Consider the following 144,179-nt stretch of genomic DNA (forward strand, 5'->3'; position numbering starts at 1 on the left):
CATCTTGTCACACCATCTCCGGTATCTTCATGCTTGGCTCATGTTTTGCCCTCAAGCAGGTTTGGAGGAAGAAAAAGCCGAACCGGTTTTTGCCGCATCATCAGCAGCCCTGCTGTCATGTGTCCATCGCCTCTCACGGCGGGATTCTGACATTCAAGCAGTCGTTCCGCACACGTGCTCATCTTCCTGTCGTTCTACAACCAGTTCCAGTGCAGAGACTCTGCAGGAGGAACCACGGAGGCCACGCTCTTCATATTTGGATGTTTGGTTCCACAACATTCTGCCTCCATCCACCCTCAGCGTATTTATTTTTTATTTTAAACAAAAGGTTCTGAGTGTCAAGTCCCTTAATTATCACTTAGTGCGTGATTTGGCAGCCTGAGTGCCAGAGTACAGTTGCTTTAATGAGTTCCCACAATGCTAGCATGAATATATGCTTGCTTATTTGTAAAAATGTGGCAGACGTTATCGCTCCCACGGGGCGGATAATTCCTCAAGGTTTAGTTATCTGCTGCAGTAAAAGCAGCAGCTCATTAAATTTGGAGGAATAGTGTGAGGTAGTTTATCCCACTCCTTATTTTCTGCTGCATCCTTATTGTAGCAACAGATATTCTTAAATATTTCATTCCATTACGCTGCAGCGCGTGATCTCCCCCCACCGTGGAAGCAGCTCCGCTCTTTACTACACACCCGCAACCTCCGTAAATTCCTAAAAGCAAGCAGACAGAAATCGCTCCAAGAGAGTATTCAGATTCTATTTAGTCATTTATGATTCATTTATCTATATTTTTCTAAACCAACGTTTCACAAATGGAAGCCAAGAGACGCCGTAGATGTTATTTCAATGGTCAACAACGGTTAGCTTAGCTTAGCAGGCTAGTGTTTGCCGACATCTACATCTTAACTAATCTGGTTTTTAGAACAAATTAGGAACGTTTGTTAATCCAACTAAGAAGGTTTAGGTAGCGTGTGGGTGGAGCACATGTTTCTGGTGGCGTTTGCCCCCAACCAGCAGACAACAACAGGAACCCGGGTGATGTGAAAGCTAGCGGAACATGGCTGTAACCTTCTGGAACCCTGGATGTTATTTGGAGATTGTGGGGGTTGATCCCTCTCTGCTGGGCTTCTTATAGTGCTCCTGCCCTTAAAAAGAAGCCGTTCAGGTAATGGAGGGTCTTATTTAAGCAGACACGCTCATTTGTTTAAGTCACAGGTCTCTAATGGCAAATGATTTATTACAGGAAAGGATTCAGCATTCAGGCATCCTTTGACTTCCCTGCCCTGCCAACGACTGAGATGTCATGTTTCACAGGAAATTAGTGTCAGAGGAAGTTGCTGTTTTGGACCCGAGGATTTATCACAGAGGAGACGGCGAAAAGGGAAAAAAAGGAGCAGGGAAGTCTGTCACCGCGCTCCTGTTCCCAAGGTAGCTGCAGGTTTCTACAGAACACATCAAAGAGGGAACGGGAGGAGCTGGGAGCCCTGGGAGTTGACAGGGAGGAGAGCTGAGCAGCGCCGCCGAGCTGAGGGGTGATTAGCAGGAGCGACCGGAGGAGATAGAGAGGGAAAACATTGTTCATCCACCAACTTTGGACTCATTACAGGTGCTCTGTTCAAGCCCTTTGGAATCGTCTGTCAAACGTTGCAGCTTCTGCAGGAAATAAACGAATGAATAGGCAGATGGAAACTTTCTGGGATGGAATCGGGGGACAGACGCAGCTCAGGAGCCCTCGCAGGTGCCTCGGACCGAAGGAGCCGAGAGCTCATCTGAGCCGGGCGGCGAGGTCTTCTGCTCCCTCCCGTCAGTCCCCACCTTCACGTTTTTGTTGTGAGAGCTGCAGCTCGTCACTCAAAGGTTTTGGAATCGCTCCCGTTGCTGGTGCGACACGAAGGGAGATGATATCTTTTTAATTAATTCGGTCTTTTAAAAGAAACCTTAACTGCCAGAGAGAAAATAGTTCCAAAAGTCTCCCATGGGGGGGGGGGGGGGGGGGGGGTGAAATGTGGGATTGTGGGGCAGCTGTTATGTCTGAAGCCTCCGTGGGGTCTGACTATCAAATATTGACCATAACCAGCATGTTAATGCTGATTGGTTGATAGTGGGGCAGCTTTTAATGCCCCATATCGTCCCCAGTCACTCTTCAATGTATGTGTATGTATGTGCGCGGCCCCGGAGCTCTGCTTGCCCATATGGACCCGGGGAACAGCACTGCTTTGCCCCCTGCTGCGAGCCTGCTGCAGTGCTTCAGCATTCACTCTCTCTGCCTCCACATCCCGCTGATGGAATCGATTTAAGACGGAGAAAGCGCCGAATTCTGACCCGGTACCGCCGCCCCTCCCTCTGAATATGCGGTCGGGGGCGTTAGAAATTATAATATTGAGAGAATTAGCGCCTTAGAAATGGGCCACGTCACTGACGTCTCTCACGGATGCAGCGCCTGGTTTCCAGCGCCGAATATAATGAACCAACAGCGCCACCATCAGGCCAGGTGGAAATAACACACAGAGCGCTGCATCATTTTATTGCGTGTCTCATCCTGAAGAATAAAAACAATAAAGGATTAGAATTGATAGGATAAGTAACAGTTGGCTGCGTTTTAGAAGTGTGTAAAAGCATTGAGATTTGGTGCTTTGGTGCAGATGTTTGGTGCAGATGTTTGGGGGTGAGGGTGAGAAGACTCGTGTTTCTGCTCTTTGTTGTCTGTTTTCATTACACACACACACACCCTCATCACGCCATAATGTCAGCTTCACTCAATCACACTCTCAAATATAACTTCACACTCTCCATGGAACCCATGTAAAGGTGTGTATGTGTGTGTGTGTGTGTGTGTGTGTGTGTGTGTGTGTGTGTGGAGCTCATCTTTGGCTGGTCTGATCCACACAGTCACAAATGAAGGCACTAATGTGCCTTTTGGAAAGTCCAAGTGTGTAAATTGATTTGCGATGAACGGAGGATCTCAGGAGATCAATGGTTATTTTAGGGGGAAGAACAGATCGTCCGCTGGCCCCCCATGAAAGGGCTGGGGCCAGCCAGTCAGAGCTGCCCTCATTAGCAGCCGCGACATCAGAATGGGTTTAATCTCCCGGTAAAACCTTCACATCTTGGACCCCGTGTAGACTTTCATCACAAGCCCTCCAAGGTCACGCTGCACTCGTCCATTAATTACATTGCATATCAAAGATAATAATAACCATGGTGGTTATTACACCTTCTGTTCAAGGGCGGATCAACATGGAGTCCACGTTAGATGAATGGAGACCCTCAGTCAAGGCTCAGCCGCTCCCGTTTTTTCACCGCATCACTTTGTTTTAGCGCCTTCTGACGGTTGCAACAGTCGAAAAATGCTAACAACCGTTTCAGAGGAGCCGCAGCTGCAGGAATTCGAGTTGGAGTTTGCTGATCCGTCGGTCTGGTTGTTAGTTTTCATCCTGGCGTGATCACAACAAGACAACCGTGACTCGTAGGAGTAGTGCTAGCGTTAGCGCCTCGCTAAAATGTCTTTTTAATTGCGGAGGTGTGTGACGCTGTGAACGTGTGTGACTGTGCGTGCACTCGCATGCGCGAGGCCACGTGGATGTGCTGTGCGTGCAGAATGAGCCTGTCCTGTGCGCACTTGTGGACAGGTGTCATGTCTATTTTTGCCAGCAAACACCTGTTTATTCTCTTAATTAATTGTTGAGCACACCTTCAATTTGTCAGGCAGTTTGCACTCGCTGCGATTAGCCTGCTGACGCTAGCTAGCGCGCGGCCTAATAAGCGTCCGGATGAATTATAAGCAGCGATGTGGCCAGATGTTTCTCCGACGAGCACCCAGGAAATAAATAACAAATGAGGAAAACCTGATTTAGCATCATGTAGTCACACAGAGGAGCAGCGGGACAAAGAGGACGTTGTTGCCTGAGAATTACGGGAAACAGAACTCATTAAAAATAGATGCCGGCTTCAAATTGGTGTCATCTGCAGCCTTCCTGCAGCCCCGACAGGCTCGGAATAGAATATTGGCGGTTTGGTGTGTTCCCTCGTTGACAGAGGCCAACAGATATGAAGCGTGTTGTGGTCTTGAACAGTCAGTACCGTGTTACACCAGAGAGGGGCGCTGCAGCAGCGTGCACTGCAGCGGCGTGCACGAGCAGAGAGGCAGCCTGGAGGAGAAATCAACAACACCTGAACAGGAACAACAGCGGCACGTCCAAACACAGAGTGCACGTGACTGTGGGCAGGTTTGGTGAACAGCCACCAAGCAGCTCTGGGTTGTGTTTTGAATAAGAGGAGAGGATTCAAGGTTCTGCTGGTGAGCACGGCTGGAGCTTCGCTCCCTTCTGGCTTCGCTCGGCTGACAAAGGTGATGGTTGTGTTTGTCGGTGGAGACAAACGTCCCCGAGTCCATTAGCGGCGGCGTCCTTCCACCTGCTGGAGGTGGGGTGGGGGGGGGGGGGGGGGCTGCTCTGTGCTGCAGCTGTCAGCAGCATCAGATGGAATCGGGAGGATTTCTTTCTCCTCCCTCTGTTTATGCGGCTCAGCCTGGTTCTGGACTTCTGCTGCTAATGAACGGAGCAGCACAGGCCACCGTCTCATAGAAAGACCTGAGCAGAGGCCACAGATGGAGAGACGACACTGACCCCCCACAGCCCCCCCAGAGCCCCCCCAGTGCCCCCCAGTCCCTTCGTTAGTTACCTCCACCCAGGAGGTCATGTGACAGCTGGGGTGCGTCAACAAAATAACTCAAAAACTTCTGATAACGGCTAAATGATTGTTGCTTTTAACAGACGCTATATAGATAAAGATTGATTGATTGATTGATTGATTGATTGATTGATTGATTATAGATGATGTATAGAACAGCAGGAAAGCACAAAGAAAGGTCAGTTATTGTAAACAGAAGCTATTAAGAGTGTGTGAGTCGTCATACGTGTCCACTGAGGCGAAACTGGGGACCATGACAACCTCTACACACTCAGAGACACAGTGTAAACGTGAGTGTGTGTGAGTGTGTGTGTGAGAGTGTGTGTGTGAGAGTGTGTGTGTGGGGGGGGGTTGTTTCACAGCTGCTCCATTTTTCTTTGATCTTGGCTCACCTACAGTTTTACTTTGATGGTTTAAAGGAAGCATTAATGTATCGGGGATAAATGCTGCGTATGATGAACAGACCAAATCAGAAGGTTTTTAACATTAAAGAAAACATTGGTTGTCAGTTCTACAATGTTGATTACTGCTCGTTAAATGTAATCATAAAGGAGCCTTAATCCAAAAAAAGGTGTTTTTCTAACAACTCCAATTAATGATGGGAGTTGAACTGAACCCATGCAAACAACAAACCCAAAAAGACGAAGAGTTCTGGTGGAAATGAGCAGAAAGTGGGAACCAGTTAACCAACCACAGCTCCAACCCAAGAGTTCTGATGAAGGACACAAGCCGGTCCGGAGCAAAGATCCTCTGGTTCTGCAGGTAAACCGCGCCCCCTAACGCTGACGGCGGCCGGGCGCGGTGGCGATGGCGTGGACACGGTCAGCTGATGTTGCTGTGTGGGGCCGGTTTCCTCGAGTCCTTCGGAGTTCCCAACACGTGGGAGCAGGAAGACGTGGCCGAGATTCTGGGCCGCTACGGTTCGGTCTGCACCAGCCGTGGGGGGGCCGCGACCCCAACAAGTTAATACACCAAACAGACACGCTGGGGAGGCACCGCCGGAACGTCCACGTGGTCGAGAGCGGGCGACCAATGAGGCTGCTTTTATTACAACGATCATCTGGATGATTTCTGGACAGAATAAACAGCTTTTCTTTTGCTTCGTCCGGCTAATTGCTCCACATATGATGATGTTATTCGTCGGGAATTCCGCTGGAATACCTCAGATGTGGGTTGGCTGAGTCGCAGCCCAAATTTCAAATGATATTACTGAAGTGATTCATTTTGAGTGGTAGATAACTGTGATGAATAATGAATCAATGCTAATATAAACACTGTCTGCCTTGATGTATGAGCGCCGCGCCAATTGGAGGGAGGGGCTACCCATGGGGGGCGGGGCTCAGTGCTGACGCTATGACACGATAAAAAAACAAAACAAAATAACAACTATGCCAGAGTTTTCATCGTCCTGAATCATCGGTGACGTCACCTCTCTGCACTTCCGGATTTAGCCTCTAACCGGAAGTGTATTTGTCCTACTTTTGGAAGTTGCACTTGAACGTCACGTCGTCCAAAACTCTGCGACTTTTGTTCTAACGAGGTTCTGCTGAAGCAACGCGGCTGTTGCTAAATGATGGGTTGAAAACGCAGACAAGCCCACAGGTGCGCGCTGCACCTGGCGGGATGTTCACGTGCCTCCTTCAAAGAGCACGCAATTATCAGCAAAAGCGGCCGACACGACTTCCACGCGCATCGTGCGCTTTAATGTGGACTCATCTGGACTAGGACAGTGTCGAGGCCCCCAGTTTGGGCCAACTTCACCTTCCTGCACCACCAGGGACCTAAGAACCAAACTTGGACACAGTCAAATATTGGATGTCCCACCTGCTCACCATTGGAGCGTCATTGGTCTTTCCCTGAGACCGTGAACGCACCGCAGGTTTAAACGCCACGGATCCATCAACGTCACTCAAACCTCCCATCAGGTGAGAAGGCGTCTCCTCCATTTATGCTGCTGGTTTTAATTAAACGGAAAAATGCTAAATTGTTAATGCCTCTACTAGTCTGGTCTTGGGTTGGATAATTGGTTGCTCCATCTTGCTAATATCTGATATTTCTGATTTTTGATTTTAATGCTGCTGTGAATGCTTTTACTGCCATTTGCTCTTATTATAATTTTATTGCACATTGGTGCTATGATGGTTATGTGGTGTGAATTTGCCTGTAACACATCTCTAATTTTGCTGGAATTATCCGAAACATATCAACCTCCGCAAAAACCCAACAATAGTCAGATTTGTGCGTTTGTGTGCCGTTTTACCTGAAATATGCTGTAGCAAATGCAGAATCGCCTGGTTTCTGTGTTGGTTTCCGTGTCTTCTACCATCCGTTCCATGTGGCTGCTTCCTGTCCAGATGTGACAGCACAGATGTGCAGTCTGTGACACACTCTCACTCTCGTCCATAAAGTTGGAGCCGTTGTGTCCACAGAATCACTCCCGTTGGCCCGGCGGCCCCCACATTCCCGATGCTCCGCATCCTTCCGGCTGAAGCGAGACAAGCGTGATTTTGTTACACATCGGCCACTCTCAACTCATGGTGGCTCTTCGTGTTGTCGGGGAGAAACGTCCCCGAGTCCATTAGCGACCTCGTCCTCCATCTGCGGGAGGGGGGCCGGACCGGACCGGGCCGGGCCAGGCCGGGCCCGCTGCTGCAGCTGCTGGGGTGCGGTCCGTTCTGACGGAATGCTGCAGCTGGGAGCAGCATCGGATGGAATGGGGACGAGGTTTTTTTCGCTTTAAACTTCATTTATGCTGGTTTTGATAACAACAGATGCGATTTTGAAGTGAGACGCTGACGGGAATCAAAAGACGTCGTTGACAGCTTTGAAACCCAGAACGTTCTGGACTCGTGTGGTGCAGAAAACAAAAAGGCCACAATTTCAATTGTGCTGTTATTCTTTCCAGATGGTTACTGTCTTAAAGTTTCATCCTCATTGCTAATGAGTCCAGGCTATGCTATTAAAGACATCCTTGTTGCCTAGGGGACGCCTGGTTCCCACTGTTGTTTGTGCAGTATCACAAATTTAATTGCGGTATCAGGAAACGCCGTTGATGGGAAACTTAGATTAAAACCAGAGTGGGAAAAAGCACGATGAGCTAAGGGAAGCTGCTTTATCAACAGTCTGTGGAAATTAAAGTTCAATATGTGAACGTGCTTATTAAAGTACAGGAGGTGGTGTGAAACACCGCGTGTGTGTTCTCAGTAGGAGGAGTTTAGTCGGGTCTGCAAGGTCTAAAGCTGCTACATGCTTAATATCCATGTACGCTTTTAATTGCACGTCCAGCCAAGGTGCATGTTTGAAACGATGCTGCCACAATATTTCAGCGGATCCACGTGGAGCTGCGGCCACACGTCACCTTTAACCCTCAGCAGCTCTGCAGGAAACTGTCTGCATGGATCAGGGGTTTGAGGGGAAATAGAAGTGCGGAGAAAAACCCCCTTTAAAGATCAGCGCGTGAGCGGCCGTGAATGCTAACTCACTCGTTTAGCCGGCTTGGCACATTTTGATGGCTGTAATATCCAATTTATTCAGCTAACTGAAAATGGCGCTTGAGCAGGAAGCAGCTCGTGATATATTTTTACTGTTTCTGTTTGAGGAAACATTTAACTGACATCACTGGTGGGGCGGAAACCCTCGTCAATACGTGAGGCACGTTTTGGTCCCCTGTTAGCATGGGGACACACGAGGGCGAGCAGGAAGCCCTCCGCGAACGCCGTAAATCTCAGCAGCAGATTCAGTCATTCTTTACTCACTGGTATTGATCAACAACCTTGTGAATCACCTGAACATAAATCACCATCATTTTTGCAAGAAGATGGAAAAAAAGCCTGTGATTTATTGTGGATGGAAGTCGTCTGAGGCGTCTCGGAGAGAGCCGAGTCAAGCAACACGCTGCTGCCACTTATACATTTGGGGTCTCTTTTGTTCTCTCACATCTGCTGGTGACCCCCCCGAACAGCTTGATGGTGAACAGCAAGATGAAGGAACAAAGTAGCTCAGCGTGAAGAGAAGCATCGACCAGGAGGGATCAGTATTATTGACGTTTCTGTGTCAAACACTGTGTGAAGTGCACGACGAGCGAGGCTAAAATGAAAGCCAAGGGCAACATAATCCCCTGATGTTGGGCATCTGCCCAACAGCTTTCAGAAGGTCAAGCTAACCGTTGCACGCTCTCGGATTATATCGTTATTACTGTTCTTTTAAACATTAATTTATTCATCTCAGCCTGCGCAGGAGTTACAGGCCCACTGAAAAGTCCACCACATTGAAGAGATTCATTGTCTCTGGAACACGGTTTATTTGCTGAATCTGTCTCCATCTTTACAACCTTCCAGATTCTGACAGTGGTGGTGGTCTGCGGTCCTTCACATAAGTCGAGCCGGTGAGCCCACAAACAGCAGGAATATGAAGACGTGCACATTTGCATCTGCGCTGTGAGCATAGATCTCAATTAAGTATTCACCACAGTCTGCTTTAAAGCACGGACCCAGACATCCCATTAGTTGCTGTGGCCTTGGCTCCATTTATCGTATGAAGCTGGGAGACTGGCTGTAAACCTCGAGCTCTTCGGATCCTACACTCACACAAATACAGACCTCAGTGATCTAATAAGGTTATGTGGGGCAACCTCACACAAATTAGATGATATGCAGAGAGCTAAGGAGCGCATGGGTCAGATGTTAATTACAAATTGCCTCAGTTCATAGAGAATAAAGATAGTCATTAATCCTGGTCACAGCAAATTCATTGCAATTTGCCAGGCTAATGTACCTGCGAGGTGCATAAACAGCATCTCACATGTTCCTGGAGAGCATAATTAAAAGAAGTTACTCAACCCCTAATGATGATAAAGCCAAAAGGTTAAAAAGAAAATTCCACTGACATCATCTCTGGGCTTTGTTCAGCACCGGGAGGCCTTTGGACAGACGGGTGTTGCTGTCCCCATCCAGCATCACAAGTAGGACTCAGCGGGTAGAGAAACTGTCCCCCCAGAGGCTGTGACAGATGACAACATGAATGCCTTGTGCATCGCAGAAAGGTGGAGAATCTTTCTTTGGTTGCGAACAAGAAAGAGCAGCATTGATTTAGAGAGTTCTGAGTCGTCGGCAGCGTAACGGGCAGCACAGTCGGTGCCACGGTAACTGTCACACAGGGGAACGTCCAGCAAATGGATGTGAAGGCTGAAGGCAGGCCTGAAAGCTGCCTGCAGAGAAGAAGCCCAAAATGATCTGCCAGCTACCGTCGAGACAGGAAGTGAAAGAAGGCCAGATAAAGGGCATTTACGCCACAGTTGACACCAAATGTGGGGGGTTGCACAGCCCCTCCGGGACGTTTCTAATTGTGAAAGTTGGCATTTCTGCTGAACAAGACTGCGAGTTCTCTGTTACTTTACTGAAAAAGAGCTCATTATTTCAACAGCGCCAACATTTGCCCTGCGTTTGGGGTCTGGGTTTGACTCCAGTCTGAAGGCAGCGCATGCAGGATGATATGAAATATGTCTCCGACTGTCCGCCGCTTCACCACCGCGACCACCGCGTGCATGTCGCTCCAGGAGACGGAGTCGCTCCATCTGCAGCGTGATATCGGCTGGATGTGAATGCGCTGCTGTCTTCTTCTCATGCCAAGTTGCCACGAGTGAACAGCTAATTCTTATTTACCGAGTATCATTGGGAAATGGGTTCATCGGGTTGAGAAAGTAACTTGTGATTTGACAGATCTCCTCGCTGCTGACTGAGGTGGCACATTTTGCACCTCCCCGTTGGGCTGTTCAGCTGTCATCATCTCCCTGACAGCATCTTGACACATTAGGCAAACTTGAAGTATTAATATCATCATGCTTATCAAGGCACCGAGTGAGGGAACACTGCATTTGCACCCGCATCAGGCGATGTGGAACACCTACTACAGAGAGGAGCCTTCTGAGAGGTGTTTCATTTTCACATACCCACCATGTCCGATGCTCTCATTCCTCCTCTTTAAGTTGGACTTCCTGTGAAGCCCAGATGAGTCTGCTCTGTGACATATGCAAAGATGGATATTAAATATGGAAAAGTGATGTTCGGCCCAGGAGAATCGGGTCACGAGGAGGTGAGGAGGGAACGACGTAATGAAGCTGAAGTCGTCCTGCAGGTTTCAAGCATAAACCTGCATTTCTGAAAGGTCCCGACGCTTCGTTCCGATGTCATTTACACACAGCGGCATCGTTCGTATCACACATTTATGAATTGCCCTCATATATCTGTGTGCTAGATTTCAGAGCAGCACAACTCCTCCCCTCAAAGCCTCTGGCTGACTGCAGGGTGTCATGTTTCCTCTGTGGAAGTGCATTTGATCTCCTCCCGTTAGAACTGATAAAGAGTGTCACATCATTCAGCGGGATGTTTATAAGGAGAGCACAAGGACTGGGTTAGCGCACGAGAATTGAAAAGATGAGCCACGGAATAAGCCCTTAGCAATAAAGGCTGTCGTCCGCCGCGTGAGACAAGCGTTTAATGTGAGCGATGGCTAAGGCATGGCCGACGGATCTCTGCAAAGGAGCCTATTTTTAGAAAAAGGGTTTCTAAATGTCGAGCTGCTTGATGTACATCTCCCGCTGAGTGTGAGGGAACAGAACTCTTTATCTCGATAAGTGCTGCCCCTGATGGAAGTTGCCAAATGTGCCATATACCTACATCCACTGGGTAAGATAGATGCCGCTCTGCCCAAGAGAGTCTGCAAGGTAAATAGACTTTGGTACCAAAGTGAACCACCTTGTACTTTGTTATCATCTTGAGCGCTGGCTGGTGTTTAATTGCAGTAATTAAGGCAAAGAAAGATAATATAAATATGAAGTTTCTGGTAGCCTACCTCATTATGCCTGTTGCTCAGGAACGAAGCTTTATTTTAGCATCTAATTATTGTATTTCACTTGTCAAAGGCAGTTAAAAATGGTAATAAGACGGAGGGATGTAAAAGTTTAGACTGTTGTGACGTCGGATCATAAACAGTCATTAAAAGTGGGCAGACATGATTATGCTCTCACCTTCAGAAGGTTCCGTTACTTTAAACAATAAAGAACATTCAAGGGGGTTGGAACTTGATTTTCTATTCATCCACAGGAAGTGAGATACTTAGTAAAGGTGCTAATGACGGCGTTCCAAGGCTGCTTCCTGTACCGCTGTGGGGAGATGACCGTGACAGGTGCCTCGCTTCACCATCCTCGGCTTTTAACATGCAAACCTTTGCGTTTGTGCTCTGGAGCGGGCGCCGTTACAAAGAAACCTCATCATTATTCATTTTTAGGGATGAGGCATTCATGGAAGACTTGGATAAATGTTTGCTCTTTTTAAGCACCGCACAAAGTGACCCTGCAGGAGAGCGGTGAGTATTGCTCGTGTTCGGATCAGGTCTTTAGGCAGGTGCCAAGGCTGATGGGCTGAAGGTTTCCAGCTTTCTTTCAAAACTGAAGGCAAGAGGAGAAACCAGATGTCAACATCAGGTGATTTTCCAGGGAAAAAGACAATCGAAATGAGGTTCCGAGGAGACTTTTCTGCTCCAACCATCGAGCGACGGCGTGGTCATCGGAGGCGTCTGCGACCCACATGTGTCTCCAGCAGCCTTGTGCGTGCTGGGCCAGACCAGGCAGGGTGGAAATGTATTTGGGAGAACTCTAACAAGGCCGTTACTTTGCCATAAATCACGACAAGTCTCGTGCCCTCCATTCTCTGGCCCGAAATAGTTCTGCTGGAAAAATTGACTGTGCTGGAAATCTCCTCTGAATCCAGCTGGGATTCATTTCATTTGATCCTGCTGGGCTTACAGCAAATATGAGCTTTAAGGTAACACAGTCAGCAGCCATTTACACAAGAAAAGTCTTATTTCAGGCTTATAACACAAGACGTATGTAAGAAACTGCATGTTTGAAACACACCGAACATTGTTCCTCTGAGGTAGAGTCGTTCCAGAAACCGGAACCTTCTGCCTTAAATGCTGTCCCAGTTCTTCCTGTGAGGCCGTGAATCCCATATTCACAGGCAACATCTGGAATGGTCGCAGGCTGCAGAAGGTGTGAATGTTCAGGGGGAACCAAACCTCAGCCAGTCCAACACCTGAAAGTTGCCTGTAGACCTGCAGTTAAAGCCCGTGGGCTTGATTGGAGGAGGGGCTGAGGGACCCAACGTTCTCACGAGGAACCTTGACTGGAGAAACTGACACCCGGAGCATAAAACTGGGCCAATCCTGCAGAACTGAGAGTTTAAGCAGGAGCTTGATCGTAGGTGTGGAGACCGAGGTCTGGGCCAACCCGTCACCCAGGCAGCACCCGACCCGGCCCAGCAGCACCACAACGGTTCCAGTTGCATATCAAAACAAACTAATTAATATTTCATTGCACAAACAGCTAAATCAGGCGGAGCAGCACTACCACAGCTCTGTCTCGTGTAAATATTGGTTCATGGAACGTATAAACAGGATGCTCAGCTGAGTGCAACACCGAGCGGAGCATTAGATTTGGGTTCACTCGATTTAACAACTCTTATTTGCATGATGACAGAGCACCATCCCAGGTTGTAAACCATCTGCAACTAAAACTGAATGCAGGATAATTAAGGACCTTTTAGGATGAAGTCAGCTGCCAGCCGGAGACGTTTCTGCCCCCGAGAGCCTCATTTACTCACACATTTTCCAGCCAAGACTGATTTAAATCAAACATAATCCCACAGAGAAACCCATCTGTACTTTAAAACATCATTTTCTACCCAAGTTCCATACGTTAATGTTGAATATCTGCTGCCAGGGCAAAGGTCTGTTTATCATTTCACCACCATCAGAACTAATTACGTGCTCTGACTTCAGCACCAAGGATGCATCTGGATGGGATGCTCAGCGTTTGCGTAGCTTCTAATCGTCTGATCTTATAGGTGGAACCTTCAAATATTGAGCCCTTCCCACTTTTTATTTTAAAGTGTCCATGAGAGGGAGGATGAGGAACTGTGTTCAGTCCTTCCCTCATGTTCTTCGGTCCAGAAGAGGCTCACAGCAGGGAGAAAGTCACTCTTTCTCTTTGTGGGGCTCCTCCACCTCTTGATGGGCAGGAACTAGACAATCTGTCTGATGGTCACGATTCCTCAGAGCACTCAGGAAGTTGTCTGTAGTCGGTCCAGACACGAGCACCAGAGTTCCCCTCCCGCCTGGGCCGCGGCCCAGTATAAGAGGTACATAAACTAGATAGAAGGAAAATCAAAACACTGTTATTGTCATTGTTATCTTAATACCCTCTCAGGGGAGGAGGTCCAGCTGGGAGGGGGGGGGGGGGGTGCCCGGCCCTCTGCTGACCTTGTGTTTTCACCCATTTCAGCTTTATAACAATCTGCACCATCGCACAAATGTTGGAGGTTTTTTCTCTTCCCTGTGTTGTCTCAGCATCACAGCATCATCCAGTCAGTAATTACGAAAAGGTTTCAGCATCTTCTGCTGATTCCTGCTCCAACCGGCTTTTTTGAACATTTCTGGCCTTGCAGACCATTAAAAACCCCACCAAGGCGTAAGAAGGTAAGGCTAACTACTAGCTAGGTGCTACGTTGGATGTCAAATGACTCCGGCACCAAATGGTCTTCATAATTACTCTACTTGCGGTTCGAAGATAAATCTTTAAAGTCATGCTTTCATGAGAGCTTTGGTCATTGTATGACGTTGTTAGTGTTTCTATTAAAATCTTAGTTTTATCCAGGAGTCTTGACGTGGTTGTAAAAGCAGCGCCGCCCCCCAGAATATCACCACCGTCACTTTAATGTAGAACTAACAGTGTTTGTTTGAGGTGTGAGGTGACGTGATGTCCCTCGTCGTGTCCCTCATCATGTTCCTCATCGTGTCCCTCATCATGTTCCTCGTCGTGTCCCTCGTCGCGTCCCTCGTCGTGTCCCTCATCGTGTCCCTCATCGCGTCCCTCGTCGCGTCCCTCGTCGCGTCCCTCGTCGCGTTCCTCGTCGCGTCCCTCGTCGCGTTCCTCGTCGCGTTCCTCGTCGTGTTCCTCGTCGTGTCCCTCATCGTGTCCCTCGTCGTGTCCCTCGTCGTGTTCCTCGTCGTGTTCCTCATCGTGTCCCTCGTCGTGTTCCTCATCCTGTTCCTCATCGTGTTCTCATCGTGTTCCTCATCGTGTTCTCATCGTGTTCCTCGTCGTGTCCCTCGTCGTGTCCCTCGTCGTGTCCCTCGTCGTGTCCCTCGTCGTGTCCCTCGTCGTGTTCCTCGTCGTGTCCCTCGTTGTGTCCCTCACCGCGTTCCTCACCGTGTCCCTCATCGTGTCCCTCATCGTGTTCCTCACCGCGTTCCTCACCGTGTTCCTCGTCATGTTCCTCGTCATGTTCCTCGTCGTGTTCCTGCATCACTCTGCTGCAGCCCGCCGTGTGAATCAAAGCCCTTCAAACTCAAAGACTGAAGATTGAACCTCAGAACGAGACAAAGACCCATGACTGTGCACGTACCGGACACTAAACCGGGCCGCTACTCCTGAATGTCTCCCGTCACAGTCAGTGCCGGCAGGGGACGTTGTCATCAAGGTCAAGTCGTGAGAGGCTCGATAAAAAGGCAGACGGGTGGGTTCCGGGTTCCAGACGGTGCCAGGTGTTTATGAAGTTGAACTCCTTGTAATTATTAGTCAGTTCTTTAATGTCTCTACCTTGGTTTCATCAACAAAGAGCAGCTGCCAGGTTGAGCAGCACCTGTCTGGTGGGACACGCCCACTTCCTCTGAAGAGGACGTGACAGGCGGAGGTTTCCAACATCCACAACTAATAATGACAGAATTCTGACGAATGGCTGCGAGTCATCAGCTAAGTGTATGCAGATGAGCTCCGTCCCTGTGATTTATGGACAGGATCACCTGTGGAAGGTTGGAGCAATCTCCATTTTCCCTGTGAAAGAGGCTGCAGCAAATACACAAATCAGTCATTGGAATGGAGCGCGACTCGTATTTGAGCGGAACTTGGCGGCATTGATGTCCCGTTTTCCTTGAGACATGTCTGCCACGTCCCGGCTTTGTCCCTGCCGCTCTGCTCATTATTAAAAGCCTGGTTGCCAATAAGACCAGCAATTTTCTGTTCTCCATGCGTGTCTCCAATAGTAGAGCTCCTCTTTAGACCCTTATTTCTTTTAAATGCCGCTCAGTCAAAGCTTCTATTAACGTTTGAAAGAACAAAAAATGACTTCCTGCATCTCCTCGGTGGTCCCCGTTACATTTATATCCGACTTCTGGTATGATTCAGCCTCAGGAGAGGAAGAACGTTGCTCTCTTCCAGATGTAACTGCTGGATTCTAAACGAGACGATGTCGAAGTGGCAAGTTCGCCGCACGGCTTTTTTCCTGCTAATTACATCGATTTTAAAAATGACCCCGGTTTCAAACGATAACGGCACAAAGTGGATGCTGGTGCTGCTCATGTTGTCAGCGTTGCTACGGGATACACAAATGAGGGCGAGATTTATGTCTGCAGCCTTATCCGTTAGCATTTAGCGTTGAATCCCGTTAGTGAGCTGTTGGTAAGGCTTGACGAGTCGATCTGAGGAAGAAAACCAACAAAAAAGTTCAAAACTTTCTGTTTCAGAGTGAGGATAATCTGGATTAATGAACACAGGAGATAAAAGAGCTCAGTCCCTGTCGTAGCCTTCTCTGGCTGGAAAGGGAATCCTCCAAATCATATCAGAATTAATTAGAACCAAGCTCTCCCGCCCTTTGTGTTATATCTGTAATTGGGAGATTTGATGATCTCTTCAGTGTTCATGTGCGACGGGGTTGTTAATGCTGACTGATCGGCTCGGTTCCTCAGCCGGACACGCCTTGCTGAGCAGAAATGTTCCGTCCCATCCACTCCGGGCAGCAGGGAGCAGCCTGATCACACTTGATAAATTAAAGCTCTGCATCGTCTGCAAGAGGTCATGAATCACAGCTGATGACTGTACTCAAGTGGAAAAAACAAGAAATAGGACAGTTTGGATTCCAGCCCCAATTCAGGATTTTCTCCACAATGTAGCGGATTTTAGACCACTGTGGGTGTTGGCGTTCATTAAAAAATGAGTTCTAATGAAGCGTCTAATGGAGGGATACCACAAAAACTCGCTTATCATTTAAAATCAAGATTTCTTGGGAAGCAAACGTTCAATTGCTGAATTTTAAACCGCTTGTTTCACCTGTTTTGGGAGTGAAACGAGTCGGAGAGTGTGGCCAGACCTCCCTGATGAGAAGTCTGGATGCGACCGCACAGTTCTACACTTCAACAAACAAGAAATCATCGCGGCTGAGAGAGAAGGAACGCCAAGTACACCAAAACGGTCCCCCAACCCGAATTAACTGAGCAAGCACAGGCCAGCCGAGGCTCCGCTTGCTTTGATAACACTCACAACTGTGAATCTTGTTTAAACCAGCATGGAAATGTATTCAGAACAACAGGGATTTGAGCGCGAAAGCACAAAAACTAATTTAAACCCTACTCAGTCTGCAAGCCAACCTTTAGGAGAACACAAACACGGAGAGCTGAAGGAGCGGAATGAAATCTGCGCGTGAAGGCAGGCGGATTTGGGAGGCTAACGGGCCAAGTGTGTAACCTGGTTACACTACCAGTGAGCAGAATCTCCCATTCCATGTTCAAACACAGACCCAGGTTGGCAAAACGCCCAACAAGGTTGGGTCCAGCAGTCTGTGCGGTTGTCTGACCTCATTATCGTCACGTTATCCCTCCAAACACGTCCGATAGCCTGCAAGCTAACAGCAATAGCCAACGTGAGCGGGCTGAGCAGGACGCTTCGCTGCCTGGCTGCTGGGGACTGTGCTGGTACCAACTGAACCAGTCCCCTGTAGTCCACCAACCAGTCCCCTGTAGTTCACTAACCAGTCCCCTGTAGTTCACTAACCAGTCCACCAACCAGTCTCCTGTAGTTCACTAACCAGTCCACCAACCAGTCTCCTGTAGTTCACTAACCAGTCCACCAACCAGTCCCCTGTAGTTCACTAACCAGTCCCCTGTAGTTCACTAACCAGTCCACCAACCACTTCACCAACCAGTCCCCCGTAGTTCACTAACCAGTCCACCAACCAGTCTCCTGTAGTTCTTCCAGCCATAGTTTCAACCTGACCCATTTGCAGCCGACTGACTAATACTAAACTATCATTTTAGACCATTTTTATGTTTCTAATTCTGGAGTTGAGATTATTTCATTCAATGTTCAGTTTTGCCTGTGAGGTGTCCACCCGACACCAGCTCTCTCCCTCCCTCCCTCTCTTCCTCCTTCTCTTCCTCCCCCTCTCTCTCTACATCTCCCTCCCTCTCTCCCTCCCTCTCTGTCTCTCTCTACATCTCCCTCCCTCCCTCTCTTCCTCCCTCTCTCTCTCTCAACATATCCCTCCCTCCCTCCTCCCTCCCTCTCTCTCTCTCCCTCTCTCTCTCTCCTCCCTCCCTCCCTCTTTCTCTCTCTCTCTACATCTCCCTCCCTCCCTCCCTCCCTCCCTCTCTCTCTCCCTCTACATCTCCTCCCTCCCTCCCTCTCTCTCTCTCCCTCTCCCTCCCTCCCTCTCTTCCTCCCTCTCTCTCTCTCTCTCTCTCCCTCTCTCCCTCCCTCCTCCCTCTCTCTCTCTCTCTCTACATCTCCCTCCCTCCCTCCCTCCCTCTCTTCCTCCCTCTCTCTCTCTCTCTCAACATCTCCCTCCCTCCCTCCCTCCCTCTCTCTCTCCCTCTACATCTCCCTCCCTCCCTCCCTCCCTCTTTCTCTCTCTCTCTCTCATCTCCCTCCCTCCCTCTCCTCTCTCTCTCTCTACATCCCCCCCTCCCTCCCTCTACACCCCCCCTCACGGCGCCTCTTCTGTCAGCCAGTTCCATGGCCACCTTCCTTTCAAACTCACATTCATTCTCTAAAAAGTAGTTAAAGCCTTCTGATGTGCGTCTGAGGATACTTCTAAACCAGGAAATGGCTTGTTGAAAGCTAACCTGCCCCGTTTGGACTGAGCGGTTCGTGACTCCAACCTGTTCTGAAGCGTGTTGGCATGTGATGGAAGCTAAACTTAAAAGCTCTTAACACGCTCATGTTGACAGTTCTGCCAACACGCATCCGGACCACAGCCGCCCCCTTCTGTGCAACGCCAATAAAACCCCCTGTTTCGATCTTCTGGACGTCTTGATTGTCCTTTAAATGTGCGAAGGCAGCAAAAATGAGGCTCCCTCCCATCTGGGGAGGCCCTGATATTCTAGATATAAAGCTTTCTATGCGTTAAGGCATAAAGACGGCGTGTTGGCACCTGAGCCCTGTCGTGCTGGTGTTAATGTCAGAATTCGTTCATCACCGACTCCGGTCACGCTCCTCAGCGACCTTTAGAGTGAAGGTCTGTGATCTCATCTGCTGCGGCCACGCTCACGCAGGGTTTCAAACTCGCGTCACTCATTCCACAGGTCCTCCAGGGCTGCGACCTGCTCCCATTCGAGTTGAAACGTTATCAGAGTCGCTTTTATTTCATCGCGTTTGTTCTTTATATAAAGCTCTTTCATCTCCCTTCCCAATATAGAAATCTCTCTCGCATTTCTTCTTGTTTTTAATGTAGCTCATAAATCTTTCTGACATGAATTCACGGCGTGCCGTTTGTGGCGTGAGGCATATTGAAAACACCACTTTGACCTTTTATCAAATATTCGTTTGACAACAGAATAAATGTGCGTCACATCAGCGGACTGTCACATCCTCCAGATCTTAAAAGAAGTCCGTCTTTTTACGAAAAGGATCATTTCTAGATCTTTCTGTGGTTAGTGGTGCGCAGCCCGTCTGAGCGCGGATGGTAATTACCCTTCAGCGGGCTCCGTATCCGTGGTCCCCCAACATGGGCCGGACTGTCGCTGCTCCAGCTCTGCTGTCGAAGGTCAAACGGCTACATCGCCTCAATTTATTCATTTAATCTGGCGAAACAGAAACTGGATGTAACTTAATAGATACACGGCCCTGCTTCTCTCCAGACACGAGTGCGCTCACACACACACACACACACACACACACACACACACACACACACACACACACACACACACACACACACGGGAACAGTGAAAATCCACCTCGCTCCAGCTAGAATTGTTCATTAAACGTCACACACTCGGCTTCTTTCCATTTCCTCCACAGCCAGTTGTTGTATTTGACTCAGTCATCTGCAGCATCGATGTTCAGCTCTGTTTTAAAGGTAAAGATCTTCCAACGAGCGGCACCACGAGGTGAAAGGCGGCTTTCATTAAAAGCAGCTTCTGCTTCCGCGCGGGGCCAAGTGACGTGGCGAGGTGAAGGTCGACGGTTTCGAAGGCTAGCATGCTAAATTCCATTGATGGACTGTGAAGAAATGAAGCTAGCGCCGTGTCCTTTAAAGCAGACGCGCTGTATACAGTCAGATGCGTAGATTTGGGCCTGCGGCTGAGTGGTGCAGCTCCCTCTGGCTCGTTAGCGACCGTCTGCTGCTGCTATGATTGCTCATTAGTGATCGTGGGGAATGAAGCCATCCCCAGTAATGCTGAGTTTAGCGTCCCACCTGCTGGAAAGAGCTTTTATAAGTGGGTTGGGACACCAGTGGGTCGTCTTCTGTGCTGTCTCGGTCCTGGGAGGGGCACAACAGTCATTTCTAGACTTTACTGAAATGTTTTATTTCATCGCTGGTTTTCTTTTGAAAAATCCAACCCTGCCACAGACGCGATGCAAATGACAGCTGCAGGAGGTCAACGCCGTCCTCGTTCCTGCGTCTCTCTGTTTCTATGCTACTGTAGATAATTCTGAGTTCGACCTGAAATGAAACGTGGATGAACACGATGAAAAGCACCTCTGTGAATATTCAGCCAACACGATAATTCTTCCCTTGATCCTGTTATTGTCACCGACTGCTGAGGTATATTTGAGGAACTAAAGCACGCGTTGGAGTGAATGAATCCTTTACCTGCATCAGCTATTAGAGCTGATACAGCCTGGCTGAATTTGACTCACAGCAACGTTATGTCAGCCGATGCCGGGGAACAACTCGTACTGCGTATAATTAGAATAGCTTTTGAGTGGAGTGATGGAGCCTTTCCTGCCAAAGGCGGCAGCGCCGTTGCCGTTCTGCATGTTTTCAGCGCTCAGTGACCTTGGGATGCCATTTAATCTCTTGCTCTGGTTTCTGAGCTTCAATTAGACCCAAGGCACAAAGTAAATGTGACTCCAGCAGTAAAGAAGTATATACGTATGTCATTCAGTCTGAATGGACCCCCGAGCTGCACGTATGGGAGGTCGACACTATGGGAGCGCGACTGTGAGCGTCACTTCCTGTGAGCGTCACTTCCTGTGAGCGTCACTTCCTGTGTGCGTCACTTCCTGTACTGCTGAGAGGTTCCTTTCACAGCGACGTGGTAACGGATGACCTCAGCTCTGCCGGACTCTCACATTTAGGCCCAACTTGTCGTTATAGCAACAGTAATGAAACCTGCTGGGATGCGATACGCGTTATGGTCACGCCCAAGGGTTGCGTTTGTTGGAGCTCATAAACGGAGCTCGATTTTTTTACACGAGGCGAAAGGTCGTGAGGTCACAGGGTGTTAATGTAAACTCTCTGAGGGGGACTTATGTTACACATGTGATCTGCCGGTCTCCCCCCCTCCTCCAGAACCCTGCACGGTGCGTCTGGACCCAGTCACAGGCCCGCCGCTGCCCCCGCATGATAAAGAGGGATGAGAGGGAAATGGACCTCATTTTTCAGCGTGATTAATGTCGGCCAGATGTAATTAAAGACTTTTGCTTAATTCCCCTGTCTTTCCTCCTCAGTAACCATTTTTAATCATTTCCTCCGCTCGGGCCGCTGTAAATGAGTGTCTTCATTAGATCTACGGCAGCAGGAATCATATGGATAGTTGTAATTAGGTGGGAGAGACTGCCGAGCAAATACAAACACTAGCGGAGCCTCTTTGTACGCGCACGTTGGTTCACACTCACGCCCCCATTCCCCCCCCCCTCCCATTTTGTACGGACACACTGAACACTTTTTTTATTAAAACGCCCCGTTTGCATGTTGCAGGATCATAACTTTAATAACACACGTGTGAACTCTCTCACACACCCACACACACACACACACACACACACACACACACCATCACAACAGCCTAAAATAAAGCACGCTTGCTCAGACTTGGTGGCAGCACCTCAGGTTCGTAATAAAATATTAATATTTCATGATTGAAACATTCATGAGCCTGCAGCTGCCTCATTAGGGCTTCCTGTTCCTGAGCTGTTAAGAATCCTATTGACCAATCAGACGCAGGCTCTTTTATTTATGGACACACTTTTCCAGTTGTAAAAACGCGGCAGAAGGAAAGTTGAGAGGAAGGAAGAAACGAGGGTTCCTAACTTTTTGTTCCTAATTTTTTTTTAACATTAAATGATATCATAAATCCTGCCGTTGCTTTGTTAGTTATATCCGGTTAAAATGTGCTTGTTTTGCTTCCAGTTCTCTGGCAAATGCTCTTTTTTATGGCCCTCGATGCTCTTGAGATAGTGAACTAATGCAGATGAGAGTAAAGAAGGCAAATGAAGACATTCGGGAGTTCGATGGATTGGGAATTCGCTGTAGAACGACCTCGCGAGCAGCCAGCCGCCCCTGGGAAGGTGTCGGGAGCCTGGAGTTTCCTGCCCGTCCTGGCTGGCCATTTGTATTCATGGCTCCATGTCTGCACGTCTCACTCATTTCCTGCTTGTGATCCCGTCTGATCTCTGAATTGAGAGACAAGAGATGGTGGCATTCTGCAGGATTTGACAGTGGAATCCATCTGGTGGGTCCAGACCTTTAAATTTCCTTTTCTGATATCTCGGGTCAGACGGTTTACAGCAAACTGGAGGAGAGCAGCGTCCGTGCTCTCTAACGAGACGCCTGCGGTCACCCTGGATGCAGCTAGTTTAACCATAGAAACCAGACAAATAGTGCTTTTCCTTTTTCTAAGTGATTTATGAAGTGAAATGTGCCAATTAGCAGCGGACAAACCGGCTACATTATAGATGGCAGGAGCAGAGGGCGCCACAGTGAACTTGTCTGTTGATGGCTCCATCGATCAGGGGGGGATTCGGTTCTCAGAGTCTTTGACGCCTTTGCCGTGTTGCCAGCAGAGCGTAGGAGAACTGGGTCAACTGGGTGACGGTGTGTGTGGCGCCGGGCCTCCTCACAGGCTTTTGAAGCTTTTGAGAGGTCCGAGCAGATCACTGTCACTGTTGTGTTCCGTCACCGTTTTGATCTCCAACTTCAGAGTGACAGCAGAGCTGCAGACTCTGAGATAAAGCCCCGCCGCTCCGTTCCCCCGGGTCGGACAGAAGAATGCCGTTTCGAGCCGAAACAAAGGGACGTGCACGCGGTTGACAGGGCGCCTTCATTTGTGCCGGGGTGGCATTTGTGGAACAGAAGCGGACCTTGGAGGAAACCTCAGCCAGATTAAAATGTAGCATCCTGGGCAGCTGCTAGCAACCGTCCACCACTGCCCTGTCAACTACCCCCCCCCCCCCCCCCCACACACACACACACACCACACACACACACACACACACACACACACACACACACACACACACACTCCGAACGGATTAAAAATGTCCTCCCGTTATCAACGGAAATGTCTGCTTTGGCACAATTAATGCTCGCAAGTTGTTTTCCTTGTTTGCAATTCACACATGGTACGACCACCTAAAGGTCAGCGGAGGCATTTATGGCCCAGTTGCCCCATTACTCATTATAAGTGTGTAGTTTGACACTGGTGTCCCTGACAGGCCCCTCCGGGACCAATTTCTCTGTCTGCAGAGAAATACGCATGCAAACCTGCAGCAGGGTGGGACACTTAAGGCCGTCCAAGTGGTCCATAAGTGGCGGCCTGTGTTGGCGTATGGATGCAATTGCTCATATTATGGGATGGGGGGGGGCAGCCCAAAACAAGGGAGTTTTTTTCAGTCCACAAAAAGTGGACATTTATCAACAGAGACCAAATATGTCCTGAGCAGGGAAGTGCAGAAGCCAATTAAGAGGTAATGGCCTGTTTTATTTTCACCTCATTTCAGGGAAACAACAGCAAACATGTGGACCCCCCCCCCCCCCCCACACACACACACACACACCTCCAGTTTTGGTCATTTAGCAATATTCACCATTTTCCCTCAGAAAACGAGCTGGGTGAGACTGTCAGGGATCATCCAAGCTGAGCAACATCCACGCGCCGGGGCCCCCTGCTGGCTGTAATTACAGTTCACGTGCACGCCGCACGTGCTGCGTGCTGAAGGTGTGCACATGTGGCTCATCTGGAATGATCACCCTGGGCGGCTCATCGCAAACAACTTTATTGTCCTCCGATAAAAGTGTCTTTGAATAAAGTGTAAAGGTGTTATTATATTTAAAGAAAAAACATTTTATTATGTTTAATCTGGTCAATGTTGGCGGATTTCTGTTTGTTATTCAGGGGAGTGAAATAGTGGCGTCGAACTGTGGCGCTCACTCAGACACACGATGAAGCTCAGCGCATAAAGGAAACAAGCAGGAGAATCAAAATGATAATACATTAAAATAAATGATAACAAAATGCTAATAGATTCAGTTTTTCTGTGGTATTTCACAAATATAGTTCCAACATGTTTCTGTTTCGGAGGTAATTTATTTCATTTCTCAGATCCCTCGAAGGAAGAGATAATCAAGCACGATACATGAGTTCCATTAAAAATTAAAGAAGGAAATTGATTTCACATAATGTTAGAAACAGTATTTACCCCCCCCCCCTACCCAAAACACTGCTGCCGCTGCTGAACGTGCTTTTATTTGTATTTTCCATCTTCGGGTGTTAGAATCAAGGCAATAACTCTTCGTTTGCGCTGAATAATTTACATTTTTACTGCTACAAACGCGGCTTCCTCGACACGGCGGCCAATAAGCAGCAGGACAATCAATTTAATATCTGAGGATGTTGTTTATGGCTGCGATGCATCTGAACCCCCACAGAAATGGGAAACACACACGGAGCTCAGCCGCATGGTGGGGGTGTGTGTGCGGTGTGTGTGTGGTGTGTGGGGGTGCCTGTGTTTCCCTGGTGTTAGCCTCACCTCAACAACCCCGTGATGGTTATTTGGACTGAAATACAGCTCCAACCTCATAATGAGAAATGTCTCATCACTGCAGTTTGGTGACAATGACGAGCAGCGAATATTCTGGGATGAGCTGCACACGTGCTGATTAATGTCGCCAGGCGGAACGGATCCCATGCAAATAAGCAATTGAAAAAGGATTACGCGGATCCATCGTTGTGTATCTGCTCACGCTGTCGCCCCGATGGATAACGCACGAAGGGGCCGAAGACGGAGGTGTGTCCTCGCCTTGGTTCCTGTGACGCTGCAGGAGTGGGATCAGACGGGACCGCTGGGGTCCAGGACCGCTGGGCTCCAGGACCGCTGGGCTCCAGGACCACACGCACCAGCTGGTGGGAGACCCCCGCAGGACCTGCTGCATCCGTCCTGACTCAGCCGTTCCTTCAGGGAGCAGAGAGAGGGAAAACATTCCAAAAAAAAGCTCCTCTTGCGTCAAATGTGATTCTGTCACCAGGATGTGAAGCCAACAAAGGTTCCATCTGAACGCCAGCGTCCGTCCGTCCGTCCGTCCGTCCGTCCGTTAATCTTTTATTGTTGAGCCGCTTAAGTGCTTGGAACACTTGAGGTGTGGTGTTTAAATATTGCTGCTTTTTCATTAAGATAAATGCTCAGACTAATTGGAGTGGCCCTCCAGCATCCCTGCTGTAAACACTCCACTCCTGCGGGTCTCCTGCGGCGCCACACGGCCCGTCGGAGGCCTCGCCGATCGGGATGAATGGGAAAAAAGGAAATCTGTTGCGATCTTTATTGTGATCTTTTCAAGATGTCACAAGGCGACGTAGGTTCAGATGGTTGTAGGATCCATGACGGCAGGCGCCGCTGAGGCTTTTGCTGCCATGTCCCGTTACCATGGAAACATGCCTTATTGTGAAAATTGTGACACTCTATTATTCGTAGCCAATGTCATTTTAATATTTCAAAAAAAAATCCTGCTCCTTTATTGTAATAATGCTTTTATTTTAGCTGTTTCACCGTTGCTGTTATATATATGCAAATGCTGTTTGCATATATATATATATATATATATATATATATATACATATATACATACACACACATATATATACACACACACGCACACGCACACACACACACACACATATATATATATATATATATATATATATTATATATATATATATATATATATTCAACTGTGTTGTTTATTCCTCCGAACGCTGCCATGCTAGTTCCTGCTAAACAGCAGATGTTTGCATCTTTGTGGACAACTTGGAGGAATAATTGGTGCTTTTTTTACTTGCACCATGCAGATGCATCCTAATGCGGCTCCCTGACGCCAGCGCACGTGACTCAACTCCTGACTGGACCAGGTTTTAGCATTTAAGTGGCATTCCTGATTAGCTGGAGGTCATTTTTCTAGGTGTCTGAGAAAATGTCATCAGTCATTAGGACAGTCTGTGAAACACCACGCTCCATTTCAGCGGTTTCCTTCGGGGAGGCGCGAGGATCGTTCGAGTTGACTGGATCCGGCAGACAACAGTAAATTGTTTGCCCTGAGAAATGACTCGGCAGGGCTGGGACGTTCTTTCGGCTCCTGACTGAGAGAAATGTCACTGAAAGTAGAATTAGCTTCACGCACGCGCGGCTCCGCTGAAGCCTCGCCGTTTCCAATTTAGTAGGTCAAAGTCAAATTTGCTAGCAAAGATTAGGCAGCGCGCGGCGGGCCGGCCGGGGCCTCGGAGACGTTCGTTCCAGAAGTGATGCTCTTTGAAGAAAAGCTAGTTTGATCAAGTGTTTAGGATAGAGGCGCCGAAACCTAGTTATTAACTTATCTGAAATGAGAAGAAATAGACCGTTCATTTAGTTCAGTCCTTTTTTTAATCGCACCTTCGCCCCCTTTGTTTGCTGGAACATGTTTTTCTTGCCTCCCTCTCAGAATCTGTCCCTTCCCATGTTACCAGTCCCCTGACTGTGGGTGTTTTATTGGTGCCATCTCTGGGTCGAGTCCCAGCCAAGGTCACTTGGCCCGAGGTGCACGTGTGCGGCTCCCAGTCAGGCGGACCAGATGGTCCCCTCCGCACACGTTATGTTTCACTGGTGCCGCGCTGAAGGTGAGATATTGGCAGCAAAACACACTCGCTGTCGCCTCGAGATGGACGCTCGCTCGTTGTGATCTCGGTCAGGCTTGTTGTCTGAATTTGCTCGTCGTATATTCCTTAATGGATGTTACTCGTCGCACCGTGTCGTGTTTTTTCAACCTCGTTAGTCACGTTTTGGACACAGACAACAGCAAATGCACCTGAGAGAGGGAGCGGCGGTGGGCTGGGATTCCTGGTGGAAGCTTGGTGATTTCCCTCATGTGTTTCACCTGTGTTGTGTTATCTATCCCACCCTGATGTCTCCGCACGCTCCCGGGGTGACGCGCTGTCACGCGCTTCACTGAGTAGGATCGGATAAATCAGCTGCCGCGATGTGTGCGAATGTAAAGCGTGGCGCCTTTGGCTGTTTAAATCCGTACGTCCGTGCACGGACCTGGACAGTGCTGCCCCCCGTTCGGATGAAGCCGTCTGCGTCTCGCTCCGAGGTGCCACGACGTCTCCATGGGAACGTCATAATTTCCGTGGGGTAATCAGAGCGTTTAACATTTGTCTTTCCTTTTGTCCAACATGTATAAAATGCTTAAGAATGGCTAATTGGGCAAGAAGGCTTAACAGAACAGGAAAGTGGAGGATGTGAAGGGCTTACGTCCCGTTCTGAAGAATTCCCTGATAACATTGAGACCACTCATTTAGTTCTGGGAGAAAGAAAAACCTGGCTGAGCACAGCTCGCAGAGATTGTTGCTTTGTGAGGGAAGAGCGCCTGCAGGCTGAGATAAAATGACCGGGGGTGACAAATTCACCAAGCCTTTGTGTTGGGGCGGTTCAGAGAGTCCGCGGGATTCGCCAGGACCAGGGTGGCAAAGCTGAGGGGGATTTCATCTGCCTGAACGCACCACACACTACACCAAAATCCCTGGCAAGATATGTGTGGAAGATGGGTTTTGATCTTTTGGAGAAGACCGAACAGAACCGCCTTAAGTGGAAAACCCAACATTGACATGCGGATCATATTCCAGTTAACATCCGCAGCTACATTCAGGTGGAGAAACTTCCACGTGTTCATCTCCGTCCGCAGGTATTCCCAGTTCAAAGGGTTGAAGGATGCACGTTGCCGGTGACCTCCTGTGACCCTGATGAGGAGCAGCGCAGGTGGATGGATGATGGAGCAATAATAATGAAATATTCAACAAATTCAGGCTCTTGAGCGATGTTCTGGCACCATTCTGGACTTGGACAGATTTATGTGGACGTGTTGTGTTGACCTGCAGCAGGAATCGCAGGTGTGACCACGACCGTAGGGCCCTTCAATTAGTGAACCACTTCCAGGAAAAAGGATCAAATGGGATGAGAAACAGGTCATAGATGGAAAAAATAAGGAGAAGGAAGCTGAACGTTTGAGTTTGCCCATTAACTTGATGAGGGAAACAGGAAGTGTTAACGGCGTTCGGGTGCACGTCGGCCGCCTGAATGCAGCGCGCCTCACCCCCGTGTTGGGTCACTGTCCCGTCCTCGACCATCCCGCTGCCTACGAGCAGAACGCCCCCTTCAGGTGACATTACTGCAAAATCCCTGCTCGATGTCATCGCGCTTTTAAAAGCGGGAATTTCCCGGATCGTGTTGGAATGCAGGGAATCCGGGCTCTGGTGGCAGCCACAGCTGATAACTGCTGCGTTTGTCCCGTTTAACAGCGACTTTGATGGCGTTTGGCTCCGCCGCCGCCAATTTCCTCTCATTGTTTCAGCTTTTTTTGATCCGCAGCCTGTGAGACGGGGCCGCCGAACAACTCCCAGTTCAATCAGAGGCTTGATCAATGAGACCGGAGGTTAAAGTCGTTACAGGAACAGATCTGTCTGCTTTGACATGACCGGCTATTATTCTGATCAGATGGTTCTGGTCCTGGGAGGGACGGACGGCATGATCCTGTTTGTCAGGGGCGCAGAGTTAATCACATATTCAGGTTGAGTGCGAAGCCAACAGCGGAGGGGGGGCTGCTCCGCTTTGGGCCTCGTGGTCCCGCCACACAGTCGGGAACATTAATCAGAAGAGGAGAATCCCTTTAATTAGTTTGGGCTGCAAAATGAACAAGTGAACAAAAATGGTGGCTTGTGTTACCTTCAGGGACATCCCAGACCACAAGCAGCACCTTCTGCATCGAGCGGACGCCGTGACCCGGTCCAAACGAGCTCCGCCCACCAAACGAGCTCCGCCCACCAAACGTGCTCCGCCCACCAAACGTGCAGCTCCGCCCAACAGCAACAATCACGTCCACAGCTTGGGGCCCGTTTCAGAGATGAGAGATGAGTTTATCCCTGTTTTATGTTATCTTTATTATTTGTGTGTGTGTGTGTGTGTGTGTGTGTGTGTGTGAGTGAGTTCGGGTCCACGGTGTATTCCCACCTCTCACCCAGCAGATACAAACACAAATCCCTCCATGATTTTTAGAACTAAGTGATCAATTAGGTGCAAAAGTGGTTAAAATTGACCATAACTAGTCGGTGTGACACCAGGGAATCTCATTCTTAATCCAAAAAGATGCCACATATTTAAGTGGATAATGAGAAGTTGAGGAAATAAAGTGACCGTGCAAACAAAGATGATCTCAAGTCTTGGAGGCTGGACGTGTTATTGATTTCCTTTATTCCCCTGTGAGTTACTGGAACGTCGGCTTTCCTCTATGCAGGGATTTGAGAGTTTCTTAGCCAGAAGCTTCTTAAATGTTCACCCCAGCATGTTTTCAGCGAGGGCGGGGTGAACAAGAGCGCTATTAACGGCTGCTCCCTGGCTTTAATGCTCTCCCACCATCAGTCTCCGCTCTCGCCAGCCGCACTTTTGATGAGCCCGACAAAAGAAGGAAAGAAAGAATCCCGCTGCCAGCAGTTGTGGCGCTTCTTGGAATGTGTGCTTTGAAGATTAAAAAAAGGCAGGCGGGGGAAAATCCACATTGTTATCCCCTCGGTCCCGTCCCCGCCCCCGTCTCACCTATTTCACTCATGCATATACATTTCAACACGCCACCTTTGGAATGAACCATTATGGAGGGGATTTGATGGGGAGGAGGTGACGGGGGGGGGCATTCAGAGTAGACCTTTAACTTCATACGATGACGCAGCAGCTGCATCCAACATGGGCACGTTTATTAAACTGATTTATGGGTTTTTTTTTTGGTCTTTATTGCTCTTCCATGATGCGATTAAATTCATACTTGTGAGGCCTAATGTCGTTTTAATGGCTGCAGCTGAGTTTATGTCAAATAATTACACATCTTTAAAGCTGCAATCAAACTGTTTTCTTGTGTTGTCAACAACGACGGGTTAATTAAGTTGGAGCAACTGTATCAAATTAGACTTGGAACTGGAGCTGATTTCATTATCCAGGAATTACTGGAGTGGAAGCGCGTGTTGCGCTGCGGGTTTGACAGTGAAGAGCTCTCGAGTTTGTGCTCGTTAAGGAGTTTTGGTCCAGCCGCCTGCGTCGACTGCGTGTGGACGTTCACCACTTATCCGTTATCAAGCATCATGATCAGGCACCTCAGCCATTTAACATTTCCTCCTCCATCCATTCGCAGGCTTTTCAAACTTTAATCTAAAGCTTTTAGTTCACTTCCAGTCGTCTTTGTGTCCACACGCTGTGTTTATCGCAGCCAGGAAGGAGCCGAAATCTGACGGGAGGAGAGAACATTGTGCCACGACGCCTCTGTGCATCCTCAAAATAACTGTAAGGTGCGTTTTGATGGACGGGAGAGGTGAAATATAATGCAGATCAGTGAGAAACGCCTGCTATGCGTGACGTGTCACGAGCACAGCGTGTTTCTTTTCTACTTTTATACAGGTGTAGGATATCCATCTGAGGCTGGTGCTCTCCATCACTCCCTTATTAGCACCCTGGCATTGTAACTGCAGGCTGGAGACGCTGGCGATGGCGGCCAGATACACATAAATGGAGCTTAATTACACCTCTGATAAGGGCTGAAAATATATCGAGTACGCGGAGCTGTGCCAGTAAATTCTGGGCTGTTTGGAAAGACGGGAACCCGGAGCATATCTGATGCAATCAATCAGGCGCAATTAATGCCGCGTGCAGGTGACGAGCCCCACGCCCCCGCATCATTAGCCACTCGCAGGCAGGTTGCCGTTTTAAGCCCGTGCCGCGGAGGTCTATTTGCGCGCTGAACCGCGCGGTGTACGAGCAAGGCCAGCGACATCACCCTCGCTGCGCGTCGCAACACTGCACCTTCATCGGGACTCATGCAGGGAGGCAATCTGCGAAGGCTCCCACCCAAATGTCACATTTGCTTTAGCTGCTCTACGCTTGGTGGGAGCGACACCCTGTTTAGTAGCATTTATGATACATCAGGAGAAAAAGAGCCGCCAGATAAGCTCAAGGCAGCGCCGGCGTTTTCCTTTAGATCCTGATGCAATATTTCTGAACAACTGTTACAAGCTCGCCGGAGGTTAGCGGGTCTCCTCCTGTTCCTCTCTCAACAAAGACGCTGCTTTTGCCGCTGGTTTGCCGACCTCTCTATGACCCTTCCCGCACTAAACTTCCTGTGACCTTCCTTCCGCGGATGAGCCGTCCACCAGGAGCTGGACCACTTTTGCAGCCCCGCGCCGGCCGCGGGGCTCTGGCCTTCTCCTCCCATTAAATGTGTCACTTGTTCCAACGGAGCTGAAACACATTTGCAGACTGACACCAGCTTGGCCGTGTTAGTGTTGCAGCGCTGCTCGCTCTGTCCTTGGCTCGGTCTGGAGGATGACGTGTCCACAGGGAGACTTGACGGTGTCCGTAGGCGACGGCGACCTTTGACCTGTCTACTTGGGTTTGTCAGGCTGTCATTTGAATTAATAATATTGTGTATTATTATTGGAAATGATTCAGTGTTCTATAAGCTGCAGCCTGTCCAATCCTACTGTGCCCCCCCCCTCCCCCCTGAACATAATGTACACTGGACTCCTCATCCATATAATAAGAGGAAGGATTATGAGAAATGCTGAATCCAGCAGTTTTCCTGATACATTAACCTCAAGCACTTATTGGAAATGGTGTTTATATCATTAGCAAACGTGATAAATAAAAACCTCTGGGGAGAAAAGACATAAATGAGCCCTTTTCCTCATTTTTATAGGTGTTTATAGCCGTATCCATCCACAGCATCATCTGTAGTTCCTCCAGCCTCCAGAGTAACAACAGCACTGTGTCAGCAGGAAAATCCTTTAAGATCCACTGTTGACGTCATTTTGTCACCATCATCACCACCATCACCATCATCACCACCATCACCACCACCACCATCACCACCACCACCATCATCACCAGCACCATCATCATCACCATCACCACCATCACCACCATCACCACCATCACCACCATCACCACCACCACCACCATCACCACCACCATCATCACCATCACACCATCATCATCACCACCAGCACCACCAGCAGCACCATCACCACCACCATCATCACATCACCATCACCACCAGCAGCACCAGCACCAGCACCAGCACCACCAGCATCACCAGCACCAGCAGCACCAGCAGCAGCACCAGCACCACCAGCACCACCATCATCACCATCACCATCATCATCACCACCAGCATCACCAGCACCAGCAGCACCACCAGCAGCACCACCATCATCACCATCACCATCACCATCACCACCATCATCAACATCACCACCATCATCATCACCATCATCATCACCATCACCATCATCATCACCACCATCATCACCATCATCACCATCATCACCACCACCATCATCATCACCATCATCATCACACCATCACCACCATCACCATCATCACCATCACCATCACCATCACCACCATCACCACCATCATCACATCACCACCATCATCATCACCATCATCGTCACCATCACCATCATCATCACCATCATCACCATCATCATCATCACCACTGGCACCTTCTTCCTTGACTGCAGCCATTTTAAGCTTTGAAACATCAGTTGTATCTGAGCACTCCGCCAGATCACAAGTATCAAGCGATATTCACTGGCTACAAGGCCGAGACAACCTGGAAGAGGATGAACAAGTGTTTGGACACGACTCAAGAGAATCCAGATCAGAAGCAGCATCCCCTCGGGTGCCGCGCGGAGAAAAGGTTAAAGCGAGCGGAAAGTCAGAGAAGAGCAGCATGAGAGCGCAGGGAGATAAAGAATATTCCCACTCTTCCACTGCACACTCTCTCCTCTCCTCTCTCCTCTCCTCTCCTCTCCTCTCTCCTCTCCTCTCCTCTCCTCGGCTTCGCTTCACTCCGCACATTTTTGCATCTCGTGTTGCTGTTCCTCCTCTTCAGCATTGCTGGTCGTTATAGCAACCGTTTTTGGCAACCGCTACACCGCAACACGCATCGTTCCTTAGAAGAGGCTCAATTCTTGATTCTGAACATGTGGACTTTTATTTTTTTTCTCAGCGAGAAGATAAATTGCATTTTAAGAGCTCGAAAACAGCGAGACAAAGGTGCTCGAGTGGAGTCAATACCCGCTGAAAGCAATTTTGGATTCTGATTTTTTTTCACGCTGTCAGGTTCTTCAATTCTGGAGCTTCGCCAGCCAACCGTCCCCCCGGTTGTTGGGCTCTCTGCGCGTTGCCAAGTCCTCCTCTGAGTCAGACCGATTCGCTGCAACTTTTCCCGACGTGCACAGTGAAACTCACTTGGAACGTTGAGCTAAAGGAGGCCTGCCTGAAGAGACCAGACGCCCAGCCGTGTCTGAGGGTTAGGGTGAGGATGGGTGTCTGAGACTTCACCCCTGGTGGCTGCACGTCGGGTAAAGCACATAAATCATTAATCGCCCTCTTTGTGTTCATGTGTAGGTCTCTGTGTGACCTTCACTGACACTCTGGGCCAGGTTTATCCAACAGATGTGCTCACACAAACATACGCGTGCAAATGAAAACGGGCCGGTTTTGCCTGAGGATGGTGGTGAACATCCCGGTAATTTCCCTCGGTGCCACAGCTGAGCACACTCGGGCGTGCGATGACAAACAGAGGGCTGTCCTGTCCCCTCAGAATACCACACAAACATCAGTCAGATAAACCCAATTCTGCCCGAGGCTCTCTTCACCTGCTTGAAAACTAGAGCAATAAATGTGCAGACGTCGTCAAGAATCCCCCCGTTTGAGCCGCTGCTAACGATGCCTCCGCGGGGGCCGAGCCGCGTCCCTCCAGGACTCTGCAAAATATCATTAAACCATTTAATATTCTTTTCCATCCTGACTGTAACAATTACAAATGTCACGGAAGAAAAATGCCGAGCTCGACCAGAGGCCCCGTCACACGTTCTTGTAGCGTCAGTTGCAAAACATCTTGAGCGTTTCTTAATTTTCTGTATTTTCTTTCCCCACAATATTCATGAATATTAATATTACCTCATGGTGGGGAGTGTTTGTAGTAGTCAGTGGGCTGGGAGGGGAAACAGCCTTAAGTGGGCAGCAGGCTTTTAGAGCTCTTCAGTCACTGGAAGAAATGCTAAAAACGCACAAATGAGGCATTGTTTTTGTGCTGACACATAATTAAGTTAAACCCGCCTGGTTACTGCACAAATCCTTCACAAAGTTCCCCGATGGGCCCAGAGAGAACCTTCATGCATCTTCTGAGGGCAGCCAGGAGAGGTCTGTGAGCTGACCTGCAGTTAGTCATTATCCCGAGACCAGAGCTGCAGTTAGAACACTCTGCCAAACTTCAGGCCAGCGGGGATTAATTAGCTTTTTGAATCCTACACAGCAGATGTCAAGGTAATCTTGGAATGTTGGCTGCAGAGGTCAAGGCAATATCTCAAAGTGAAGGCAGTGAAAGTTGATCTCGCCAGCGTCCGCTGTTCTGCTATGCCAGTCATTAGTCCCAGATCACTCGGCGGCTCAGTGTGAACCTGCACTACTCATTCCGGACCTATTAATGGCCCAGCACTCCAATCTGTTTCAAACGACCTCCGGATTTATTGTTCAGAACCCTCAGAATGGCCACACGGAGGTCATGATGCTTTCAAGGGCCGTCCGAGCGGTAACATGAGAGAAAAGCTTTACGTACAATGATATAGCGTCGACAAAACCCCTCAAAGAAAAACAACAATTTGTCCAGAAGGGAAGACGACCTCAACCTCATTGGACGAGGACGAGGATGAGAACAGCGCCGACCTCTTCAACTCCAGTGAAAACTGGACAATTGGGAACTAGCGTTGAGAAGCTAACTTGCCAGTGTTGTATTGAGCTCTTTCTACATTGCCAGGTGTTAAATCGGCGATGACTCGATGGTTGTGTGTATTCGCTGGAGTGTGTGAGAGATGCTGCTTTCACACTTCATACACAGAAGTTCCAGATGAATGACCAAACGTGAGGTAGTGGGTAAATATAAGTGTGTGTTCGGTCTCCTTCACCGAAACCGTTGCTGCACTTTATAGTGCTGATATAAAGACTAGCTTAGCTCATCGATGATGCAAAGATAATGAAATCGCACTTCGGCTGCGTCTGAAGTCAGATGGAACGTGAGAATTTCACTTTTGACTCTTCACTTTTTCTCCAGTTGACCTCACGATTGAGCAGTTGTGACCTACTGTGCACTGGTGCAGGGTTAATGATTCAGAAAATGCATCCAGGCAGCGACGCTTGATGGTCGCTAATGTGAGGTGTGCGCTGTTTTAATGAGGCGTCGACCAACTCGGATGCAGGACGTGTCGGCTGCAGCATCTGGAGGAATTCTGCCGCTCATCATTTGTCTGGGGCAGCCATGGCTACCAGACGGCTGCTTATTTTAAAAGAAAAGGCAGATTTATAGACCGATAAGCTACACCACCACTTCAACTGGAGATCTTCCGGCATCCCAGTTCATCGCCCAGTGTGCACACTTCCTCATTACTGGCCTCCTCCCAGTTGATGATGTGATTCTGTTGTTTGGCTGATTTGAAAATCATCCTGCTTCACATACTGAAAAAGAGTCAGTAAAAAAATCCTTTTCAGCATTTGCAAGTCACTGCTTCCTCATTACCGCTCCCCCATTCTTCCCCTTGAACCCATCTTATGGCCCAGCTGGTTTGTGTTTTCCCGTATCACTCCGCTCGGCTCCGCCCCTTCATGCATCCCATCAGCTACAACATTAGCATTTTAATACCTAAATGCGTTGTTCCTCTAAATTCATTTTGAATGAGCACCAACTATTGTAATTATATTTCAGGAAATGATCTGACGATGAATGAAGAAAGACTGGTTGTGTTTTCTCTTTCACACGACGTGACGGAGGGCAAAGTCGAGGTGCTGCCTTGCTTAAGGGCACTTCAAGGTCTTATTTATGTGACCATTTCTCATTTCTGAAGGTGTGAGACTGTTGAGAAAAGTTCCCTGAGCAGATATTCAGTCCATTCTCTCTCAGCTGGTAATGATGTGAAAGCCAATTAATGTTTCTGCGCATTTCAAATACCAGCGAATAGGTTTTATTAATATTTCATATAAACCGATTAAAATGTAAATGACAAAAGTTTGGACTTTTGGCAAGTTCCAGTGTGAACCAAGATCACGTCTGTGCTGGTAAGCCCATAATAGTCTGTTTTGATTTTAATCACCGGCCATCTCACCAACTGGAATAAATGTGACAGGTTTAAAGCTCACTGAAGAAATAAAGCTAATGGATGTAGAAATAAACAAAGACAGAACTTGACAGATTATGGAGAAATATTCATATTCTTAATTACCAACAAATCACTTCAAGGAGAAGAAAAGTAAATTGACTCAGAGATTGAAGAACAAACAGAAGAACGATGGTAGAGTGCAAAAAGAGTAAAACACAAAGTATATAAAGGATGATGGATGGATGGATGGATGGATGGATGGTGGGTGGATGGATGGATGGATGGATGGTGGGTGGGTGGATGGATGGATGGATGGATGGATGGATGGGTGAATGGTGGATGGATGGATAGGTGGGTGGATGGATGGATGGATGGATGAGGATGGATGGATGGATGGATGGATGGTGGGTGATGATGGATGGATGGTGGGTGATGATGGATGGATGGGTGGATGGATGGATGCATGGGTGGATGGATGGATGATGATGGATGGATGGATGGTGGGTGATGATGGATGGATGGATGGATGATGGATGGATGGTGGGTGATGATGGATGGATGGATGGATGGATGATGATGGATGGATGATGATGGATGGATGGATGGTGGGTGGGTGGGTGATGATGGATGGATGGTGGGTGATGATGGATGGATGGGTGGATGGATGGATGGTGGGTGATGATGGGTGGATGGATGGATGATGGGTGGATGGATGGATGGATGGATGGATGATGGATGGTGGGTGGATGGATGGTGGTGGATGGATGGATGGATGGGTGGATGGATGGATGGGGGATGGATGGATGGATGGATGGATGGATGGATGGGTGGATGGATGGATGGATGGATGGATGGATGGATGGATGGATGGATGGATGGACTACTGAGGTGTCTATCGTCAGCGCTCTCCTTCAGTGAGACCTTTAAGTGTTTCCTGTCCTCTTGTTGCCATGGTCACATGATGTTTCAGCAGCTGTTTGTGTCGTTAACGATCAATCGGCTCCTCATCAGACGTTTGCCTGACGCTCGGAGGATCTCGGAGGATCTTCTCCAAATCCGAGTCCATCAGCCTCCAGAGATGCAAACGGGGGAGACAAAATACCTGCACCCACAACTTCTGGGTCAGTGTTTTTAAATATGAACTAATCTCTCTTCTTAAAGGAGAGAAGCACATCAAGGCTCCCAGGCTCAGAGGGAGATTAGGGGGGTTTTCATCACCACTCGCTGCCTTTCAAGATTACAAGAATGGAGAACTGCTGGTAGTGCCGCGCATGTTTCCATCAGCAGCGGCTGGTGTGGGCGTGCACGTGTATATTCGTACCTGTGCAGCCCGTCGCGCTTGGTTCCAGCACAGCGGGGAGCAATCAGGTTCACTCAGGTTCAGCAGGGTCAACGATTCCAAAGCAACCACAATCCTGCGGAGCTTCTGAAGTCTACTGACGAGTCTACAAACGAGTCTACTGGCGTCCCGGTCCGCTGGTGTCCCGGTCCGCTGGTGTCCCGGTCCGCTGGTGTCCCGGTCCGCTGGTGTCCTGGTCACAGCTCCAGGTCTGATTAAGCTCCGCCCCTCCGGCTCGCAGCAGCCGGGGGGGCGGAGCTGCTGGTTGATGCTCTGCTCAGGAACTGTCGGAACTGCAGAAATTCACCTCCTTCAGAGGAAAATAGAAATGAAGAGCAGCCAAAGACGCATCTCCATGAATACTTTGATAGGTTTGAGCCGGGTGCACGGCCCCGTGCACGTGCGAGAGGCCCTTGTTTACATCAGTGCCGCAGCGCTGAGTTCATGAGTGCGTATTTATTCGATAAAGGCTTAGAGGGATTTGAGAGGACTGTTGTTTTCTCTGTCGTTAAAGATTAGGGGCGTTGGAACGTTTGGTGTGACCTGCATCCATACGTCTGTAGACGTGCACGTGTATAGACACGCTCCAGCGTGCCTGTGTGATGCCCATCGGTAATCGATGGTGTTTGCGAGCTCTGCATGTGATGCTTTTAGAGCCCTTTGTTTGAGTTTCCAGGTGCCTCCGAGGTGCTACAAAGGTGCTTCCTGTCTGTGTTGGTGACCCCCCGGTTGGGGCTCAGGTGAGCAGATCATCTCCACCTTTAGCCCTGCTCTGCATAAGGTCCACGTTTCTGATGGATTTGCAGCTCATTATGGATTCTTAATTGCTTGTACGGTTTTATAAACGTGCGCCTGCTCGACCGCGATAAATTGATGGCAGCACCTTTGTGTCCATTCACGTATTTATGGGTTCATTTGTCTCCAGTTGTTTGAGTCTGGATGGTGGACCAGGGAGGTCCTCTTCGTTCCTGGTTTAACCTGCAGCAACTTACATCTGCGCAGTTGTTGGTGAAATTGTGGACGTTTGTCCCTAAATGTGTCCTCCTTTAACCCAGGGAAAGATGGTTCCAGCACCATGGTTCTCTCTGGTTATTTCACTCTCCCTGATGACCGCTGTCACCGAAATAGATGTTTTTATTTCACTTCCTCGTGCAAAACGCGGAAATTCGTCCAGCCAAATAAGACTTTTGATTTACGGCTGTTTTCCCTTTCTTCTGACTGTCAGTTTATCATCTATTGGGGTCGTGGAAGGACCTCCGGATGTGCCTGATAAGGGCCGCCTGTTGAGATGTGGCTTCAATCACCACATCCATCCCATACTCATTATTCCTGCTCTCCCAGGGGGGGGGTCACCCCTCCATTACTGGCACAGCCGTCCACGTGCGCTCCTTTTTCTTATTTTACACAAACCTCACGTGAAGCTGATTCTGTGTTTGCTACATCCTGCCGCCTCCGTTTGTGGTTTCATCTTGATCTTAAAGCAGCATGAAAACAGCGTCGTTAATGCGCAGCTGCTATTTTTCTCATCGGAAGATAAAACAACAACTGGTCTGAAATTCTGATTTGGGCCCCGGTGGAGATCAAAGATACGGTAACCGTGACGACTGCATCCTCGGAGGGAGCCGATCCCAGCGCCGGCGGCGCGGGAATGTTCCCCCTGAGAGGGTGAAAAATGGACGCCTCCAGAGCAGATCCAAGGAACTATTGCCAAGTTCCTGCTCTGTGAAATTGATATTAATTAAAATTGATTATTCAATCTGTGACACACGGGTCATTAATTTCTAATCTCTCCTCCAATCAATAATATATCATTTTCTCTTAAGCCTCTTTTACAGCGTTTAGCTCTTGTTTATGAATAAAATGATTACAGCGAACGCGTTCCTTAATTTAAGCCAAGACTTGTCTGACTTCTCACTACTTTAATGCAGAATGGATTAAAAAAAGCCATCAGAGTCGAAAAAAAAGGAGGATTAGAGGTTGGAGGGAATGGGTTTGATCAAAAATGTAAAAGTGCATTCAAACACGTTTACTTTCCTTGTTTTTTAGAATGAAATGTGAGACAAATGCGTGTTCTGATCCAGCAGCAGGAGCTTTTCCCCTACGATGACACATAGATGGCCGCCAGCTCATTTAACATGTGGTTTGGCAGCAACAGCGAGCGTTTGGCACCGAGCTTCATCACTGTAAAACAAATCATGACAACGCTGCAGAGCCGACCTTCAGAGGCACAAATATTAGGATAAATTACACATACGCTTGCTCACTCCTACAAAAGAAAAGGGATGGAGTGCAGCCTTTATGTCCACACCCAGCAGTGGTTACTGTCTGTGACGCCCTTTAAACACAACGACCCTGAAAAAGCTCACTTGGTGTGACGCTAACGTTGCACAGAGGAGTTTAGCACACATCCAGGTGTCTCTCCACGCTGTCTTGTTTGTCACAATACTCCCTGATTGCGTCCTGATTACCTCCGTTGGCTAAATCTTAATCAATACGGCTATTTGGTCGCGTCGTCCTCCTTCTGATTAGCGCCTCTCACCGCCTGGTTGCAGGCAGCAGCGTCCGCGCGTAGACGGCGGCGTTTCGAGTGCCCCCGATGCTGCTAATGAGGCTTTCCGAGCTCTTCAGGCTGCTCGGAATTTGATTTGGAGTGTGTGCGTCAGGAAGCAGAGAGCTTTTCATAGACACCACTGCTCTTAAAGAACACTTTACTCACTTCAGGGGGGGTTGTTGAGTGTTGGACACACACGTGGGGGTTGCATGTTCTCCCCGATGAATCGGCAGCTCACGGAAGCGTGCGTGGTTTGTTTGTTGTGTATGTTTGTCCTGTGATGAGCTCCGCCACGTGTCACCTGTGGGACAGGCTCCGAGGCAGGTGTACGACACAAGACCTCGATGTTGACCAGCACCTCAAAGCGGTTCAGCCGTGTCTACCCATAGGTTATTGTAAAGCGAGGCTTTTACCAGCCTTCATGTTGGCCAGCGTTGCTAAACCTCATTTTACGCCACTAATTACAGCATCTGCTCGTCTCTGCTTCTCTTCATTAACATTTAATGTCCAGCTGCCTCACAAATAGGAGGTAAGTGGAAACCGAGGGAAGCAAGCGACAGTTTGGTGATTGTTTTTACGTTCCTGTTTGTAGACGACGTCACAGCCTGAGAATATGACCTCTATTACATAGTAATAACTGCTGTATGTGGACCTGTTGCAGAACCATTGTTTCCACTCCCTCCTTTGAACTAAATAGATAACCCCGACCTCTTTCAGAGTTTATAATAATCCCATTCTCTTATAATATGTCTATATTTGTTCGTACCCATCAATGGAAGCCATATATGGTCATCCAGACATCCAGGGAAGTGATGTCAACCTGCTTCCATCATACACAGGCACATTCGAATGGTGACCATGGAGCAGCGTGTTTGGAAAGGTGTGACTCTAATCCAAATCATTCCTAAATGACCTTGTCTGGCACGGTGCCTCAATCCTCTGATGAGTACATGTCACAGCAAAAGATTGTCTAATAAGTGATGCATTGGAAAGGCCGGCCAGAAGATCCCTAAAGCAATTCTTTAGTAATTGATGTTGCGGCATAAAATGGCTCTCCACGGGCTGATTAGCCTGGTTGTGTTGTGCTGTCTAGACACTCTCACACAGTCACTCACCAGGTGGAACGATAGCTTCACATCCAATTATCCCATTAAGCACCATCGCATTCTTCTGTGCCACGCTTGTGTGTCCCCAAATTCCGGCCTGGAATCAGGCAGACAACAGAGGAAATGGAAAAACAGACAAAGACGAGGCGCTGCAGGTTATTACTAGCTAATCAAAGGTAATTTATGAGTTCTAGGGGTCATTTTGCTGCTTGTCTTCTTCGCTAAAGCTTAGCTAGTATTTCTATTCTGCCCTGCCTTTAATTATTATATTTCACTTCCTCCCATAATCCCCTCAGAATCTAGTCAGCAGCATTAAAACTGGTCCATATAGAACTCCTGCTGATGTAATCTAGCGTTAGAACTCATTAAAAACACCACATCAGTTGAACTGACGGGCACATTTGAAACAAACCAAAGACATGGACAACATGGGGGATGGTGAAACCACTCAGCAACCACACACAAAACATCAGCAACGGCAAATAAATCAAAGCTTTTTCAGCATGAACTTTTCAACTCCAAAGATTGAAGTTCCTTCACAGAAGGCAGGTTCTAGATGAGGCCCTGCAGCTCAAACTCAGAGAGACAGATGGACCCGTGGCTTTGAATGTGCCCGGCGAGCATCACGCCCTGCTGATGTCAGAGGTCAGCAGAGGATGGCCACGTTGATTGGATTTAAATTTGTTAGAGCTGAGCGGTAAGCCACAACCAGGTACCACGGATAAGGCTAGGATAAGGTTAGGATAAAGTTAGGATAAGGTTAGGATGAGGTTAGGACAAGGTTAGGATATGGTTAGGATAAGGCTAGGATAAGGCTAGGATAAGGTTAGGATAAGGTTACGATACGGCTAGAAAAAGGCTAGGATAAGGCTAGGATAAGGCTAGGATAAGGTTACGATACGGCTAGGATAAGGCTAGGATAAGGCTAGGATAAGGTTAGGATAAGGCTAGGATAAGGCTAGGATAAGGTTAGGATACGGCTAGGATAAGGTTACGATACGGCTAGGATAAGGTTAGGATAGGTTAGGATAAGGCTAGGATAAGGTTAGGATAAGGCTAGGATAAGGCTAGGATAAGGTTAGGATACGGCTAGGATAAGGTTACGATACGGCTAGGATAAGGTTAGGATAAGGCTAGGATAAGGCTAGGATAAGGTTACGATACGGCTAGGATAAGGTTAGGATAAGGTTAGGATCAGGCTAGGATAAAGCTAGGATAAGGTTACGATACGGCTAGGATCAGGCTAGGATAAAGTGATGACTGATTATCCAAACCATATCCTAGATATGTTTCACGACACATCCTGAAAAGAGTTAGCAAAGGATTGTTTGTCACCCAATGTGTTTTCCAAGCTCGGGTTGGAGACAGTTTAGTCTAGGACAAAAGGAATTGAAGCTATCCCTTTCTCCCTGCGAGTCTTCTCTGATCTCACATCACCCCTGACACCCTGCTCCACCTGTTCCAACCTGCTTCCATTTGTTTCCTCACCTCTTTTTCTATCCTCTCTCTTGCTCTGGACTGTTGACCTCATGTACCTAAAGCCTCCTACATTCCCACGTCTCTAATCTCCGTAACCTCAGTGTTCCACCTGAGTCTCACTCATTCAAAGACCTTTTCTCTCTTCCTTCCTTCCTTCCTCTCTAGTCCAGGACAGACCTCCCCCTCTGGGAAGTTTCTCCCTGCTGTCCTACAGTCCTCATACATGTCCTGGACCACTCCCACCTACCTTTCAGCCACATCAGACTTCCGTGCTTCCCTTCTCCCAGACACCAAACCGTCCCATCACCTCCACCAACGTGTCCAACTTTGCACCCCTCCCCAACCCTCCACACTTATCCCCCTTAGGCGGGATTGTCCAGGACCATCAAGGCTGAGCTTAAGCGTATCGTTTATTCTGCTGCTTTCCCACAACATCCTTCTTTTTCTCGGAAGATCTACAGTTGATGCATCTTCACTTCCATGATGAAAGACATTCATCTGGCAGCCGACCTAATGCCCTTTTACGACGCATCATAGCAGCAAATAAACTGTGGATTGATTTGTTTATACAGAAAGACATTCCCACCACACTGCTAATAAATTGATGCTGATCTCGTGGCACGGACGGACGAGGCGGCCAAATGCCAAAAGAGCCCATTTATTTATTTTCTTATTGGACTCTCCTGAGCGTTGCAGTCGATCTCTCTGCTGAGCCTTTTGTTCTGCGAGGTAATAAAGGCGGTATTGATTTATTGGCAGCCAACAGTTACCTTTTCCCTCCTCCTTCGGTTCTCAATTTCGTTCCATTTTCAGGTTCCCTGGGAGGAAAAGTTCAGTCTGCATGGAAGCAGAAAGCCAGCACTTTGCTACAAGACAATGGCCGATCCATACTGACAAAGAGATTTAGGATCCCTCTGCAGGAACAATGAGACAATCGGCGTTATTGCTCTCACATTTGTTGATTTCCTGACTCGGGATGCAGCATGAAACCCTCTTCCAAGGATAATGGATTCAACGTATTGGCTGATCATCAAAACAAAGTGTCAGAGGGGAGCAGAGATCCCTACAGTCACCGGCTCTAAAATAGGAATCTGCTACTTTAATCCTCTATCGTCCATCTAAAACCATTAGGATTATGGTTGTTTCCTTGTAGGTTGTCTTCTGTTGGTTGAATCAGACAATGTTTTTCGTCCCTCGTAGCTTGTTAAACGCTAGCCTCCCGCTGCCTGCGCTATTCCCACGACAGACTTCTAGAAGTTTGTAGTCAACTCCAGTTGTGGTTTGAGCTTTTACTCAAACTCAAGTTGAGTAAAAGCTCTGTTTTAGTTTTGGTTTACTCCCTTCGGCCACCTCTGCGGCTCTTTAACCTCAAGGTCACGGATGTCCAAAGTCATCGCAGGCTCACGTTCCCGACCGAGTTGCTATTTCAATTTCTCTCACCTGCTTTAAGCGCGGCGGTGACGCGCTCGCTCCCTTCGTGTAATTGGCTCAAACATATCAGGCAGAAGACACGTTGACCTTTTCCACTTTCAGCCACTCTCGGATCTCATCAAGCTCGCCGCCCATCCGCGCCGCTCCCATCCATGCTAGCTTTTGACATGATTTGATGTTGATAGTTGGTGCAAATTGAGGTGATGACCGTTAACCTCCACAGGAGCCCGGTCGGTTTGTCATTTAGTCATGTACGTTATATATTGATGGTGGAATGTTATATTTGCATTAATTGGCCCGGCATGATTGGCCTTCAGTGCAGAATGGAACTAGAATTTGTTCAGCAGTGGAGCTCCAAATCATTTCCTGGTATCTGTTATCTCTTGTGTATTTGTGCAGCTCAACACTCGTTTGTGGAACAACTGTTTGCACGTGAGCTGGGCTGGACAGAAGTTGCCGTGTGCTGCCAGAGCTTAATTTGGGATTCAGTCTCATCGGTTGTCTGAACTGGCTGTGCAGAAAAAATGGCTGCATCAGCAGCCTCGCAGCAGCAGATGCTGTTTACACACTTTTGCCCTGAATGCATCTTTGACCGAGATTCGGCCCACATAGATTTTCACGCCCGACTGCTCGACAAAAAAAAGAAGCAAGACAAAAAAATAAAGGAGGTGATTTGTGAGGTGCACATCGTGAAGGTTTATCTCTTAAGCAGAACTGAAATAAAAAAGCCCACTGATCATATTTTACAACAGCACACGAGAGCCAATCAGGAACTTCTACAAGGAGCAGATGTGATTCCTTTTGGACCAGTGCTGAGATCTTTGGCTGGATCCTGAAGGTTTTCATCATTTCAGACTAGTAGAATCCAACCGGCCCCATTTCCAAGCTTCCAACAATCACCCTAATAACCCTCCATGTTTCTGACACTTTGTCAGGTGCAGCACATCAGAGTGACGGCACGGCCGTGGAGCTTCATCTGTGCCGTGACCTCGCTCTGTCGCACCTCTGCGATTACCACATATCCTTCTTATAGCTGAGACCGAACTCCAGTCAGGTGACCCTCCGTGATAGAGAGCTCCAAAGTCCTGGTTTCTCCTTCTTTAAAATGAGTCTTGGTGCCAATCCTGTCTTCCGTGTTCACCGATTCCGCCCCACATCCGTGTCCCACCTGTCCTCCGCCCTCCCTGGGCTCCTCATCTTGGTTTATTTTCATTAAGAAGAACGTTTTGAGAGCAGAAAAAAGTGAAAAGACAACACAAATGTGTTGTAACGTGATATTTTAATATCAATTTATCTACAAAATCTTGAATGACACCACTGTTTTCTGGTCTTCATTGAAAGTGCACTGTCACTGAAGCAAAGAGAACATATAAAATTACAAACAAACAGACTGGACCTTTGTGTCACCATAAAATGTCCATTCATTTGCCACTGATGCTTAGAGTATAAATGAGCTGAGTCATAGTGAAACGAGATGAGTCATCACTTTAAAAGCCCTATCCCAAGTTCTACTTTGTCTCTGTTTCCTCTTTAATCCCTCTTTTTCACTCCGTTCCTATGACATACTGTAGCTCAGAAGGGAGTGATAACAGAACAGCCACGTACATTCTTCCGGATTTCTCTCCTGGACATCCAGAAACTGGAGGCATTTGCCCCAAAATTGGCACCGTTCAGTCGTCTCCAAGCGTTCCTCGTGGCCATTTGTAAACCAGATGTCCCGCCGAGGAGCCGTTAACTGCAAAGCTTGGTGGTGTCATAGTCCACAGAGTTTGGCAGACGTGAGCTGAAGGCCTGTATGGACGCGTGGATGCGAACCACCTCGCTGGCGGTCAGTTTCAACCGATGCCGTAAGAGACAAGCGAAGAGGTCCAACCTCTGCTGACCTGGCGGGGACAACCGGTTGACCCTGTCTCGTATTTCCAAAAGCTGAAGCATGGCCGTGTCTTGGGACCCCTGGGTGTACGGGTAGTCCAGCTGCAAAATAAGGTCACGGATCGCCTCGGGGTCAAAGTGCATGCTGTAGCCAAAGACCTGGATGCTGTTGATCTTCATGTAGCCAAGGTTCCGTGCAGGATCGGTCACTTCCAAAGGCTCATAGTAAACGCTGTCGTTCAGGCCGTCTTGAGTTTTTATTCTACTCCGAAGATAAATGTGAATGGTTTCAAAGAAGGTCTTCCACTTGTTGCCAAGCGTCAGTGTCCAATTGTAGCATTCGAAGGGGAGGTCCAACTTTGTAGCTTTCCAGTCGGGAAAGTTGTTCTCGTTGACAGGGATGTACCAGCTCTCCGAGTGGCTCCCCCCGAACGGATTGATGTAGAGAGTCAGGACAGGCTCCAGGGTGCTGTTCTTGGTAAGGCAGATCTGGAGAGAGAGCCCCAGCAGCATGTGGACCATGTTGGACTTGTACTTGTTGCTTTTCAGTGTCAGCAGCATCCTCTTCCTCCAGGACGGGTCAAACCAGCTGTTGAGTCGCATGTCATTGCTGATGAAGATAGCGTGGACCTACAACACACACACACACACACACACACAAGAAAGTGAGAGGGTTTTTTTTAGTTGGGTAACGCCTCAAGTATTTGGAGGGAATTGTACCTCCAGTCTCCGGTCGGCTCGCTGCAGCAGGTAGCCAAGCTCCAAATCCTGGAGGTCGGTCTCAAACCCCAGGTAGTTCTCTGTAGAGTCGGCCACCATGGGTCTGCAGATGCCCTGAGTCAGAACGAAGCCCGGGTTGCAGCTCCCACAGCGGGTCTGGTTGTCTGGCGCGCACCCGGCGCAGGCGGAACCCTCCCCGACGGAGCAGGGTGGCGGCAGCTGACAGGGGCTGTGTTCATACTGGCAGCTGCAGCTGTGGAGCTCCTCGGAGAAGTCCCCCAGTTGGTTGTTCTCTGAGCAATACAGCAGAGACTGGAAATGGCTCAGCCAGTAGGACTGAGAGCTGCACCGGGGAAGGAAGAGTGAACATGTTTGTCTGGTGAGGTCGCCCAGGCAGCTCGCTAATTAAAACATACAGGCAGAAATAATCACCATAATACGATTCAACTAATTATGGTTTTGCTGATTCAAAGGTGAAAATAGAAGTTGCCCTGCCCTGATTGTGTAGAGTTTAAAATGTTAACGGATGACTTTGAAACTGTTGAAAACTAAAGGACGTGAAGCTTTCCCTCCTTCTGATGTCATATTTAGCGTTGTGGTGCATTCTATGGTTTATTTAGCTTTAATACTGCCTTTAGGCAGAAACTCCTCATTTGTTATTTAAAAGATATTATTATTACTGGGCGAGTGCAGGAATATCGGGTTTTTCTGGGAGAATAAAAGCGTTTTCGTGTGTTTGTTGTCCTAAACTTCCTGATGAGTGAAGTTCCACACGCAGCGAGTTTCTGGTGGTTGAGAGGAGAATGGGAGAGACGGCGAGGCTTTGATCCGCTCGTGTCATAAATATGCTGCATCCTCGGGGTAGCTGTGATTCTCCCATGTGGCTGCAAGTTTGATTCCCGCCTGTTACTCTCTCTCAGCTGCAGCCCTTCGGAAGCTCATGGCACATTCCACATAAAAAGGAGAGCGTGTCGTGACCGAGCCTATGCTACGCACGTGGAGCATCCCTTCTGTTTCCCAGTACTGGCTTGGAAAGAGGAATTCTCAGATTCCCTCCTCACTATTACTCCTCCATGGGTTTTGTGTTCAGCCAAATTTAGACTCATTTCTTTAATTTTCCTTGGGTATTTACCATGAAACATGCCCCCAGTCAAATGAAACCCAACTTTCAGACTTTTAATCCCAGTCTGGGACCTGTCTTGGATTTATCCCCAGTTACCTTCTGTTGCATCAGTAAAGTTGAACAATAAGAAGCTCTGGCTCCTAAATGAGTGTGTTAACCGGGAATGGGGTTGGTGGTTTGACACCTGCTTCAGTGTGAGCTGCACTAAATAGATGGATGAGTGTGTCCGACCTCCCTGCTCACCCCTGCAGGGCCTTCTTAGCTCTGCAGGCCTCAGACAACTGCTTCGGAGGCTCTAATCACATGGATTTATTAAACTAAAGAAGCAGGTGGAGGGTTAATGCATCAGATTATTAGCACGGGTCTCCCGTGTCTCCATTTTTCTCCCACACCAACTGAAAATCACCTTGTTGTCAATCACAGAAGCGTCTGAACAGACACAAAAGAACGATAACTCTGGCTGAGGCTGATGTTGTTCCCCGTCTCTCCCGGAGGAGGAGGGTGACAGTATCAGGTGTGCGGATCGGTGATTAATGTGCGCTCCAGCAACGAGGGAGAGAATGACGCAGCGGTTTACAGGCACAAAGAGAGAAGCCGGGTGGACGCCGAATGTATAGATTAATCTGCCAGTTGATTCATGAGTTCTGCTCCCCGGCACGCCTGCCATCGAGGTGGAGTCGATCTGAAGCCTCTGTGATTGAAACTGATGATGGGATTCATCAACACTGACAATTACTCCCCCTGATGGAGGGAGCGAGGCCACGCGAAGTGAGAAGAACTCATCACAAATTCATAAAGCAGCAATGCTCCTACTGTCAGTCTAACCTGCAAGTCAGGCCAAAAGCTTTTTCTCCTCTTCTTCTCTTCAAATCTGTTGCTGCCAAATTTGAGTGGTTGTCGATGCCCATTTAATTAGTTATGTGTTAAAAGGCTAGTTTCATTTCAATGATTTCATAAAATGAATGGGGTAATTTGGCTGCTAATAGTCAAAGTTTGGATGTGAATAATGAGCTCTTAGCAGAAATGTCTGGTTCCTGTAGAACTGCAAAAAAACTAAGAAAAGAAACCTAAGAGCAGCAGGAGAAACCAAGTCACTGCTCAGGTTATTCTGGCTCCTATTGGTGGTCAGTCAAAGTCCAAATAAAATAAAGGGAGGGAGGTTTCACATTATGGAATGATGAGAGATGGACGAAGGAAGGAAGAAAAAGCCCAAATAAAGTGATGACACAACATCTGCTGCAGTTCGCTGGAGTTTATCTTCAAATTGCAGCTGCTGAGGAATGAACACCAATTTTAATTTGAGTACTTTCTAATCCCATTCCCGCAACAGCCACAGCTAATTGAATCCATTTACATGTTTTACATGATAAAGCTTTACTTGCTCATTATTTGACAGAACTCTGCATTTTTCACTATAGTATTTCAACACCTCCAGAGTCGGGTCTGTGTAGATGCTGGGAGAGCTCAGGGCTGCACGCAGAATCCAGCCACCGTTGCATGGCAACAACAGACGTGCAACATCACTGTTCGGAGGCTGTTTGATGGGAGGAGTCATTGAGGACCCTTTTGACACCACCCCTGGTGCTCATCTAAGGTCTCCTGAGGTCTGCATCCCCAGGTTCCTCAGAGGAGTCCAGCTAGATTAGACTGACTGGACTGCTGCGGTCCAGTTCTGTTCCGTCCTAATTAAAACCTAAATATAAAGTGTGTCTATTGATACTCCTGCTGACTACTATGTTGCATGTGCAGCACTGAGTTTGCTGAAGGATCCATCGAGATAAGGTGTTGGTGTGCACACAGGAAGTCTGCCCATGTGGGTCAAGAGGGCTCACCAGCACCTCTTTTTCCAGAGATGACCAAATCCTCCCTCATCAGACGCCCTGATGAGCTTCTATGGCTGCACTATCGAGAGCATCCTTGCCAACTGCATTACAGTCTGGTGGGGGAACTGCTCCGTCTCGGACCAGAAGGTGCTGCAGAGGGTGGTGAGAACCGCCCAGCACATCGCTGAGAATCACTTCCTGCTATTGGAGACATCAACAGGAAGCGCTGTCTCCGAAGAGTAATGGTCGTGTCTAATGACTCCCTCCATCCAATATACAGGATTACAACGTTTAGGTTCATGTCCCTGCCCCTTTAAAATGGAGAAGTGAAGTCCAGACAAGACTAAAAATGACGGAATGACTTAAAATGAGATGATGCACCACACAGAAAAGAAACAGTGAAGTCAAGTCCACCTGCTATGAAAGCCTGTGGGTGTTTTGTGCTCACCGTTCTCTGGGTAGGTGGATTTGAGGCTGCCGGCTGCATCTTTTACTGAGGCTAAACAGCTTGAAGATGACTCTCTGAGCTCGCCTGGACAGGAGACGCATGCTGGCCTCCAGCTGCTCGTACCGCCACTGAACCCGGGGTCCAGTGACCACAGGTGCTGGATGGTCGACACATTCAGGAAGTAGTTCTGGGGCAGCCTTGTGTAGAACGCCTTGAATTCATCTGGAACAAAATAAATTCCAAGGAGATTGAAGAAGTATAAATCAGCAATCCAGACTGAAAAGGTCTGACAGGCCTCTAACTGGGCGTACACAATACTACATTTTAAGAGTTCATTTTGGGCAGAAAGGTCCGCCTATCGTACCACCAACAGCTCCTGCTGTGTGAGCCCAGTCTGGATTTGTGCTCTTATTTTGGTCATATTTTACCACTGGAACAGAGAAGCTGCCAGGAAGCGTTTTAAAGCACCAACACTCAAATATATCAATGCTATATTAACTCAGGTTGGCGTGGAATACAACCACTTCATTCACCATTGGTTCCACGTCCAGCAGGTATGTGGATGCATCACTCTGCTATAAAATGTCGGCGTTAAAGTTGGATCCTGAATTATTTTACCCGAGGAAGACCTACTTCCTCTGGCATGAATGATTTATATTGGAGAAGAAAAAAACCTCTTTTTTCTCAAAAGTAATTCCCAGTTCTCAGTGAGCTATGCAACAGAAAGAGAGGAATATGGATTCTTTTTTTTGCATATCTTTCTACCTGACTCTTCGAAGTCTTTGTAGAGCACCCCCCACGTCTCCGTGATCCTCTGCAGGCTCTCCTCCATGGCTTGGATGTCCATGTACGGGCAGTTGCACTGCGGGAACTTGGGGTCACATTTGCACCAGCAGTCGTTGTCCTTGCAGTCGAACTCGCCCTCGCCGTTGCAGGCTATATAGCTGAGGGCAGCCTGCACAAAACCTTCTCTCAGGTAAACTGGGAGGATCAGCTGCAACCCTATAAAAGCAAGCGGGTTTAGTGCTGTCATCAAACTGGGGGAGCGTTATTGGAAGTACAGCGGTAATAACGTGCTGGCTGAGCTTATCTCTTGATAAAAAAACCAAACTTTTTTATGTTCTTTTCTACCACATAACAATCAAACAAATAAACAAGGCAGTAAAAAGTTGGAAGACTCCACTAAAACAAGACAAACCTTGGAGCTGGACTTTATTTTCAGGGCTCTGAACCAAGACGGAGCTAACGGAGTCAAGGTTGTCATAGTTACTGCATCCGAGAGGGCCGGTGCGGGTCTCTGTCACCTGGGTGATATGAAATCAGAAGTGCACTTTCAGATTAACGGCGCTGCGTCCTTGCTGTCGACAGTATGACAAGTGCCCGCGCATTCACCAACTGATGCTCTTCTGACTGACCTTCGCCAACAATCGGCTCCAGCAAACATCATGAGATCTTATTTCAGCGCTGCCTGACCCTGACTCGGAGCCTCTGAGTGGGCCTCATTTGTGCCTCATATTCTAATTCAACGGTTCTGGCCAGGTCAGAGTAAAGTAAGGGTGAGTAAGGGCGAATATGACTGAGCTTCAACTGGAGTCCCACTGCTGCAGGAACAGGGCTCATGGGAAGATAAACATTCCTTAAAACGGGAAATAATCCGAGTTGACTAATGAAAAATATGGATCAAACAATCAATCCTTGACAATTCCAGTTTCCAAGCCACATAAATGCTGTATCCATATAACTGGGTAAATATTTGATCCAGCATATGATATAGCATATGGCAACGTTGACTGATGAGCAGAACATTCAATTTCCGCTTTGCAAAGCAGCTGTTTTTCACCCTAGATGGATCCTGGTATATTAGAAGACGTAATAAGACATTATTGACCACCTGTATCGTAGCGTTGCTACGTGAAGGAACGAGCTAAAGCTCCGTGATATGCTGCCGACTCGTGCTGGTGTATTTCCGCTCAGCGGAGAGGCAGGATGAGAACATGCAGAGACCAACGTCTGGATCTCGTCCACGTACAGCAGGCGGACGTTGACTCAAACTTGGCATGTTGGCGAAATGAAACATTCAATTAAAAAGCTGTATTTGAAGACTGGGGGTCCCTGGAGGGCAGAAGAGCCTCTGCCAGGAATAAATTGGTTTAAAGCCTTTATGAACAGTTGGAATAAGCACGGTTAAGTGTTTGTGTCTATAATGGAGGATTTGAAATGACCCTAAATTTAATGTTCAGTGAGAAACAGTCGCTCTAGCTTTCAGGAGCCTGACCAGTCCAAACCTGGAGTGGGGACTGGAGGTGGACTGGTTGTGTGAAGCTGTCCCATTAAACACGCTCTGAGGCCGACAGCGACCCTCAGAAGTGCTGGTCACATGTGCACCTGCAGGCTTGAGAAACATCCCAGACGTTGGGATGCGTTTGAGACAAGTGCTGAGGCCTCGCCTCTCATTTCCAGGCGTCACAGAAACATTATCATTCCGTCATTCTCCCTCTGATCCACGACTGGGAATCTTTGGGAACATTGATGCCTGATCACAGTGGAGGTGTCAGAATGGTTCAAGGTCTTCACCCCAACCAGCCGAGAGCTTTCTGTCGGAATGAAACCCCTCAAACGTCTTTCTAAAGAATCACTAAGTGCATCATTAGAAGACAATTCATCTGAATTTTAAAGCAAAGCTCCTGCAGCTTATCCCATCGCCGTGCACTCAGACTGCACTAAAGTCCAGTGGACATCCCATCAAGCACCAGTAATGACCATTTGCACCATTACAGCAACTGTAAATTCAATATTTACACGGTCCTTAAGTTCAGCTTTGGCCTTGAGCCTTGACCGTGTTTCATTGAAGATTTGAATGAATTAATGAGTCCGATCCAAGCTGACGTTGGACAGAAGTACAGCAGGGCAGCAGGACAGGAGGACAGCAGGACAGGAGGACATCAGGACAGCAGGACAGGAGGACAGCAGACAGGAGGACAGGAAGATCACTAAATGACTGAGAGCTGATTAAAGCTGCTTTCATCAGTTGGTGCGTATTTCCTTTAAACTTACTGGCTGCTAAGTGACTTCAGACAGGGTGTTGCATGGTCATGTCTAACCGCTGATGGATGATAAACCAGGAGTTAGTCTGAGCTGGACAATGAGAAACGACACGAGCGAGCTGCGTCCGCCAGTTCAAGTCAGACGCTCCTGTTTCCTCCCTCCAACAGGCATCAGTTTAGTATCAAAGCAGAGGAACGAGAGTCGTTCCTGGTGGAAACGAGCTGAGCTGATTCAGTGCTGGAAATCACCTTCACATCCATAAATGAAGCTGTGTCGCTGTGAAGTTAGCTCTGACGTTAGCGTAACACTGGGCGGGTGGGTGTGCGTGTGGGGGGGTCGTCGGCCTCGCCGGTGCCCTCTCTCATTCGTCCCCCGACTCGTTTCATTCCAATCGCGTGCAGAGAGACGCGTTTGTTCCGCTGCTCTGTGGGTCAGTCGGTTCTGGAAATGAGGCGTAGCTACTAAGTCTGTCGCTCTTTTGGGTCGATACCTGCGACGGGGCTTTCTTCTGCTCCCATGTGCTACCTGTCAGTTACACCCAGTGGCTGCCTGTGGGGCATGAAAGCAGCATCGCTTCCTCTCTGCAGCTTCATGAAAAATTCTGATTTGTGACAAAGGAAACACAGAGACTCATCCGAAGCCTCTGTACCCATCCGCCGCTCCCTGGATCACAGTGAACTGTGATACCAGCGCCGGCAGATTGATTCACGCCTGTCTGCAACAAAGAGAGCCGACTACCGCGCTGCTCAAAGCAATGAGAAAGGGACAGAATGGAGGGTCATCTTCCCCTCCAAAGACCCATTAACCCCACACCACCCAAAGGGGAAGGCGTGTCACCAGATTCATTAATCTCCACCGCACCATATGTGCACCTCAGCAGGCGTCCTCCAGACCCGAGCTGGTGGCACACAAAGGTGGTATCTCATCACAAGCACGCTGATAAAAAGCATCATTTTCCACTTCAGCGCTGGTCATTGTTGCAGCTAAGCACTCACACCCTGAACTCCAGGGATGGCTTCAACACGGGCGGCGGTGCGTTCGGATCAGCACGTTTTCTTTAATCAGCCTCTGTTGGCTCCTGACGTAGCTCCTATCTCTGACTCCAATCAGTCTCCATCTGTGCGCTCACGTTGGTGACTGTTTGTCCCTGACAAAGGAACACGATGACGTTGGTGTATTGCAGATATCAGTCAGGAGACGTTTCAAATAAAATTTAGGGATTCCTGAGCTATAGGAGCTCCTGTTGGAACCAGATATGAAGCTAATAAAGGAGCGTCACGACAGGCAGGATGCTGTTTGTGTCCTGTTCATTCCATCTGATTAAAAAGTTGGAGAAACAACAATTGCTGCAAACTCCTGACTGGAACCTGCTCGCGGGTATTTTTAGAGTGAAGACGACAAAAGGAAGCAACGGGAATAAAGGAGGAAAAATCCAAAACGGGAGCGTGTTGTTAGCGTAGACGAAAGCGGGCGCACTGAGCCGTGCCACAACATGCTGAAGGCGTCACCTTGATGGCGGTGGAGGCGATCTGGATGTGGTGGAGTTTGCGGAGGGTGCTTTCTCTGTCGATGAAGTAGGAGGCAGCCAGCTGGTGCAGAGCTTCCAGAGTCACGGTGGAGGAATTCCCAGCGTAGTCGCTCACCTCTGCCTTCTTACTCAGCTTCCTCTTGTCCACAAAGATTGTTAAGGCCTCTTCTCCTGCACACAAACATGAGAGCGGCACCACGCGTTCAGCTAGCTGAAGCCCTGACGTTGCGGTTCTGGCTAAACATGCCTGTGGTTCACATTTTTCCCACCCAACCAGTCCCACATGAGCTTCCTGCTCCATCCCATCCCCCCAGCGATGGCAGTGATCTCCACTTCGTGGCCCCCCCAGGACACTGCACATCATATTTCTCCTCCTAATGCGGTGTTAATGCTTCCAGGCCATTCCTCTAGCCGCCGCCTCCCCCCGGGCCGCTGAAGGGCACCCTCTTAATATCACAAGCTATTTATTAATTTCATTAAGTCCGTATGTTTCTGAACACAAAGGTAATCCATCCAGAAGCAGGCAGGCACATATCTGGACCCCACCCAAGGTAAACTCCTCATCCTCTTCTCTTCATACCACTAAGTGGTGGCTGAGAGCCAGATCGGTGGGCTGCATTAAGATCTGCTTGGGCAGATCTGCAGCCCGCCTCGTCGCTGACCTTTTACAAGCATTAAATCTACTTTCCAGCCGCCGCCGAGTTTTTCCGCCGCTCCGGAAAACCTGCTTTTCAGAATGTGCGTGCGTGTGTTCCTGCCACGTTTTTTTTTTTTTTTTTGCTAATTGAATCAATTAAAAGAGTGCGCGCGTAATTGGGATTGGCAGGTTCACGGACCACGTCTCTTTCCACGCATTACTACATCTCCGAGGACTCTCCTGCTACCGCTGGCATGTGTGTCTGCCGTGACGTGTTGGTAAATGACTTTCTTTGACAAAGACTGCGCGCCATCTGTTTGTGCCACGCCGGAAGACTAATGCCGGAAAGCTTTTAGCCACGCAAACCCTCCTTTTCACTCAAGACTACTAATTCCTAAAAGCATATTTTTCTTCATACCACTGTATAGAAAAGCCATCGGAAGTCCGCTGGAATACAAAGAGATTTAATTTTTAGCTACGTCAGAACGCGCTGCGTTCACATTAGCGAAGAGCAACGGCTGCATTACGTTTATTAACGTCTTCAATCATCCACTTCAGCATATGGAAAGAGACTGGCTTGTTTACTGTTGTTTACCTCCCAATGTTGCTGACAACAGGAAGTGGGTCCCGTACTTCCTGATCAGATTGTCAGTGATCATCTGGGTGGTGGGCCTGCGGCCCAGGAGACGGATGTTCCTGATGAACTCGGGAGTCAGAGGCAAAGGAGACTCCAAGAAATCTCTCCTTTCCACGGCCAAGTTGCTGACCTTCCATCTCCCAAATTCCCTGAACAGAAACAACAGCACGAACTCATCCCACTGCGGGTTTACGGCATCGTGTCATCTGGTTGCTGAGATGAGAGAAAAGAGGTGAATTCACTAAATTACAGCCTTTTTAAATAAAAACAACAACAACATTTATTTCTGCAAAATGGAATCAAAAGTTGGGCAGAAACCCAAATTTGAGCACGTTAATGACATCAAGGCTGAAGCTCCTCCTGCTACACGGCTAACGGCTTCATCAGGACAGATCTGCTCTGGGATGAGAGGGGAACAAAGCGTTGCCATGATGTCGGTGAGAACATGAGCACAGCTTGAACCCCAAGTTTGTGGAGCTGCTCCAACGCTCACTAAATGTTACGTTTGGGTGGTTTCTGATGGTCTTGAGATGATCAGCAAAACCTTGGGAGGACGACATGCCCTCCGTCTGTATGTAGGCTCAGCAAATCACTGGAGACCACTGAGAGGAGCTGCTGCTGCTGCTGCTGCTGCTCTGCTGCTGCTGCTGCTGCTCTGCTGCTGCTCTGTTGCTGCTCTGCTGCTCTGCTGCTGCTCTGAGAACATCTCCACCACTGTCCACCCAGCGCACACAAGGCCGTCAGAACAGAAACTGTGGTGACGAACATCTGCCATGAGTGAGTGCAGGAGGCTGCTGCCCTGTTTCTGACAATTAATCAGACAATTTTCATGGTCGTCTCAGAGAGATTCTGGGATGTTTAAGTTCTTCCTTTGTGCCACACACACACACACAGCCGCCCGCCCTGTAAGCTCTAGATTGTCCTGCAGAAAAGTTCACTTCATTTAGATGGAAGATCTTCGTCGCTCTGAACAGACCAGGCTGCAATTCACAGGTTGGATAAATTGGATGCAATTGGCCGAAAGAACTAACAGGCAAACCAGCAGCTTACAATCACCACACAAGGTCGAAACCCTTTCACCGGGGAAAAAAGGCCTCTGAGGAGCCCGTTAGAAATGGGTCCTCTCTGTGGGCGCCGTCAAGGGTTCTGGCTCATTTTCTTACTGCTGTGGTGAGATTGTTCCCTCAAATCTGAGAAATGATAGATTTACATATGTGATGTTAACACAAAATCCCCCTGATTATCTGATCAGGAGGTGGGATTGAATCCCAGCAAACAAGGTCCATGGAGTGCCTGGGTAGACTCATCCTGTCCAGTCTCTTTTCCTGGGAACTGACATTAAATATTTGGACATCGATTATCTGACAACATGCTGCAGGAATAACTGAGTAGTTGACATTTAGTCCCCAGCGTTCCCTCAGTCAGGAGTGGGCTCAGGAGGGGGGCTGTGCTCAGATCTTCTGTCCCTGGACTCACGCTCACGACTGATATACATGATGATGTAGAAGTTCAATGATTTCTGATGGATGAAGATGATGATGACGATGAAATTAAGGTGGTAAATGTCTCATCTGAACCTACACAAACACCACCAGGCAATAACTGGGCTGTGTGTGTGTGGTGGCGTGTGTGGTGTGTGTGTTGTGTGTGTGTGTGTGTGTGTGTGATGCTGCCATCACAAAAACTCCATTCAGCTGAACCAAAACAGGTCAGAATGCCTCCAACAGGTGCATCGCTGCGGTAAACAAGGTGAAATAAAATGTGCACGTTGCTGAAACGAATCGTTTTGCCGTCGACGTCCTCGGCGTCGCTCGGAATTGTTCCGGACAAAGGTTTTGGTCTCTGACATCAGTAGGCAGCGTGCTTTCTCTCGCCTTTAATCTGCAGCAGCGCTGTTTTTCAGGAGATTCAGTCAAATATCGACGTTGAATCCAAGGTTTTTAATGAGCGTAAATATGAGGAGGCAACATTTAGACCCCGTCACCACCACTTTCTTACTGAGCTGCTTCTCGTGCTTCATTCTAATTCGGAGTTTATGAACCGTTTTTACTGACAGCGAAATCAAAGAAAGTAATTAAGGCTTTCGGACTCTAATTTAATTCAGATCTTAATATTGTAGAGGGGATAAGACAAACACAGAGGAAAATAACGATTTCAGTGTCTGTAGCTGCGATTAATTAAATAGTCTGACCTCTGTTATCTTTGATGCTTTAAAAAGCTTGATATCAGCGTACAGGCGGGATTAGATCCTCGGGAATCCACCAGTCGGGAATGTACAGAAAGTTCTGATATTGCAGTTCTGTGGTTATCACACATCAGCCACGTGCACGCTCACTGGCACCTCGCAAATGCCCCCAATTTACTCGTAATTAAGCTCCTATTGGGAGGAGAAGATTGCAGTTTTATACCTGATCATGTCTTTTGGAAAATCAATCCGTTGGAATATCAAAATCCCAAATTGGCCTTCTGACGAAGCTCCCACCTTATTTATATTTGTCGGGTTTCATAGGCCGCGGAATGAAAAGTCATTTTAGGAAAATTGTGGGTTTTTCTCGCGCAGAAATAAAAGGTGAGGGCTGTAATGGGAGAGGTTGAACGGCAGCGGCTGCCTGTGATGGATGGAGGCGGCGTGGCCTTTGTGAAAGGGTGCGTTTCAAAGGAACGCTGGAGCGCTGAGGAAAGCACCAACACCCACGTGTTCCAACCACGTAGAACATAAACTGGAACAAACTGTTGCAGAGAATGTAGCAGGTGGAGGATTGCTTTTCAATTCCCCCTGAATTGAGGCTGATTGGCTCAGGATTAAGCAGAGAGTGTGTGTGAGCGGGACGGTGACGGCGATGCCTGATGTGTGCCTTTTTAGCCGACGCTGCACTTTTCAGACAAACACCAGAGAGGCTCATTTCTGGTCCACATATTTGTCTCGTGCGGCCATAAATCTTCAGCACCCGCCCTGTCATACAACGGAATGACCTCTTCAACCGGGACCCTGTCGCCACTTCCACTTTGCAGCAAGCAAACAGGAGTTATCGAGGCGGAGAGCAGGTGGAGAGTATTCGCAACCCCCCACCCCTGTTCTCTTCCTTAGTTACTGATGATTGTTCAGGTCTGGGCTGGTTTTACTGGGCCAGATGTGCTGGCACGAAGATTGTGCAGAATAATCTGATCAAGCTTGGAGAGAGAGACTGTGGAATAGGCTCGAGTCCACGTCTTGGGTACATATACCCACCATTTATACTTATTTTTTCACATTAAACAATAGTAAACAAACATAGTGTCCCTACAGGGTTGCCATAGCCACCTAACGCCATGTGTGCTTCACCGACACTGCAAACTTTACAGGGAAACATTTACAGTTTCTTATCCAGATGATAAATCAGCAGTTAATGAGTTTGTGTGAGAATGGTGGAGCCTGTATAGCTTAGCATCAATGCTAACTACCAGTGTCAGTGGCATCAGCTTGTGCTGTGTTTCATTGCCGGTGAGTCTCACAGAGGTTATTTGAAGGTTCCGCTCAGCTGTAAAAGGTAACAGTTCTATAACTCAGCCTGGATTTTATTACCCAAAACTAAAACTCTCCCAGGATTTAATAGAAAAACATTTTAAAGATTTGTCACTAACGTGGAGGAGGTGGTTTCATCAGGACGCAGCAATTTAATCAACAAACTTTTCCTAAACCTCGAGTTAACTTTTTTGTAAATAATTCCGTATCAGCTCCGTTAAAAGGATTAATTATTCAAGGTACGAGAGATGAACGTCAGATGAGGCTGACACGTTCTCTGATGCAAGTTCAACTGTGTAGGTCTTTTAAAGGTCAGAGAAACTCTCACGCAATGCAATTATGCCTGACGTCTCAAGGCAAACTATTGTATTATCATCCCAGACTGCCGACCAGAATCATTCCCTTTGGCATCTGGCAAGGATGAAAAGTAGCTCATTTTAGTAAAAGCTCGATAACTTCTTTGTCATCTTAGACATGAATTCCAGGTTCCTGTGCGAAGGTCATTTGTTCAGGACCTGGTATCTTCTCTCTCTGCCTCCAGTTACATCGTAGGTGGAAACTCTGCTCATAAAAAATGCTTGAAATTCCGACTGGGAAAAGAAACAAGCTAGTGAAACTGATTTAAGGACCAGTCGCGCACAGCTGGAGATTGCAGTGGCCCACTTTCTTTAATAAAAGACACCCAATTCATTTTATTCATGAAAAACAAAAAAGTCACATTATTACTCACAGTGGAATCCGAACGAGCTGTTGTTTGGAAACTCGCCCACAAATATCACTCGCGATTTAAACTTCATGGGACCGCTTCCAAGTTGATTTCAGTTTGGGAGGATTTACTGGATATTTAGCTGTTGTGTTTTCAAACACAGATACAGATATACCCCTGTGTGTGTGTGTGTGTGTGTGTGTGTGTGTGTGTGGTTGCTATCCCAGACACAACCTTTGCAGCTGACGGAAGCGTCTCTTGGGATTCTGTGATAATGTGCAGTAATAAGTACTAAGAGCCCACTAATCACTTGGCCACATGATAAGACTATTAATCTCGCCGCCCGTGCAGCTCTGCTCCAACAGACCGCTGCCTTCTGCCAGAGACGGAAATATTAAAAAGCTCTAATGCAGCGACTGTTGAACAAAGCCATAAAGTATCCTCGGGCCGATCCGTAGATGTCAGGAACCCCGTCTATCTATTTCCAGAAGCTCCAGCAACATCGCTCTTAATGACGATGAAGATGATTCATGACTCTGCCGCGGCGTGCATATGGCTCAGACGCTGTTGTCGTGGCCAATCAGAGTTTCTTCCCCCTGTACTCATCAGCATACATCAGATGACCGGCCGATCAGGTGACTCCCTGAGGGGTTTGGACGGCAGCCCATCGCGACATCCAGCCCGCTGGGAAGCACGTGCACGCATGAATTACAGCCTCGTGGGTGCCAGACATCTTGTGAACGTTGGCTGTTCATGAAACCTTTCTGCATGACTGCACAGGGGACAATAACGCAGAGAGCCTCCTAAATAACAATGAAAGAGGGTTTTAGGCAGCATATTTCCCACTTTCTTCGGTAATAGAAGATACAAAATTGCCTTCGGGTGAGTGTTCGAGACCCCCGCGAGGAGAAAAGGAGCTACGTGAGGTTTATAATAAACTCTAGTCTGTAATGTTGTGGAAATAACCTGTTTTATATAGATTAAGCCCCCCTTGGGATGCCCTTGTCCTTAAGCAACACTGTAAGTATAAAAGAAGGAAGTTTGTAAGTTGCCGGATTAAATTTCCTCATCGAATTAACTTTCAAATCCAGCAATCTAATTTTTGCAAGCTTTCTTTTTACTACAGTTCAGGTGGGGACGTTCTGCTGGGCTCCTCTCGAAATGAAGGGTAGGACCTCACCCAGAACATGCAGATGACCTGACTGAGCCGCGGTGCTTTCAGGGCACCTCCGATATTACCAGGCGGCTGATCTCTCCTCATCAAAGAGCGGGAGCACAACAGCGACACCTCCCGCGTCGTTTACCGAGACAAACCCAAAGTTTCCCCCGGTGGCGTGACATTCGCCTGAGTTGTGCACGTGGAAGCCACCTCTGAAAATAAAGCCCATCGTGAACGTGGAGCGCTGCAGCTCATCGGTGCTTTTGTTGACAGAAACCTGCTCGTTATCTCCCGGCGACACGGCAGCGTTATCCATATGTACACACGCCTCTTTTAAAGGACACCCACACGGATTATGGGCTGTGGCCTCCCGGGGGATTTGTCATGCGGATGATGCGAGCAGATAGCCGTGACTCACCTGTATATCTTGTATCTGGTGGAAAAGCCTTGCCGGTTCTTTTCCACAAAATCAATGTACTCCGGGGAGTGGTGGAATGGCCCTTTATCAGACAGCAGCCAGTCCAGGGGGCCCCCAGGCTTGTCGCTGGGGAGGCTGGTAGTGGCAGCAGCGGCCGCCGCTACTGTCCAGCGTAAACACACCCAGCAGTGAAGGCTGAGGCTGATGAGGCCCCATAGAGCCATCAGAGATGAGGGTGAGGGGGGAAGGTGGAGAGGGTGAGGTTGGTTCAGCAGCAACGGCCACTCGTCATTAGCTGGTTCCTCCACTGGGATGACCGGGGCCCCTTCATCACCTCAATGCCCCCCAGACACCTGCAGACAGACACAAACATGCATTAGCAGGTCCGGGAGGCAGCGAGACGCCGCCGGGACACGCCTTCATCCCTCACTCAGGTGACAGGAAATTCATTTTTAAATGTCTGTGATTGATTGGTTGATTAAATCATTTATCACGGGGGGGAAAAAGATGCTCCCGCTGCAATTTTTGGAATGTAAATTTTGGCCGACCTTCAACATGACACACTCGTAAAGTGCTGACTTCAACGTTACAGATGTTTGGCTCGTTCTCATCAGAGAACGCTGGTTCCAGCCGCTCGCAGGACCTCGGATTCATTCTGCTTGTTGTTTTCTTGGAATGCTGCGTTTAATTCCAACCCACACCAGGAGTCCGGGAAGCCTTTCAGACGGCATTCCTCCAGCAGCCCGCTTGTTTTCTGACGGCCGAGCGAAGAGTTCATTGTTCTGACCTCAAACTCGAGCAGTTTGCTAACAGGGTTTATTCACCATTTGAGAAGGTCCCAGTTAAAAACACAAGCAAGGAATCCTGCCGTGAAGGCAGAAGTGGGAGGTGAAGGACGGCCTTGGTCAGGTGGTCAGACGCAGCCTGCAACCATCCCTGGGCTCATGGAGGTGAGGGAGGAGGAATTCAAGTTTAAACTTTAATAACTGCGAGGGCTGATCATCAAGGCTGAATATATAAAACACATTTTTGTAAAAGGTGCACGTAAAGATTGTAACAAAAAACAAGACTCAGACTTTACTTCAGGTCATAATTTAGTTTTTGCCTTTTCCTGATTGGTCCATGAAGAGATACAAGAAAAAAAACATGAAACATTGGACGCAAGCAGCAGGAAGCAGCTTTACAGCCACAAGGGAGGAGAGGAGGAGCGAGGGAGGAGGGTGGGTCATGTCTCCCCAGTCCCTGTCCTGGTCGCTGGAGGAGGGTTGGATCACGTCTCCCCAGTCCCTGTCCTGGTCACTGGAGGAGGGTTGGATCACGTCTCCCCAGTCCCTGTCCTGGTGGCTGGAGGTGGGTTGGATCACGTCTCCCCAGTCCCTGTCCTGGTCACTGGAGGAGGGTTGGATCACGTCTCCCCAGTCCCTGTCCTGGTCACTAGAGGAGGGTCGGATCACGTCTCCCCAGTCCCTGTCCTGGTCACTGGAGGAGGGTCGGATCACGTCTCCCCAGTCCCTGTCCTGGTGGATGGAGGAGGGTCGGATCACGTCTCCCCGGTCCCTGTCCTGGTGGCTGGAGGAGGGTTGGATCACGTCTCCCCAGTCCCTGTCCTGGATTTGAACACATCTGCAGCCTAACTGCTGAGGTGGTGCCGGGGACAGAGGGGGGGTGTGAGGAGGCACCAGAGGGGGGTGAACAGCAGAAAGAGGTGGAGGAGTTTCAAGCGCCTTCTGCTCAGCTCGTCCAGTTTTCCTAAATTCGTTTCCAACACCAGGCTGCTGTTTTGTGGTGAACTTTTTTGCAGTTACATAAACCAATTTAAAGAAAATATGCAAATTCCGCACATTGAACAGGCAGTTTACACAAGATTCTCAGACTTCCGGCGATTAAAATGTAGCTAATCCGCGTAGGATTTGCTTTTAAATCTGGCTCTGCTGCTTAATGTCCACCTCCAGTGACGGTCTGTCTGTCTACCTGTCTGCCTGCCTGCCTGTCTGTCTGCCTGCCTGTCTGTTTGTCTGCCTGCCAGCCTGTCTATCTGTCTGTCTGTCTGTCTAACTGCCAGCCTGTCTAACTGCCAGCCTGTCTGTCTGTCTGCCTGTCTGTCCTCCTCTGTGGTGTGCCTGTTCCTTTTTTAAACTCACACATGTCCACACCCACACATGGCTGATTTAAGCTGACAGATTGTCATCAGAATGCTGTCGTGGGTCTCAACCCCGCACCGACCGTCACCCCCCACTCCCCCACTCTCCCCCTGAAGGTGGGAGATGATTGACGGGGCTCAGGATGGCGAGACGACCTTTGTTACTGGCCAACGCAGCTTTTTCCAGGACTCGGTTTTACTGTGAAGAGGCTTCTTCATCTGTCGTTGAGCTGCTTCGGTCCCAACGTGGGACATTACGGCTACGTGCTGTAGCAACGTCTGCAGGCTAACATCGTGTTTGATCTAATTCTTAGGTGCAAAAGGGCTCCTCCAAAGTTGTTACTATGGAGTCTTGGCTATGGAGGACATCTCAGGCCAGAGCTGCATGGTGAAGATGAGCACGAGGGTCATTTTAATCGCATCCTTTAAGAGGCAGCTGTCCCGACCACTGATCCAGGGGGAATCTCATGGAACACTCGTGTCCCTTTAGCCTTGATCAGACAACTTCCTGTTTAAACATGATCACATCCTCTAACTATGACGGTGCTGTCAGGACTCATTTATTTATACCTCTTTAGTTTAAATCTTTGCTTTTGTTTCCCTGTGGTTTAGACACTATTTTCCATTTCCCAGAGGCATTACATCACCCCAGACACCCCCCCCTTTTTTTATTTGATAAAAAGAATTCTAAAAACATGACATGATCAAAAGGAAACACAAATGTGTCACCCAACAGGAAGGAATGTTCCGCCGGAGCTGAGAACAGGCAGCGAGGCCCCGGCAGACCAGCTCAATTACAGTTCCACACAGCGTGGGCCAGCAATAACCTGAGGCTGCCCCCTCTCTGGAACTGTGAGGAGGGTTCAAGTGATGGGGGAGGGGGGGCACGTTTCCCACGCACCAGCGGAACCAGAACCAGTCCTGGCTGATCCTGCAAATGTCAGAGAAGCCCGCGGACGGCGAGAGAAGGCGACGTGTTGACTTCCTGCCTCCATAGAAACGCTGCGAGGCCACCACTGAGTCATCAGCTCGCCCGCTTTCAGGTCCAAACGCATCTGAATTAAAAAGCAGTTTGTAGTTTTCTTTGAAACGGCAGCAACAGGAGGCCGCGCCTGTTGCCGCAGTGGAGAAATGGACCACCGGGAGTCTTTGTTGTTCTGCCCCGTTTCCACGGAGCCACAAACGTCCGTCTGAGTGAAGTGCAGCCAGCAGCGGATCAAACCGTACGAGGCTTTTACGCCTGCGCTAATGGTCGGCAGTATTCAGAGCACGTCGCTGGATGCCAAACACCTCAGCCACACTTTAAATACTTAACAACTCATCTGCGATGAGTGTCGTCACATGGGAGGCGTGATGTCTTGTCATTATTTGACCAACCATCCCTGCAGGAAGTGCCAGATCTCAGCTCCTCGCGCACACGTGCGGCATTTTCAGCACGCTAACGGCCATTCGCTAAGTCTTCTTTAAAAGCTTGTAATCCGGAGAAACAACCTGCCTGAAGGTTCTAGAAGTGATCAAGAACTGGTCCAGTTTCCTGCTCAACTCTCCCAAATACTGAGCTAGTCGGCAGATTCGCCCGGTCTCCCGTTTCCAGATTAAATCACATATCAAAATATTTACTGCATTTACCTGCTGTGATGTTTGGCTGTGAAATGGCTTTTCTCTGGACTCCCCCCCCCCCCCCCCCCCCACACACACACACACACTTTTATTTATTGTGTTTATACCCACGTGGAGACTCCCCAGGCTCATCTCCCTGCAGCCGTTTCCACTGGAGACCAGGACAAAACGGAGCAAAGACATCTGCTCACTGATGGTAGGACGCCAGACCTGTGACGGTCACCTGCCTGAGTGTGTGTGTGTGGGGGACAGTTGCCACTGCAGATCTTTGGCACTGGTGCCGATGGAAATGAGTCTCTTTTGTGTGTTTACTCTTCTACGAACACGTTTACAGGAAAGGAGGGTGGGGAGATGGTTCCAGACGAGGCTTCGCGGGAGCCGATTGATTAAAACATTCCATTACTTTCTTCAACAGGATCCACTTTGTAACTTGTGTGTGAGCCAAGCTCGAAACCTTCCTCAAAGTAGGGAAAGAGGAAGCGATAGACTTTCCGTCGCTCCCTCCGTGCTGCCTAATTAGCGTTTTTTGGCCCTAATTAACCCAGTTATCTTTCCTCCTACAACTGTCAACAATACTCCTCATCGCAGTGCCGGGGGTGAAACGCAGCCTTTGTGCAATTATAACACCACTGCTGGTTGCACTCATCCGGCTGTCGTACAAATAAATGCGAAGGATGAGCTCCCGCGGTGTTCTGGGATTATCACTTCAAAGATTATCACGCCGTTGATGAACTGGCGCAGCTCTACAGAGTGCTCGTGAGTTCAGGGGGAAGAGCGCGAGGGCGCTGTGGCGAAGGACGAGTACGACGGACGAGTACGACGGACGAGTACGACGGCCCCAGACGCCTGTTGGAGCTGCCGCATTTACTCTGAAACTCTTCAAATTCATTTCAGACAGGTCTGACTGGAAAGCGTCAGCTCCTCAGACAGGTGGCGGTTGATAAGCTGAGTAACGTAGCCGACGGAGAAACGGGACCTCTGAGAGCTTTAAGCATTTCAGGAGGATGCTGGGAATCATAACAGCTAACAGGCACCTGCTATTTGACTGTCTGGGTCCAGTCAGACCCACTCAGTACGTTTCTGTTACTTCAGCTGTGCATAAATGAGGATCGCTGGTAACTTTGGTGGTCCTGGAACCCTTGAAAACCTTGACTTTCTCCTCCACAAACACTCCAAATGTGTCTGGATGATAATCTGGGCAGCGACAAGAAGCACTTTGCGACGCTGTTTTCGAAAAGCGCTCTAAGGAGAATGTTATTAAAAAATCTGGCAGCGGATTCATTTGTTTCATAATCCTTTTTATATGCAAATGGCTTCCTGTTAAATCACAGTTGTGTTTAATATTTACAAATGCAGCTACTGGTACAACGACGGGTGTTTGGACGTTCCTGTGAACTGACGATCGCAGAAAACTCTGTTGGGTTTCCTCCAGATGAAATAACAACAGGTGACCATCGGGGATGGAAATATCAAAACATGGCGCGGTGTCATGCGCACCACAACAAATGCACCGTTTCCTGGTACTGATGGTGGCTTCAGCGTCTGCGTCCGTCAGTAATGAGTTAAATAAACATCAGTCAGGTGGTGAAAACAGCTACAACATTGAGGTGTGTGTGTGTGTGTGTGTGTGTGTGTGTGTGTGTGTGTGTGTGTGTGTGTGTAAAGGCACGCTGTTTACTGTCTCACTGATGGCAGCAATTGGGTTTTAATTGTTTGGATGTTGTTGATCAATCAGCGATGGCGTGTTGCCGATGCTCATGCGTGTGTGCACGATCTCACCGATGCCGCTAAATGTTGGCATGTTTAACGAGCAGCGGCGCTGTGGTGAATCATTACGTAGTCAGAGCACATAAAGTACTTATGCTGAGAGGAAAGCGGGGAAAATCTGCTTAATGAGAGCTGCGCAGAGCGTCACCTCTGTTTTTAGAGCTGAACTGGGATAAATCACAGCGAAAACAGGCCTGGGCTGACGGCGGCGCGACGGAACAAACGCACACAGGTGGACGCTAAAGCAAATGGATGTTTCCCCCAAATGATGCTTTATGCGTTGTTTACTTTCAAAATAAATGGAGATTGTGGTTTGAACCAGCTCTGCAGCAGACAAGGCCCCGCGGTCCTGACACCGTTGGCGGGGACGTCAGCGGAGGTCGGAGGTCAGGGTTAAAAGGCGAAGCTGTGAAATGTTGATTCCCTGAACCGGAAAGTGGACGTGCTGCCAAACAGCCCAGGAGGCGGGGTGACAGCTCCGGACTAAAAACTGTTGCCGCGTCACCCGGATCGCCTGCAGAAACGTGCGCCGTCCCTGGAACATGGCGAGCAAGTCGACGACGCGGGACATCCGAGGGAAAAAGTGGGAATGGCGGATCACTAAACTGGAGCCGCGTCTGTCTGGTCACGAGCGTCTTCGCCTTGCCAACAGGCAGCGATGGCCCTGTTTGGCCTTCATTCTGATTCAGAACAGGTTCGATCCAAATAATTCGAGTACCAGTAAATGTCTGTCTGCCTGCCTGCCTGCCTGTCTGCCTGCCTGCCTGCCTGCCTGTCTGCCTGCCTGTCTGCCTGCCTGCCTGCCTGCCTGTCTGCCTGCCTGCCTGTCTGTCTGCCTGCCTGTCTGCCTGCCTGCCTGTCTGTCTGTCTGCCTGCCTGCCTGCCGGTCTGTCTGCCTGCCTGTCTGCCTGCCTGCCTGCCTGCCTGTCTGTCTGTCTGCCTGCCTGTCTGCCTGCCTGCCTGTCTGCCTGTCTGCCTGCCTGTCTGCCTGCCTGTCTGCCTGCCTGCCTGTCTGCCTGTCTGTCTGTCTGTCCTAGTGAGGCGAGTGTGGCCTCGTCCTTCATCTTGAGTCTGCAGGAGCCACACAAGTTCCTTCTGAAGGCAGCTTCTAATGATGAGTGGTGCGACAGCGTCGGCTGTGGCTAACGTGTAGCACAGCTCTGCGCATCCATCATCTGCCCGTATTTAAATGTTCAGACCCAACATTCAGTCTGCCGCTGCCTCAGAGATTCCTCTTTAACAGCCCAGCCACGCTTCATCTACAGATTCTGTTTTAACGTGCTCTCCAATCCCTCAATGAGGCATTTTCCCCCTTTTAAGATTTGCTTCTCCTCCGCTTTATTCTCCTCTCTCGCTCCCTTCCTCATCCCTCCCGATGGCACTTACCGCAGACGCAAGTCAAACTCTACAGTTTGCTCATTATCATAAAATAAGGGGCTGTGGATATTGGGAGGAAGCTTATTGGCAAACGCTGACCTGAAACACCCACGGAAACTTCTTTCTTCTCAGCGTTCTCATTTTACTTATTGTCTTTAGCTCAGACTCGGGTTGGCCCGATCACATCCTCTACAGTAACACACACACACACACACACACACAGATTCTCTTCACAGATTTATCATCCACAAACGGCAGCTGCACATTCATCCGTTCAGGAGAGGGAAAGGTGAGAGAGCTGCGACCAGGTGAACCACAGCGGGAGAGACAGAGTGGCGTCCAGCCTTCAGTCTCCAGAGCTGGACGAGGACACGGCTCGACCGGAGCCATGTTGTGGTCCTGGAACAGCTCGGCCCAACGCCAGCGTTCAGGATTCCAGCAGTGATCGGCCACCGAGCTGCAATACTTCCTCCCTCCATTCAGTCAGAGATGCTCTCCAGATATGAGCTGACATTTAAAATAAAGGCCGTCCCTGTCCCACCTGCCTGTGAGCCAACATGATGTGTTTATGTGTATTTGTCCTGGAGGCCAAGTGGTCCCATAATAGCAGCACCTTCTCTAATGGCTGATGTTGGAGGCAATCGTCATTCAATTATTAACAGAAACCACAGCAGAATCCTATTTTTGCTGCTTGGAAAATGCAGAATGAGGGAGGAAGTTTACAATCCCCTAATTTCTCCTCAACAATGCAGAGATTTGTGCGTGTGCGTGCGTGCGTGCGTGCGGATGGACAAGCCTTCGGTCGAAATTCCCGCAGATTGTGGTGGTTTTGACGCCACCTGCTCCTGCGCCTGACTCCTCAGCATCAACATGGCCTGGGGGTGCAGGGCTGATGGAGACGTCTGAGTACTCACCGCGGTGTGAAACGCCTGATGAACTTTGACTCGGTCCTTCTCATTTTCCCTCCGTGAAGCTTCGGTGACGCTCAGCTGCAGACGAACTCATCTCGGGTCTTTCAGCTACTCCGTGTGGGGAGAACAGCAGCGTCCCCGGGGGAAAAAAGGGGACCAATCACGGACCTGAAAATAAGTTTTGTGGCTGGGAAGCGGCTCCGGACCGAGCCGTCGTGAGCTCCTGCAGCCCAGACCAAAAACTTTGGCGCGGGAGGGAAAAGTCCGCTTGTTCGCGTCGTTCCTCGAAGCAGAAGCTGTGACCTTTGCGGGGAGAATGACTCTACAACATGGATTCATCCGAGAGGAAAGGAGGGACCGGCGGAGGGAGGCTGAGGGAGGCTGGGGGGCTGGAGATGACACCATTAAAAACCAACCGGACGCCTTTGCGCATTTCTGTTCACCCGAATCCGGCGACGCGCGGGTGCGACGGCAACTCCCGACACCGCCACGGTCCTCCTGAAAAAGTGGTTCGAATATTCCTGTGTGAATCAAAGCCCTGCGCCGCTTTCCTTTCCCCTCTACTTGACCCGCCTACTCCGCGTCGCTGCGTGCGGGAGCGCAGGAGGGTTGCGTGCGCCCGGTGCCGTGGAGAGAGTCGGCGCAGGAGACAGCGGGTACCGGCGCCTCCGCTCGCCCCTGAACCCCCTCCTCCCTCTCTCTCTCTCCCAGTCACATGCTTGAGACACAAGCAGCCCTCTGTATGAGATGCGGGCAGAATAAGGTGGTCGTGGACGTGGGGGGAATGATGAGCGTTTTCCAAACAGCTTCCTTTTTCCAGCCCCACTTAAAATGTAAAGCCGCGGTGTTGAAATGGCAGAAACGGCACTTTGGGCGCAACTTTGCACCCGCAGCCCACACAGTCCCCTCACTCCAGGTTATTTCTGAAGACACAGATTAACGTGAGCCCGAGAATCTGGTTACTGAAGGTTGCCCTCCCAGAAGTAACTGTTACTGGGCTGAAGTCTTTATTTTGTCCGGTTTCATCAGCAACGGTTAAATAAAATGAAATAATCACTCTGCCTGCTGGATGAACCCCCCCAGCCAATCAGATTAATCTGTGGCCGCAATCAGTTTTTGGAATTCTGAAGGCACAGTGGTCCCGATGTAGTGCTAATTAACCCAGTTCCCCGCCAACCTCATTGTCCATTTAGTATGCTGCTCTGTCGCCGTAACCATGGCGCTGAGGTTGATTTATGTCCAGATTGAGTGTGACACAGATTTCATATTCCTATCTGTCAATTCCTGTCAGGATGCTGCTGCAGAAGGGTGACAACTGGTAACAAAACCCGCATTAATTTGACCATTTACTCCATCCATCTGTGTTTTGCATCATCCATCCATCATCGTGCACGTAAAGCACAGTCGGCGCTGGTGCCGATAACATTATGGGGGAGTTTTAAAATCTCAACACGGTAGAATCCATCAAGTCGCACGAGCCACCGGATGATCCGTCGCAGATTTCCTGACATTTTTCGCTACCTTTCCTGTCATCCCATCATGCTTCACAGTCAGAGTTGGACCCAAAGAGACCAGAAGAGGTTCTGGACCTGGTCTTAGCAGTGCGTGACTCAGCACCGTGGACGGAGAGACTCCCTGCAACCGCTGATGCTTTAATGAACAAGCGATGGCGAGTTCATCAAACACCTTCATCATGCTCCCCTCCTCCAATAAAAGCAGAGCATCTGATTGGATGATGCCCCTCTCCCCCCTAAAAAAAAGCGCCTTATCATCAAAAACGGAAACTGTCCCTTCTGCCTTGGCCCTCCTAAGTACTGTAATTCTATTAATTTCTCTATCAAGCATTAGACACCTCCATTACCATATTAATGAGTAATGTTCGTGAAGAAGCTCTCCATCACGTCTGGTGGAATCGGGACGACCCGGTGGATTTGCCGTCCCCCTGTCAGCGATGAGCCAAGCCGTGCGGCTAATTTACACTTTAAGCACAGTCTCATTACAGGACCTCCGAGAGCCTCGCATTCATTTTAGCTCCGGTGACAGTGGGCACGGCGCCTCACGTGCCAGGTGCCATTTTTGGCTGCCGTTCTTCACGTCCTAATGCCACCAGCGTTCGGTTGGGAAAGGAGCCGATGTCGGCCAAGGAGTCATCCCTGAATCGGAGCGATAACCTTTTTCACGGGGCTGTCGGGTTCCACTCGGTTGCTTGTTTCATTTCAGACAGCAGCGAGCTCAGATATGCAGGATGGCGCAGTTTGACTGGAGTGAATGTCAGACTCCTGTAAACTCATCTACACTAACGCGCGAGCTGAACCCCATTAGAATCTGACCTACGCTATCTCCAATATCCCTCAGGCTGCCGGCTGATTGTCAGGGAACTCTCTTCTGCTGAGCTTGTGAGATGAATTTAGGCCCCTTCAACCAGTGGCCAATCCATTTGGGTTCCATTTCAATGTATGTAATTTCCTCGGCATGCCATTAGACCTGCAGTTATCTGTTCTATATTTTAAAAGCCTGGATTATTTGGCGTTTGGGATGAACGTGCCTCATACTTTATTCAGATTACCTCCAGCTACATTTTATATAATGCTGCACCACAGGTTCAGTAATGGAACACAAGTCCATTCAGGCTGTACCATACTGTTCATTATGGGATGGGCTCTTCACCTCATATCTGGGACAAAAAGGTTTATCGGAGAGAAGTTCTTGTTTTAATTTGCTGGGAATTCATATTATCTCAGCCCGTTCCCACATGCACCATAGCGGTGTACTTATTATACCATAAACAAGGCTTCCTGTAATAGTCTGCACAAGGCTTAATGGTGACCCTGATGAGCAGGGAGTCCAGATGATATTAGTAGCAGAGTTAAATAGGCGATATAACCTTGTGTTTTAGCTGGAAGAAGCAGCGCTAATGTTGCGATAGTGATCATTGTTTCATTAAGATAGTTATCCTGCTTTGGCAGATTCGGTGCTTCTGTCTTTCTGTTAATTCACTTGGATTCTGGGTTTGATAGAGCAAATGTGTGTGTCTGTGTGTGGGTGGGTGTGTGTGGGGGTTGGAAGCTGCTTTGTGTGACTCTGAGGAGATGCTGAATACTTCCTCAGTCTTCTGGACAAACATGCAGGCTCCCATGGTAGGACCGGTGGTCAGGGGGCTTCAGCCGAGCCTAATGTTAAAATGGGAAATGGAAATTAGAGTCGAGCTGTCGGAAAGCTCATCCCACAGTCGTAACAATGTCGGCAGAGAAGCTCACAAACAAGAGAGGATCAATGACAGCCCTTTGGTTAGCTCCCCAACTACCCCTGTTTAGCTGGGCTAATTAAAGACAGAGCGGAGGCAATGGCCGTCTAAATACTTGCCCTTCCTGTTAACATTAGCACGCCGCCTTTAACAAAACTGGAAGGAACATTTAACCCTCCCCAAAGATGCATTTCTGCTCCTGCCAGTGAGGAAAATTCACAGACCTAAGTGGTCGGATACGGATGTGGCAACATGCCTGCGTGCTTCACATATACAGGCGCAGAAGGAGCCCATCGCAGAGAGCCAATGAGCACGAAGCTCGGAGATTTATCAGAAATGATACAGAGGAGTGAAGGGGTGGGGTGGGGGGGTTCTCTATTACCCATCTATCACTCATGATGTATTGAAGACAAGCTACCAGCAACAAGCTCCCGCTGAGAGGCCGACCTCATTGATGAAAGCACAAACTCCCCCACGGCCGTCACAGCGTGCACGGAGCCCGTCCCATAAACCTCCATAAACCAGCCAGTGTCTCAGTACGTGGGCTGCCGGGCGCACGCACGGCTGCGCTGATGTGATATTTGTCTCCAGACACGGACGGAGGAATCGGCCGTGGCCTGACATCGGCCCCGGGAGGTGACGTCGTCTCAGAGCGGTCGGCTGACGCCTGTGTTTTCCCGTCCGGACGCCTGGTCGTCCAGCAGCCCGCAGATCAGCCTTCCTCGGAGGTTCGGAGGGCTTCCTGGACGATAGCGGCGGGTCCAAGACACTCTGTTCCCTCCATTGTTCATTTTTTTCCCCGCTTTCGTGGATCCGTACGGGAAAGTTTTACGCCGTCATGAATCATCCTGTCATTTTCCATCCCAGAAATCAGTCTATAAACTGGAGAAATGACTCATCAAACGGCACAAAGTCCCACAGAAATGTATTTGCATAATAATATCCTGGCAATAATAGTCTTTAAGAAGGACCCTGCAGCGCTTTGATTTCAAGCATTTTCATTTTTAATCTGCACAGAATCTCAAAATGTCATATTTAAAAAGTCAATTTGTATATTGCATCTTTCAATCCTACCCAGTCAGCAAATTGCGAGATTTAACATAATGTTTTCTGCATTTTGTAGATGCTAGCAGTTATTGTGCAGCCAGCAGATGCTCTTAGCTCCGTAAGTGCGACGCATCGTTTGTGGACGCGGGCCTGTTTCACACGCAGGCGTCTGCAACATCTCGTGACGTCGCTCCATCGTTCGCCGCGTGTCAACGCGCTTGTGCGGCAGTAAGGACGCGTTGGCGTCAAAGACTGCTGACACTTTGGTGAATCCAGTGATCAAGCTACAATTACCAGACATTAAAAGGGTTCGGTACCATTAGCTGCTCAGTCACCAGTGCTTTCACCGGCACAGATGGCCCCACATTTGGGTGTAACACATCATTTCAATGTCAATTAAAGAGATGATGAAAATGATAGTTATGGGATCTGCTTCTTCTCAGAGCTCCAAAGGGTCCTGGATCAGTGCGACAGAAAGCCAAGATCTCCAGTTGCTCATTTTTAAATGCTTTTTTTTTCCAGCTAGATGAGAGAAACTGAAAGACGTGTTTTGAAAAGGACAGATCCCAGTTCAGGCATGTGAAGTGACCCAGTCCACATTAGCCCTGTCACTATCTGTATTTGCCAGCTTGGGCTGATTGGTACACGGACCCTCTGCTGACAGAGATAATATAAGGCAGGAGTTAAGGCTCCTCCATGACAGCATGAAGGAAAGCACAGTCCAGGAGGGGGGAAAGTGCAGACGGGGAGAAAGCGCACGACTCAGCAAAAGGTGTTGTACCATTAAAATGAAATTTACAGCTGGATTCTGACAAATCCGTAAGCTCCGTGGCTGTGGGCAGACGTGGCTGGGCGTCTGAAGGACATTACAAATTGAGACCCGACTTCTCTGGGCTCCCACATCATTTATTACGCCGACCACTACACTTAAGTTGTCGGAGCAGTGATGGTTTTGGCACCGCGTTGTCCACAGTTAATTTATCAAAGGTGAGTTGGCCGCTGCTCCGTCCACGCCGGATCTCCCTCCGTCATTAGAGATGTCAGCTTTTAGTTTATTAGAAGCAGCTCGGGAGACGTGTTCTCCGAAGATCCCAGGAATCAATGACACGAGCCCCCCGGCCGGCTTTCTAGACATTGGCGACAATGTCGGCCTGTTTGGGTAAACGCTGGTTTCTGATCGTGTGTGTAGGTGATGGACCACATCTCACGTTTGCCTCTGGCTCTGGTCTGGCTGGGCTGCTTCCAGTCTATCACCAGGGAGACACAAATGGGTTGAAATCCTTCCATGAAAGCTTTATTCACCTCATTTCTTTCTTTATTTTGTTTAAGCAGATCAAGCCTGTCGGTTTTGAAACCTGATTGTGGGTAATTGGAGGTTCTGAGCACCGGTGGGGGCCACCGCTGCAGCCTCAGACGTGTTTTGGGGGCCTGTTTACCGAGGAGCAGAGCCGCCATCCGCCCGGCCCGAAATCCTTCCCGTGGCCTCGGTGTGGAATCAGAACCAATAACTGCTGGTGCCAAGTTCATTAATAGGATGTCAGCTCTTGGACCTCGGAGAGACCCACCACGCCAAGGAAAGATCATTATTTTCCCAAAGCTTCCGATGCAACACAGCTGATCTGGGGTCAGTGGGACCGAACCTGATGGGCCGGTCCATCTGCATTTGGACAGACTTTGGACTCGATGCACCTAAGCTAGGCGTCATTACATGTGGATTCGGAGAGACAACAGAATGTTCTGGTTTAATGACAGGTTCCGTAGCCCCCTCCCCCCCGCCGATGTCTCCCCAGCAGCCCTTCATCGCAGGACCCGAGCAATCGACAGCGAAGATAAGACGGTGGTTCTATTGGGTGCGAAACTTTATCTAATCCAGTTTTGAGGGTAGATAATTAAAGGTCAAAGGACTGAGCGTGCTAGTGCCTCCATTCATGTCGTTGCCCCGCGCTGATAAAACACCTCGTCACCCAATCATTTAATTGACTTTTCTTTACGCGCCGTATCGCACGAATGTGGAACGATCTACGATTGCGGGACGCAAGGTCACAGCTCATCTGGGCCGACTGTAAACACGAGCACTGCAGGAGGCGGCGGGGCTCACGGCGAACCCGGAGGCTTCCGGACGCCCCCCTCCTCCCATTTGTCCAGTCCGGCTCAACTCCTGATACGAAGAGGCAGGTCAAATTGAGAAGTATTGCCCTGAGTGTGGTAGCTGTGGTCGCTTAATGGCTATGAAATATGTAGGCATTTTCCTTCATGCTCGCCATCGATTCCTTCGGGGCTCCATCGATCATGGCGATAACCCGACCGTCACATACGTTACCGAGAGGCATCGCTCAGGAGGACCGGGAGGACACGAAGGGACACGAATCCATACATTAAAAAAAGGAAAAACAGCATTTACATGAAGCTTGTTTGGGTCGCCAGCGTTTGTCGTACCATCACTCAGCTGAGATGAGAAAAAGCAGCTTTTCTGTAATTGCAGAACCAGAACTGTCTGGTCTTTATCACTCTGTTCCTCTTTCCCTTTAGCTGTGACATACGTACGGAATATAAAAGCTTATCTAGAAAACTAAAATCAAATATAGCATAGCTACTCAATCCCAGGTAACTAGTCCTGTTAATAACTTGACTAGATTGTCTTATTTCAACTTTAATAGTGGTAATAAAGCTTCCATTTACATTCTCTGGCTCTATAAATAGGAACTTTTAATTGGGGTATCATGATTGGAGACATTTATTTCTGTATGACCAAACCAACAGAAAACCCAAAACTTACTACTTATTATCATTTACATTTGGGGCCTGTGTGTTTGAGAGGCTTCTGAGTCCCGGCAGAATTTGTCCCCATCGCCGCATCCCCATCTTCATCTTCATCACCATCTGTCCACCTACCTCTTAATAAAGAACGTGTGTAGAGAAATCCCATTTTTCCCCGGATTAGCATGTATATCCACACCCCTCTGACTGTCCTGTTCGCTGCTTTTCCCTTTAAAATCTCCTCATTTCATCCCCAAACTCAAAAGATATCTGCAGACAGCAACAAAAAGCTAGCGGGAGTGGAACAGAGCCAAATAATGGTCGCCGTGACAACGACCAAAACCAACACTTGCAGACGTGTTTCTAATTGTGTAAATCAGTAAATCGCAGCCTTCGCTGATCAAAGGACCATTGATACGAGCGATTGATCCACCAGGAGGACTTTGGCCCCGGCTCTGCTCACAGGTCCGGATCGCACCTGAGTTCAGCTTCTGCAGCAATTACGTGCAATGTGTTTTCATGCCCGTGCAACCCCCCCCCCCAGCTGAGAGTAAACCAGTTGCCATTGTGTGATTGCTTTGCTGTGGTGAAAGTTCCCCCTTGAGACCGACTCATAAAATATTCATGGGGCGTCTTCAGAAAGGCATCTTAAAGGCAGGACAGTGAATGTGTTGCAGGAGGGTTGTAGCGAACCACATGTAACTGCCCCCCCACCCCCACCCCCATCTTCCCCCCATCCCACACTGAGTTCAGGCTCAAGATGATCTTGACCCTAAATTATAAGTAAATGAAGAATAAAAAGCCTCATGAGACAGCAGACATTTAAAGCGATGAAAAATCGCAGGTCCAACATTTTGGCCTCACAGAATAAACTCATCTAGACTATTTCCAGACTCTATTAAATTGATAAATGTGTAGTTTCTGCATAAATCATGCAGACGACTGTAAACGAGGCACAGTTGTCTTTGTTTCCTCACGGTCATAAATCACTTCAGAGGTCCAGTGTGCAATTTGGTGGCAACTTTCAGGTAGAATACAGATTACAAGAATTGAATACCTGTCTTCAGCCCCCTCCACACACACACACACACACACACACACACACACACACACATGCAGGAGCTGTCAAGAAACAAAATGGATTGCTTTTTTCTCACGACTGAGGCCTTTACAGTCGAGGAGTTTATTCTTGTCTACGTTTAACCAAAATTAGATCAGAAGATTTACAATCTTCAAGATGCAAAAGTGAAATTATTGCTAAGTAATAACTTATTTATGACTTTAATATAAAATTATCGGCCACCCATCGCTGCCTAAACAGAGTTTAGGTCCTATCCTGCCAGTAAAACATGATCACGTGCAAATGCAGCGAGCCCTTTCTGTGTGTGTGTGTGTGTGTGTGTGTGTGTGTGTGTCTCTGCTGCAGCCTTCACAGGACAAACTTGTAGGATTGATGGGAAAAAGCTGCATTAACTTTAACATAATGGCAGGGTTTCAACAGCTCAATCTGTAGAAATGTCATTTCCACTCTAACATTTCTTTTAGTTTCTCTCTGGAGCCCTGATTATTACGGTGGGGGCTGCGTGAACTTTCTGCGTCCCAGCAGGTGCCATCATTAACCTGGACTCCTACTCAGAGCCTCCAGCCCTTAACTGTCCTTAAACTGCCATGCACAAGTGGGAGGAAATTAGCAAATGTCAATCACTGGCTGACGCCTCTACAGAGCAGTCAGTTGGAGTGAAAAGGGCCTGGGGGGGGGAGCTGGGGGAGCCGTTCCTTTACATTGTCATTCGGAATATCAACTCACCGGAAATGTTCCTTCTCCTCACAGTGCTGAAATCTTGCCCACAGTGTCCTGTCCTCTGTCACCTTGTGTGCTGTTGAATGACAGGAAGTGGAAATTAGGTAGGACTCAATTACGTGGCAGCAGGAAGCAGCGACCGCTGTGCAGCGACTGCTTTAGGACGGAGATGATACACTCTCAAAATAGAGAAGCATCCTCATCTCATTGAGTTATTTATTCATACGATGCTGATGCCCCAGAGGTTAATGGTGCCGCTGCTGTGGAACGACCTGCAGCACAGCTGGACGCCAGCCTGAAGAAGCCTAAAGATGCTATTAATAAGAGCAGCTTGGTTTCCAGGCTAACCTGGACCTGATGTGGACACCTCCACCAAACCTGCTTTATTGGTGCTGCAGACAAAACGAAATAAGAATGCGTGTAACAGGATTTATGTTGTAGCTCGCTGTGGTAAGTGGTAAATTGCTCCTGCGGACGGTGATAAATCTCCAAATGTAGAAGTTATGACCTCCTAAATGTTGAATTTGGTTTATGCACCATTTCATTATATTATATTGGATTTATAATAATTTGGGGACAGTTATTTGGTCCCACACGCGCTGTTGGGCCGTCTAAGAGCATCAGAACGGACCATCGTTGGACGACCAGCCGTTGGTGCTGGTCTGGTCCGTGACTGGAGGACGCCACATTTGAAAACACAGATGCTCTCAGAAGATGCCAGTGCTGCCTGTTATTTGCTCTGTGGCGTGCACGTGCTGATCGTGCACGCCCCCTATGACCCCCCCCCCCTATGACCCCCCATGACCTCCCTCCTCCGTTAGTGGACTCTCAGCTGTTCAGAGCTCATGGTAAAAGTAGTTATGGACGGTAAAAACAACACAAACTGCCTAAATTTGGAAGTTCTGTCCCTTTACTACTGCGACCGTTTACATCATTAGCTGCACATCTTGTCCCTGAAGCTTCCATTTCTATTTGAGCAGAAAAACCCAAAACAGAAGGAGGGGGTGGACCAGAGAGGTTCTATTGCTGCTGGCGTCCCTCCAGAGGGGACCTTCAGTGTCCTCTGTGGCAGGAGCAACATCTACTGCTGCTCATAACAGCTGACGTCCCACTGGGGGAGAATGTGCTCTCTGTTGAGGGCAGTTATCTGGGGGGGGGGGGGGGGGGTCGGTCCGGGGGCTTGACACAACCACAACCTGTGGCTGCACAGGTGTGTTTGCTGAGCAGGGCAGAAGACGCCTCAGGCTGGAGGTCTGAGTGGATCAGGTTGCTCGAATCAGGATTTGTTCATTTTAGTTTTCTTAACGTACCTCCTACATTAATTAGCGTGTCCCCAGGGGTCCACGTATGGACCCCCGGGGGTCCATGTTTCTGAGTTGCTGTTTTAAAGGAAATGTTGGTGTTTGTACCTTTAAATGCATGCGCACCAACAGGTCTGGAAGCCGTGAGAGCAGCCCGACCGCCCCCGTGGGACAAACGGTGGAGAAATCTGATAGCGCGCTGCAGCCGTTGAGGTTTTGTTTTCAGTGACTTTCATTCACCGTCCGTCAATAAAATATCTGCACAGCTCGAGACGCAAAATTGCATTGTGCTGCGTGATTGTTACTGACACATGGCCTCGCGCTGCCTTTGCTCTGACTTTGACAAGTCATGTTTACAGGGACTCGGGGCCACCGAGTGAAAATGCCATCTGCATTATTTACCCCATCCATCACCAGCACAGAGCTGCCAGAAACTTTGGGCTTTTTTGTATGTTGTTGCTAAAGCAGATGGAATGTAGACGTCCCGCGATGTTACGTGAGTCAACACATGAAGCCCCCCCCCCCCAGTCTGATGAACTGGAATAGTGCATATTTTAACGTGGGTACAACCTGCTGAACTACAACTGCTGCATCCTTCTTTTGGTTTTCCCTGTTTTTTCCATTTGTCAGAAGGACGAAACCTCCTCCGCCGTCCTGAGGAGCTCCGTTAGCCTCCCATTCATTACCTGACCAGGTAAATAAAAGCCCCTCTGTGCCGCGGTGCACGAAACACACGTGTAAAAATGCAGATATTTCGACTGGTCCACATCCTGATGGTCAGTTCCCCCTTTGTTTTCCAGTGGCCGGGACCAAAGGAGCCGGCAGAACTGTAATATCTCAGGGTTGTTTTGCACCAGCGAAGGTTTACGAGCTCTAACTGCAACAACGGAGCAGTAAAAACGCTGCTCAGTATCTTTAGAGGTGAGCAGTGGGAGGCAGCGTGCTGTATCTTTCCCAGCCGCCGTGCAAATCTTAAACAATGACAGAAAACCCTTGATTAAGCTGGGGCCTCTGAGGGGGGGCTGGATTGGGAAGCCAGAGCGTGAGATCATTTGCATTGATTATGTCACACTCTCCTTACAGCCAGCCAAGCCCCAGAATTAACATCAGTTCCGGAACTCTAATCATTTTTAACCGCCCTGCTGAAATGAAGGCCGCAGTGATCGATACGGCTTCGACTTGCTCTATGTGGGGGTCGTTTCCATTCTTATCTCCTCCTCTAACTGCATTGACAGACACATTTAAGTGTGGGGGGGGCACCATCTACCCACCAGGAACAGAGCAGATAAACTCTGCAGCCTCGTGCACGTGTCTCCAGCCCTGTTGGCGAATGTTCTCTCAGTAGGAACCAGGAACGGCCACCTTTGCTTCGATCTCCAGGGTGGCTCGGTCTTACTAACGATGACACTCGCCTCGCGCTTTTTCCAGCAGATATTTAAAATGCTAAAACTCCCAACAGGCGCCTGAACTGGCACCAACGCCAGTTTGGCTCCGTTCACCAGGACCAGCCTGGAACATCCCTCTGGACCGTTGGGAAACACGCTTCCAGCAGCGCTGTAGGACCCAACACAACGTTGTTTTTCAATGCTGCCACCAACCTTTAATTCTAATCAACCTTAGGACTTCAATTAGTCGGGAATCACATAATTGGTAAACAAAGACCAACTTTATTCTGCCTTCGTTGGGGCTCCGCCACTGTTTGTCCCCAGGTAATCAGTAACCTTTGCCTAATGATAAAATCAGCCTCTAAAGGTTAAAGTGACTCCGTTTATTTCCTTTTTTAGCACTGGTTAATCCTCCTCCTCTCACCAACTCTCACTCTGAAAGGCACACATGCATTTTGCCCCATAGAACCACTAAACAGGACACCAATAAATAGGTTTTCTCATGAAAACATCATCTCGTTCACGGTGAAACAGAGCGAACGGTTCACAGCAAGAAGCTTTCAGACCGTTCCGGGTCTGTGCTGTTCTGGTCGCTGTGGCTTTGGGTGCCTGGCTGTCCTCCCACAGCCCAGAGACGCTCCGACTGGCGTGCTTGCTGACTGGCGTGCTTGCTGACTGGCGTGCTTGCTGACTGGCGTGCTTGCTGACTCCTTCCTGCGCCCAGATATGAGCGTGCATCTCCCCTGTTGAGCGCTGTTGGCTGAAGGCAGAATGGATGTAGGGACGAATCATGTTTCAGCAGATAGTAAAACGTGCGTCGTATGTTGTGCACGTTAGTAATCCGATTGTACGCATGCACAGCTGCTGGAACTTCCTGTTTACGGTTACAACGTCCAGATGTTTCATTGCACACTTTGTGTACACGTCAGAAGCAGTTGTGCTTTCATATTTCAGCACATCGGCTCTGTTGGCCATCAATCATTGATCCATTCGTGCTCTCTGAGTGGATGAAACGGGGTCCGCCTCGCAGTCGACGCCCCGCTCACCCCCAGCAGGGTGTTCAGAGGATCCCGTCACTTTTTAGTTGTTTGCGTTGCGTCTAAGTGCAAATGCTACTGTTTGTTTTCTTAAGGATTTCTTGAGGTTAACGTGATCCAACTGGAGGAGACGATGCAGGAGGCTTATTAATGAGGAGGCCTGAGGAGACGGAGCAGAGCGCCATGGACGCGGTACGGTGGGGATGGGTGTGTGTGGGGGTGGGGGTGTGAAGGGAAGGGTGGGGGGGGGCGTGCTCACTAGTTCTCCCTCAGGTTCTGTGATACTTTCATATCAAACTCAGCAACATCTTTGTGTCTTGTGTTTTATTTCAGTGTGTGTGTGTGTGTGTGTGTGTGTGTGTATGTGTGTGAGAGAGCGAGGGAGAGCAGAAGGGCTGTATATCAGTGTATTGTTATCCTGACTTATCCTTTAGCTCAAATCTGGGACTTCTGGGACACAACAGTGATGTTATGTTGAATGCGGACGTACACGGATAAAATGTGGAATATTTGGCTGTGGGGGTAAAAAACAGAACATTGAAGTGACGGAAACTCCTCTCAGCAGGAAGGACTTGAGTTGGACGTGTGTATCTGCTTTGGAATCATCATTTCTTTAATAAGAGTCGGGTGGAGAGTCGAGTCTATCCAAAACTGCCTCTCGCCTTGGGTTTTACTCGGAGTTTAGGGATGACTCAGCATATTTTCTGATTTTTGAAATAGAGCTAAATACCAGTTGGTATTTACCACCAACCAAAGACTCCAAAGCTGGTCCAGAGACACTTTCCAGTATTCCCGTGAGGAATACGTCTGTGCATGTATGCAAATCTGCAGCATTGGCTGAAAATCAATCAGCTCTGTTATTAACTATAAAGTTAGACTATTTCCTCACTTGTCACATCCCAGCAGAGAGAAAACGAGGCTTTTGTTCGGTGGTGAAACGAGTCCACCGTGAGTGTGAAACAAACTGCATCAGACGAATGAGATTCCTGCAGTTCATCCAAGTCCGATTGAGTTTTCAGCGTCCGCGTGGCTGAAACTCTTCTGTGAAGCTGCTTCAGATGCTCTGAAACACACCTTCTGTCCAACGTGTGTTTTCAGGGTATTTTCCTGTCACGTATGTAACCGTGACGTGATGGTTTCGCCCCTCGACGTAGGCGTGGATGTTCAGTTGTGCTAATTGGCTTCCCAGAAGACATTGTGTGTTTTTTTTTAATTTTCCAGCAGAAGTAATTAGAGTAATGAGGAGCATTGCTGTTTAACAAGAATGGGCCACTCTTGAACTGAACGCCGCTCTCGGAGTCTGTTGATAGCCCAAACTGTTGGCGCCGGACTGGCGAGCTTTTTCAAAGGAATGAAAGCAAAAAGAGAAGAGAATGACGGAGGGAGGGAGGGAGAGAACTAATCATTGGGAGAGAAATGTGCTATCCACGGGGGCTCCTGCTAATTGCCTCGCTCATGAGTTTACAGGACGTGTTCGTCGCCGACTGGATCTGGATCCGGCTCTGCCGCCTCAGGGGTGTTGGCATCTCAGCTCAGCAGACGACAGCTCAGTTTGACATGTGCTTTTTTTTTTTCTTTCCTCCCTTCGAAACATCGAAACTTGCTTCCCCGAGAGCCCCCCCCCCTCCCCCAACAGAAGTGGCCTGGCTGTGATGGATTGGCATCCTCTGAGTGTCAAACCTGCTTTGTGGCTCTTTAATGAGGCGGCCTGGCAGAGGCGGAATTCTGCTGCTGCTGCTTCAATGAGAAATTCAATTAAAGGTCCGTTTTCATGATGGTTAGAACTGTTGGAAAAGCAGTCGCAGCCATGTGTTTGAGTGTGAAGTGGGGGCTGATGCAATCAGGCAACACTCCGGAATGCACCGGTTTTAACGAGCATCCAGCAGTCGCTAAACCTCAGCCGAAGCTGCATTAGACTTAATTTTCATTAAAACAATCTGATGTTTTTATGGTAGTAAGTGTGTGGCATAAATCAAAGATAATGGAAGCAGAATAGCAATGGAAAATATCGTTTTTTCCCACTGATAGTGCTGTTTCGGAATTACTTCATTAGAGAAACACCAAAGAGCTGCCGGCAGATTAGCTTCATTAAATAATGACGTTACTCTGCACAACTATCTGTTAGCTTAATATATTCCACGCTGACAGCCAACCACCGCTATAGGGTGCTAAAATGCTAACACACACACCTCCTCATTCTGAACAAACAAACAATGAATAGAGGTGCTAAGTAAAGCCTGGTGATGAAGAGTGCTCCAATTATGCATAAAAGAAGATAGAGAGGTGTGCAATTACTCAAAAGTGTGCCACCTGTCACAACAGTAACAGGGCTTTGCATATGCTTCACACCATCAAGCACGAAGCCGCCGCGTCCGCTTCAGCAGAGTTCCCGTCGTCTGCTGACTGGCGGAAATAATCCGACAGAATTAGTCACGACTGAGAGGGGGGAAAACAGGGTTTGTTTATGACAACCCCCCCTCCCCCCCACACACACACACACAAACACAGACACACACAGACTCGCGTTTATCGAGCGAATTCTGCGTTTGTTCGTCACAGGTTGAAACACAACAGCAGCGATTTTCTTTCTTCTTCCTGAGGAAAATTCGGCTGGATCGTCTGTGAACAATGATAATACCGACTATTTGACTATTAAGTGTCTCCAACTCTGCCAGTCACACGCTGAGTGGACGTCTCGTTTTTACCAAGGACGCAGATTCAAATAAAAACCTGAGCAATTCAGTTTTGGGTGTTTGCAGAGGCAGCATTGATTTTGCTTCAGGGCCATGAGACCAACCCTTCAGAACACTTGAGGATTCAGTTTAATTCAGCCGTCTCTCGTCTTTGCTGGTCTCCGTGACGTAACTCACGACCGTAGCAGCAGGTCGACTCAGTAACGCCGTGATGACTCCAGCAGAGGCAGGTGGTGACTCCGGGCGTGCACATCTGGGTCTCCTTCAGAAGGATGATTTGAGATCCCCCTCCTGACTTTAACACGTTTGTGTCTCTTGATTTAATGTCTGTGGAGTCAACATCAGAGCTGCCGCCTCGTTTGGGCCCCGGTGGCATTATTGGCCTCAGGCCCAAATGTGGTCCCTCACAGAACTTCAAATTCAGGTTCTTTTGGGGACAGAAGAAAGAAAGTTATCAACCTCTCACAGCTGGTGTGTGACTCTTCAACACTGAAGCACAGAGGATGCAGCTGGGTCGTCCAGACAGAAGTTCTGGCTGCAGCTCAGAAGTCCAGACAACTTAACTTTAAACTGAGTAAAACCACATTTCCAGGTGGTGTTCTCACATCCAGACCTCAGTCCTATCATGTGACACCTCCATCCAACTGGTTTTGGTACCATATAGATGAGCTTGTGTTGTAGAAGGGGTCCAGAAGGTGCAGGGCTCCGTGACTCAAAGTCAGTGATGTCAGGTTCCTCACGAGTCCACAAATCATAACAGAAAGGAAAATAAATCTGACTTTAAGCCTCTTAAGTCCCAAGCTGGAGATAGAACTTTGGGTTTTCTTAAATAAATCATACGTGTTTGAGCAGGACTGTGCACGGTAGCGACAGACTGGGGGGAAAGGAGAAAAAGTAGTTGTGAATGAAATGACCCACAACAGCGAAATCATACAATTCCTCCACCTGCTTATCAAAAAAGTGCACACCTGCTGTGAAGATGCAGGCAGATGCTGACTGGCTGGCTGGAAACAGGCTGCTTATTAGAGTCCGATAAACCCAGAACGTTTCACGTGTCTTTAAGACGCCAGCTGGCCAGTTATAACACAGTTATTACATCGTTAGCGAAGCAAATCCAGCTGCGTCTGCGTTCCACGGGCTCGGGCTATTGTTTGAAAGTAAGTTCAACGGGAAATGTCGGTTGCATCTTAAAATAAGTGGCAGGTTTTATTTCCCCCAGAGATGCGGGACGTCCTCGGCTTTAATATCAGCACACAGGAGAAGTGTCATCAGCATTCCTATTCGACACATCCCAAACACAGCTTCCCTCCGTCTGTTATCAGTGTTCTGCCAGGCGCGCACCTTCCCCATCTGAGCGGCTGATCTCGGCGCGCCGCCCGTCTTATTGAAAACGGAACCTTTTGGAATCCTCCTGCCATTGTGGAGGTGCGGGTGAGGCAGCTCCCGCTGAAGCTCCGCGTCCAAAGCGAAGCCGCAACCTCTTCGCTTCGGCGCCGCGGCGGCACTTTTCTCCGTCACTTTGCAGAACGGCTCCTGTAAAAAGCACAGCGAGTGGTGATTTCAGAAGATAGAAAGTGAAATGATTCACATCCTGCTGCCTGGCCTTATGGAACAAATTCCAATCTCGCCACAAGTGGCGGCGCCGCCTGTCTATACCTGCACACTTAGAGTCACTTTAGGCATGTTGATTGTTATTTGTCTGAGCTCTGAAGCTTCGCTGTGAGGATGATACCGAACAGGTCTGGAGCATTTCTGCAGCAGCCTGGAGCTGAGGAACCACTGATTGGGAACCTGTTGGCTCCCCTGAGAAAACAGTGGTGTTCTGAAGGATCTCCAGTAGGTTGATTTCCTTTCCACATTAGTTCTCCATTAAAATGTTTGGCCACGTATTTCAAAGAGCTGCCGAGCAGTCAGGCCCGGTAATTTAGCGCCATTGTTATTTAAAGGGGGATTAAAGGAAAGAGTTGGAGTTCCGGAGCAGGTCCGAGTGCTGGACATTGGTTTTGCTGTGGGTTATTACTGAGATGAGCCTTCAGCTGGTTGCCATCCACACGTCAGCTTTGATTAATCACCTCCACGAGGGCCCACCGCCATCTCCTGCATCTGCCAAGGCCCACCGCCACCGCCACCGCCAGCGGCACACCAGCGGACTCTGAAGCAGGGCCGCGTCCTCTGGCAGCCTCGCGCCCGGGAACGGGTCCTTTACTGTACAGCGCGGCGCCGCGATAGCGAGAGAATATTGGAAAGCCGCTGCCAGATTTTCATCACATTAAGTCATTTCCTCAAAGATATCCCAGCGATTCCGTGGTCTAAATTGAATTAGCGGCAGCGGCGGCATTCCCCCGGATTGATTGACATTTCTGTCATGTGTCATGTTCCAATAGAGCTTTATCACTTCGCTATCAAATTACAAATTGAAAATCATGAGACTCGGCTGGCAGCGGCGCTCCGGCTGAAGGCGCCGTGACGGCGAGAGGCGGAATTTTCTGGGAAGAAGGTCAGTAAAGTTTATGTGGGAACTTTTATTTATGCGGAATAAATTGAGTGCAATATTTCATAAGGTGTTAATAAGAGAAATAAAGTGATAAACAAATGTGGGCTGTGATTTTCTGTCAAACTTTCAAAGATGATTCCCGCCAAATCGTTTCTAATTTAGCGTTATTGCTGATGACTGATAGGGAGATTAAAATCGCCTCATTCTACAGCGCACCTTATGAAGGCAATTTAGGGTGTTTATCTAATTTTGATAAAACCAACCTCACTTTTCTGCAAAGTTTTATGTAAAAAAAAACGCTCTGAGGTGTAAATGCAGCAGCTCCACCGTCTGTGGACCCAGAGGATTCAGATCGTCCCTGCAGAGCTCGTCTTTTTTAACAAATGTTGAGTGAAAATGATTGAAGCATCAATGCAGACATAAATAATTAAACTTTAGTTTAACGGGCAGCTCTTTACTGGTGCTTTAACCGGTGGGCTCAAGTGAAGCTACGTTTCATCAGAAGATAGTGGTGAAAAGAGCCAGAACACAACGGTCTGTTTGGTTTTACTCCTTAAATCTTGACCTGAAAACATTAATATTGATCTTGAGTTCAAATTTACGTTGCTCCAGCTAAAGGTCTGGGTGTGTGTGAGTGTGTGTGTGTGTGTGTGTGTGAATAAATGCAGCAGTAGATTCATTAATTTCCCCTTTGAGCATGGAAAAAAAGAGCAGTGAAGACACTTCCTCTGAGTTAGCGCATCATTTCTTTTTCCTCTGGTCTCTGCCTTCTTTATATATAGTGCTGAATATATGGAAGGTTATTTCACAGATGTTTGAGCCCACAGCTTGTGTGATGATTGTGGTCCCTCTTGAGAACATGCGTGTGGATCTGAGCAGCAGAGGGGGACTCATTGACTTTGTACTGCTCCTCTGGTGAAAGCCTTTTTTCCAGCCTCAGTCACGTCTTCAGTCATGTCGTCTTCTGGTGGACGCTGCTGTGTCCTTTAGGTGTTTTTGTTTGTCCGAATCCTAAAGCGGATTTTATTTAGCTAAATGTCCTCAGCTTTGTTTCCTTCTACGACATCCAGTTGTATTTATCAGCACTGGATCTGAAGCCTTCCTGGCAGATTTGAGTCAAATAGTCACTCTTCCGTTAGCTTTGTTTTGTCTCCAGGGGTCCTGAGGGAAATATCTGCTGGCTCGCTGCTAAAGGCTCCACTGCCTTTAGTGCTGGGTGCATACAGTAACACGCAGTACAGCTGATTTATGCATTAACACACCTAACACAGCCCTGACTGCTCCAGGCTGCCAGGAAACTGGAACCAAAGGGATGTGCAATCTAAAGTCGCTGTCTCCTGCAGAGACACGTCATTCACCAGGACAGGCCACATTAAAGATGGTCGTTCAAAAGAGAAATTAAAAGAACCACTCCAATCTGAAACGGGCTTTTCGGACTGTTCTGATTTTGTGTGTTTGTAAGTACATTTGTGAGCCTCTCGGCGGCACCGTCACACATCTGCAAGCCTGTTGCCACGCAGGAGTTATGGCTGGAATTCAGCTCAGGCTGTCAAAACAACAGAATCCCTCTTAACTAAATAATTGCTCATGTGCAGCGCTGTCGATGACATGATAAATCCTTAAAAGCTTCCAAAGAGCAGCAGTGGCACACTTTCATTATTGTAACGAAGCAACACAACCCCCCCACCCCCCCTTACATTCATTCTGCAGCCTTTGTGATGTTGCTCAGACTAAATCCATTAATGGAAACTAAATATATATTTTTTTGTCTTCCTGTAAATAACAGTGTGGTATTTAAGTAATTCTTTCAAATGGCATTTCAGCAACCATTAAAAAGAAAAACAAAAGCAAAGCTTAAAAAGTGTTTGTGTTCTACTGTTGTGTTTTATTCCAACTCCGCTGGCGACACGTTGAGCACGGACCAAACGTGCACGCCTTAATGACGTGTCCAGTCTGGGTGAGGGTGAGGCTCCTGCACCCACGGGTGGGCTCAGCCAGCACCCTTCCCCCACCTCCTAGATGAGGCCTTCGTGTGTCCAAGAGCTACACGACAACCTCTGTTCCACCAAGTCAATGAGCACAACAAAGTAGAGCAGATTACAGAAGGTTCCATCACGTAAAAGGAGGCACGTTTGCATAATCCACCGCAGTATTGGCAGTTTGCTTATTCATTCGTGAGGAGTCTAAAATATTCTCTTAAACAGACGGTGGTTTGTCAACGTGTCAGCGTGGTTCGTAATGTTCTACAACCTGCAGTTCATAATTCAGGAGGGGAGCAAACAGATGAAACGCAAAACTAGTTTATCCATGAAAACATAATGTGCTCTTCGTTGTCGCTGTCAAAACAAAGAAAGAACTCGACTTCTTGACTTTATCATCTTAGCACGAAAACGCTGATCTCCCCTCCCACCGGTGGAAACCCTCCCAAATCCTTTTACAGGAATATTTGTGGACGTCTTCAGCAGAAGGAGATGGCCTCATTAACATAAGACGGTGTTGCGTTCCAGCGCAAACACAGATCCCATCATGCAGCTGAGCCCAACAAATCCTCAAATATGAATGAGAGCGCTGGAACACATTTCTGGCCCCACATTCATCCGGCTGTCATATTGTCTCTGGTGCATTTTGACAGCTGAAAAGAGGAAATTTTAAATTTTCCCTTGAGCAGCAGCAAGAATCCTCCGTTACAACCGGCGCCGCCATAAAGCCAGGATTTATGTTATGGCTGCATCTTTACTGTCGCAGTATTGAGAGCGAGAGCATCAATAATCGGGCTTCTATTTCGGTGGCGCGCGGCGGCGGGGGCTCCATTTTGCGATCTGTGGTGCCTCCTCTCTGAGAAGAGGCCCGGGAGAGAGGGGGGGCGCCGAGCTGTGGGTTCTGCTGCAATCCGCTCTTTCACATTTCAAATCATACACTGTGACAGGGCAAATCGCTGCTGCAGTCTCCAAAACAATATGCAGAGGCTTGGCTAACTGTCTCCGCAGCCAAATGTCAGGATGTCAGAGAAAGATTCATGGCAGGTCACGGTGAAGAAGTCGCCTCTTCTTCTCAGGGAACGTATATCTCATGCAATGATACGTGTTCTGCCTCTCATAAATCATCCCCCACCACGTTGTTCTCCATGGAGACTGACACGGCGTGATTCTCTTTTCCAATGTGCACCACCCACACACACAAACACACAACGCTCGGAGACAAATTGGGTTCCAACGACGCTAAAAGTCTGTTAGAAATGGTGCAGCGTCATGTGGGTGAGTTAGAATTCACTGATTCTCCTTATTCCAATGTTGACTTATGTTATTTGTTGCATAAAAGAGGGTAAAACTTTATGGTTGTGAGTACAGGCAACTCTTGTAGGAACAGACATTTAATCAGTGAGGGGAATTACAACCATCGTGTAGTTGTGGGGTTGATATGAGCGGCCTCGGATCACTGATCTTTAGCTGGAAGAGGGACACCAAGGTTTGGACTGCAAACCCAGTCCTCAAGGACCGGAATCCGGTCGGGTTTTCTGTCCCATCAGGCAGAAAGTGCTTCATCACGGAAAAGGGGACCCGGGTGACCCAGTCGTTGACCTCACTGGTGGTCCGTCCGTCCATCGGTCCATCCGTTGGTCCGTCAGTCGGTCCATCCGTTGGTCCGTCCATCGGTCCATCCGTCGGTCCGTCCAACACGGTATCAAGTCGTGTTACGAGTTGGGGAGAGTTCTCGCTTGCTTTCTCGTCCATAAAAGACTTCAGATGTGCATTAGTGAAGAAAAGCAGCGTTGCTCTGGTGATTGTTGGAGCAGCTAAGTGGTGAATCGGTGAGAGCCGGACAGTTTGGGTCAGACTGCTCCAGTCCTTCCAAGAGGACCCCCCCCCCCCCCCGCTGCTGCTCTAGGGTTAGGTATGGTGAGCTATGGTAAGAGCTCTCTCCGTCCATTCTTTTTATTGTTTTGCCTTCAGACAGGTCCCCTTTGGCTGGCCTTCAACAAGACCCTCCACCACCCAAAACAGCAGCAGGGCCCTTCGGGGCCCCTCGGTGAGAAATGGACATTTGCTGAGGTTAATCCCTCTTGTTCTTGGCCATGAGAGAAGAGGGTGCAGGTCTCCTCAGACCACCATCCCGTGCTGATAGCTGCTCTTGTTTATGTAGAGCTGCAGTGGGACGGTGTTGAACTGCTGTTGTACTGTATCACGGATGTGGCGATAACCCCTCGAGCACACAGAGTTTAATTGCTCGCTGTCTGTGTTTGCAGCATCAGGAGAGCGGAGGGGGAGGAAAAGAAGCTGTGATACCACCGTGATGGGAAATAAACAAGATGACCAAAACTGCTTCAACCACAGTGTAACTAAAGCCTAAATGTGCATATTCAACGAATGAGCAAGATGGAATGAACCTGAGAAAAGGTTGTGTTGAGTTGGTGGTTCTTCCACGTTGAGGAATGAGGAATGTCTTTGTGGGCACCTTAGACACCACCGGCAGAACGTCAGCAATAGAAAAGAGGAATGAGTGTGAGACGAAGTTTTGTTGTCTCCAGGAACTCTTGAGTCACTTTTCTTGGCCAGTTTTTCAATATTGTCCCATAATTCTACGTTTCGTGAGTCTAGCTCCTGTTCCAGCTCCTGTTCCACACCGTGTGGACGGGAGTTGGTAATTGTCCTGTCGTAGGCTGAAATGTCTCTTCACACGGTCGTACTTGTGGACCAGAGTTTCTTTCCAGCTCTTTTACTCTGAGTTCTTGATTGTAGCTCTTCAGCTGTTGGATTGTTCTGAAAGAGCTCTCACTGGCGGGGACCATCTCGTTGTTGTTCCCTCCATTTCAGAACTTTTATATGTTCTGAATCTGGACTGTCAGGTTCTAATGGTTGGACAGTTTTGTCAGAGCCATCATGTTCTGGGTGGGTTTTTTCAGATGTTCCATCAGCAGCTGAACTTTGCTCTGATTCTGTTACCAGTTTTCTGTTCTCCTCCTTCAGTTTTTGTCTCCAAGGGTTTTTTTCTCTGTCTTCTCAGCCAACTGTTCACATTCACGTTCTGCTGGGTGAAGACTGGAGTTTAAGCTGTCAGCTAAATTCTTTATTCATTTTTAAGTTTTTGTGGAAATGTTTCTCTGACACAACAGTCACAAACATTCTTTTTTTAACCTCCATCCTTTCCAGTCCAGCAGCTCTTTCTTCTTCCCAACTCGTTTATCTGCAGATCTTTGAATCTGCGTTTCTCTCTATTTTCTCCCTCAGTTATAGTTTTCGTCCTCTCTTGTCCACAATGAATCAAATGTTGATATTTTTTACGTGTGTGTCGTGAAATAGGGTCACATTCTCTGTTCTTTCAGACCACCGTGAAGGTGATAAAAGAAGAATGTAGAAAAAGGGTGAAAGTGGGAGATTGCAGCTGTTTCCGTTTTTGTTTTGCTGTTCGTCTTCAGAGCCACCAGAACCATCACCACTCAATCGTTCTTTCGATTCTCTGGTTCCTGCCAGAGAAAATAGCACGCCTCATTTATTTTATGATACTTGATGTTGGTGAAAGTGTGAATAATAAAAAAAGTTCCACTGCAGATTTGAGGTTTGCTGTATGAGGCCCCTGTTGAGCTCCTTCGCTCTCATCCAGTAACAGCAGAGGAAATTCTGCCTTTTACTTAATTAACTCACAGTTGTGAACTTTTAAGGGCTTTTTTAAGTGTTGCCTGTAGGAGGTAAAGAGGTGTAAAGATGGATGGATGATGGATGGATGGATGATGGATGGGTGGGTGATGGATGGGTGGATGATGGATGGATGGATGATGGATGGGTGATGGATGGGTGATGGATGGGTGATGGATGGGTGGATGATGGATGGATGGGTGATGGATGGATGATGGATGGATGGATGATGGATGGGTGATGGATGGGTGGATGATGGATGGATGGGTGATGGATGGTGGATGATGGATGGATGGATGATGGATGATGGATGGTGATGGATGGGTAGATGATGGATGGATAGATGGATGGATGATGGATGGATGGATGATGGATGACGGAGCAGTCATATCCTTCTGCTGATGTCACCACTGTTTGAGCCTCTTGTCTCCCCTGACGACGGCTCCTACACAGTTAGCTAACATGCTATTAATGCTCATTAGGTGAAGCCAATTAATGTATTTCCTGATTGAGTTTTTTCAAACAAGACGTCAAAATGCCTGAAAGATTTCCGTCATTTACATGAGCCGCCGCCACCTGGGGAAGCGCCCGCCGCCACGTCGGCCCAAGAGAAGGGAAATGATTAGCTCTCCGCTCCATAATAGCAGCAACACAGACTCCCAATATGTTCCCAAAACATGCTCATTTAATTTTTATGTGCTATACTGTGCAAAACGACGCGGTCCAATTTAAAGTGCCACTATAACGGTCTCTGAAATAGACAGGATTAGTTAGCAATCTCGCACAGATAATTTTGGCTGAATGGCACACTCGTTCCCATTCAATTGAAATAAGGGAATTATATTAACAGCCCGTAGAATATGATTTATTGTCTTCTGCCCCCCCCCCCCCCCTCCCCCGACTGGTGGAAGCGATACCGAGGGATGAAAAATGCTGCAACGGCCCAGCGAAAATTGCACAGTTGCCAAAGTAGATGTTGAATAAAATGTAATTTAATGTTCAAACGTACAAGTGAAAATAGAAAGAATGGGGATCATCAAGCACTGGTGATGCAGACCGGTTAACTGGTTAAGTTGACTGGTTAAGTTGTGCTGAAGCGTCTCTGGATGAAGGAACAGAATGAAGCCATTGTTCTTCCTCACCGAGGGCTCCTCAGCACCACCGGGAGGATCCGTTACTCTTCCTGTCCACTGTGATTTGCTGTCCTGACGCTTCCCTGCATGTGGAAGCGCCGCTTCTCCTTCTGTGTCACTTCCTAACTCACGCTTACCTTGTGCACTATTGATCTCTTGTCTTCTCCTTCCTGGAGTTCACTCCATTCCAACTCAGGCTGTATTTCCAGGAGTCAAACTCCAGGCAGCTAAAACAGGAAGGGGCATCTGGGAATCACCCTCCAGGAGCCAGATGAGGTGGCTTGGGCATCTAGTTAGGACGCCCCCTGGACGCCTCCCTGGTGAGGTGTTCAGGGCACGTCTCTCCGGTAGAGGCCCCCGGGAAGACCCAGGACACGTTAGAGAAACTATGTCTCTCGACTGGTCTGGGAACGCCTGGGGATCCCTCCAGATGAGCTGGAAGAGGGAGCTGGGGAGAAGGAAGTCTGGGCCTCTCTGCTTAGGCTGCTGCCCCCACGACCTGACCCAAGATAAGTGGTAGAGGGAGGATGGATGGATGGATGGATGGATGATGGATGGATGGATGGATGGATGGATGGGTGGGTGGGTGGATGGATGGATGGATGGATGGATGGATGGATGGTGGATGGATGGATGGATGGATGGATTGATGGGTGGGTGGATGGATGGATGGATGGATGGATGGATGGATGGATGGGTGGGTGGATGGATGGATGGATGATGGATGATGGATGGATGGATGGATGGATGGATGGATGGATGGATGGATGGATGGATGGATTGGAATATTTAGTGATTTCATCTGGAATATTTAGTGATTAAAGTGCGTAGGAATGAAATGGAGCGTTTCCATGGATGAGAGGCTCCGTGCACCCGCGGTGTCCTGGATATTAGATTTACGAGTCCACATGACTGGAGGCACCAGAGCGTGTGTGGGATTTGCGTAAATGATCCGTGTATTTCCTGCTGACTGCTGTCCTGTTCCGTGCGCAGCCGTGCACGTCTGCACCGAGGGGACGTAACCCTGTTGACATGGAGAGCATCTCTCCTCTGGAGCTTACCTTCACAGAGCATTTGGAATTTAGGGGCGAGCAGCAGGGGTGAGCGATGAAAGCTCCCGGCCTCCCTCTCGGCCTGCTCAGCAAGCTGGGAAATTTTAATGCTCCCAAACTTGGTTTCATTCTTTCTCACCACTTTATTCAACAGTCATGATGACACGGGAGCAAATTAGATGCTACGGCAGATGAAGCAAACCTGGGCAAGAATCTGACACCTGTTTCCCGTCTATGGCAGCAGGTGACCTTTACAATGAGCAGAGGAATAAAACTGACAGAGTGAGACCCCCCGACCCCCCTGAATCCCCCCCCCAACTGCTTTCAGACGTTGGGGGGGGGGGTCAGAATCAACTTAGTCCATTAAGAGGAAAGACTTTTGTCTGAGGATCACCAAGATCTGACCTGGTTCCACCTGCCCTGAAATGGCTCCTGGAGGTGCCCATCAGCAGGTGACCAGACAATTCTGATAAAGGAGTTTGGACTTGAAAATCTTCCAGTTTAGAAAGATTCACTTTTAGGACTTTTATTTAAAAACCCCACAAGATAAGTGTTTGTGATGGGGAGAGAAATAGAGAAATAGAATCAGACGCTTTTGAAGCTGGGATGAAGCCAATTGTTTGCTCTTTTGCTAGTTCCTCCTTCTCTTTTAGCCTTTACAGCAGTTAAATCTGCTTTAAAATAGGTTTCACAGAAGTCAAGCAGCTAAAATTAGCCGACCAAATCATAAAGAAATGCCATTATAAATTAAAGCAAACCCCGCAGAGGGAAGGCATTATTTTAAATTAGAAGTGTGTTGAGAGGCATCGGTGAGTGACGGCACGTGGAACCCCTCATCATGGAAGCAGCAGAGCGTTCATTAAAGCCTGGCAGGAGGAAAATGGATCTGTTCCTCTCATCTGAACATCTCAGCTCTCTCACCTCTCACCTGATGGACATTAGAATAATATGTCACTACTTAATGTCTAATCCAGTCACCTGATTTCACCGTTTATTTATGTCTTTTGAGGTTGAAAATGTGTCCAATAGCCAGTTGTTATTTTAGCATAATCTGCCATTTGAGGGGCGTTCGTGGGAGGAACGGCTTCACTGTCTCAGTAAAAGAACAATAACAGTGTTTTTGTGTCCGTGCCTGATTGTTTGTCAAGTTAAGTTACGGGCGGAAACTGCCTGATTTTTGAGATCTCAGCCACGTCTGCAGCCTCCTCAATGAAAACCTGAGCAAAAGGTCAACGCCACGATGCATTTCAGCCCCCAGTAAGCATCACCTGACACCCCCAGCCGACGCTTTGCTGTAATAAAATGTCAGAAACACCACTAGCATGATAACAAATCTATTTAAAACAGCCGGTTTCAATGCTTATTGTTAGTGACAATAATGACATCAGTACCTTTTTGGATATTTGATCGTCTTCCACGTCGTTTAGTTTGGGGCATTTAGCAGGAAGCCAACTGCCGCCGCCGCCGCCTCTCATCCGAAGGCATTTGCATCCTGTACACATGTTCCACCGGAGGAACGTTAAACCCTGCTGCGCCTCAACCTGCTGCTAATTGGTTTCCTGCTGTATGTGGATGAGACACGGAGCAGTACATGACAAATGTGCAACATTTGGTGCCCAGGGAATATCCTGGGACCCTTGACAGTTGATTAATTACTGTGCAAAGAGGCTTAATGGTTTTAGCTAACTTTTATTTATCTGCCTTGTTTCACTGAGAGTAACCCTCTTCATTTATTTATTATCGTCATTATCCATCATTGAACAGTAGATCTTCATTTTAACGTCAGTGGATGTAATTTCACCGTGGCTCCGATTTGAATTTAGTCTCGTTTTATTGGCATTTCAGCCGTTTTGGCTTCAGCCGACGGTTTTTAAATGATCAGTGCAACATATTTATTTGGATAATGTTGGTTAGATTTGGACAGCATCAAGCACAAGTGAGAATAGATTTTAAAGAGGTGCAAATCATACCTCCTAAAAGCCTAAAATCATTCGCTAGAGCACAAAGCAGTATTTCACCCAGAGCAGGTACACAACTACCATGAATAAGTGTTCCCCTATGGGGATAATGAAGTCAGAATTGATCAAATGTCAGTGGACTCAGACTGCAGCGGTCAGCACCGATGCGGCCCCCCCCCCCCCCCCGGCTCCCCCCGGCCTGTGGCATCTGTGCTGGGGGGGGGGGTTAATAACTGCAAACTACACATTCCAGAATCTTGTGAGGCTCTACCTTAAAAATTCTCTCCGGGACGTCACAGGAAAAGAAGGAAATTGCTCGTAATCTGTCTCCTTCCATGACACCTATTTTACATAATTAACTGTTGGTGCCTCATTAAAGGCAAATGTGGGGAAGCGCGCCGCTCTGCACCTCAACGCATGAGGCTCCTACAGTCAAGGTCAGCCATGAAATTAGTTTAATCTGTTACTGCCCAGAACATGACAGATACTACCACGTCATGTAATTGCTTCTTTGGAGAAATGGAAGAGTTCTGTAAAGTTAGTCATCCGCAAGGATGGATATTATAAATTGCACGGAGGAGCAAATTAACTGGGTTGATGTATTACGGTGCAGAGCGTGCGTGTTTCCGTCGGAGGGCCGCGCCGCACGTTTGATGATGTTCGCCGCCTTTGTTGTGAGCCTGTTAAAGCTTCGGTGAGCGCTCAGGTGGGCAGCTCGCAGCGAACTGGGAGGATCCAGCCGTGTTGTTCTGAAGTGACAAGTGTTGTTAAAAAAGAAGAAGAAGAAGAAGAAAAAACCAGGCGTGTCCCCGCAAGAAGAAGCAGCGGCGCCGTCGAGGGCCACATTTGCATGCTGTACGGCAGCGGAGGAACAGACAGCAACAGCAAATTAATCAGCACATCTCTGAAGCGAAGGCTGAGGAAACTTTACTTCACAAGCACAGAGGAAGACGGCACGCGGCAACACCCGCGGTAATATGAGTGATCCGCGCCATCTTTTCAAATTAAAATCTGGGGCGTGGAGCAGCGTGGTGCATCTTCATCCAACCTGTCAGGAATCCACTGGCCCTTGATGACGGCAGGAGAACCAAGTCATGGCCACAAATCAGCCACTTTGTGGGGAGTATTCCAGCTAAGCATAATCAATAAACAGGTCTGAGGCGCGAACACGGCTGAACACGGAGCGAACGTGTGTTTACAGAACTTGAAAGGTGTCGGGCTCACCAGGGTCGGCGATGGCTCTAATGAAGACGTGATGTCTTAATTGGTAGACGTTCCTCAGAAGTTAATTATGAGCCCGTATAAAGGAGGCGGGCTCTGATGTCTCCCCTTGAACGTACACTTTATCAACAACTTCTTCCTCTGATGTCTACGTGACCTGAAACCACCCTGGAGGATTGTACCCAGGCCTGGGCACCACTTAAATGATGGGATCAAATCTAAATAGAGATAAAGAAGATTGAAGTGTAATCGCTGGAGAAGAGAGGGGCATTAGGAGCTGCAGTCTGACTTCCTGTGACATTCATCCAGTCTGTGGATCAGACAGCTCATGATCGTAAAGATGACCCCCCCCACCCCTTAATGCAAATGCCTCCAGCACATGTGAGATAAATGGGGAGGAGTATTTAGCTATTTTGATGACAAATGTTACAAGTGAATCAGTTGCAATGGTGTCCCACCTGGCAGCTCATTTCCAGCCCATAATGGAACAGAAATGCCCAGGCTGTTGAGTACTCGGAGCTTTGGAAGAACGAGTAAAGGCAGGAATTATGTGAGATCACTTTTTATCACCCTTTCTGACTGTGAATCTATTTTGTTGCTAGCCCATCGGTTTTTTTCAAAGAGCGTCTCCAGGCTGCGGCCGTAATGCTCCTCCTGCCCTCTTCAAACGAACGCTGATGTTTATTGCGGAACACTTTGGCTCCAGCTAAATACTCATTATAAAAATGTCCAATATAACTCGGCAATATGTTGAGGTCTCGGCCGAGATCGATATAGGGAATCAATGTATGTCAGTGTCTGCGTTATCAGGCAGTAAATGTGAAGCATTTTAGCAGGCAGAGGGCATGTTTGCCTCTCCAGGAGGACCAGGAAACCCGTGTAGTGGCTGTTCTTCCCTTTTAGGGCCCTTCAAAGAAAACCTCATCAGACGGGGGGGCTGCTGTCGGACACAGACAAGCAGAGGTTAAAGTTGCAGACTGGACTCGGGAGATATCAGAGCAGAGTATCACTGAGTGCTTTGGTGTGCACGAGTATCAGAACACCTGTGAACCGACCTGACATCATGCTGAAGGAAGTAATGGGGGCGAAGAGAGACGTCCAGCTTGTGGTGCGTGACACCAGGTTGCTGTGGGCGGAGCTTTACGGCCTGCAATGTTTAATGCAAAGCGCTCGCTGATGTCATTGTTTGCCTCAGGCTAATATCAATATTCAAAACACAGGGAAACGTAGCTCATGCGGAAACTTGCATTTCCTTTGCTTCTCAATCATTGTTTTTACTTTTCAGTTGCCTTTTTTTCCCAAAAAATATAATCGTGACGAACATGTAAAGCCCAAGCAGAGTCCTCTAATGACTGGCTTTTTATTCCTCTTTGATGGATTAAAGGAACACTGATTAATTGGTCTCTCTGATGCAACTTTTAATGAACAGCAAGGTCGCACCATTGGGGGCAAATTAGCTTGATGCTCCTTTTGCAGAACCAAATTAATGAAACCCCGATGGATTAAGCTAAAGTGTGTACTGTATCTGTGCTCAGGTGCAGTCTGAATGCCTCACAATTATAGCAGCTATTCTAATATTTGTCCAGGCTGCAAAGGTTCAACAGTTAGCCCTCATAATAGCGCACAGCCCCCATTAATGAGCTCATCATGCACTGACAAAGCTCACACTATTCTGGTGAAGGCACAGCAGCGCTCGCTACGCTTTGGCTGTTGCAGTTTTAACGAAACATAAAATGAGTCATATGATCATTACATACCATTTTAGTAAGATCCAAGACTATTTTTGCCCATTTCTGAGATTTGAACTTCAGAAAAAGAGATGCAGCACTTCTGTCCTGGTCACTTTCAGTTAAGGGCACCACTACAGACTGAAAAAAATGCATGTGCCAGTAAAGAAACCTTTTAGCAAATGTTAGTAAAAATAAAGCATAAACAATATCCGCAACATCCTGGCAGAGTTCCTAAAAAGTCAATGTTATATTTTATAGTGCTGTCGGATAGAAATGCTTTTTACTGCTTTATTTCTTTATAAGCAAATGTTGATGTGCACAAACAGCACGTCCACGGCACAACTGATTTCACACCAAATAAATAGAGTAAAAGACATAAAAAAGCTCTCTGTGCAAAGTCCTTGTGAGCTGGTAGAAGCTGCAGTTCTGTAGGTGGAGGTGTGAAAGTGGTTCAAACCTGCTGCCACTTAATCGTGTGACAATGAATAATCACAAGCATGTAATAACATCTACATAGAGTCTTAAAGCAGCTGAAGTGGCACATCACTATCACCAACACTGTCACCAGCACTGTCACCATCATCATCATCACCATCACCATCACTATCACTATCACATCACTATCACCATCACTATCACATCACTATCACCATCACTATCACATCACTATCACCAACACAGTCACCAGCACTGTCACCATCATCATCATCACTATCACCATCACTATCACCATCACTATCACATCACTATCACCAACACAGTCACCAGCACTGTCACCATCATCATCATCACCATCACCATCACTATCACCATCACTATCACCATCACTGTCACTATAACCATCACTATCACCAACACTGTCACCAGCACTGTCACCATCATCATCATCACAATCACCATCACTATCACCATCACATTCACCATCACTATCACATCACTATCATCATCACTATCACCATCACTATCACTATCACATCACTATCACATCACATCACATCACATCACATCACTATCACATCACTATCACCATCACTATCACTATCACATCACTGTCACTATCACATCACTATCATCATCACTGTCACCATCACTATCACCATCACATCACCATCACTATCATCATCACTATTACCATCACTATCATCATCACTATCACATCACTATCACCGTGGGCAGCAGCCTGATCATCTTGCTTGATGTTGAGATTCGGAGTGAATTGTGACTCCGTCTTTATGTTGTTTTGCTGATGTTATGCTGATGTTATGCTGATGTTTTGCTGATGTTTTGCTGATGTTTTGCTGATGTTATGCTGATGTGGTGCTGATGTGGTGCTTCAGATTCCTCTCCAGTCCCAACAGAGTCTTGTGTATTTTTAAGTGTTTGTATGAAAAGCTTTTTTGCCTTTATCTGTGGGGAGGGGGGAGGGGTGGGGGGTCCTGCAGTATATGTTTTTATAGCTGGGCTAATTTAAAGCACACAAGGATCTCAGCAGTCTGCACTGACAACACATAACAGCTCGGTGACATTGAGGTGGATACGGCGTCCTGCAACCCGGAGGGTCTGGGAACGGTAACACTCTGGATCCTTGGATGGCAGGGGGAATTCTCTCCATTATCTTTGGTTTGATTGCACGTAAACAGGGCATGCATGCGGCAGAGTGCTCGTTCCCAGAAATCCCTGGCTGAGTGCTGCCGTCTCTACTGCCAAGAGAGGTAGGTTACATGGCTGAAGGGGGTCCCCTCATCCATGGATGGCAGCCTGTGAAGATCCCCGTGTGCTGCCAGGGTTACGAGCATGTGCAGGGAGGCAAATGTGCCCATTATGCAGAATCAACCTTCCAGCGTGATCCGTGCGCCGCATTCTCGCTCTCTGTCCTTTCTGCATTTGGATGGGGCTCCTGCTCCAAACGCCTTTCAGCCATTTCCTCTTTATCACACTGATGCACTCACTTACCGGGCATATCCACACACTAAGTGACTCGTTCACTCACACACATACACACATTTGCAGCCTTCAATCCATCTCATGCTGTCCAAACACATCAACAGTTGGAGCCAGGAGCCTTCTGCCCATCTGGCCAACAGGTCTCAGGGAGCGACATCTAATCTCCCCTCTGCCTCCAGACCGGAGGGGCTTGATAGTTTTCCCAGTCAGAGTCAAGAACAGTGAATACAGCTCTGCAATCCAGGAGCCAAGGTCAGGAAACTTTTTAATTCCCCTTCTCCCTGTCGTATCCTCACTCAGGCGTCTCTGTTTTCTCTCTTCCTCACACGTAGCCGCATGGCTCTACCAAATCCAGACAATATAGGCCCTTTTGCCGAGGCGGTGGCCGGGCCGCTGGCGCATACTTACCTCACGGCGACGAGCCACATAACGAGCAACATTTTTTACACTTGCTGGACTTGAATCAGACTCGAATCAGAAAGTGTCCCTCTGTTCTCCTGGTCTGGACAGTTGCAGCTGAAATGGTGACGGTGTAGCAGTCCAACAGAACCACACTCATTCCGTTATCCATCCACCACAGAAGTGGCTCCCACCTGCCTCCTGCACCCTGGACCGGCTCTTTTCTGTAACTGACCCGTGAGCAGCTCCAGTGGAGCAGGACAACCATAAGTGATTAACTCAAGGGCACCTTCACCACAGCTGTCCTTGGAGAATCAAGAGGCTCCATTTTCTCCCCAATGAAATTGATTTCTATCTTTTATGTTTCTTTATGTATTTTTTATACAAGGTCTCACCAAGTACACTAGCATCACTTTCTATACAGGAACATCTTTATAATGGGTCCAATATAGACTATATTTTATATATTACAAACATCTGTACACAGGAAAGGACAAAGTGGATGAATCCACACACACACACACACACACACACACACACACACACACACACACACACACACACACACACACACACACACACACACATGGCTAATCTGAACTCAAAAGAACTCACACTAGTAAGCAAAAGTAACCAGGACTTTAATCCGCTGTCACGTTGCACAGATGGCAGCTTTCAGATGCATCAGGTTTTGGATATTTAAAACTGTACAAACGGCTGAAGGATTCAGTTGTATTTCCTATTTTTCATAATATGCTAGAACCTCAGCAGCCAGTCATTGCTATCTCTGATGCTGTTGGCCTTCTTCTATATGTTATCTGTGAAAGAGAAGAGAAAGAGAAGCAAACATACACGAGCAACAAATTTGGGTAATTACATTATGGATGAGTCCTTATTCTTATATGTGGACATCCAGTTGCCCAAAACAGATGTTGATTCTAAATTAGACTAACAGAATATTATATATACCTGGGAAAACAATGAGATGTATGCATGGAGGCTCTTACAATTTGCTAAATTTGTGGTCCTGAGGCACAAATAACAGACTCGTAGTGGAGAAACACACAGCAGAATCTACTCAGTGTCCCTCTGCCACACAATAATAGAGCTGAAATAAATATCACGGCACATTGAATATTTAATGTTGGGAATGTTTGTTTAGGTTCCAACTTACAGAATGTCAGATTGGTCCAAACAGTGTAATTGCACGGCGCACCTGCAGGCGCCGAATAAACAAGCGGCTCGACAACCGCCGGGAAGCCATTTTCACTCGTTTTTGTGACAAACAATAATGATCAAGCGTGCGATCGCAAATTTCCCCCGAGGGCGCCGCCGTCTGTCACGCTGAAACGCATACGGCCACGTTCGCAGGAGCGGCGCAGCCGTACGTGACCGGTCAGGAAGGTCACCGCGTAATGAAGACCGCACCGAGCATTTCACTTTCATGCACGTTTGCTTGGGCATGACTGAACCACCCACGGGGGAGGAAGGAGCCCGACGCCGCTCTGAAAGACGTCTTCATAGCTTCTGGCATCAAAGCTGTCGTCTTTTCAGGTGCTTTGGGTTCCAGGTTAGAGGAACGCTGGTCGCACCGCGGCGCCTCCACTGGCTTACACGTGACCTTGAGATGATTGGAAGTTGGAGAAAAATACTCTGCCTGTCTGAGGCAAGAAGATGACAATAAGTGAAAGTTTTATCAAGAAGCACCTGGAGGCTCATAGCAGACGGGACAGAAGACGGGGACGTCGTACATCCACCGAGGGAAGCAACGATTATTCTTAACCGACGGTGACGAAGGACACGCACCTGCTTCCAAAAAGAAAAGCTGATATAAAGTGACATGATAAACAGAATAAATGCCCCGGCTCGTCGGTTCATACGCTTGATTTGAGTGGCGTGCTCCCCAACAGACGCTAAGAAGGAGTTTGGAAAAGCTGATGAAGTTTGAAGAGCAGCTGTGGGGATCTGAGACGCACGAGGCGACCTGAGACCCCGCGCCAAGGCAGCCTCCTGGCCCGCAGCTCAGTGAACGAAAGGTTCACTGATTGATGCCGATGCTGATGTGCTCACCACACATTTAGACCCTCACTCTAAATTGCAGATGTCAGAGTGAATAGTGCATGCAGACATGCTCTTTTATATTCAAACAACACTGCCAATGAATTAATTACTTTAAAGGGAGGGCGATGCATCCACATCACTTATACTTGGTGATTTAATGTCGTTTGCTATTTAATCACTACAAATATTGAGTGTAGATGGCCTTTAAATGGAGCAGCACTAAGTGTTGCATCTCATTCCTCCCTGCCTTCCTCTTTGTGTTGCAGCTCAAAGACATCCTTTTTCTGTCATCCTTGATTTCATTAGTCCCTTTTTTCCCTTTTACTTATGGTAGATTCACGCTGCAGGTGACCCCATCATGTAACAGAGTCCATTTGCCTTCTGTTTGGAACACGGCTAACATTCAGGCGGCCATTAAGAGCATTCATCATCCACCCTGGAAATTAGATTAGCATGTACCTTTTACTGGAGAGATCTTGTGTTTAAGCAGACAAAACCGACATTAATGCGATTGCAGGCACTCAAAGTTTCTGAGCTCTTTACATCTTTCATTAAAATCAAATCAAATAAATAAACTTTTCACTTTAGTTCTCAGTTCAGTGGCTGAAAGTAAACGATAAATGAATCAAGAAAAGCCAGTTTGCGTTTTTACTGCACAGATGGGTACGTTTGGCTCTCGTGCCCTTGTTCTCTTCCCTCGCACGCCATCCAGACTGAGAGTTTACCTACAGCGCGAGGGAACATCAACCTGTGTTTATCGGCTTTAAAGAACGTAGGGGCTGCAGAGAGGAGCTGACACAGAAACGTGCTAAAATTGTGGCTGAAATTTACAACCTTGAAATGAGTAAGCTAGTCCGTTAGCCTCCCCCTCCTGTCGGCCGGAGGCTCACGGCACAAGGCTGAATTCCATCTGCCACTAATAACACAGCAGGCTGGAGATACAGTCCGAGCTGCTCTCTGTAGTGCTGCTGTTGCTTCAAGAAGCAGAATTTGGGGATATTTCTGATCTGTGTACAGCAGGGGACGATGGGGAAAATGGCAGCACCAACAGGATGAAGGACGAATGAAATCATAGAAACTTTATTTCTTTATTTCAAACCAATTCTAAAGGGAGTCCCTTATTTACAGGTATTTTGGCACATTTGGACACAAATCTGTCCTCTGAGCGGTTCCCTTTAGTGCAGGATGACACACAGCTGGATAAGAAGCAGCTGGATGTCGCAGCATGTTGCTAAAGAAACCATGAAGAAGAACATGGCGGACTGGTATTACCACATGGTACCAAGGCCATGTTTTAGTAGCCCAACCAAAGGCTTCCAAAAGGGACAAAGGTCCAAACTGGATGCCGTCTTCATTACTTGATGCAGCGTAATGAGACACTGAAGTAACAGATTCTCATTTATGGGCAGATTTCGACACTTGCTCACATCTGCTGCCTCTCGGACCAACTGCTGCCTTTCGCTCCCCCGTGGACTATTTTGCCTGGCCCGGGTACACGGGCCAGAACGGTCCAGTTTGCAGAAGGTGCTGAGCGACTCCACTTTTTTGTGCGTCCTCTTCCACTCCCCCCACTCCTGTAGCCTTTAAGAAAACACCGAAGAGGCTATTTTCTCTCATTTTCATATCGTAACACTGAATTTTAATGGAGTCTCTTTTAAAGCGCAGTGTGACTGCAGACCTTTATTCAAACATAATCTGGGAGCCCCAAAGGTTCTGAGGAAGAGTTCAGACTGAAGCTGAAGAGGAACCCGAACGCTCCAGACTGTCCCTAATTGTCCTCATTCCACAATTTCTCCTTTGGTCCGTCTACAGTCTGGGTGACTTCCTCTCTGTATACAGTAGTTTGGACCGGTCCGATTTAATGATCATCAGTCGCTAAGGAAACATTAGCAGGAGAAAGAGCCTCCACAAAGCACCTATTTATAGCAGAGCTGCCTGGAGGGCATGGAAGCCCTCAAGGGAGAGAAAAGAAAAGAAGGAAAGCCATAGATCAACCCGAGGGAAGGTAATTAGGACAGATATTTAAACTGAATAATGCAGACTCAGTGAAATATTGAAACCACCTAAAGTTTATTAATTAAGTGCTAATCTGGAGAACAGGCTCCGTCCTTATTCTGTTCCAGCTGAGTTATTCAGGCGCACAGATGCACCCTACATGCCATAAGCTGTTCTGTTCAGATTGGATTAAAGGAACCTTGGTCCTTGTGCATCAGCAGTCTGCCATTACACTGCATAGAGTTGCGTAATCGCCGGTCTGGTCACTCAGTCACACCAGAGCGGACTAACAAGGTCACTTTGAAGCTGCTGCAGCGCCCAGGCAGCCTGACGATTTCAAAATGGGATTTTGGTTACATGTGGCCAGCCAGGCATGTGAGCTGCAGCCATACGCTGACGCAGGCTCACGGGGAATGCAGGGAATGTGCCCTTCTCCTCGCAGCACAGTATAGAAAAGAAGGAATGCAGAGCAACCAACACCTAATTGGTTCTTTGGCCGTCTGACACAATCAGGTGTGTTGATGGCTGAAATTCAGCCTCTGCTCTAATCCCTGCGCATATGATGCTTTTTTCTTTTACACATCTTATCTATATCCTCTCTCCCTTTGCTCAGGCTTCCGTCCTTCCACTCAGCCTCTGTCTCTTTTCTTCCTTTGTTCCCGCCGCTTGTGTTCCACAGATGGAATGACTCGCGGCGGTGGCAGTTATGCAAAACACATTTCAAATGAATGCCGGGCTGCCACAATGGAAACGGCATAAAGGACATGCACACAAACACTGATTTTACTCCTTTTGGGAGCAACATCTTGTGTTGCAGGCAGTAAAATAAGAGCAGAGGAAGATCATTTTTCTGTACAGGGAGGGAACATATAAACTGTCAGACAAATGGGAACAAAAATGAACATGCACAGGCTGATCTGAGCAATAAAATCTAAATGAGACTGCTTCGATTTAAGAGGATTGCTCAGTTCCCTCATGACCTTGCACAGGTTTGTGATGTGATGTGCTGTAAAACCTTGTATTATTAAAAATAATAATTCAACAATTAAAATACATGTCTGCAACACCTCCAAGACCCAGTTGTGCTTTAAAGCATCTTCATTTCACCAGACATCAATGTCCCTTTTCTGAAACGATCCCAAGAGTTCCGAGCTGAAGAACAAATGTGCTTCTCTTTAGTCATCATACATACGAGCTTGATGCTTGTTTGGAGTACAGCAGTGACACGTGCACGAAGGTCGTGCAGAATATTGGAGGATATCGGCTCCCGCCAAGCCACTCAGAACCGAAGAAGCCTTTGGGATGAGAGGACAAACAGCCCAGGTGACCCTTTGCGTGACCTTCATGGATTAACATGACCATGAACCTGGAGGGAATTATTTTGCTCTGTGGGATTGTTGCACTGATGAAGCTTCACTTTACTCACCATTTAATTCTTTAAACAGCGCCGGTTGTGTTTGCAGTAGATGGATGTGTTGAACTTAAAGCCACGGAGTGATATTTAAAAGGCATTTATGCATAATTAATGTAGATAAATGCATTTCAAAAGCATGTGGTGAGGTAGCCTCAGGTGTGTTTCTGTACCTGGTCCGTTTCCACCTCAACAAGTGTGAAATATTAAAACCGAGTCAAAGGAACCAAAACACGTAAATGCGAGGTCGGAAAGGTGTGGAAAGCGTGAAAAGTCTGAAAATATAGGTTCTTTTAAAAGTAAGGGATATATGAGCTGACAGCTTTTGAAACATGAAGGATACTAGAGTGCAAATAATGTTCATCATCGAGTCTCTGCATGGAGTAAAGACCAAACATCCTTCTGGCTCTGCCTCCGATGTTGGGATCTGATCTGAATAATGCTGCTTCAGTCATTTGCTGCCTCTTTATTGTCCAGATATTATGACGTTGGACGGGGGGGCATCACTCAGTGTTCTCCCAGAGGTGCCGGGTCAATCCATATGGCGGCACCTGTCCTTTAGGAAAATGCAGATGTGCCAGGAATCGATATTCCTTTGCCACCACCTCTCGGGTAATTCCAGGTGGCTGGGACGTGGCACTCTTCAGGGAATGACAGGGAGCGCCGGGGAGAATCTCAATAGGCTGAGCTGTTAAAGCCGATATGGAATTATGTGCGTATGCATAAATCATTTTTTCAATACTAAATCATTCCAGCGTGAGCTGTTAACCTCCGTGAACTAGCAGGAGGAGATCCATTTTAAACACACGCTGCTGCCATGTTTCAGACTCCTTCTGTCTTTCTGATTGTTGGTGCTTCAAAAACATCTTCCTCCCAACAGCATCTGGCAGGTCTGCTCTTCTCCAGTAAGTGCAGCCCTCTGACCAACCACAGCAACTCTGGAGCATTTTAGCTGCAGGCGGAGAAGAACTTCTCTCTCTTTTTAGATGATTATTTGCCTTGAAAGCAGCACGAAGGGCTCTCAGCACCACTTACCTGTTGGTGTCAGTCGTCTGCAAATTCTGTATCTCCTGAAGCATTTCTGTGGGGGATAGTCTGGAAAAATGTTCTTCTTCAAGAACACATGAAACGTGGTGTTCTGATCACATGCACTTGCATTTGCCTTCCAATCTTTTCCATATTGTTTACGTCTCCTCTCGCCTCCAACATGACTGGCAGGGCTCAGAGACCATTTCAGTGATCATAACCGCTTCACAAAAATAAGCAATTAGCGTCCTAATTCGGATTTGATGGGGACCAGATGTAGCAGCTCGTATGTCCGTATCATTCATTTTATCATTTACTGCTCAGACTGGTGTGACTGGGTGGAATAGACGTGGACAGGTCACCGGAGAACCCAGACTGATCCAAGAGAACATCTAAACCCACCATATCTGGTGCTGCTGGACCTCAAGGCCTGGCTGGCTGTTCCACAAGGTTCTGTTCTTGGTCCCCTCATGGCACACCCTCCCCCTTTGAACAATTATTTCTGGAACTACCTCTTCTTCCACTTCTATGCAGGTGATATTCATAAATATATAAGTACTAAATGCAATGAAGTGAGTTGCCACGACCATGGATGCTCAGTATAGGAACACAGAAACCTGAGTATCTGCTCCATTCGGGCCTCCTCGGAGAGGAATTCCTCTTTCCTGACAATGAAAGTCAAACATCAACAGGTAGAAGGTGATGTGGGTCAGCCAAGATGACCTTTGCTTGATAAACACTGTCGAGCTGCTGCAAACTATAGCGCCAGTCATTTATTTCTTATTATCACTGGCAAAGTTGGATGACACTTGCCAGATGATTTCACCTTCCACGCTGAGATTCCCGACCCAGCAAATCACTGCAAAAGTTCAAATCGACTCAATAAAGTTGAATAAAACACTTTCAAAAGCAATCTGTAAAATCCTTCAGTTTCCAGTCTGATAGGCTTTTATGCAGATGTTGCTCAGCGTCGGTGCCCCAGTGGAACCAGTACTGGTTACTGGTTACACCCTCCACAGCTGTTCCATTCGGCAAAGTGGGTTTTGCCCCCTTGTGGCTTCTTCAGAAAACTTTACTGGCATTTAGATGTGAGCACGGCTCAGAGCACCATTCAAAGCATTGTGCGATAAACACCGATAATCACAAACTTTACAGTTAATCTTGGATCATTAATCTTCCCGGTCCCACCGTCTGCGGGCTCAGAATGCTGCTGCTCGCCTCCTGACGGCCAGTTCTCAGCAGGATCACATGACCAGGTTCTCTACTCTGCACCTCTGTTTGGTTTTAAAGCCGTAAATGGCTCGGTCTTGTTTGTCCGAGCTTTTAAAGTGCAGCGCCGGTGCTGCTCCTGAAATACGGACCATTTTACCCCCTCAGCGACGTGACATTGGTGCTCTTGCACTTTTTAAGACTCATCTTCCACTGATATTTTTCCATCTGGCTTTATTCACTTCACTTTTCTTTGTTCATCTCTTTCTTGTGAAGCACTTTGGGCTCTGCGGGTGCTGTTCAGTGCTTCACAGCTACGGATCGATGCATTGACATGTTGCGCTAATCACTGATTTTGACTGTCAAAAAAAATCACAAGATTCTCTACATTTATTCTTAAAACTCGACTCTGTAACAGCAGAATTCTAGCAGGTGGGGCTCAGATGGGCCTCTGCTCCTTCACCAGAGTTTTGTTTCATTCAGCTTTGCTCGGAGCTGCCCGGCCGCTGTCACGGGTCAGCAGCGACCGTTTCCTTCTCCGTCACGCTGTCCATCGCCACGGCGACGCTGCAGCAGACACATCTGGCAGAAACAGCAGTTCAGCATCAAACATCAGAGGATCGCTCAGATCAGGAAAGGGAACAAATGAAGACGTTCAAGGTCGATGGAAGCAAACAGGAGGAGGCACAAAGCAACATCTAAACTCTCAATAAAAAAGTAAACAAGACAAGAGAAAACTTCAATTAGCTTTGCTGCATTTGTTCTACTCATTTTCTCATTCTCATTTTTTCTGTTTTTATTTATTTTTTCTGCTGAATCCTTCAACGCTGCATTTTAGGAAATAGCTCCAACCATGAGGCGATTTTAGTTGAGGGGAAACGGCTCGTCAACCGTTGGGAGAAGGAACAAACCTCACTTGGAGCCTTGATATGGTTTATTTTGCTCTTGAACGCAGCATCAGCTCAGCACAAGCAGCCCCAACACTCTGCACCTCCAATGCCTTGTTCCTTCCACAAATAATGCCACCGGCCTCCTCCTAATACCGATTGTTATTTGCCGTTTCACATAGACCAGTCGGCCGTCTCGGGGTCAGGTTATTGATTCACCTGCTTTTTTGACTCCGATTCCGACAGCAGGCGCTCGTGTTTGACAAATTCCTTTTTTCGCTCGGCTTTGTTGACACTTCCTCTCAATTTTGAAGATCCTGAGCCGGCTGTGATATTTTCCAAATCGATTTGTTTGATCAAAGTCAGTCGGATGGAAGTGAACAATTTGTCAGGCGCCCGGTGCGCTGGGCTGTATATGTCACCAGTCTGATATGGGAAGTTGTCGGGAGGCTTTGCCGAAATGGACCGTGGCCCGTTCCTACTGCTGATGACAAGCCTGATTCTATTATGAGCTGTGATTTATTATACTTTAAATGGAATTGGTTGACCTTTCTGGTACTTAATATAATTATACCGTTGCTCATAATTCATGCTTGTGTTCTGCTGTTTGACTGGACAAACTGGTCCAAAAGTCATTTAATCTTTGGCCACTTAGTGTTGGACTAAGTGAGGGAATTATTCATCCTCGTGGGGTTCTTGTTCATCTGGATTCATTATTTCATATAACCGGACCAGGACAGTGAACAAATATTTGGCTAAAGAATGAGCAGACGACATTTTTAAAGCAACATTTGCGAACAGAATCTTTATGCTGATGATGTGCGGCGCTGCAGCGTCAGGAAGCAGCAGTTCCTGACTATTAACGTCTGGCTGTAATGTTCACCTGAACCAGCCTGTTCATCGAAATGGCTGCTTGATTTCTTTTTTCCAAACCTCTTAACACATCCGGCCTCAACAGTAAAACATGGAATGTGCCCTCGTTCTGCTCCGCTGGAGAGGTTTTCTGTTTCTTTGCTGAGCAATTCAGGAAACAAAGGATGACGAGGAATCTTTTGTCATCTCGCCTATTATCCACTAAAAGCCTCGTAAAGTAAAAGAAGGACAAAGCGCAGAGAAAAGCCACAAAAGGAGACTAAGAGGGGTGGAGGCATGATGAACCTGACAGATAGAATAAAGCACAAAGGTGGCGCTGAGCTGCTCTGAGCCTGCACTCGCCTGCCTGTCCGCACGTGAACGTTCACCAGTGGATTTATAGTTCAGACGACACAGTCTGAGATTCGGGTCCAAATCGGCACCTGAGCATTGATTTATACGTTAACAGAGTTTGTAGGCTTTCACTCTTCTGGTTTTATGAAGCTGCGCACACACAAATTATCCTAACGAGTGATTCTGCAAAGTGTGATCGCACGTGAAAATCCGTTAATGAGTCGTGTCGTGTTGAGGATTTATTGTTTCACGTCATTTGGAACATGACCAACACGCAGATCCCTAAATGCAGTGAGCAATAATAAAACGTTGAACATGTATGACACGTATCTGTTCCCAATTTTGTCTTCAATCTAACACAAGATGACGATGCTGTGCCCTAAAAACGTGCTTATTTCCTTTTGCTTGCTGCCCTGTAGAAGCTGTTCTCCAGTTACTGTGCAGCTCTGCAGCATTAAACAGGCTGCGACGCGTCACAGGAGTGATCCCTCGTTCCCAAACATTACTGTCATCTGGCCTTGGGCCACCTCAACTCGCCTTTTCTCACCCTTAACGGCTTTTAATCATCTTTCCTTTGGTGGTAGCATACATGAAACGAGCACGGTTATATTATTCATGCACAGTAATGAGAGGAGCATTTTCCCTGCGCAGAGTCTCGCCGCTGTGTGTAAATAATGACCTAAATGGGATTGAAATGTGGTTGTTTAACACGGAGGCCGTCGAGCAGCTGCAGACGGCAGTTGACTTTCCAATTCTGTGCACTCCAACAGGTCACTGTACAGCCCCCGGGCACGTTAAAGCGTGCATAAATGCTTACAGGCTTGTTTCTCCGGCTTCCTTTCACACCAAATCCACGTGCACTTTTTTCTGGCAAAGCCATCACTTTAGGGTTTAAGCTCGTCCTCGTGACTCTGGTGGTCAAAGGTGCAGCGGAGAAGCTGTAAACTTCATTTCTTTACACAAATGAAATGAGTCTGTTTTTCTTTCTGTGGAGCAGCAGATGAGCAGTTGACCCAAACAGCAGCGCTGGGCCCGAATGCACGGCGGCAGCTGCTGCCACGGCAACCATCGCGCTGCGTTCGCCGTCGGCATGAAACATTACATTAGCAGCAGATATTTCCTTTCCATTGGAACGTAGTGGGACTCTGTGTAGCCAGAGATGATGTGTGAGCGTTGACCACATGTAGCGTGACGTCGAGCTTCAGCTCACGCCCAGGACAGGAGGAGATGGAGGAACACTGATGTTCTTTAAGGTGGATATATTCGTTTGTTCAGAGAAGATAACTGACGTGTTCCTGTGCCTGCACAGTTTTTATTGCATTTAAATCACATTCCCTTTTATACATTCTTAAAATGAACCCGGTCTGTGCATTTGCACCTAAATCTAAGATCCCTTTAATCCGCCTGTTGTACCAACCAATCAGGAGGGAAATGAAACCGATTTTAATCTTTTGTTTAAAGTCTCGGCTTTGCAACATTTGTAATTACTGACTGTAAAACTGCTCAGAACTGTCTATAGTGTAAACTGGTGAATAATCTGCAGCCGACTCTGGGTCCGTGCGTGTTTTGATCATTGGCTCCCTGATAAAACCACCTGGTGCCGCTCAGCACCTGTTTGGCTTTTCTCATTTAAACAGCGAACGACCGAGCGAGGACGGGCTGGTTCTGGGCCCACTCGCCAGCTAGATCTTCTCTCTCCTGCTCTGGCACAGTTTCACGTGCAGCCTCCCGTCGCCGTCCCCTGGCTGGCAAAGGAAGCCTTCACCAGGAAGCGGTGCCAGGCGCCGCTTCCCGTCAGGCGGCCTTTGAACGCCTCAGCAGAGGAACTGTGTTAACCCAACCACTTCCAAAAGTCTTCACAAGTTAATGTGTCAATTAAAAGAATAAAAGAGGGAGTTACTCTTATGATGATTTTTTAAATGAGTCCGTTCTGTCTGTCTGTTGCACCGTCAACACATTGTGGACTCGTTCCTCCTGCTGGCTGGGCTGTTCTGGACCCGTCTGAAACCTCTGCGGGTAAACAGGACTCGTCCAACCTGTCAGGAACTGTTGCTGCGTGTTGCCATACACTCTGTATAACCTGGAGATTTCAGAGCGTTATTCGTGACACGTTGAAATCCTGGAACCCAATTAGCTCAGCTCAGCAGGTCATTTTCAGCCTCTCATGATATATCTGACATGGAGGCAGAGACGTTTGCACATGTCCATCTTTGAAATGTATTAATGACTTCCAGAACTTTCCAAATTAGAATCGTCTTGGCTGACATAAATGTGTTGTAGCATTAAATATTAAACTAAATTTCAGGTGAGAGTATCTCTCCCCTCTGCCAAAGGTTTAAAATCTCTAGTTTTGCCTTTTTTTCCTCCTTTTCAGGATGGAATCTACATTCAGGACTAGCGGTTGTTGTCCTGGTCCGGTTGGCCAGATGGTGTCCAGTGCTCCGACGCTTTGGTCAAAGCCAGCAAGGTTGACTCAGTCTGGTTCCACATTGGCTGGAAATTGGACAAACTTCAGTCAACCCGCTCAGAAAAAGAGTCGTTTTAGAAAGGTCAAGGACTTGGGTCAGACCTCGTGGCAACAGCTGAAGGCACAGCTCACAACAGCTCAGTGATAAGGTCACGGGAGTCATCGTGCTGATATTTAACACCATGTTAATGTCTCTGCGTTTGGATGCGAGTCATGAAGCGGCGGCGTAAAGCTGGCATGTGTTTTCACTGAATGCGCAACAGACACGGTTGTTGAATAAAAATGAGGCATCTGAGCAGAAACACATGCACAAGCACAAGCGTGCAGGGAGCAGCTCTCACACATCAAGGTTGCTTTCTGCCTGCAAGAACGCCGACGGAGCTGCAGGTGTCGGAGCCGAGGACGGATGATCACAGCCGCCACCCCACCTTAGTGCCGCTCACCGTTCGAGGTCTTCTGGTGGAAGTTGGCTAACGTCAACTCAGCTTAATCTGTGACTGACAGCCAGTTAAATCTTTGGGAGGGGACCAGATCTCCCTGGAATCCCTCATTTCTGTTTGGTTCAGAGGGAGTGTGTGATCCCCCCCCCGTGTGACACAAGTGTGTGTTTCTGCCTCATTGTGAGTTTCTGAATTGGCTCATCATCATGGAGTAATGACAAACCCCCTCCAACCAGACTTCATTCCAGAGTTATTAACAATCTTTGGCCGTATGCTGATAGTTTATCCCCGAAGGATCCATATGGTGTGTGCCTGCTTTGGGCTCGCCTCTATTTTCGACGGGTTTGCAGAGGAGTGTGATGGAGCTGACTACGGCTGGCGATACACAAATGTAAACACACGCGCCACTACAGAAGAGATGCAAGGAGGGACGATCGTAGAGTGTTTGTGGTGTTTCTACAGATGTGGCGGATGTAAACACGCACTCGTCTTCCTTCCACACATCATGAGTGGATCCAAAATGGAGCCAGACTGAAAAGTAATTACTGAGTTGTTTCTGTCTCCTTCTTTTGTTGCCCGTCCTCTGATTCAGGCCAGATTCTGAACTGCAGGAAAGCTGCTTGGATTTCTGCGTTTTGCCACTGATCTTGTGTTTTGTTTCTCTGCAAAATAGCTTGGCTGCTTAAAGTCACAAATATTTTATTCTGTGCTTTGTATTATGAATTCCTCACACACAGAAGCACGAGTTTGGACTTAGCGGTGTTAAACAGCTTATCTGTAAACAAGAGACCGGGGAAAAAGGAAAAATCCCATTAAATACACGAGTTTCACTACAAAAATAAATTCTGTTCAAACTATTGAGGAGCTGCTCGAACATACGAGGCTGAAAACCAGCGAAGCGTAACTAACAAAGTAAAGTCAGTTCATATTGAAATGTTCTTATTCCAAATTGGCAACTGCCTCCTGTGAATCAATATCCAAATAAAACAGAAGCCAAATGTTTTGATCGTCCTCTGGTAACCTTATAGCTGTGTGTGTGTGTGTGTGTGTGGGGGGGGGGGGTCAGTACCCATTCACCATCCAGTGTTTCATTAGTTGGAGCAAAAAGGATGAAGACAGAAGGTCAAATATACATTTAACCTGTCTTTTTATTTGTAACCCTGGAAACGGATACACATCCAGATATGTTGGGATTTGTACGCGAACATCCCATGGAGCGGCTCGCTCGGTCGCTTGGAGGGTCCGTCCAGATCAAGGTTGGGTCTGGAAGGGGGCTATTATGGTGTGGGTTTTTTTTGAAGGGTTGAGGTCAAGCGAAGGGAAGTCTTAATGTTTCAGCCTGTCAGGGGACAGTTGCAGCATCCCAACGTTGTGGGAACAGTTGGGGAATGGCCCCGTTCCAACCGAACAGCACACCAACCCACAAACACTCCGGAACCCTGTGGATTAGGAATGGGATGCCACTCAAGTTCATATGTGTGAAGGCAGACAAGCAGATACTTCTGGCACTATAGTGAATGAAGGCTGTCGTAATTAACATCCTAATGCTTATTAATCGGCACGATTAATTACTCAAATTGTGGGCAGCCCAGAGTGACCCAAAATAAACACCAATCCAAGAACAGGAAAGAACTGGCTATTAAATGTAGAAGCACTGAAGCAAGATTATTAGAAAACAATCATTTTTCACTTCAAAATATGACGTCTCAGCGAAGACTCACAGAGACGTTGTGCAACATTCAATCTGAGGAAAGTTCAGAGACGCAGAATTAGAGAAAATGAACGAAGAATTTAGCTGAAAGCTTAAACTCCAGTCTTCACCCAGCAGAACGTGAATGTGAACAGTTGGCTGAGAAGACTGGGAAAAAAAACTTGGAGACAAAAACTGAAGGAGGAGAACAGAAAACTGGTAACAGCATCAGAGCAAAGTTCAGCTGCTGATGGAACATCTGAAAAAACCCACCCAGAACATGATGGCTCTGACAAAACTGTCCAACTATTAGAACCTGACAGTCCAGATTTAGCCAGAACAGCAGCTGAAGAGTTACAATCAAAAACTCAGAGTCCAGAGTGAACGAGCTGGAAGGAGACTCGTTAAAACTGGCCCACAAATATGAAAGTGTGAAGAGAAGTTTCAGGCAGCTTGAACTTGAGACAAAAATTCTAGACCAGAGGGAAACCAGCTGGAGGAATACAGCCCAGAACAAGAACTCTGAAGAATCAGAGAGCAGAGTGCAACATCTGGATGACCAGAACCAACAACTGGACACTAAAAACGCTCTCAGAGAAGCATCAGAGAGGTGGAGGACAACAATCAGCAGCTGGACCTTAAAGATAAAAGCTCTGAATCAGCTTTTCTTTGGTCTGTTTTCTACATGATCAAAGCCAGGTGCTCTGCAGGATGAACCCTCACAGCTGAAGGTCGCTTCTGCATCCATGTGAGATGTGACAGAGCAGAACTGGGCAGAAGGTGGAAGTTGTTGTTTCCGCTGCTGCCGTCACATCTGGAAGGACTGCAAAACGCCTCCTTTCAGGTTTTCTGCAATTTTCTGGAAAGTTGAGCATCAGAAAATGGGATTAGAGACAGAAAACAGCCTAAAAGGAAAATAATTTAATCCTCTTAATTTACGACTTTCCAACGTTCAATGGAGCTTTTTTGTGTTTTCCTTCTTCAACATTTAAACTATATTTTAATTTTTTAGAGAACACTCAACCAATGTCAACCCCCCAATGGGGTAAAGGTGCTTGCGAGTTTTATTATATTGACAGTGGGAGAATGGCTGAAAACCACATAAAAATTAACCTGTGGACCATCCAAAATCCTACAGACAATATTGGAGGAATTCTCTGTTAAAGCAGATGTTGGACAGTTACACTTGTAAAAGTGAAACCTTTTATTCAAAAGAATGGAAAGTTGCAGCTGGTCGACCCACAGACTCCTGAGCCGCGTACCTACGACAGCAAAATAGGCAACACTCAGTTTTTGCTCCATTTCTTTGGACGATAACCGAGTCTGCTAAAGTGACAGCTGTAAATAATCGTTTCATCCCTCCGAACTGCTTTATAAGATGATCTGCTGGGTCTAAAACAGCCTCAGAAATAACTAAACAAATATATTTCCCTCCGTTCTCACCGGGCTGAAGGAAACGCTGTACGTTGTTCTATATGTTCCTGCGGCTCCGTCAGAACTGTCCGATCAATTCGACTCAATAACTGCGAGAACAATGAGACGCTTCATGTCGACAGGCAATTACACCGACCTCGCATCATTTCACCGGCTTTGTGTTTGTTCAGGTCAAGAAACGCCGTCTTTTTGAGCCGTTTTTCTAAAAATACGAACCTCGACTGTTTCTTGTAATTATAGTTCCTTTATTGAAAAAACAAAACAAACTCTTTTCATCTGAAAACTCTTGATTGAAAGAGATGTTTGACTTCCATTTGTGCTTTTTCGCGGTCGCTCCCAGACAAAACCCTGTTTGATATCGAGCTTCAGTGAAGGAAAAACACTTTGGTCGCGACTTCGCAAGAACAAACTTTTCAAAAAACAAATAATTTTGCATCAAATTGCATCAGCGAGGAGCACGTGTCGCCTGTTATAGGCCAGGTTAAGAACCTCCCACCCTGCTGCTGGGCTCTGAGAGGTCAGGACTGGGAGGGGGACAGGAAACCAGGACCAAACTGGCCGGACGCCATCAGGACGCAGGAAACTCACGATCTGAGTTCTGAGTCGACACGACGGCCTGTGTTGTTGCTGGGCTCCATCAAAGCAACAAAAATAGGACCCGGCATGACTTTTGACGCATGTTCGTGCCAACAAGGTTTGGATTCACGAACTGATGGAATTCAATTATTGTCGAGCAAAATCTCAAGCGCAGTGGTGCTGAATCTAAAAGTTCTCCTGTGCCACGCGGCGTAGAACACCTCTGGCCCGAGGGCTGCTTCCAATTTCAGTTGAGTCCGGTGGCTGCCTGTCAGGAGCTCTGCTGGCTCACGTCTCCCCGAGACGCCTTTGTTGCATATGTCATGAGGAAGCCTCACTGCGGCAGTCTGGAGGGGAACTCTTTGCTCCTGGCTCCCTGCATTCCCACCCCACCGCCCCGCTCTGAAGTTCTGACAGTCCTGTTAGGGCCCTGTGAGCAGGGATTTGCCGTTACCTCGGCCAAGTCAGACCCCTCGGAGCCCCTGACACCTGTGGCAGGTCGTGGTGGCAGCTCGCTGGCGACGACCTCCTGCCGCTGCCACAGGTGCCGTCACAAACCCTCCTCCTCATCCTCCTCATCCTCCTCATGCCTACAAGTCCAGCACTTGAAATGCCAGAACCTTTCTTGTCCCTTTGGGTGACACCATGAAAGTCTAAAACAGCCGGAGCTCTTGCTGGAGGTGTGTGTGTGTGTGTGTGTGTGTGTGTGTGTGTGTGTGTGTGTGTGTGTGGGTTCCACCATGGAACAGCCTGAGAGACAGGTGGAGAAAATCACGCCATGTGAGGTTTTAGGATCTGAGGCTAATGTGTGACGCTCAACAAATATGGAATTTTGTACTTGTATAATTTCATATTGATGTTTGTATCCTTTTCAGAAGAACTTGCTTGTGTTTACCTGCGCTTGATCTTCTTTGTGTTTGAGGCCCTGCAGTAATTAGCCTGCTGCTTTTGTTCCCTCGTTCCAATTAGATAGAAGAGAATCCTGAGTTGTGCTGTGTTTGTTGTGGTCGTTCCCCTTTGCCAAAATTACTTTTGTGGCTGAGTTGAAGCCCTAATGAGCAAAACTTCCGTAGCTTCCCATTTAAAGTGCGCGAGACCAGACAGAATCTGATTAATCAAATCATTTTCAAAAGGCAGAGAGGGAAACTCACCGCTGCTAATTTAAAAAGTCAACCTTTCAAGTCCAAACACCGACAGTCGCTGAGCGAAAGACGATAAAGAGCTCCCCAAACTTGAGCGGCGGTGGCTAGCTGGCAGTGATGGGTTCGCCCCTTTCCCCTCCTCGGCCTGTCGACGGAGAGCGGCGGAGACAGGAATCAGTCAGATGAAACTGATGCGGACATCAGATGGAGGATTCACTTACAGCTCGTCTCGCCTGAGCTCCCTTTGACTGCTGGAGCGCTTTAAAGCGCCGCCTCGCCTCTGCAAGACGGTTCAATTCTCCTGCCTCCTTAAAGGTGTTCACCGGTGACTAAACACTCCCAGGTGACCTTATCAATTGTTTTATTATTCCAGGAGGGGGGCACTGTAGACAAGGTGACAGAAACACATTTTCAGTTTGAAGATTAAGAGGGAATCGCAACGCCCTTTGGGGGTTTAATGCTCGGTGATTATGCAAAAACCTTGGGCGACGTCTCCGACTTGAGAGCGAACAAGGGACGCTTTGATCGTGCAGCTGAGGTTGCCGTCTTCCCAAGGTCACCCTCTAAATACATATTCTCCCCTCATTTTGTCAGTCAAGGCTTTTACTCTTTACGGTTGGTGAGACGACGATGTCGGAGTATTCATGGGAGGACAGAAAGCCTGAGAACATGGATTCCATTAGGCTGCTAACGGAAGCACAGTGATAATGCTCTGCTATCGTATGTGGATCTCATGCTAATGCTGAATCGGCAGGGCTGCATGCTGCTAGGCAACAGGCTTAAGATATTTAATAACACCGCTACAGATACAGTATGTGGCTTTGGAAATGGATATTGTTGGTTTTGCTGTCTTCTTCTGGACCTTCACTCATTCTAGAGCCAACCAGCTGCTGAACCTCTTTTAACAAAAGATCGCAGATCTTTATTAGCATGGGAGGTCAAACTCTTTCATGTTAAGATGACCCAAAAGTGGGAGTGAAAAAGAAGATGATTGCAGAATTTTAAATGTCTTTTAAGCATGTCCAACATAGGGAAAGGGCAGATTTCTGCCAGGAGAGCATCCCAGCAAAGGCTCAGAGGGACAGAGAGCAGGTGGGTGTCGAAGGTCCAGAGGTTCTGAGGTTGAAGGTGTTCAGAGCGAAACAGAGCAGTAGGGGTCTTTTTTGGGAAGTGGGAGGATTTTGCATGTGATGTGAGAGTAGCTCAGAGGTGAAACAGAATGGTGGTCGGGGTGGTCTCAGTAGGACGGACAACTCTGGTAGTCTGGAGTTCTGGTCCATTAAAGTCCGACCACGAGGAGCAACGCCTGAGGTGCTCCGACCAGGAGCTGCACTTTCTTACCAGAGACACGGTAGATGTGTTAGAGCTCAGGTGTTGTTGGGGGATCTGCTGGGTCACTGGGGTGGAGACGTATCCACGGCAACAAGCATGCGCTTTAAACTTTACGCTTAACGTTCTTTTGTGTTGTACATTTTAGATTACAAACTTCCAAATGGACCCAAAGCAAAATGAGTTTATCTCAACATTTTTTCTTTACTGAAGCACAACTTTGTGTCCATTACGTGTGTGTACGTACAGTCGTTGCAGTACAGACATCGAGCTAACGCTGGACTCTGCTGATCCTCACAGACGCCCAAACAGAATCATCTAAAGTGCTTCAGAAATGAACTCTGACTCCAGCTGCAGGTGAGCAGGTAAATGTAAAATACATGTAAATAAAGAGGAAATAAGCAAGTGGAAAAATCAGAGGGAGCTATTTCCATCCACCCATTTCTATTGCTGTCTCACAGAAATCGCACACACACACACACACCACACACACGCACGCACGCATTGGTTGCAAGATGAGGCTAAACTGCTGCAAATGCAAAAATTAAATCTGCAAATCACTCAGAAATGTCCCGTCTTCAATTCATGCGCCAGAAAAATAGATCCAGCCTGAGGCAGCTCAAAGAGGACGGAGAACAGAGAGAATTTTGTCAGATGAAAAGTTACAAAACCAATTTTCTATAACTTTCTATGTATACATTTTTAAAGGGAAATGAAAGTTAATTTAGGCTGTAAATGAAAAACTACCAAAGCCTTTTGCCTCTGAGCAGCATCAAAAGTCCACGAATCCAATCCGATACAGAAGAGAAGGGAAGAAATTGAAAACATGAAAAATGAATTAGCATCGACAATAATGATCCAAATTGTTATCAATAGTAGTGTGTGTGTGGGGGGGGGGGGGGTGATAACAGCCATTTGTACATGCACATGTATTACATCATGTTGGGGAATGAAACCAGGACCTCACAGATTTACAGCAAATCAATCATGTTATTAATGAAAGACACCAATTAAAAGGTCAAACTGACGGCAGCATTTGTTTTAGCTGCTTCTGTCCTGTTTCTGTGAACTATTCCATCGATGACGCACTTGAACCTCTCTTATTCTTATCTTCCCATCCAGCGTCACAGCTGCCACAGCTGCAGCCCTTTGACCCTTTGACCCTTTGACCCTTTAACCAGTGACTGATTGCTTCATCTGTCATTGCTGCCCAGTAAAGCCAACATGCCCCGTTCACCTGGGGCACCTCTCTTCTTCTGCTCTGCAGTAACGGATGCCTGGAGGGCAGACGTCCAACACATCCCTGCTAAAAATGTAGATCAATTATGAATATTAATGGTGAGCAGCCTGAACTGAGTCTGTCAGTTTATTGATGATATTGGCAGATTCAAGCTAGGTGAAGGTCTGCGAGGCCTTTAGGAAGCTCAGGTTCAATATGAATATTTTACACATCTATGCATTTATTTTATTTCCCACGGGAACATTCTGTTGTTGTTTACACGTACCTTCATGGACGTATTTGCAGAAGAGCGCTGATGAATCATGATTTGTACGTCTCAAGTCGAGAGCAGCTTATTTCCGCTCAGGTTACCGACTGACTGGTTCTTTACTAATCAATAAACCTGCCTGGACCCATTAACAGCCCAGTCTCCTTTCCCATCTTTACTGGGCTCCAACAGTCCGGTTTTGGGTTGAGGTTTATGTGAAAAAGACACTTCTTTAAGGTGAAAGTAGCCTCTGATGTCACCAAATGTTGCTGGCGCCTCCAGCTGTCGCCACCTTCTCCACACACGCCCCAAATCGAATGAGCAGCAGTATATTTAGAGTCACACAGGTGAAGCACAGAGCTGAATAAAGAAGCAACTCTATTAATCTAATACACTCAATTTGATATCTACTATAATTAAAAATCCGATCCAACAGCGGATAAATGCAGTAACTCAGAAAACCACCAATTTAAGTCACCAGGAGGGGGTAATGACACGCCGAACCCTGGACGACAGAAAAATGGACCCAAATTGCTGGTTTTCATGGGAAAACACTTCAAACACTTTGCTTTATCACTCAACGAATGGCTCAATCTTTGCAATTTACCACAATGTCAATAGTTTGAAAGCTGGAGTTTTATTGTAAATTCTAAAGTTCAAACTGGGGTCTTGCATCATAAACCTCTAAAACATTTGACAAATGTAATTAAATGGTGATATTTTCTATCTCTGCGTCCACGGACGGCTGTGAAATCACTGTGTTAACGGTGGAAGGACACAAACGCCGGCACACAAATCCATCCGATCGCACACTTAATTTTCCAAGTCAGTGACAATGATATTGAGATATGTCCATTTTGACCCGGTTCTATTATCTCCCCAATCTAACTAGATAGAGGAGAAATCAATTGCAGCATGCTGCTGGGTCGCAAACACATGTTTAGAATTCCTGAGAGAAGACGAATCCAATTTACATGCTCTTTGCTGTCGGACCCTGTCTGTCAAAGCACAGCGAATTCCTGCAAAGCCAAATAATCACTGAAATATAACAGACAAACGTGTAAAATATGGAAATTCCCAGTCTTAATGGATCCGTTTTTACATGAACGCATCCACTGATCGCTGAACCATTTCTCCTTTTGTTAAAGGAAACAGGATGTTATTGCTCATAAATGATCTCTCCACACACCTGACGCTTTAAACGGTCATTTAAAGCACTAATTTATGCAGAAAGGCTAAAATGTAAGAACATGTCTGCTTCTCTGACAGACGCTTTTTAGAAATGAGGGTAATTTATTGGGTTTCATGGTGCAGCGGTCGCCTCAGGAAGCTTCTAGGTTTGATCCTTGGCTTTTTTTATATTAAATTTGCATGTTCCGGCTGGATTTTCCCCGAGTGCTCCAGTCTCCTCCAACAGTCTACAAATATGCAGATGGGGATTAGAGGGGACTCCAGTTCGCACGAGGAAAAGAGCGCGTGAGTGGATGTTGTGTATCCGCCCTGATTAGCAGTTAGCGACTGTGAAAGATGGACGTGTGGCCCGATGGGTTCCTCCCCCAGGTGAGCTCAATACGGAGGCCAGGTTGTAGCCGGATTCTGAGTTTATTTCTGGTCCGATTCCATTCAAAACGAGTCCCGTTAACTCAGCCGTCACTTTTTATGGAGTGTAAAATGGAGATTTACCAACACCAGCGTCCACATTTTCCTATTTTCTTTCCTTCCTTCCTTCTTTCCTTCCTTCTTTCCTTCCTTCTTCCTTCCTTCCTTCCTTCTTTCCTTCCTTCTTTCCTTCCTTCTTTCCTTCCTTCTTTCCTGTCTTTCTTTCTCTTTCTTTTATTGAGCCACACGTTCTGCTCCCACAGTCTTTAACTGTATTTGCTCTCCGATTCATTCCGACAATCTGCCACAATCCGGCTTCCTTTCATTCATCAGCGGTTTCTTCTGCACAGTCAGAACTTCCAGACACTCTTCCACATCCCCGCATCTCATTACGTAAGAAGCAACTGACCGTCTGTCAGTGGATTCCTGATCAGTAAACCTGCTTCCTGCCGCCTGCAGGTGTGAAGTCAACGACTTCCTGAACATGCAGGTGGGGGATCGAATGATTTTAATCTCCGCTGCCTAATGATGAGGATAAAATGTGTTAGTGTGAAGTAATGATATGGATGTTTGGGGGAGAGCGGCGTGCCATCGCCTTTGACCTCAATCACTAATCAATATCTTCAATTTGTGCGCTAATAAAAGGGAACAGGCTTAATGTGAGGACTCGACAAAATTCCGCAGGGGTCGCATTAAAATGGAAGGTGAGGCGCATAACTCAATGGGCCTGACTGGATGTTGTCCAGATATGATCCTGTACGCTCGCGGCAATTACGGGGAGCGCTGGAAGGGTTGCGACTGCGAGGAAATGAACTCAGGATCAATCTCTGCACTTATCAGGATATAAGTGAGTCGGCTGGGGTTCAAGGAGACTTCACGAATCTGGTTGGCACTTGACGCAGTGCAGTGCTGGCTGGAGAACGGCCGCTGCTAATCTCGCCCCACTTTTCAGCCTATTTAATTATGCGCTTCCTTTCCCCCGCATGTATCTCAAACCGACATTGTTGAACTTGGAGCCCTTCATCATCAAACTTAGACCGACTCGCCTGATTTCATCATCGGCTCAGACGTTCCTGAACAGACGCGGGGACTCTGATAAGATCGGGGGTTTGATGAGTATCTTTCGAATGGACTTATTCTTCTGCAGCTCATTTCCATCGCAGGTGTCCGCTCTGATTCAGAAATGTCGAGATGTCGTCTGAACAGATCAATCAGACAATAAAAATATGAAACTAGTCCCTCTTCAAGACCACGGGGGTCAAATTTCATTGATATTTTTAATCATCATACAAACGACCGACCTGCTGCCGTCCATGATTGTGAAGAGTCTCTTAACACTTTAAAATCAGTGCGGAATGTTGTAAACAATGGTTATAGAATTCCAGATGATTGAGAGTTTAGCCAACCTGATGCTTATGTCAAGTCTTTCTAATGGTGCCTCGTGCTTTCAATAGGAGGCAAAATACTAGATTTTGTAGCTTCTTCTCCCAAGAGGTCTGATCTGAAATCAGCATTTATGGAAGCCAGCACGGTAGTGTGTAAATAACGGCACAAGGAGGGGTGAAAAAAGGGTTGCAGCATCCAACCACACAGCTGCACACGGAGTTTTAGTCCTCAGCTAAAACATGCGAACACATTAGTGTGAGCTGCAGATTCACACAGTGGATTTGGGATCTTTGGGAAAACGTTTAAAAGGTGGGTGTGTTTAAATCAAATAATAACTCTGTGCACATGTGTGTGTGTGTGTGTGTGTGTGTGTGTGTGTGTGTGTGGGTGGGTGGGTGTGTGTGTGTGTGGTGTGTGTGTGTGGTGTGTGTGTGGGTGGGTGGGTGGGGGTGGGTGTGTGTGTGTGGGCAGATCATTGAGTTTAAAGTAACAAACGGCTCTGAATTGAAAACATTTATCGATCTGTTCTCCATTGAAATCCCTGATTTATAGGCACTGCAGGATTATTAGTGGGCCTTGGGTCACATCCATCAGCGGCGGCACGCAGCATTGACAGCCTGAGAATGCGAAGCGGGTTTATGGCGGCATTATGAGCCGAGTGTTGGAAAGACTTTAAAGCCGCATTACTCAGGGTGACAAATAAAATTCACTTAAGAGTCCCCCTCTACACGGCGTGGCCTTGCTAAGCATGTTAACACTCAAATGCACACACATTAGCCAGTAATTTCCCAGGCTTTGAGCATTTGATCTACAACCACCCGCTGAATTGTGCGTTAACACTTTAAGGCGTTTTGTTATCTTTCTCCTACATTCTGCCTTCCCCAGAATTGGTCCCTGTTAGCCTGTAGATGTCAATGCGGGGAAGGAGAGACGCATCAAAGGAGCGAGGGTTGTGGTAGATGTCTATAAAAGCCCATTTGGCTCAAAGTCCCGAGTTTACGCCGACGCAGCCCCAGAAAACAGACGCAGAAATTGCAAAGGGGCTATTGTTGTTCTGCGCCGCGGAAATAATTGTGTTTACAAATGGACGTCAGAAATCGGAGACTTGATGGAGACGCTGGTCAGATTGGAAATGACAACTGTGGGAGTGGACGCGTTGAAGGGAGATTTTCTTTTGAACTCGGAAAAATGGAAACTGAATTTGGCTTTTCCTCGCGGACTCAGAACGGCCGCCTTCCGCTCCCCGCCGAAAATGATTTTCTCCCTTGCGAACATTTGTGTTAGCAGTTTCCAGGAACACCTGTTGGTTTGTTGATTGCTGACAAATTAGAGGGAAAAGCGGAGGTAGCGGAGGCAGCGGAGGCGTGGGCGTCACTACAGAAGAGCACAGGTAGCGCCACCATATGGACGCACTTTACACACAATTACGTCAGCCTAAATTCATCCACAAAAATTCAGAGGACGGTTTAAATGGGAATTGCTGCCTCAAGCAAAGAGTAGAAACTTAATTTGGTTCATTATCACGTCAAAGGAAGAAAGGTTTTATCTGGGCCTGATAGGTAAGATAAATCGTGTCTCTACATGGAGCAAATGGGTTTTTTTTATTTTATTTTATTAATTTAAAAAGCAAAGGCAGAGACACACGGTATACTGTGACTAGTATTTAGAACTAAATGGGTTACAAATAAAGAAACATAAAGAAATGTGAATAGAAAATGACTGAAGTGTTGGTCGTACTGGCTACAGCTCTCAATTAGCTGATATTTGCTGATGTAATATTAATAAATTTAATCCAGAAGCTCTGACAGGCAGGACAGAAGACAGCACCAAGCAAGCTGTGAGTGATTCCAGACCTCACCTTCTGCTCAGGATCTCAACATGCCTCCACTATCGACGGGCTCCAGAGAGAGATGGTGATTATTCACTGGACTTTTCTGCCCTTTAAGCCTAAAACCAAGCCTGCCGTTGTGTCATCACACACCTGTTTAGTTACAAAAGCTGGAGAATTTCCAGGAAGTGAAAGGATCTGATAATGTTGTTTATTTGGAGATATTGCAAACGTCAGACAATGATGCTCGTCCCACAGGATCCTGGACATCAGCACATCCATTACCATCAACACACAAACGACAGTAAACACACCCTGCAATCTCTAGTTCTGTCAACATCGCCGTTGTTGCGCTTTATCACTGAGACGCTGTAATAATCCCAGAAACAATAACAGTCGGAGGCCAAATTAAAGCGCGCTACAGCCACATCTTTAAAATCTGATGAGGCAGATCGATCAAAGAGCCAAATCCACTGGTGAATTCCACCCAACGTGGCCGCCGCACGCATCCATTACCCCCGTTAGTAAACTGGTGGGTCAGTTTCCTGCATTAATTAGCTGCTTCGTCTCCACAATCAAACGTGCACATGAAAGGGCAGAGCGTTTCCCAGCGCCAAAGGTCATCGCTGCCGTTTTACTCCACTTGCTGAGGCTCGATCACGACGTGCCCGTTAGATCAGAGAAGCCTCGTTAAGAAGCGGCCAATATTCATGTGGTGATTTGCTTTGCTGTGGGGGAAGTAAATGTGCTTTTAACAGCACTTTAACACTGCATACATTTAAAACGCTCGCTGAAGGAACGTTCTCGGGGGGGCGTCTGTGTGTGTGAGACTAAAAGAGATAGAGTAAAGAATTATTCAGGAATGATTATAAAGTCATTATTCTGTAATTTAAAAATCTCAATGTCTTCCAGCAACAATTAAACTGCTCAGTTTAAACAGCTGCTGCCACTCGGCCTGGTTACAGCTGTTGGTTTGTGCTGGTTTTCTTCACTCGCTCCTCTAAACCAACCACACGTGGTCCAAATCTGCACCGGCCACGTTGAGATTGGAGGTGCGCTGCTACTGCTGCACTTCATCATCAAGGGGATCGAGAGTGTTTCAGGCTGGACCAGTTTTAGTGGGACAGTTGCTGCACAGTGGGGACGGCTGAGAGGAAGAGCCAACAGAGTCTGTGCTGTGAGGCTGTTCTCCCACAGAACCACCGTGTGGCCGTCAGATCTGGGCCCCCCCGTCAGATCTGGGCCCCACAGGTCTGGACTCAGGCTGTACACACAGATGAGCGGGCGGGCTGCTCTTCATGTCCCCTCGGGTTCTGTTACGCTAGAGGTAGAACAGCCCTGCAGCCTCTTCTTGTGGTACCAGCACAGTTTGAGTTTTCATTTCAACTCGAAATGTCTCCATTTCCACCTTCGGTTCACCTTCATTTTGATTTCTAATTTTAAAGTCGTGCTGATTTTTAGATGGGGGGGGTTTCATGGCGGCGCCACAGGAGCAGAGCAGCAGGAGCTCATCTGTCTTTGTCTGCCTGTTGTCGGACAGGTCCGATTCAATTTACAGGTTTGTACGAAGTTACGTGAAGGAGAATAATTCAGATCATTTAAAAGCAACTGGTTCTATAATGAAAAAGAAAGAGAAGATTTTCCCAAGTGAGTGGGAAGTGCCCCCCCGTTCATTCACACCCCAGCATGCCTCTGCTGGATGAACTTTCATTCCTCTTCATATCTGTGGCAAACTATTTCCATCTGCACAGCTTTGTTCTCCCTAATGGGCAATAGCAGAGCAGCGAGCTGCTCGAGCTCTTCCATCTTCAGTCTGCTGTGAAGAGTCCATCCATTAGCCTTGCACCTCATTGCTCCGAGCACCTGACCCAGAAACCAGGGGAGAGTTGGTGAGGGCTCCACATCATCCAGCGCCAGTCATTTATTCAGCCCTCAGGGCTCTGCTGCTCTGGCACTGCTCACTGGCTCTTAGGCAATGTGCCTGCGCCGCTCTGTGCTATTGATCAGCTTTAGATTTTCCCAGGCAGAAGATGGAATTCTTCACTGTGAGCAGAACCACTTCTGTGAGGTTAAAAAAAAACCCCACACACATAAGGTTATTTTAAATCAAAATTTCAGACTTTGTGGAGTCCAGAGGAGCTTTGATTCCCCCGAACAGCTGATGTAGCAAAGCTGTGTGGCCATTTAGTCCCATCGACCCTGTGGGAAGCCTCCTGTCACATGTTCATCACCGACCTGATGGTTCAGAAGCTGAAAGCAGAGAAATCTGCTGCCCCACCCCACAGTTTAGAAGATAACCTTCCTTACAGTCAACCTCCACAGACTCTCACGCTAATGGGACATTTCCAGACATGGATGCAAATCCAAATGTCTTTATTTTCCACAAACGTGTAAATGTTTCTATGCAAACACTAAATTTAAACGACTCCCTGCTGATCCGCGCAGAATCATTTATAATCTGATGTTGCCGTTTGTTCGGCGTCAACGAAAGTAAAATTCTCCTGTGATGAATATTAAAGACCTAAAAGGAATAAAAGATGTTTAGGAAGCGTCTCGGTGTCACGGAAGCTTCGAAACATCATTCCAGTAGAAACAACCACCATCCCGACCGTTCATTTCACATCTGGCTGTTTGACCTGTTTGACCCCGGCTGACACCAGTTTCCAAAGCTGTTGCAGCCAGATTGAGGCAGTCGTGGCTCTGCAGAGTCTTGTGTCACTATTGTTCACAAATTGAAGAGCTCGGAGTGACGAGGACTCAGCTGAAGGGCCCAAAACCAGCTCCAAAGGGCCCGACCAACACCTCCATTTGTGAGAACGTATTACATCTGTTGGGAGTCCGAACATTCCCCCAAATACAGGTCAGAGACCATGATAGCTTTTTTAGCTGGTTTTTAAGCAGGCATCTTCACATATAGGTGTGCTGTAGCCGGGGACCATTAAAGTGCAGCTGTGGTTATAAAAGGAGCCTTTGCTGAGGCTCCAGACCAACTTGTTCCTCTTCCACTGGGCGTTTTATGGACATAGGAAGTCTCTCAATCCACATAAAACTCAAGTGCACACAAAATTCAGGATTGGGTCTTAAATGGATTTGACTTTTGGTCCTAAAGGATCATTTTGAATGGATCGAAACCTTTCTCCACCTTTTATCAATTTAGCCGTAAGATTGTAGGATTGATCCCTATTCAGCGGTCGCACGCTCCGTCTGTGGTGGAAATGGCCTGTAAATATTACACAGAGGCTCGGTGTCCTGCTCGGAGTGACCGTATGCTAAATATCTCATTTCCTGTGTTCTGTTCCCAAGATTGAGACCAAATGTCCAAGTTGAGTTTGACACGTTTTCCCCCAGAGGTTAACGGTGTCAAAGCAGCGCTGGATTGGATGTCGGTTCAACATGGGTGCAATCCGGACCGGCGTAGTAAAAACATCTCAGCGAGGCGAAAATCAATTTGCTTTGAGCCCCGTGCCTGTCGAATGCTAACAACTGCTGCCCCTGCGATTACAAGGTCACCGCCGCTGTCGGCCGTCGGCAAAGGTAAATATTCAGGTGATTATTTCTCAGGAGACTGCTATTTTCCAGCTTTCATACCGAGCATGTGCATGTCAATTCCCCGAAGGCCCGTAGCTTGAAAGGAAACCTCAGGAGTTCAGATGTGGGTGCCACTGCGAACAACAACTCAGCTTTAATAATTCACAGCGCCACAGAGGAAACGCGAGACGGATAATTAGCATTCGCTCCCAAGATCCACCTGAAGAACAGCAGCCATGCTGATGCCAGCTGGGAATTTCCATCTAATGGAGTTTTTCTAGGCGAGACATTTTGGTTCGGTTCCGTCGAAGAGTTTGATTTTTATTTGACCAGAGAGGCAATTAAAGGTGTGATCCTTCAAAATGCGAAAAGAGAACCAAAGAAAACAGAAGAAAAGACTTTTTGTTGGGTATTATCACTGGTTGGTGAAGAAGACTGACAATAATCAAGTCTGATCAAAGCTTCCAAACTGACGCTCACACCAGCCTCACAGCACTGAAAGGAGACAAAAATACATTAAAAAAAACACATCCAGAGTTGATTGTTAACCGCTCGACAGTTTAATTAAAGGAATCGGATTGCCGGGATCCAGGTTGACATTTTAACTGCTGTTGAACGCCGCTTTAGCAGCGTGATTATAAGCGGAACTCCAGCTAATGCAGGGTCATTACGGAGGATGAAACGGCAGCTTCTCGCTCTGCCTCTTTTTCACCCCCCTCAGGTTGAGCTGAATAATAATGATCAGAATAGAAATGGCACTTTTCCCCCTGTGTATGGATGTAGCCATGGTGTCAAGTCCCGCGTCTTCCATTTCTCATGCAAACACACCCACACACGCGCGCGCACCAGCTGGCCAGTAAATATAGCAGGACTGTCTGTAATGATTGCACCTGTCAAGCGCGATGCTGCTGCATGGAGCTGCATATCCACCACAGTGGCCAGCGGGAGTTTCCAGTCACTTCTGACAAATGGCGGCGGCGGCGGATGGGCAGACTGGGGCTGTCTAACTTATCGCTCCACACGCAGATACCGATACAGCCTGCGGGTTTGTCTGCAGGCTTCAGCCCTCACTCATTCTGGATTCCGTCTTTTCTCCCTTTCTTCCCCTTTATCACTTTGAAAATAATGAAAGGACAACTTTGTAGCATTTCTCTAGTAAAATGTAAAAACTTTGGAGGGAAATGTGAAAAAATAGCTGGATGATTGTTCCGGCCACCCGGGGAAGTGGCTCAGGAAACGGAGGAGCCATCCTTCCTGCAGTTTGTGTTTAAGAACTATGGCTGAACATCAGGTTGGAACATGTCATATTCTCCAGATTTCGTCAGTAAACGGGGAGCAGGTTCTGTTAAAAAGCATCGCTGAAGGTATGCTAAGGAACATAACAGAGGCTTCATGTCTTGCTTGGCTCCAACTTTTAGTGTTTCACAGCCTCCATCGTTCTTTTAAATTTGTGCTGTTATGGGGTTAAAAGGTCACTTCTATTGTTCTATTCACAGAAAAAGGCATAAAATCTAAGACCTGTAAGCTCAAGATTGAAAATGAAGAAAATCCGATGAGATCTTTATCACCCCGTCAGGAACAACACTGCAATAACATAATACTGGGACATCCATTCATTCAGTTCATTCATTCATTCAGTTCATTTATTTACATTTCTATAGTTTTATATTTATATTCTATTTTTAATTTATTCTATTTTATTTCTTATTTTATTCTATTTTTATTTTTATTATTTTTAATATTTTAAACAGTGCTGTACGTTTCTTTGGGGAGATGCTAATTTCCCTAATGGACACCCCCTAAAGGGATCAATAAAGTACCCTGATTCCTGATTCTGATTCTGATTCAGTCAAGTGTCAGTGGAAAATGAAACACAACCGCAGACATTTTTCAAAATGCCCCTTTGTCTCTGGTAAATAGTGGAAAACTAGGAATGTGCTGCCAGACGCTGAAGGCCGCAGAGATGCAAAATCCCCTTATTGACTGCCTGGGCTGATTAAAAACATAGAGAGTCAATCAGCGCTAATCCGGTAAAGGTGTGGTCTTTAAAGGAGACTTCATGATTAACCAAGAATTCAGTGGAGTCACCTGTACCAGCCATTAGACCCTCAGTCTCAGTCCCTTTGTATCAGTTTTGTGGATCTGGAAGACGCAGTTGGTTCCTCATTCTTCTCCAGAAATGGATTCATTCCAGACTCCGTCTGAGGCTGATAGCAAATCTAAAAGCTTTTCTTTGGGACGCGGCGAGGCCGGAGCAAAGCGCGCCAGCCGTCCGTCTTCATGAGTGAGCCCAAGGTCAGGGCGGGTGTGATCAGGGCCAGTCACGGCCGGGCCGCCTCCGACACCGGCTGCAAACGAGTGCGAGACGAGAACGCGAAGGCTCATCGCACTCCCGTATGAAGGTGCACGAACCCAGCGGTTCTGCCGCGCTGCAGCCGAACTCCGTCATTCTCCCTCAATAAAGCGGCGTGAGGGAACCAGCTGGTCCACGTTTAGTTAGAGCGGCGTTCACCTGAAAACGGACTCCCAGATTTTCTAATCCGCTGAACCTGGTGGGCGAAGGATGGATGGGATGTTGTTAAGTGCTGAATAAATGACCCAATTTTCCTCTCAGGACCTTGAATCCTGTCAAGTCTGTTCAGCAGACTGAGCGTGACCTCTGTCTGGAATATGGCGGTGACGGTGAGCGACGCTCTCCCATCTGTCTCATCCTTCACGATGTGGAGCTTCCTCCTGACACGAGAGCTTAGTTTTGACTTCTAATGTAAAAAAAAAAAAAACACATTTTGTGTCATGTGCTTTGCTTGTCAAACTCTATCGGCTTCAAGTGCTTTTGACACTCAGGAATGTTTGAAATATAAAAATAGTTACGTTAACACTTACTCTGGTGACAGGATGTTGTCACATAATAATAATGACAATGAAATAAAGATAACAGCTTAACTAGCTTTGAAGCTAATTATCTGGGTTCCCTGACAGTCCTGAGCATTAATAAGTGCTGTGAGGCTATTTTATGCTGTTTCTAATCTAACTATAATCTGAATGTGATATAAAGTGCAGACACATGAATCCAGTTCAAAATAACTGCAACAAGTTGTTGTGATCATTTACTGTCAGTATATTTATATGAAACAATGAAGCAATTCAGCCTCCGCATGTGCTGAAATGGAGCTCCAGCATGTTTCCGCACTCAGAAAATATCAGTTATCTCACCACGAGATGCTGCCAAATCTGACACACCGCTGAGAATTGAGGTTAACACAGCTCTCATGATTGGAATAATAGCAGCAGTCAAGTCTCAGGTTTTCCCTGTTTGCTTCCTTCTTTAAATCAGCAGCATAAACATGCAGAGCAAAGACAAAGCTGCTGGTAAAAGCAGCCAGTTTAGACTCTGATGCCTCCACATCCACAGGTTTCACACCTTCACGTTGAAGCTGTGCAGTTTAGAATGTTTTCTCCTGTAACAACTTCCTGCTCCCAAGCTGGTCCCACGCATGTGTGTGTGTGTGTGTGGGTGGGTGTGTGTGGGTATAAGTCTTACAGGATGTGCTAAAGTGGAGAGAACACCCAGAATTCATTGACCTTATTGTCTGCCTTATCTTTTAATGTCAGATTGTCTACCTTTCGTTCCTAAGCCAAATCACTGTAATCTATGGCCTCTCAGTGATAATTTCATATTCTAATTTATATTTCCAATTCCAGGAAATGATGTAATGTCCTCTGAATTGAGTGTCAGACATTCGCTATTCTTATCACACGCTTACATCTCACACTTATCAGCGTTGACTTAATTGAACTGACACTCTCCAACAGCGTGCGCGCCACCATTCCAGGTTCAAACACACTGAATGAAACAAAGCCTTTTATTATCAGGCTGAATGGGACTTTCTTTGTGGACTCCATCCTCTTTTTAGTGCCCATGAGGCTTTGCAACCATCAACACGCTGTCATGTAAGACATTAAATCTTAAAAACCCTGTTAATTTTTCACCTTATGTTGCCGATAGTGCACCAAGGACAACGGCAGGTCTGCGGTAGAATTCCAGCTTGTTGCCGGGACACCTCGGATGTGATGTAAGTTCCAACTCTCCAACTGGGATTTGCCGATAGGCTCTGTAATTGGTCGACGAGGTTTTAGCCATAATTAGCGGCTCATCTCCCCAGTGGGCTGGATGGGTGGCGGCTCCAGGGGGATCCACTGGCTCTGGGAATGTCACACTTGCTTTAACTCCTCCCAACTCGTGAATCGAACCTCTTCCATCTGTGGTCGGGTCGATCGGTAATTACGCTCTTTTCATGTTGATAACCAACAGTGGTTTCGTTCACACGTTCCCAAACCTCGAGTGCTGCTGGATTTGCCGCCTATGACAGGTTGTTTTCCGCTCTCTCTACGTTCTGCTCCCAGCTTAAACCGCTTCGGTTTGTTTCCATTTCACAGCGATTTTTTGTTTTTAACATGAAGCTTTCAGGGCTAAGAAAATAACCCGTCCTTTTCAGAGCGGCGCCACCTTCACTGTGCAGCTCCTCCGACGCCGCTTTGCCAGACAGCTCCTGCTGTGATTTTCCAAGTTGACAGTTGGGGACGACTTGTTTTTTGCTAAACACTGAGGATTTGATAAAGACAAACACATCCCTTGGAGGCTGTAGAGGATTATAAAAGGCTTAAAAAGCAAAGATTAGGTGTTTATATCATGAGTTGTAATAATGGTCAAAGCATGAGGGAAAGCAAAGGTCCTTCTCTGTGTATATCCGGCATTCTAATCCCCTCTCAGCCCATCCAACGGGTGCCATCTTTGAAATCCAGCGTGACAACACTCTAACATGGGAAACCCACATACTTTGGCTCTGCTCCTGACTCTGACGCTGTATTTGTTTGAGCAGAATATGTCCATTTGGACCGGAGCAGCGTTTTATGTTCTATCGGGCTACCCCGGAGAACATAATGAAGACATGGTTGGGAATCTCCCCGTGGCCCTGAAAACAAAGTTAACTCATATTGTTCAGACAGAAATGAAAATAATCGGTGTGAAGAAACAGAAGTGCCTCCAGTCTAGTTTTGATCCGAGTGTTTTAAAACTAGTAGATAGAATAATCTCTGACGCCCTCTCAGGTCCTGTAATGAGAGTTGCTGAGTTTATTATAGAAAATTAAATATCTGTTGCCTGTCTTAACAATCATCTACAACAATTAAGGGAAGGATCTTTTTTGTCTTGTCATCTCTTCTGGTGGCTGTGAAATGGGTCCTGTTGCTGTTTGTTGGATTTACTGGGAGTTGTGGGAAGTCCAAAGCAGATTTCCTGTGGGGACATTGAGGTATATTCTATTCTGAATTCTAGTAAACATTAAAAATTCATTAATGGAAATCTGTGTCGATACAAGCTTTCGTAGATGAACAGATGTGTGTTTTATATTAACAATGCTGCCACAAATCCACAGAAAAGGCTCCACATGAGAGCATAATTACACCAAATTATGTGTAGCCATGCCTTACGTGCCCCTTCTCCTCTGTCTGTCTTCACCCCTTTATCTCACGAACGTATAATTATTTCCCCAATGTAAAGGAAGACTGAGAAAAATGCAAAAGCACCGGCATCCTGCATCTGTGTAGAACCACATGAGGTTTGTCTCGGCGGCGGCCAACTGGCGTGTTTCTGCTCCTCGCTCTGGCAGCTGTGGGGGGGTGTCAGAAATTAAAATAGCATTTTCGTTTAATAGGGCTAAATTCTCGAATGAAATAATTGGGTGAAATCCTGCGGCCCGAGCTGTCCGTAAACTTCCTAGTCAAGAGCGCTTCCAAGAACACGCCTCAGCTTTGCCAGGGAAGTGGAAGCACCTCGGGGTTGGTCGACCTTAAACCTGTCTGCTGTAGAGGAAGTGCAGAGGATTCTGCTTTAGCCTCTCAGCTCCTGTCCATTAGCGTCATGGCTCCGTCTACATCTGTGTCCACCTCCAACATCAGGACCAAATGTGGATCCCTGACCAGGTGGGAAGGAATTATTTCAGCCGGTGGAAACCAAAGAGGAACGCTGGGCAACGAATCTGCAACAGCGTCAGAGAGAACTCAAATATGCTGCATATTTCAAGATGAGCTGTGTATATTTGTATCCTGCAACCCAATAAATGTGTCACATCAGTGCAGCACAGTTCTCCAGAGGAACCTGTTCCAGTGAACGGCGTTTTTGATAGAGCACACCCGAGTCTCGCTGATGAGATATGTCAAGAGAAATCTCTGACAACTGTGTGTTATCGGGAAAAAATCTGCCAAGATGTCCCGAAACGAAAAGACGGGGAGCAAGGAGCCCAGAGCTGACACGAATTAAATCAAATCAAACCAAATCCTGTCATGAAAGGGAGCACATTCGCCTCAATCCCATAATCTACCAAATACGATAAAGCCAGTGTCATTCTCCAAATGTTCAACCCCCCCGAGAAACCTCCGAAATGGGTTTGGCGATTTTTACAAATGACGCAAACGATTGTATTAAACAAGCTCTACGGGTTAAACATCGGTTTGTTCTGGTGACGGATGTGAACGTCTACAACGCGACAGCTGGGACACCTGCGTAACCTCCTATCTTTGGCTCATCCATCCTCAGAGTTTTCCAGGTCACCAACCGCTCATATCTATAGTGATTCCCGTGATGCGCTGCCCAAAAGGGAAACCACAGCGCCGTTTGTCCCAGAGGGGGCTGGAGTCTGAGGCAAAGTGACAACGCACGGCCTTCAGGTCAGCGGTCCATCACAGAGAGTCGGGAATAAACCAGAACCTTGCTAGGAGTCGCCCGTCCCAACAAAGACCCTCTTGCTGCAGCGCACTGTCGGTCTCCTCCATACTCGGAGCCTTTTGTCTTGCATGTCTTGGCCCGTGGGCTTGATCTCTCCGTGGTGAGTGTTGCCTTTGGAGTTCCAAAGCACAGCGGGCCTAAAATGATCCACAGAGTTAGCGGGGAGATAAAGGCTGAGCCCGTCGCTGCATTTTCTCCACCGTCGCTACACGAGGTTTTCGCCGAGGCCCAAGGCTTTAGTCATCTGGCACCGACTCCCGCTGCTCAAGATGGATGCCACATCAGAACCAAAGGCCCGAAGATCAAACGATGTGGAAACTACACAAGCTACAATCTTCTTCCATTTGTAGCAGGCTGCCTGTGAGGCGGGGTGTGTTTGTGCATTAGCCCAGCCGGCTCTGCCGGGTCAGTGAAACAGTCGCAGCTCCTGTGGAGGAAGGGGAGAAGGCGTTTCCCTTTATCAGTCCAGATCTGGCTACCCGCCTGCATCACACAGGTAATTTATGCAGATGTTACGGACCTGTTAGTGAAACCGGCGGTTTAAGGGAGCAGCTGTGCTGAAATGTGAGTCTGAAAGTGGATAAGTTGTGTGAAGCCCATGGCAGCACCAGGCCAGGCTTCATTATTCGGTGGGTTGGGAGCGAGAATACTCTGATACCCTTTAGCTGGCTATCACCTCCACACGGATGAGTTTATCCTGAAAAGCCGATCGGCATCTTAATACCTTACGTGCACATTCTGCACATCTGAGGGCAAAAGAAATACATCACCTACAGCTACTTCCATGAAGGTTCCTTACAGATGCAACTGCTCCGTTTCACTCTTTTAAACGTGGGATGCTGTGAGGCAGCCTTTTCCTCACATCGACACATTTATTTCAGTGTTGCTGGAGATGGAGACGAGTCCAGGCTGGAAATAGGATCTCATGTTGTTTACAGGTTATTGGGGCTAAACTCAGAGGGGCGTCATGGTCCAGAGGGACCGGGTGGATGGTGGAGTCGGTGAGGACAGGATCACGTACAGATGGCTTAGCTAAAATAACCAGGGCCGGGGGGGCTGTTGGAATCATTCTGGAAGCTATTTCAGTCATAAATATCTGTTAGTTTATTGGCTACAGAGTGTTTTAGTAAATGGGTTTTACCCTCTCGTTACGTCACCACTGAAGGTCTAGTTTGAGAGATTTTAGATTAATCCTGTAATTAAGACTAAGTAATCCAGAAATTTTGATTTCAGTCTGTTTCTCAGATTAGTTGTAAACGCTCTCAGAGAATGTTGAACACTGTGGAAAGGGGGGATTTTTGCCTCCTTTTCCCAACCTTGACACTGACCAACGGGGCACTAATGCAGGTTAAACGTCCTCTCGGTGGCGTAACACGGTCAGGAGAAACACACTGTTTTTCACTGGATTTCTGTGGTTTGCACTGGTTGGAGTTTGTTTTTAGAATGTTTTTATTCATAATTGTCGACCTTTGCGTCTCTATTTTGTTGCCTACGCGGCATCTGTGGAGGAATCCATGTAAACAAAATAGAGCGAGCTGTCAGACCACCGTGGCAATAGTGCGCTGCGTTATTTTGCATCTAAATGAAAAAAAAATAAAGGCTTTGAAATTTCAAAGCACCAGTCTGTCAAAATTCTCATCATGTTTTACACAGAGCAGAATCAGGGGGGCAGGGACCAAAATATGCGTTGGATATGTGTGTAAAATGAGCGTCTGCATAATACGACAACGTTAACTGAGTTTCGTTTAATGTGTGTGTGTGTTGCAGCGTTTAACTAGAGACCAACTACAGAAAATGGGACGTTTCTGTCACAACACAGCTAGCCACAAAAGTCAGATGTTGAGTGCTTTAATGACATTTAACATGCATTTCTAATTAGCATGGCCTTTAATATGGTGCTATCAGTGTGTGTATTATGCATGCAAGCAAGATGGCGCGCATAAACACCACCTGACGGCGTGCGCTCGCGCCATCTGGATAACCTGGCAAATGTCAGAAGGTTTTCCGGGCCGCGGTCGGAAGACGTGTTGCTGGCAACGGGGCGGAATAGACGGATGACTGTGGAGGGAAGCGAACGCCAAACGCGGCTGCAACTGCAGCGTCGTTAGCAAACTTAAGACTCAGTCGACTGAAACTCATCTTCAGTGGTAAAAGCTCGTCAATGACGGGATAATTAGACATTTGTGGTCACTTTTACCTCCTTGTTACTTTAATTCATAAGAATTTCAAGCGATTTCTCTGCAGTCAGCTGTGATGTAATTAGCTATTTCAGGGAGCAGATATTTTCTAGCACGGCCCACATTAATCTCAGCTTGTGCTTTACAAACCAGTTCCTGATGGAGTCCCCCAAGGCTCTGATTTTAGATCTGCCCTCATTTCAGTTTCTTCCATCAACCATGTGAGTAAAAACCAATCTTATTGATCGTCATGGTTAGACCCAATAAAGCATTTTCACCAGCCGTTTCCTCCAGCAGTGAAACAGTATCGGTACCTGTCGAGGGGAGGGCCACTGTCTGGAGTTATCAGAAACTAATTACCCTGCCATTATTTTTGCCTTGCAGATTTGAAAACCATTCTTAACCCCCCCTCCTGAAGCCAGGCACCCTGCTGGGGACATGCAGTGGTTTACAGCTGAGTGTTGACATGGTGCGAAATTGATTAACAGCTTAGATTTTCATTTGTTGGGCAACTGTGCGTGTTAGGGATTCACATCCTGAAGGAGGATGTGAAACTTGAAAAGCCAGTAAACTCTCTTCCTTCCCGGATGAGAGAGACAAACCGATGTGTGTCTGGAGGCACTCCAATCCTAAATAACAGGTTATCATTTTGAGAAGTTGGCAAACATGTTAATATTCATTCTCCCCCCCAAACATCATCTCAGAAAGAACAGAATAGGGTGGGAATTTAAATAACACAGGGATGTCTGCCTAATGGAGATAAGGGAGGCCACTTCTCTGAGGGGTTTCTAGGAGACGGACAAGGATTTAAAAGCTCTGTACAAGAGTAAAAACACTAAAGTAATTCATATAAATATAGCTTTATGTTACATTTTGTTTTCATACAGCCTGATATCTATGCGTGAATATGGGGAAATAATGAAAAGCTAAACAAAGCCTGGTTGCCACCCAAGGCTACATTACAAATTAGCAGCTGATGTAAAGCCAACCACAGGTTTTTTTTTATTAAAGAGTGTTTTATTGAAGAGTGTTAATAATGTAGCCTTATTAACATAACGAAAGGTTCTTGTATGTCTGAGACCTTCGCGACTGGAATAATGTAACAGTCTGATATTTTTGATGGGATAATCACAAACCTGGCCCCCCTCCCAAAAGAACTGGCTGCTGCAGTCATACGGTGACTATATCACACCCTATTAACCAAAATGACCCAGAACTCAGGTGGCGGAGCACTTATTCATCCCAATGCTTCCTCGACAGCGCGGCGTAAACTCGGCAAAAATCGGTTATGGAAACACTTCCCCAGGACATCATTTTCCATAGGCTGGTGAATATGGAGAGAGGCCGACGTGTTTAGAATCCATCTCTCTGCTCAGAACAAAGTGGGCGGGGTGGGGGGGGGCAGCTGTAGGTGTGTGGTAATTGCTACAACAACCTATGAACCACTTTAATTTCCTCACATCCTGGAGGCGTAAAGCGATGCCCCAAGCTAAGCGTAGCAGCTGACCCCCCCCCCAACCCCCCACCCACACCGACCCCCCCGACCGATGACGACCACTGTTCAAACACAGGCCCCTGGGAGTCGGCTGGACCCGCGGAGAATGCAAGAGGTGTCAAGAATGAAATATGATTTGAATGCTCCCGCTGAAATGGAAAATATCACATTAGAGGAATCCAGTATGTCTCCGTGCCCCAAAGATACGGGGGGTGGGGTGGGGGGGGGGGGTCATTACGCACCGGCTTTGATGCGTCTGGGAAAATTTCCATGTTTACCGCCGCGGCCCCTCTCGTCACGGCGAAGTGTGCAGTAATGTTCCACACTCATGCTTTTGTTTCCCTGCTGCATCCTGGGTCAACGACAGATGGATGAGTCCAATTTGAAACGCCGCTTTTATTTCCAGTGCAGAGAGGAAGCTTCAAACACACACCTGTGGCTGAGGGACGCGCGTCAGGAACGAAATTAGCGGAATGGGAATAACCTGGTGTACTTTCAACAGCTTTAGGGGACTTACGCTCTCAACGCATCATTGGTACTCCATTAGTGATCAGAAGACGAGCGCACAGGCGCCACAATTGCCTTTTAAAGCGCTTTAAAGGCGAGCGGCTCCACCGGCATACTGATCAGCCGCGGAACAAAAGGCAATATTCATCTCGTCGGTCACGTGGAACGTGGTCACAAAGAACTGGACTGACATTCCTCACCTACATCCAATTAAAATCACGGCCCACGTCCTGGCTGCCAGACTCTCTGCCCTCCCAAGTACGCAGCGATCTGATCGCACCACCTCTTGACGGCTGGTTTTATGAGCCGGTTTCCTCGGTTCGCCGAGCACCGCCGTTTTCAACACCACCGATTCAGCTACTTAAAAGGGGGCCGGCCGGCGCCGACTGCAGCAACAGGCTGCATCGATCAGCACGACCATCTCAAATGAGGCGATTTGGGCTGAGCAGCTCCCCCCAAACTGAGTCCTCCACACGTGCGGTCGCGCCCAGGCGACACTCTGACGCATCTCGTGTTGAGATGTCTATTTTCTGCTGCATTGTGTGATTGTTAATATTGAGCTTGCAGTTTGTGGTGGGGGGGGGGGTAGAGATTAGAGGGCCAGCGTGAGGAGCTAAACCCAGAAAGATGCCTGCAGAGATACAGGCTGAGTTGGGGTGGATCATTACAACGGTCTGTTGCTGAGTTCTGACTCACATCATATGTGAAGATCCAGGCATTTTTCTTCCTGATTCCCCTTTGAAGTCCTCTTATTAGATCCTCACTGGTTCATGGAAGTGGAGGGACCACAAACAAGCAAATATTGGGTGCATCCTCGTTGTGATTTGCTTCGCTGTGGACCTGAAACCCGTTTGGATTTCAGCCCCATGATGACGGCCACGTGTCCTCAACTCTCCCGTCTTCCTTCGCACCGCCAACCTTTTTTTTTTTTTTATTACCAACACTTGCTGCCAAACCAATTACGCTTGCGCGCAATGCATGTCGGACACATTGTTTGGTCACTTTAACTACCAATCCAATTATTTTGTGTTTCTGTGTAAACACAAATCATCATCCTAACAGAGTGTGTGTGTGTGTGTGTGTGTGTGGTGTGTGTGTGTGTGTGTGTGTGTGTGTGTGTGTGAGTGTGTGTGTGTGAGAGAGAGAGATGCTTCTGCAGTAATTGCTAGCCACATAACAATAGCTCCCTGTGGAGCGCTGTTTTGTAGTTGTGACCTCGGGGGGGGGGGGGGTCTCTTTGCCTACGGTGTGTAAAAGCTTTTCTCCATCCTTGTTAGTTGAAAAATCTGCGGATTCATAGACGTCTGTCATAGCGCGTTGAGGATCATGTGCTATGTTTCCTTTATTGAGAACATCAGTGGGAGCGAAGCAGCCGTCACAGCAGAGGGGGGTGAGCCATCACGCTCCTATCGGGGGGGCGATCTCACTGTGACCAGATTACACCGGTGGGCCCCTGAGGCTGCTTTTATAATTACTTTGCTGATGGGAAAAATAAGAGCCCTCTAACAAGTTCTGTCAATCAAGCAGATGCAGCCCCCCCACCGCCCCCCCCACCCTGATTATGTAAAGAAAACGTTGTGGTAGCGACCTCGCAGAGTCGTTTAGACGTTGACCAACGCCATCAACCACCGTGTGACCGTCTCAGGAAAACGCGCTGGGTCAGAAGAAAGTTTTGCTTTGGTTTTTATCCTCCCTGTCCAGACGCACGGGTCCAATCCAACACAAAGCGTCCGGTCGTCCCCGTGTGGGTTTCCCACACACTAATCCCAATCTGAGGACTGTTGATTCCGACTGTGGCCGAGCTTGGCAGGAAGAGAGGAGTGAAAATAAGAAGCCGATTGTCTCCTGCCTGCGTGTCACTGATGCGTGCCATTAGCGCCCCATGCGTCACAG

The 144,179-nt window shown here is 47.7% G+C and overlaps 1 protein-coding gene and 1 long non-coding RNA gene across 2 annotated transcripts; one reads left to right on the forward strand and one right to left on the reverse strand.

The window, feature by feature from the left end:
• The first annotated feature begins 6,101 nt into the window (after positions 1-6,101).
• Positions 6,102-24,069, forward strand: LOC130528781 (uncharacterized). The gene is made up of 2 exons (XR_008951404.1): positions 6,102-6,612; positions 23,842-24,069. It is a non-coding gene; the product is annotated as an uncharacterized LOC130528781 (long non-coding RNA).
• Positions 24,070-45,623: 21,554 nt separating this feature from the next.
• Positions 45,624-70,485, reverse strand: LOC130528780 (BMP/retinoic acid-inducible neural-specific protein 3-like). The gene is given in 10 exon segments (XM_057038480.1): positions 45,624-46,865; positions 46,956-47,298; positions 50,350-50,497; positions 50,500-50,571; positions 51,115-51,351; positions 51,548-51,653; positions 54,903-55,093; positions 56,155-56,345; positions 61,982-62,334; positions 69,800-70,485. Coding segments are annotated over 9 exon segments (2,283 nt in total). The 5' UTR covers positions 62,206-62,334; positions 69,800-70,485; the 3' UTR covers positions 45,624-46,094.
• Between the last annotated feature and the right edge of the window lie 73,694 nt (positions 70,486-144,179).

The sequence above is a fragment of the Takifugu flavidus genome, chromosome 7 (assembly GCF_003711565.1).
Source record: "Takifugu flavidus isolate HTHZ2018 chromosome 7, ASM371156v2, whole genome shotgun sequence".
Taxonomy (NCBI): Eukaryota; Metazoa; Chordata; class Actinopteri; order Tetraodontiformes; family Tetraodontidae; genus Takifugu; species Takifugu flavidus.